The sequence below is a fragment of the Amaranthus tricolor genome, chromosome 2 (genome assembly GCF_026212465.1).
Source record: "Amaranthus tricolor cultivar Red isolate AtriRed21 chromosome 2, ASM2621246v1, whole genome shotgun sequence".
Lineage (NCBI taxonomy): Eukaryota > Viridiplantae > Streptophyta > Magnoliopsida > Caryophyllales > Amaranthaceae > Amaranthus > Amaranthus tricolor.
Genome location: NC_080048.1, coordinates 7,340,750 through 7,484,928, shown reverse-complemented (window position 1 = coordinate 7,484,928; position 144,179 = coordinate 7,340,750). Strand labels below are relative to the sequence as shown.

General features: G+C 33.3%; 9 protein-coding genes across 16 annotated transcripts; 4 read left to right on the top strand and 5 right to left on the bottom strand.

The window, feature by feature from the left end:
• Positions 1 to 2,843: 2,843 nt before the first annotated feature.
• LOC130804010 (U11/U12 small nuclear ribonucleoprotein 35 kDa protein) lies at positions 2,844 to 28,880 on the top strand. The gene is made up of 8 exons (XM_057668297.1): positions 2,844 to 3,154; positions 3,241 to 3,338; positions 3,492 to 3,543; positions 5,513 to 5,583; positions 14,432 to 14,522; positions 14,605 to 14,680; positions 17,221 to 17,299; positions 28,058 to 28,880. Exons 1-8 carry the CDS (start codon positions 2,992 to 2,994, stop codon positions 28,409 to 28,411), a joined length of 984 nt encoding a protein of 327 aa, XP_057524280.1. The 5' UTR covers positions 2,844 to 2,991; the 3' UTR covers positions 28,412 to 28,880.
• A 1,455-nt stretch (positions 28,881 to 30,335) lies between these two features.
• Positions 30,336 to 44,342, bottom strand: LOC130803999 (CMP-sialic acid transporter 5-like). 2 transcript variants are annotated; one of them, XM_057668285.1, is made up of 15 exons: positions 43,995 to 44,342; positions 43,331 to 43,523; positions 42,334 to 42,450; positions 39,057 to 39,113; positions 37,869 to 37,946; positions 35,155 to 35,199; positions 34,812 to 34,871; positions 34,590 to 34,712; positions 34,388 to 34,465; positions 32,365 to 32,434; positions 31,580 to 31,687; positions 31,257 to 31,390; positions 31,099 to 31,175; positions 30,971 to 31,016; positions 30,336 to 30,872 (listed from the first exon to the last, which is right to left on the bottom strand). In XM_057668285.1, the coding sequence occupies exons 2-15, from the start codon at positions 43,496 to 43,498 to the stop codon at positions 30,822 to 30,824; spliced, it is 1,212 nt and encodes a 403-aa protein (XP_057524268.1). In that variant the 5' UTR covers positions 43,499 to 43,523; positions 43,995 to 44,342; the 3' UTR covers positions 30,336 to 30,821. The 2 variants fall into 2 exon arrangements, with proteins under 2 accessions (XP_057524268.1, XP_057524258.1); XM_057668275.1 differs by having other exon boundaries at positions 43,331 to 43,513; positions 43,995 to 44,335.
• Positions 44,343 to 50,154: 5,812 nt separating this feature from the next.
• Positions 50,155 to 58,912, bottom strand: LOC130803996 (uncharacterized). Its single transcript, XM_057668264.1, has 6 exons — positions 58,006 to 58,912; positions 53,827 to 53,882; positions 52,872 to 52,981; positions 52,623 to 52,776; positions 51,810 to 51,902; positions 50,155 to 50,974 (listed from the first exon to the last, which is right to left on the bottom strand). The coding sequence occupies exons 1-6, from the start codon at positions 58,772 to 58,774 to the stop codon at positions 50,837 to 50,839; spliced, it is 1,320 nt and encodes a 439-aa protein (XP_057524247.1). The 5' UTR covers positions 58,775 to 58,912; the 3' UTR covers positions 50,155 to 50,836.
• Positions 58,913 to 65,138: 6,226 nt separating this feature from the next.
• Positions 65,139 to 76,720, top strand: LOC130803982 (uncharacterized). Of its 2 annotated transcripts, none has more exons than XM_057668244.1 (9): positions 65,139 to 65,454; positions 65,584 to 65,718; positions 68,800 to 68,916; positions 69,067 to 69,195; positions 70,592 to 70,768; positions 72,512 to 72,652; positions 73,567 to 73,752; positions 73,884 to 73,955; positions 76,246 to 76,720. In XM_057668244.1, exons 1-9 carry the CDS (start codon positions 65,308 to 65,310, stop codon positions 76,390 to 76,392), a joined length of 1,251 nt encoding a protein of 416 aa, XP_057524227.1. In that variant the 5' UTR covers positions 65,139 to 65,307; the 3' UTR covers positions 76,393 to 76,720. The 2 variants fall into 2 exon arrangements, with proteins under 2 accessions (XP_057524227.1, XP_057524236.1); XM_057668253.1 differs by having other exon boundaries at positions 65,316 to 65,454; positions 65,552 to 65,718.
• A 151-nt stretch (positions 76,721 to 76,871) lies between these two features.
• LOC130803966 (protein BLISTER-like) lies at positions 76,872 to 96,638 on the bottom strand. 3 transcript variants are annotated; one of them, XM_057668233.1, is made up of 14 exons: positions 96,089 to 96,638; positions 95,843 to 95,999; positions 92,308 to 92,905; positions 91,677 to 92,215; positions 90,980 to 91,099; positions 90,193 to 90,258; positions 89,566 to 89,676; positions 89,302 to 89,378; positions 83,685 to 83,752; positions 83,099 to 83,209; positions 81,583 to 81,758; positions 81,440 to 81,508; positions 79,347 to 79,505; positions 76,872 to 77,260 (listed from the first exon to the last, which is right to left on the bottom strand). In XM_057668233.1, the coding sequence occupies exons 2-14, from the start codon at positions 95,918 to 95,920 to the stop codon at positions 77,183 to 77,185; spliced, it is 2,250 nt and encodes a 749-aa protein (XP_057524216.1). In that variant the 5' UTR covers positions 95,921 to 95,999; positions 96,089 to 96,638; the 3' UTR covers positions 76,872 to 77,182. The 3 variants fall into 3 exon arrangements, with proteins under 3 accessions (XP_057524216.1, XP_057524208.1, XP_057524198.1); XM_057668225.1 differs by having other exon boundaries at positions 95,843 to 96,235; positions 96,496 to 96,638; XM_057668215.1 differs by having other exon boundaries at positions 95,843 to 96,638.
• Positions 96,639 to 101,655: 5,017 nt separating this feature from the next.
• LOC130803956 (uncharacterized) lies at positions 101,656 to 111,402 on the top strand. Its single transcript, XM_057668203.1, has 12 exons — positions 101,656 to 101,796; positions 106,407 to 106,808; positions 106,894 to 107,151; positions 107,254 to 107,529; positions 107,631 to 108,101; positions 108,185 to 108,469; positions 108,550 to 108,851; positions 108,942 to 109,124; positions 109,213 to 109,329; positions 109,417 to 109,489; positions 111,105 to 111,212; positions 111,301 to 111,402. Exons 3-12 carry the CDS (start codon positions 107,071 to 107,073, stop codon positions 111,346 to 111,348), a joined length of 1,944 nt encoding a protein of 647 aa, XP_057524186.1. The 5' UTR covers positions 101,656 to 101,796; positions 106,407 to 106,808; positions 106,894 to 107,070; the 3' UTR covers positions 111,349 to 111,402.
• Positions 111,403 to 115,210: 3,808 nt separating this feature from the next.
• Positions 115,211 to 129,110, top strand: LOC130803924 (isoamylase 2, chloroplastic). 4 transcript variants are annotated; one of them, XM_057668161.1, is made up of 5 exons: positions 115,220 to 115,557; positions 116,633 to 116,710; positions 118,268 to 118,331; positions 119,890 to 120,219; positions 126,183 to 129,110. In XM_057668161.1, the coding sequence occupies exon 5, from the start codon at positions 126,242 to 126,244 to the stop codon at positions 128,816 to 128,818; it is 2,577 nt and encodes an 858-aa protein (XP_057524144.1). In that variant the 5' UTR covers positions 115,220 to 115,557; positions 116,633 to 116,710; positions 118,268 to 118,331; positions 119,890 to 120,219; positions 126,183 to 126,241; the 3' UTR covers positions 128,819 to 129,110. The 4 variants fall into 4 exon arrangements, with proteins under 4 accessions (XP_057524157.1, XP_057524163.1, XP_057524144.1 ...); XM_057668174.1 differs by lacking the exon at positions 119,890 to 120,219 and having other exon boundaries at positions 115,211 to 115,557; XM_057668167.1 differs by lacking the exon at positions 119,890 to 120,219 and having other exon boundaries at positions 118,210 to 118,331.
• Positions 129,111 to 129,375: 265 nt separating this feature from the next.
• On the bottom strand, positions 129,376 to 130,030 carry LOC130803949 (histone H3.2). Its single transcript, XM_057668193.1, has one exon. It carries the CDS (start codon positions 129,952 to 129,954, stop codon positions 129,544 to 129,546), a length of 411 nt encoding a protein of 136 aa, XP_057524176.1. The 5' UTR covers positions 129,955 to 130,030; the 3' UTR covers positions 129,376 to 129,543.
• Positions 130,031 to 132,501: 2,471 nt separating this feature from the next.
• Positions 132,502 to 136,496, bottom strand: LOC130803915 (uncharacterized). Its single transcript, XM_057668149.1, has 4 exons — positions 135,733 to 136,496; positions 133,788 to 134,025; positions 133,479 to 133,653; positions 132,502 to 133,372 (listed from the first exon to the last, which is right to left on the bottom strand). The coding sequence occupies exons 1-4, from the start codon at positions 136,139 to 136,141 to the stop codon at positions 132,947 to 132,949; spliced, it is 1,248 nt and encodes a 415-aa protein (XP_057524132.1). The 5' UTR covers positions 136,142 to 136,496; the 3' UTR covers positions 132,502 to 132,946.
• Positions 136,497 to 144,179: the final 7,683 nt, after the last annotated feature.

Genomic DNA, 144,179 nt, shown 5'->3' with positions numbered 1-144,179 from the left:
TCGTTTATTTATTTCTTTATCACTGGAACGTCGTCGGTCCTAGAAACAGTTTAACTTAAATGTCCGACATGTGACCCGGAATTCATATTTACATGTGAATATTCGGTTTGCTTTAACTCAAACTATTACAACTATATACTCCTGTGCATTGTTCGGAAATTACGTTAGTTGTAAAATTAATTCTTTTAACATTTGATTGATCAAAATTGATTCATGTGAAATTAAAACTTATTAATATTTTTGGGTATGATTTTTCATTGTAATTAGCGTATGTATTGTTCAACTGTAAACAACATACAATAAATAAAAAAAACTAAATTAGTGTCTTTTAACAGAATTAGATCAATTTTTTGTTTTTTACGAAAAGAAAGTAGAAATATACTTCATAATATTATCATAAATATTAATGAATATGAACTTCGGCACTATCATAACACAAGTTCTAATACTACCAACTAGATACTTTTCTTAAGTGATTTCTTAATGTTTTGTTTTTTTTCAAGATGATCCTCGTCAACATGAACGGTTATTAGCATGTGCAAATTGGTTTACAATATATGACCTCTTTATTAGAGGGGCCCTAAAAATTTATTTTTATACTTATTTAATTTATTCTTCTAATTACCTCAACACGAGAGTAACCAAGTTGTCTTAAAATTTTCTTAAAATCGCACCGAAAGTTTTCTTAAAATTGTATCAAATTTTTTTCAAGTGTCACATACTTACTATTCTCATTTAGCCCGTCTTGTATGAGACCATCTCACCATGAGATGAACTCATATAATTAGCCCATTACTTTAATTAATTACTTTATTGTAACAGATCGTTTTAAGGTTATAAGTAATCACTATAAAACTATAAAAATTAATTATTTTAAAATTATAAGTAATCACTTTAACATTATAAGTGAGCACTTTAAGACAAAAAATATAAATTAGGCCAGCTCAATAAAAAAAATCTCACCGTGAAACCATCTCATTTATCATTTAAAAATTAGTGATTCTCCTTTCTTCAAAAGAAACATCTAAAAGGTTTATTCCTAATAAGGTCTAAATATTTGTGGTTTTGTCAAATTCTCGTATGTGTTTTACGACCAAAGTGAGTTTAATAATGTGGAGTAGTACTTCCTTTAAAAGATTGTTTGGTAAATGGTAATTGGTTTGTTGGATGTTTATTGTTGTTGGTTTTATTAGATGATTGGTTAAACCAACTGAAAATATTAACTATTTTATTGGCGTTTAAACTAATTAGATAATATATTTTTTTAGCGAAATGTTTGGTAAAATCAAATATTAAGGTTAATTGTTGACTGTTTATTAATAAAAAAATAGATCAAAACTTTCAAGACATTAAAATTCACAAAAACTTGTAAGTGCGGACCTCATTATGAGATAGGTACTGATGGGCTAACCCAAAAAAAATCATTTTTTGACCTAAAAGTAATCAATTTAGACATTAAAGCGACCAATTTTAGCTTAAAGTTAGAGGTGATCATGGGCGGCCCAGCCCGAAAAAGAGAGGGTTTGGGTACCAAAATATGGCCCGATGGGCGGGTTTGGGTAGAAAATAAATGGCCCGATTTTTTTTGGGACGGGTTTGGAATTTGGTGTTTGGCCCGCGGCCCGGCCCGGCCCGAAAAAGTGTGTGTTCATGATTTGTTCTCTTCTTTGCAAGTCAACAATAAACAAATACCCCACTAGGAATATTAAGCTCAACATCTAATATTGCACCTACATAATTCTCGGCACATAATTCTTAGCTGCACTACTCTTCTGAGCATTGAGCATCTAATATTAAGCTTATTTTCCCATATGGCCATATCACATGAATTATATCATAAGCACAACCAATTAATTGTAATTTGTATAATATGTAATATGTAACAATTATTTGTTTATTTCAATTATTTGTAATTTGTGTTTTAAATTATGTATAATATGCAACAATTGTATTTGTTTATTTTAATTATTTGTAATTTGTGTTTTTAATTATATATAAATAATATATAATATAGGCCCACATAGTACGGGTTTGGGCAGGAACTTTTTGGCCCGCATTTCGGCCCGGCCCGACCCGCATTAATGGGCATATTTTTGCCTCCCGGCCCGGCCCGGTGTTTGATCACCTCTACTTATAATATATAACCTTAAATGAATCAATTAAAATAAAAATTTTCAATATTGACCTAAAAGTAATCAATTTATACTTACAAGTTTATAATTTTAAATGGATCAATTAGGATCTTTTTAATGTGATCAATTTCGATGTTAAAATGATCAATTTAGACTTTAAAGTGATAATTTATAGTAATATATAAAATGATTAATTATAACATTAAAGTGAGCAGCTTTTACTAGATAACTAACAAGTCAAAAATAATCAATTACAACCCTAAAGTGAACAATTTAAAACTTATATAGTTAAATTATAAGTCATCATGAAATCAATTAATTTTGACCTTAAAAATATTAAATTATTAATTATGACCTTAAAATGATCAAATATATTATAAAAAATTATAATTACACCAATTAAACTACTCTTGTATAAATGGTCTGATAGTAAAACGGTCTCTCATTATACCTGCTAATTAATTTTTTTTTTATCTGTTTAAAAGTCAATAAAAAGATATTTATCAATTTTTTTTTTAAAATTCCACGTGGTAACCATGAGATTTTGAATTCCCCACGTAGTAATCAAAACTTTTTAAAAATCCACGCGGTAACCCTGAAATTTGTCATAATATACCAACATGACCTTTTTGAACCAAAAACATTAAAAAACGTTAAACTCGATGCTTGAAACTGCTGAACTCCTTTTTATTCCATTGTCCATTATAAAAATCACAAACTTTTTACATTTTCCTCCAAATCATAAACCCTATATATATTTTTTCTGAAGTCTATAAGAATTATGTAGTGAGCACTGAGCAACCCCTAGTTGTTCTAACAAGAGGATCCTCCTGGTTCTCCCTAGACAAGAAAGGGAAAGATGATTGGTAACGAGAGCAGAAACAGAAGCAACCCAAATGTAAATTCCGTATTCTACGCAGAAATCTACCATCCCATTCAAGCTGGCAGTATTGATGGCACTGATATTCTTCCTCACGACAACGCTGTTTACAGAGCTCTTCTCTGCTCTTCTGCTGGCCTATGTATGTATTCTTTCCCTATTTTATTGCTTTACTTACTGTTTAATGCAAATTCTTTTTCATTTGTATAATCTATGACCATTTTGCAGATGACCCATTTGGTGATCCTAAAGTTATAGGGGACCCTTATTGTACTTTGTTTGTGGGTCGCCTTTCTCGTTCCACCTCCGAAGATACCCTTCGAAAGGTTATTTTCTTTGCTTTTCCCTTATTTTTTGAGTTTTTTTTTGGTCTTTTGAATGCTTTGATTTCCTTGCATTTTAGGAGTGTGGACTGTGGGTTTCATGGGATTTTTCTGGGGTTTTATTTTATATTTTATGCGGTGGATTGTTCTCTGCAGGCCATGAGCAAATATGGTCGCGTGAAGAATTTGAGGCTAGTAAGGGATATAGGTAATTTAACTTTCTCCTTTTTCCTAACTTTGTTATTTGGTAGGTCTACTATAGGACACATAAAAGATTAGAGTTACCATGTGGGCTCTAATTTTTTTCATCAAAAATTTAAGTCATCTCAACTTGTTTGAAGTTCAAACTTATTTTGGTAGTGAATTGGACTTGAGAAGCCATTATTAGGACTTATTGGAAGTTTTTAATGGATTTTGACTGATGGTTTGTGAAGCATTTGTGGTGACCTGGTATAGTAGAACCAAGCATATGGATATATGATTGATGCAATGTGGTGAAGTATGCTGGTTTTACGTGGGACGTGAAGCCTTTATCTTTTTCCCCTTAAGAGTATGTTCGGATAACGTTTTAGCAAACAGAGTGAGGGGAGGGATTGGAAAGAGATGAGTCATGGGAGCAAAGATCAACATGAGGAATCAAGGAAGACAATTTGTGTTGTTCCATGTTATGAAATTCAAAATCTAATATTGAAATGCACTTCATAACTTTCTAGGGCTTAATTTTTGCTCACTAGTAGAAGAAGCACAATTAGCATACTTGCATCAATGTGTAAAACTTCAAAGACGACTGTTTTGATCCATTATATGCCCCTCCTAGTTTTTACTTAGCTAAATAAAGGCCAAAAGTATGACAAATAAGAAGAAAATTTAGTCAGACTACAACCTGGCATAAGAGAGAATTCAGTTAATCAAATTTGCAATTGGCATTTTTTTCATTCTTGATATACCTCAGAGCAACTAGTGTGTGGAAGGAGAACACTAGCCTACCACGGCTATCTGTGCTTGATGGCTAACTTGTAATCAAGGAATCTGACAAGCTTGGTTTCCACTTTCTAGGTTTGCTGGCACTAGAAAGAAAACTATGTAAAGAAGCGGTTCTTGACCCCCTTTCTCTTTATATGATGGAAAAAATTATCTACTTACATGGGTACTCTGAAATTCATGTCAAGGATGGATTTTATCCTGTGACTGGCAGCATATATATTGTATGTGCTGTATAGGGATACCACCTGAAGCTTGTCTCCAGATAAGGTGGTAATTGCAAGTCATTGATGGGCTGTCAAGTTTGGAGAAATGCATTCAGATTGTTGTCATGCATTTGTGTTCTTTACCCCAATTTCATTTGCATTTTCTCGATTTAATTTTAGAAAACTAAGGAAAAGTCTGGAATGGTGTTTTAGGTATAGTAAGAGGCACGAGCTTCTAATAGAGGAAGTATTATAATGTTATGAATCTCATGATGTAAGATTGTTGGTTTACTAACTGACCACTCATCTAGCAATCTCTTGATGTTGTTTTAAACACTTTCTGAGTCTGGAAAAGTGTGAAATATATAACCACATAAAGAAACAGTAGGATTTGTGTGAACAGAGATGTGATTGAGGCTATAACCAAAATTTTTCATATCAAACTTGTATTTCTTAGGTAATAGTACTTGTATGTGTTAAATGATGACTTTACTATTCAATTCTTCAAGTCGGTTTTTAATTCCTTAAAGATTGTTGAATTAGCTTAACGTAGGTTCTACTTGCAATCAACCTAAATCAATATTGAACACTGGGTCAAAGTAAACTACTTTGAATCTTAGCTACTTGCCTTCTCCCAAGGTTTAGCTTTTGTATTTCCAAACTTAATTTTTTTATCTTTTTTTGACTTTCGAGCTCTTGTAATCTGATGGAATCCAGAATTAATCCCTAATCTTCTGTGACTGCTTGCATTTTCTTCACCTGAATTAACTTTTCTGAAGTTATTGTAGTTACACATTGAGCTTGTTTATCCCTTGTTGAAACTTTTCTGAATTTATTTTTCTAAAACTTAAGTATATTGTGACATTGTTAAACATATCTTGCATGAAGTAGTTTCAATAAAGTAGTTTTTATCTATTACGTGATTCAGAAATAGTCATGACAATGTGTCTTACTGGAAGTTGTCAACTTTATGTCGTTATATGGTTGTAGTTACTGGTGCATCACGTGGTTATGCGTTTGTTGAATTTGAAACAGAGAAAGAAATGAGGCGTGCATATGAGGTTAGCATTTGTTTTCAAGTACAATATCTATTAAATATATTATTTTCATTTATTTACTCCTAAAACAACCACTATTAATCTTGAGCCCTTGGCTGGTTAGGGTTTGGAGTAACACTTTAAATCTTTAATACATCTTAATATCACGAGGATGTCTATAGATTACGAGGAGGGGGGTGCATTTGCTACTTTCCTGGGCTGGGTAGTAGTAACTCTCCCATAAATGTTAAAGGGGAAAAAAGTAGGAACTCTTTGGAAATAGCTTGTCTGATCACCTTTTCTCTTCTTCTTACTGATCAAATAAATACGACTGATTTAGTTTGATCTCTGGTACATGTTCTAATGCCAGATTCAAAATGAAGCAAGTTACATGATGAGCATGTGAACTCTTGACCCTTGAGAGTCACTATTGCATAACTGAGCAGTAAATGGACTTGTTAATGAACAGTTATTGAGAGGCATGCACTGCTGAAAACTGAAAATGCAGTTTGCGTCCTTTTCTCTTACAGCATATAATAGCTGGTCTTAATTCTATTTTCAGTTACTGTAGAGTCTAGACTCTAGACTTTAGTGTGCTGTATGGTCTATTCTTGATGGAGCCAAAGATTTATAGTATTTTGGTTTCAAAATATTATAGACTGAAAGTAATTGGCTTATTAAATCATGTTCACTTCATATCTATGTGAAGTTGCAAATACAATCTCTTTGTTATTTCATGGGTAAAGTTGCATACATTTGACCCCTCAACCTTTCCTAGCTGGGAGCTACTTAATAGCAATAGGGTAATAGAGTGTTGTAGTCTTGTAGACTTCAGAGTGTTGTGATCAACACCCCATTTTTGCACAAGGATCTCAACAACCATTTTGATGAAAAAACTGAGGAAAATGAAATGTAATCTAGTGTTCAGACAATCATCCGATATTTGCTAAATATTGGACTTTAATCTTTGGTTTTTATAATTCTTGGTGCTTCCATACTGCCAATTCACTAGATTCTTCTGTATATATGTGTGACCTAGCCAGTACACTTACTATTTGATGGTTATGGGGGTGTGTTAGAACATATGTATCACAATTCACAGCTCAACTTGTTTTCTTCCCATGTTAGCTCCATATAGTTTTATGAAGGGTGTAAAATGAGATGTTTCCACTTACGCCTGTTCTTTTCATCATAATTTCTGTTTATTTCAGCCCTATTAAGTTCAGTTTAGTTTAGCTTTCATACAACAATACATCAACACCAAAGCCTTAATCTCAAAATATAGGGTTGGCTTAGTGTCACATAATTCGCCCACTTTACCTTCAAATCTCGATGTATTCGATTGTCCCCAACCAAGATTTGTTTGCGGCTCCAATTGCCAAGAATCGCGACTCCAATTGGTGAAATAGCCGATCCAGAATTAGAAGAACAAAGAATAAAACAAAGTGAAAAGAATAGAAAAGATAAAGAAAAGGAAGAGAAGATAAAAACTCACCTTGTAAAAGCCGCCATTAAAGATGAATGAAGAGGAGGAGATGTTATGGTCTTCTAGAAGAATTATATGTACGTGCTTTTTTTAAGGCTTAAAATGAGAGTGGGCTCGTCGTTTTTTTTTTATTTGTTTAGAGGGATTTAAACTTTAAGAGACATATGGTTCATTTAAATGGGCCTTGTTAAATGGACTAAATAGACAAAGAGTTTGATATTTTAAGTTCATTTGTTTATATTTTATGAATTATACTTATTAATTTATTTCCTATTTATTAATCTGATTTTTTTAAAAAACTAACAAACCAAAAAAAACGAATCGCAAACCTAGAAATTGAATCAAACAACCCAATCGAACGAACAATAAATCAATCAACAAACGAATAACGAATATGAATACTTACAACGAATCAATGCGAACCGCGAACCATGTGATACTGGATTGACTATATGACCCAAAACAAACTAATGCAAGAAATCATAGATAACAATGATTATGTATTTAATTTAGGACATATATTCAGTTTACTCACCTCCAATAAGGTAAGTTAAAGTGCAAGAGACTATGGTCGTAGTATGTGATTGTGCTAAACTACCACTTCCATGCATCTTCTAATAAGCTTCCCTGGTAAAAGTGCTACATTGCCATGCACCTCGCTCAATAATTTCTATTATACCAATTATGAATTTCTCCACGTGTATAGAGTATAGACTAAGTTGTCTCCCTGAAGTGGGGAGATGAAGGGGCATTTTTGCTACAGAGCGGGATTAGACTTGGTTATGTGTATTCTATTGAAAGTGAAAGTGCTTGCCTCATACGCTAAGCAGCTATCTCTTTCTTTAGTTTTGTTTGATCTTTATTTTGTTTTCGTTTTCTCCAGGGATTCTAAGTTAGTATTACGCGGTAACGAAATACATATATTGACTGCATGATCTCCAAAGATGTCTAGAAATAAGCTCTTCAATCCTTCTTAATTTAGATACTACATGTCATCTAAAATACGGATGCAATTTTTCTGGAATTTCGAGAGAATAAATTTACTATGATATTATTCTTTGTGCATACGACCCCTCTTAACTCTCACCCAGGTGGAAGTTTGGGAAGGTGTCAATGACATTGGAGTAATGTAATATTCTTGTAAGAGAACATAAACCTACTCTTGTTTCTGTAGAAAATCATAATGTGGAAATAAAGATTGATTTAGGTTTTGAATATTTGGTTTGTATTAAATAATAATGAGAGGTACTACCTTTATTTATACAAGTAATAAGGACTAAAATAAGGAAACAAAATATTACGAAATATTAAACTTAAGGAAACTAAATCACAATAATATAAAATATAACATATATATTATACTAATATTCCACTTTCCTACACTCCCCCTCAAGTTTGGTCTTGGGATCCTTGAGACCAAACTTGCCAAACATATTCTTCAACGCTTTAGAGCCAATTGCCTTGAATAGAAAATCCGCTAGTCAATCTTTTGATTTTACAAATGAAATTTTGATAATCTCTTCTGCGAATTTTTCATAATTGATTTTCAACTTTTTCGATTGAGATAAAAGGTCATGAAATAAAACAGCTTGGTTTATTTATTGTTTGGGTGACTTGGACTTTGGGTTTGTGGGTTTTATAAGAAGGAATATTTAGTAAGATTTGGGAGGGAGATTTGAGGCGTGAGTCATGAATGATTAATTTGGGTAGGTTTTCTTTTTGAATTTTTGGCTTCTGTGTTTTGTGTGTACAAAAGCAAGCATATGAAATGTTTCCTGTTGCCTTAAATACATCACATTCTTTCTCAATTACCACTTTTCTTACTTTCCTTGAGATTTGAAATTTGCTTTCCCAAATTAATTTTCTACTATTAATGGCTTCTCCAAATTTGCTGTCTGAATTTCGGCCACTACTGTCTGAACTCCGGTGGTGGCTACTATTTTTGCCCGGTGTTTTTTGCCCCTCATTTTTCTTGTTTCTTTCTCTGTTTCTCTCATTAGAATTAAGTCCCTTCTTCTCATTATTTTCGGCCTTCAACCCAGCATGAATTGTCGTGGTAGTAGAATCAGTGACCCCTAGCAAATTACTCGTACCTTTGTTGAGAATTTTTGAGTTTTCTTTTAAATCTTGGTTTTGGTTTGTTTTTTTCTGGTTTTTGATTTTTCGAGGGATTAAATCCCTATGATGTCTTTTCTACCATACTTTTCCCCTTCGCGACCTCACGCGGAATGGTCTCATCAACGGGAGGTAGCGGAACTGGTCCAAGAATGAAGTGGATTCTTGTCCATAAATCTCGAGCGGAGGTAATATAGTCAAGAAAATATTCTACAAGGTCTCGATCGATATTGTTGATGATTCATGAGATCACCCATACAATCATTCTAAACCCATTGTGGATTTGTGGTGGATGGAGATATGGCGGTGATATGGTTGAGCCTCCCCTGATCACCGATTTCTATTTTCATTTGTGTACACCACGTAGTGATGGTCATGGGGCAGGTCTGGCCAGACTCGGACTCTTTTATTTTTTATAGATCCAGACCCGGATCTGGATTCGGATCCTAAGGGTCCAAAATTTTCAGACCCTGGCCCAGACCTAGACCCTTCGGATCAGACGGGTCTAGGGTCCTTAATGGGTCTTAAACAAAGTCTATTTGATTTGTCAAAATTGAACCTTTTGCGAGTCTTTTTGTATTTTTGTAAGCAACTTATTATCGTATTACAAACACTTGTTCGAGTCCATGAAATTCAAATACAAAATAATTACTAAAACGTAAAAACACTTGTCTAAATGCATAATTAAAAACCAAATATAAAAGACTAAAAGAGATACATAGTTTATATTCCATAACATTACAATCAATTTTGATCAGTCTTCTTCAACTTCATCAAGATCCTAAAAGAAATATCAAACAGTTATAAGTTAGTTTTTCAATAAAGAAAAAGTAAATCAAAAATAAAACCATTAAAGTTAAAGCGTACTAGTTGAATCGCATCTATTTGTTGTTCTTCATAAACATCCGAATCATCAATTACTGTGGAGCAAGCATAAGCATCTTCCGAAGAACCTTAGAAAGAGATTTAAAGAACAAAAACAAATTAAGATCACCAACGAAAAACAAAACCAATACTAAATCTGTAAAAGTTAGACTTTTACCTTTTATGTCTTCCATCATCCAATTTTGTAAACATATTAATGCTTACACAGTTTGTGAATGAAGTCTTGAACGATGAAGGCTAATAACTCTTCCTCCGGTACTAAAAGCACTTTCTGAAGCAATGGAAGAAACAGGGACGACAAGAATATCTCTCGCAATCTTTTGCAAAGTCGGATACTTCGTATTTACTTTCCACCAATAAAGGACATCCAAATCCTCATCATCCGATAATAGTTCTTCCTCTAAATAAAAATCCAATTCACACCTATTCACCTTTCTAACCTTAGTTCTCTTAGATTGAGCAATTTCATCTTGTGCACCGTCTATAGAACTTGGTGCAGGTCGTTTCCTACTTTGCCTAACATCATTCACATTTTTCACAATATCACTTTTCCTTTGATACTCCACAACCAAATTATCAAGACACCTACGAACTCTTGCTAATTGCATATCAACCTCATTAACATCAGAAAACTTCCTAAAATAAAACTCCACACAATCCATCTTATTTCTTGGATCTAAGATAGTAGCAATAGCCAAAAGTTCACACATATGATCCCTATACTTGTTAAATTTTTCAAGCATATTTTCTGTCATCAATCTAATAATTTCAACATCACTTTGTAACCACCTACCCATAGCAAGCTTAATCTCACAAATCCTTCGAAAAAAAAGATTAATAGTGATAAACTTTCTTCTAGAAAATACATTAATTGTACTGTAAAAAATTTCTAACTTATCACAAACAAGCTCAGCTAATTGCCAATCCTTATCCCTAGGAACAACAAAATTCATCTTCTTACTCAATCGCTTTAACCTTGAAAACTCATCTGTAAACGGAAAAACAGTTTTAAGCATCAAGTAGGTTGAATTCCATCTTGTTTTACAATCAAGACTAGGTCTTTTAATGTTAGCTAAGTCCAAAAAACGACAAGCCTCCTCAAAATTTTCGATTCTTTTAGGAGTTTACATCCAAAAAGACACAATCACAAACTTTTTCAATTGCAGAACTAATAACCCCTAATCCATCTTGAACTATTAGGTTCAATATGTGAGCACTACAACGCAAATGCAAAAGATCACCCTCACGCATCAAAGACCTTTTCTCAAACTTATCCATTAAAATCGTCATTATTAGTGGCATTATCAACAACAGTAGATATTTTATTTTCTAAACAATATTGAGACTAACAAAAATTCATCATTACCTTTGCAATAACACCTCCGGTGTGAGGACAAGGTACATAGCAAAACCTATATAGAATAATATAATATATGTTTCAGTCAAAGGATAAATGATAAAACTAAAAGTAACATGATTACATGAGTAAATAATTAAGATTTTACTTTAAGGTGCGATTTCGTAAGACCCATTGTTTATCAATAAAATGCGAAGTTATGACCATGTAACCTTTCTTTTGGTTGGTTGCAGTCCATATATTAGTAGTGATTGCAATTCTACTTTCATTATGCTCGAGGAATTTATGTAGAGAAAGTTTTTCTTCTTTAAACATCTTCATGATATCTCGCTTTAATGTGGACCTAGAAATCATCTTAAAATTGCAATTAAGGCTTTCAACAAACCTCCTAAACCCAACATGATCCACCATAGACAATGGATACTCGTGCATAATAACCATGGAAACTAATTCCTTTCTCGAAAAATCTTGGTCGAACTCTTTAAGTTTGCTTTTACCACTAAATTCCAGAGAACTTGACGCATCACAATCCTTCTTAACTCTTAAAGTTGTTTGACAACGTGCAAGATTCAAATGTCTTCATGAGCAAACTTTCTTTGCGAGTTTCAAGAGATGAGAAGTTCCACTATTACCACCAGTTACTAGACTTACACCACAATGCTTACAAACAACTCTAGTCACACCATTTACCTCCTCTCTTGCAAAATAATTTCATGCCTCAGAGGTTGTTTTCCTTCCCTTATGTTTTGAGTAATGACTTGGAGTACCATAATCATTAACAAACCCTTCTTCATCTACATCCAATGTATTTTTTGACTCCATAACAGAATTATCTTGTGGTTGTGCCACTAATTTGGACGTACATTGTGATTGATTTTCATCCATTATCTATACGACTATACCAAGTAGAATATGGACAAAAATTTAAATTTTTGATATTAATTTTCCATTTATATAAACATATGGTATAAGAGACTTTTTTTTTCATGAGCAAGGTGAATACTAAACATATAAGAGAAATATTTCAGTAATGTAATATTACATTGTTATAAAAGGATTTGTTAGATTATATATGCATATACTGACACTAAACATATAAAAGGATTTGTTAGAAATATTTCAGTAATTCATCATATATTAAGATAAAAATTTAAGCAACAATACAAAAATGAAGACAATCATGAAGACGATGATCATTCTTAACATCAATGTAGACATTGAAGACAAATTGTGCATCTGTCCAGCAAACCCAATTCTCAATAAAAGTAAACCCTACAAAATACATGAAAACTGTAATCATTAACAAAATCACTAACAAATTAAAGAAAAATTAAAGAAAACTAAATCACTAAACAAAATCACTAACAAAATCACTAACAAATTAAAGAAAACTAAATCACTAAACAAAATCACTAACAAAATCACTAACAAATTAAAGAAAAATTAAAGAAAACTAAATCACTAAACTAAATGGCGTGAATGGCGTACCTGGATTGGACTAGCGTGAGTGGCGTGATTCGTGAATGGTGGACTACCGACTGGCGATGGCGACTATATTAGAAATTGGAGAAGAACGATAGCGATGGTGTGAGTGTTGAGACTGCTGACTGCTGAGAATAACGAAGAAAGAGAAGGCAAAATGAGAAAGAAATTAGGGTTAGCAGAATGAGATTGAGAAGGCAGTATGCAAGTATCCAATATGGGCTATTGGGCTGTATGCCTGTATGACACTATATATTAATTTTAAAAGTAATATTAGAATTTAGGAATCAGAAATTCATAATATTTAAAAGTTTAGGGTCCGGGTCCGGGTCTGAGGAGCGGGTCTAAGGTATGGGTCTCGAGGTCGGGTCTGGGTCCGGGTCCGGGTCTTCACCTTGAGATCCGGACCCGTCAAATTTTTTTTGGATCCAGATCTGACCTGGATCCGATGGGTCTCAAAAATTAAGACCTAGACCCTTAAAAAGGGGCGGGTCCGGAGCGAGTCCAACAGGGTCCTGGACCCACGACCATCCCTAACACCACATGGTGTAATTTTGGTCATTTAGATTTTCAATTTTGATTGGTTGTTCAAGTTTTTGGGTCATCTTTTGAAAAAGTTGGAACATTTATTCCATTTGTGCCATGGAAATCATGGTCTTGGTTTGGTTTTGTTTTTGATTTGGATTGGTTTGATTGGTTTTGTTTTAATTTGCTTTTTGTTCGGATCGATTTTGGTCGATTATGATCAATGATAAAATGCCGATAGAGTTTTTTCGTCTAGGAAAACTTACGGCGCTGATACCATGTAGAAAATCATGATTCGGAAATAAAGCTTGATTTGGGTTTTGAATACTTGGTTTGTATTGAATAATAATGAGAGGTACGACCTCTATTTATACAAGTAATAAGGACTAAAATAAGGAAACAAAATATTACGAAATATTAAACTTAAGGAATCTAAGTCACAATAATATAAAATATAAAATATAATATACTAATATTCCACTTTTCTACACTTTCTATCATCCATAATTAGTTGGTTGGTCTTGTTGCCGATATATTGCTAGGTCAGGGACCCTAGACACAAACTTTCTAAGAGGGCATAGTGAACTCAATATGATTCTAGGAGAAGGAACTAATCCTCCTATTGATTATTCTTCAACAAGATCAGTCTCTTTTTTCAGGTGTCCATGCTTATTTTCGTTTCATCAAAACTGTTCACATAAGGCCTTGACCCTTGAGGTCCTCATTCATGTTCATCATAATTGTTTGAGGTTTTCAGGTTTAAGTTCTCATTCTAAATGAACGTCGTTATTATATTCAACTCCATTTTCAGTAAGTGTATTTTGAGGTTATGCACACATAGAAGAGTATTTTTTCATTGGCATTTAAAGCTCACAAGGATAAAGCCGGTGGTATATAAAAATACCAAATAATAGTGCATAGAAATAAATGTTAATTAATAGATATGTAATAATGAATTTGGATAATACGATTTAATGTACTTTCAATTGAAGATTAAATAACTCCTTATTCTTTCTATGTAGGATGCACACCATTCTTTCATTGATGATTCTGAAATCATTGTTGATTACAACAGACAACAACTAATGCCTGGATGGATTCCAAGAAGATTAGGTGAGTTAATTTTTTGAAAATAAATATATACACATGTGCATGTCAGTCTTTTTGTTATAATTGACTTTTTTTATTTGCATAGGAGGAGGCCTTGGTGGTAAGAAGGAATCTGGGCAACTTCGTTTTGGAGGACGGGAAAGACCATTTCGTGCTCCACTGTATGCCCTTTAGTTTTCCTTTTTGTTAGTTTTATGATTTGTGTATCTCTACCAGTATCTCTTCCTTCCCATCCTCAAATCCCCTGGTCCCTCTATTTTCTAACAATTCATGTTAGTGAATAGAATTCAATCAAATGCTATACCTCCCAAAGCTCTCATTAATGAAGTCAATCCATCTATTGTAGTGAACTTCATGTAAGGATACATTTTTGTCATATACCCCCTCCAATGTAGAGTAAATGTCCCATTTTCTTTTTAGGTTAATTCACCCTAAATGTCACATTTCTATTTTTAGTAATGATTTTTGACACATGTGGAGACCTGTTTGTTGTGACCTCTCCTTAATTTGTACATGGGGACACCATTTTGCGGTGGTCTCCTCCTTTTCTTATTTACTTCTTCATAATTTGTAGGTGTGGACATCTTTTTGTTCTGGTCCCTTTTTTGCCATAATATTTGTGCAAATCTCAAATGGGACATTTGCTCTGAATAGAGGGAGTAACGCCATACGATCAAATCTATATTTTGATACCATTAGGAATGTATGAAGTTGGTTTGAGGCTCGCTCATAACTCCACTTAATCTCAAGTCTCAACCATTGGGATTACAAAGTAGTTCTGGACAAATAGACTAAATCTATGGTTGTGATGTTTTCCTTAGAAAACCCTATGCACATGTTTTTTGTGAATGTTTTCACTTGTTATTTTGTCTACTCCAATAATTTAGTTATGAAATATTTCATATGCCTTTTCTCCTTTGATTAACTGTTCCTGCTATTGAGCTTGTCAACATTTAGGTAAAGAGAGTTTAGTCGTGGCATTAGAGTAAAGGATTTTTTTTTTTCATGCTTTAGTTTTTTCATGGGTTTGGAGAAAGAGGTAGGAACTAGGATAATTAGAATCCATACTTCTAGAATGAAAATGTCCTGAATGAATCCTAATTTCTAATATCTCTACCTTTATTAATATTGAGTTTCTTGGCTGTTGAAAATTTGAAATTGTTAGTGTCTACTTCCTCTTGTTTTACTTGCAAGTACACTTGCATAGTATTCATTGTTCATTAACCAACTTTTATTTATATTTCCTTCTTAATCTATAAGTCAAAACATAGTCAATTGGAATCTTTTTGATTTAATTGTGCATAATTGTGCATAATTAGAAATATATAATTTGACTTAGTACATTGGAATGCATGCAAAGAGGAAATATTGCAAGTATTTTGTGATATAGGAAGTATTATTTAGTATTTTTGTGGATATCTTGGTCAGTTAAAGTTTTTGTCGAGTAAAAATCAGTACCAAGTCCTCTGGTTTGAGGGAATAAATTTTGAGAGGGTTTGTTTCTGAATATTGAAATCTAAAAAGTCCGATCTACTAATTGGTTGCTACATTTGACTTGTAAATCTCACATAACTTGATTGAACATAGCAATGTAAACACCAGTGGGAGCATAGTGTCATGTGTTGAGACATATCCTTTATCTTTCTTTAAGTATAGCTTGCTTTATGATTAAACTAACTTTTGCTCTTCTGTTTCAGATTAATGAAAATGTACCGTCTTTTCAACTAGTATTTTCCCCTCCTCTTCCAAGTTCCATGTCCATATTTCTAAATAAACTTTAGGCCTCTCTTTTTTTTTTTATGTCTTTTGAGAAAAACCACATCCCTATTTTCGGAATTAAGGCTTTGTTGTATATGACAATGTTGAGTAAAAGTTCCATGCATCACTTTTAATTATTTTTTCAGGTTACTAAATTGTGCAGTTCACTACTCAAGTTTGTTAATTCAGACCCTTAAGCCTATTATCACTTGGGTGCGTCTAAAGTGATGCTGTCAACTGTTTCTGTGTATTTTCAACACTCCCAAATTTTCACATGGCTCAGTGGTTAAACCATTCAAATGTATACGTTTAGGGTCCAAGGGATCATTTTATTGGCATCTAAGATTTTTCTTTTGGCAATATTAGTTTGAAGAGAGATCATGCTAGATCTTTTTATTAATCCATTAGAAAACATAATTGAGCTGTTGCAGATTTCCTAAGTATGGGGAAAAATGAAGAGTCAGAAACTTCGAATTTGGGTTGTGGTTTGAAAATGTTTTCTTAATAGGGCTTGTTTTTTTGATTCCTATTAATGGTGAGTTCATCTTGTCTCTATTTTTCTGGTTTAGTAGAAACATTCTTACAAGAAAGAACAGGTACCGTCTTGCATTGATTTTCTGCATGTGCTGTTGTGGACATGACTTTTATCCTTTTGCCTGAAGGATATGATGTTAGTTTGGATGGGAGACTCTTTCTCAACATGCTCTTCCGAATTTTCAGTTCTTTACATTTGCATGCTTGCTAATTTCCTACCTTGGCCTACTAAGTTATGGGATCTGTTGTGACTTGCTAAAGAATCTTTGACAATTTGTTTCCCATCTAAATGAGAGAGTTTAAACCCCGGAGTCGTTTGTTTCTGTTTCAGTTTAAGATCATATGCTTCTGCTACATACCTACACTTGGAAGCAAACAAGTATTTCATGTTTACCATTTTTCCATACAGGCGACCTATCCCTTACGATGATTTGAAAAGGCTTGGCATTCCACCTCCACCGGAAGGGAGATATATGTCACGTTTCCAGGTACATGCTCTTTTTGTTCTATGCATTTTTTTTGCAACGACAAAAAACCCAATATTGGTGTGGCTTTGAGGAGGGTCGAGGTTGTTGGGATATATGAATGTGAGCAACCTTGTCCATGTCCAATCGAAAGTGATGCTTTGAGAACTTCCTTCATTTATTTTCTTCAGTACACTGCAACTTCATACTATCCCCACTTCCATATACACCCTAGCGTTGCTAGCTTCCATTGTAGGGGCTAGAAAAACATATGATTGGACGGATTTTTGCAAGGCGACTGTTGGAATATGAAGAGATGATCAAATGCAACAAGAGGGGGGGTGAATTGTTGTGTATTGAGTTGTACTACGTTTTTGCTCTAACTTGCGGAATTTTAGCAAACAAAATAAAACTTAAACTTAAGAAGCAAGAAATAAAAAGAGATAAAGATTTTACGTGGAAACCTTTTTGGCCTAATAAGAAGGAAAAACCACGACCCCCCGGGATTTCAAAATTCTCACTATGTTAAGGCAATCAATTACAATTACACAAAACAATGTTTGCTTCACTCGAAGCTTCTCTACTCTAGGCCTAATTCTCTTTCTCTATTCTCCTTCTCTTTCTCTTCTCACGTTTCTCTTCTCTATTCCCTTAGACTTCCCACAAGTCTAATTACAACAAAACACTCATTAACCCTTACAAGGCCAATTCTCAAGAGGATAAGAATTAAAATAATTACTTAAGAAAAATATAATAAATTAATTGGCATTAGAAAACTGAAAATATTTTCCTTAAGATGATCTCCCTTTTATGGACACTCTTGGATCCTCTTGGATTCACTTCAATTTTTTTTTTTTTGGTTCGAGCAAAGTCCCTTCTATTTATAGAGGGAACAGCCAGCAGTTACCATAAGCATAACGTCCACTATCTCACACATACCTCCACTTCCCCACGTTCTCAAAACAAAAGGTGGTGGAATTAAGAAAGTGTCCGGCTGTTATTTGCTCAAAGAAAAATCAGTTTCCTTATGCTAAAAATAGCATAGGAGTTTAAAACATAAGATCCTAAAAAATAGGAGATCTAAATCTAATTAAGAAAAAGTCTTGGGCTATTTTTAGAAAACCTAAAAATAGATTTGCCAATTAACTTACTAATTAATTTAAGCAATTAAATTAATTCTTAACCCATTACATCAACTTAAAAACAGAAAATAATTAATTCGCAATTTTCCAGTCGATGTTATTCTCCAGACCTGCTACGTAGGAACAGCGTACTGTCTCCAGCTTCAACTTCAGTCAGAATGTTCATTTAGGAACAGTAGACTGTACGTCTACTTTGAACATTACAACACTTATCTAACATCTTGGACATATTAAGACATGTACATCTTCCACGAACCAAGTCATAGGCTTCATCAACGATTCAAACTAAATCGGATATGTACCTACAAAACAATCTCTAAAAATATGTTTGTTTATTTAAAAGTGAAGTCATCATCAAAACCTTAAGAGGCCAAGAAATTCCCCCTTTTTGATGAGGACAAACTTTATAAACAAACTTAAGTAAAATAGAGTAAAACAAAATTCTTAGAGCATACTAGAGATTAAAGCAACTCTAAATAACTTAGCAAATCAACTCGTTACAATATAATTTACCAAGCATACATAAACCAATTTACTCCATAATATCAAATAATTTTCAAAATTAATTAATCTAAAACTTAATTGAAATAAACTAAAATTAATTAAACTGACATAATTAAACTAACATAATAAAACTTAACACAAATTATTAAGTATTTTCAACAAAAACAACTTGAAAACAAATTCACAAAAACAAATAAATATCCATCAATCTTGAAAACACAATTTGAAAACACAGAACACAGATGATCATTAAGTTAGCATAAATCAACCATAAGAAACAATATAAATCAACCAAAATATGTTACTGTGTATTCACTGCTCTTCTTAAGTTTGTGCATAATCTTCCCCCTTTTGTCATCAATCAAAAAGAAGTAGGGATTATCAAACCTCAGCACAAACCATATAGATTTGTCAGTGATGAAAGCAAGAAACAATAATGAAAGCAAGCACCAAAAAAAGTAATCAAATCTGCATATTGTTAGTGTTCACAGACCAGATTTCAAAACAAAGAAAATAGTAGCAGTTGTTCAACAATACAACTTTGTACCCCAGATGGTACAAAGACTAAAAAGTGAAATTGTTTGGTTAATATTACAGCCAACAAATCATAAAAGCATATAGGAAGAGGAATCAGGGAGCAGTCTCTTCTTCATCAATGAACTCAGTCTGTACTTCTACTGTGTCCAACTTGGCACCAAGACGGCTCTCCATCTGGTTAAGCTGATCAACAATTGAAGCAAGGGAGACACGAGTTTCGTCTTGAAATGCAAGGAAGTGAGACTGGAGGTCATTTAGCTTAGAGAGGACAGAGTCTAAAGAAGCTGCAGGAACAGAATCATAGTTAGTACAACCTACATCAGGTGAAGTGTGTGATTGAAAAGGTGGTGGTGTAGACTGTATTGGTGATGGAGGTGGTGATGGATTGTGATGTGGTGATGATGTGGTTGGCTTGGGAGAGGGAGGTTCATTTGAAGTAGGCTCAGGAATGGTTTCAGTGATATCATCAACCATTGCAGCCTTACGTTTTGAAGCAAGCCTCCTACTCTTCCTCTTAATGAATTTAGCCTTTTTCCTCAAAGCTATCACAATCTCTTCATCACTTGTATCATCACAGAGATTGTGAAGAGCCTCTTCTCCTAAGGCTCCCTCCTGTTCTGCTTCCCCCTTACTAGCTTCTCCATCCTGTTCCCCTTTTTCTTCTGTTTCAATATGGTCAGCGTGAACAGGCTCTTGCTCCTTTTCCTCTTTTTCTTCCTGATCTCTCTCCCTCAATTTTTCTTCTTCTTTTTCAATCTCTTCCTCATCAGATTCTACTTCAACAACCTCCTCTGATTCATGTATTAACATCCCTTCATCATTTAACTTGAGGTGTAAATTTTGCAAACATTTCGCACCTATTTTCATGTTGGGTCCCATTGGGAACTCCAACCCTTCCAATGGAACACCAAACTTTCTGAAAATCCAAGTCAACAGCCCCCCATATCCAACAAAATTTTTCTTCTCAATACAATCAGACAAATGCGATATCATCAATGACGGAAAATTTATCTTTATGTGATTATCCATGCAATAAATTAAGGTTGCATCACGTAAACTTACTTCACTCCTTTTAGAGTTTCGGGGCAAAATAAATCTACGTGCAACATTATACAGTAATTTATGCAATGGAGAAAGAATATTATGACTGATCTTCCCTTTCTTTTGTTCAACCCCCAAAAATTTAAAAATTGTCTTTTTATTAATTCCAGAAAAAACTATTTTTGTACCAACGCAATATGTATCAAAACCAACATTAGGAACACTAAACCATTCCCCCAACAATGCACTGTTAAATTCTATTTTGATGTTCTTGATACTACTAGAACATGTCCCACAATCATTTGAGAAATTTAAAATGAATTCTCGCATAAGATTTGGGAAAATGGAATTGCAACTAAAATTTGTCATCAAAACCTCCCATTCTTGATTTTGTAAAATGTCATGCAATTTAGGAAAATAAGTAGAATCATACCAGTACTTGTCTAACCCAAAACCTACAAACATTTCTTTTGCTACTTCTTCAGCACTATTAGGATCAGCAAGCTTCGAACGTTTGACTACTTTGGAAGATGATCCACCTTTTGGTGATGAGATCTTGCGTTTTGTACCAGTAGGTTCAGTAGATTGTTTGGGTGATGTATTTGTGGTTTTTGTGGTGGTGAGTGGTGCAGCATCCAGTAATGGTGGAGGATGAACCACTCTCAGAGGTTTTGGCTGTGATTGTTTACGGGATTTAGGGATTTTCTTTGAGGAACTTGGGGTTTTTATTTTGAAGTGTTGAATAGATTGAGAGATAGGGAGAAGGACGGTTTCTTGAAGAGGAATTGAGAAGGCGTGTGAAGTGTGAAGTAAGAGAAGGGTTTAATAATGTGATGAAATGACGGTTTCCTTAAGTCCAATCCCTTTAATGCTCTAATCATAGCGTTTGATATGGAAAGATTTTGAAGAGATGGGATTGAAAACCGTTTCCTATTGTTTTTAATTTTAGTTGGTCGTACATTTTAAAAAAAAAATGAAATATGAATAAATTATGAATATTAAAGTAAAATTATGAAAACAAAATGAAAAAAAATGATGAATTATGATATATAAAAAAAATTATAAAGAAAATAACAAACATATTGCTGTGGTCTGATCAAACTAACAATATGCAAACAAGAAAATATTCATAGCACAAACTTCATTACGTGTTTACCTGATCCATGCAATAATTGATTTTCAATCAAAATTTTGAGGTTGATTCCTGACCCTTTTTTTTTCATGATGCTTCATTGGAAATTTTATGCAACCAACTTTAGTGGAGCTTGATCATACCAAGTTCCAATCTCATCTTTTCATATTGTTCTCTTGGAAGCGGTTTGGTAAGAATGTCTGCAACTTGTTCATTAGTATTGACATGCTTTAATACAATATTTTTGTATTCTACGTTATCCTTAAGGAAATGATGTCTAATATGTATATGTTTAGCTCGTGAATGATGCACTGGATCTTTAGATATACATATGGCACTGGTATTATCACAATAAATAGGAACACATTCAAATTTAATACCAAAATCTCTTAGTTGCTGTTTTATCCAAAGCATTTGGGAACAGCAAGCTGCTGCTGCCACGTATTCAGCTTCGGCTGTGGATAATGCAACCGTGTTTTGTTTCTTGGAACTCCATGAAACTAAACAAGAGCCAAGAAATTGTACCATACCTGACGTGATTTTTCTATTAACTAGATCACCTGCATAATCTGCATCACTAAAACCTTTTAAATCATAAACATCACTTTTAGGATAAAATAGGGACAAGTCGTCTGTTCCCTTCAAATATCTTAAAATTCGTTTGACTGCCGTGAGATGTGATTCTTTAGGATTTGATTGAAATCTAGCACATAAACCAACACTAAATGAAATATCGGGTCTACTTGCAGTTAGATATAATAAGGAACCTATCATGCCTCGATACATTGTTTGATCAATATTAGTTCCCTTTAATTCTTCATCTAATCTAACATTTGTAGCCATGGGTGTATGGTTGGTTTTAGCATTAGTTAGTCCATATTTCTTTAGAAGTTCTTTTATATATTTTTGTTGATGAATAAAAATACCATTTTCAGTTTGTTTAATTTGCAAACCAAGGAAGAAATTTAATTCTCCCATCATGCTCATTTCAAATTCTGTGCCCATAAGGTTGGCAAATTCTTTACATAACAAATCATTGGTTGCACCGAAAATAATATCATCCACATAAATTTGAACAACTAAAATATCATAACCTTTATTCTTAAAGAATAAGGTTTTATCGATTTTTCCTCTTACAAAGTTATTTTGAATCAAAAACTTTGATAGTCTTTCATACCATTGCCTAGGAGCTTGTTTCAAGCCATAAAGAGCTTTATCAAGCTTGTAGACATGATCAGGACAAGAGGTGTTCTCAAAACCAGGGGGTTGTTCAACAAAAACTTCTTCATCGAGAAAACCATTTAAGAAAGCACATTTCACATCCATTTGATATAATTTAAAATTCATAAATGCAGCAAAAGAAATTAAGATTCTAATAGCCTCTAACCTTGCTACCGGAGCAAAAGTCTCGGTGTAATCAATACCTTCTTGTTGATTATACCCTTTGACCACGAGTTGCTTTGTTTCTAACAATTATTCCATGCTCATCTAGCTTATTCCGAAATACCCATTTCAAACCAATTACCTTCTTGTGTTTTGGTTTGGGTTCCAAATGCCATACTTTATTTCTATCAAACTCGTTCAATTCATCTTGCATGGCTACTATCCAATCGGAATCCTTTAGAGCTTCCTCATGATTTTTGGGTTCAAGTGATGATAGGAACGCAAAATGTGCACAGAAATTTCTCAATTGGGATCTAGTTTGTGTTCCCTTATTCATATCACTTATAATCAAATCAAAAGGATGATAACTTTGATATTTCCAAGGTTTGGGCACAAATTCTCTCGAAGGAACAGTAGCATGTTCTGATTCAGCATCTTGATTTGCATTTTGTTCAGCTACTGGATCATCTTGGTCATCTACGGGAACAGCTGGATTGGGAACAGTCTGCTGGTCCTGTTGTGCTGGCAGTTCCTGGATTTGGTCAGTTTCCCCTGCCTCTTCTTGTATTGGCTGTTCCTGGATCTTGCATTTTAACTCCTTTATCATCATCTTCTAAATTTGCAAGACCTATTTTAATATTATTTGTTTCCTATTCACTTGTTGAAAAGTTAGTTTCATCAAAAATTATGTGAATAGATTCCTCTACGCACATTGTTCTCTTATTGTAAACTCTGTAAGCTTTGCTATGTGATGAATAACCAAGGAATACTGCTTCATCACTTCTTTCATCAAACTTACCTATATTTCGTTTACCATTCACATGAACAAAACATTTGCATCCAAACACACGAAAATAGGAAATATTGGGTTTGACACCTTTGAGTAATTCATAGGGTGTCTTAGAAGTGATTGGTCTTATTAACACACGATTCAAAATATAGCATGCAGTATTGACGGCCTCGGCCCAAAAATTCCTAGGTAGACCACTAGCAATCAACATGGTCCTAGCCATTTCTTCTAAGGTTCTATTCTTCCTTTCCACCACTCCATTTTGTTGTGGTGTTCTAGGAGCGGAAAAATTATGATTTATACCATGTTTATCACAATAATTCATGAAGTTTGAGTTTTCAAATTCTTTGCCATGATCCGATCTAATGTGAACAATTGAATTATTGGTAGATTTTTGTATTTTATTTGCCAAAGATACAAACTCATCGAAAGCTTCATCTTTGCTTGCTAAAAATAAGGTCCAAGTAAATCTACTAAAATCATCAACTATGACAAACACATATCTTTTGCCACTACGACTTTGTGTTCTCATAGGTCTACATAGATCCATATGAATTAATTCTAATGGTCTAGAGGTAGTCACCAGAAACTTTGATTTAAAGGATGACCGCACTTGTTTTCCTTTAGCACAAGGATCACAAATTTCATTTTTGAGGAATTTTATTGCAGGTAATCCTCTTACTAGGTCTTTTGATCTTAAAGTGTTAATCAATGAATAGTTAGCATGACCTAGTCGCTTGTGCCAAAGAAGTGGGTCTTCTTCTATAACGCTTAAACATGTTAGACTGTTTCTAGGAACAGTGTCCAGGTCCACCACATAGGTGTTCCCTTTTCTGATTCCCTCTAGTACAGGGTCTCCTGTGTTGTTCCTAGAAATTATGCATCGTTCAGAAGTAAACTTAACAGAGTTACCTTTGTCACAAAATTGAGAAATACTTAAAAGATTGTGTTTTAGATTCTCGACTAAAAATACATTGTCAATGGCATGGGAGCTTGACCTTTCAACTTTTCCTTTGGCGATTATTTCACCCTTCATATTATCACCGAAGGTTACAGTTCCCCCATCATACGCTTCAAGTGAGAGAAATCTAGATTTATCACCCGTCATGTGCTTGGAACACCCACTGTCGAGATACCATGAGTTGTTCCCCCTCACTTGAGCCTCTTTTTCTTTAGACTCTTCATGAGATGCCATGAGACACAGATTTGCGGTTTCTTCCTCTATTGGCGCTTCAGTTTCAGCTTCGCTTTCACTATCACCCCAAGCTGCGATCATAGCCTTTCTAAAATCAGTTTTGAAGTTTCCCTTCTTATATTGTTTTCCATCTTCTCTTGCTTTTCCCTTGCCCTTCTCATTTTTCCATTGAGGGCAATCCTTGATGAAGTGATCAGTGCTCCCACACTTGTGGCATTCAAAATTTGTCTTCAAGTTAGCAGTTCCCTTTTCTTTGTTGTTTCTTTGGTTTCTATATCTGCTGTTCCTGAAGAATTTTTTGAATTTACGTGCCAACATAGCAGCTTCCTCTTCACCAGCTTCTGATTCTTCACTGTCATCTGCTGCCAGAGCCAGGCCTTTATTACGGGAACTGTCAGCTGTTCCCAAATGCAATTCATGAGTCATGAGGGAACCAGCCAACTCTTCCAAATTAAACTTGGTGAAATCTTTCGATTCCTGAATGGCTGTGACCTTAGCTCTCCAGCGTTCGTCTTGAGGAAAACTCCTAAGTATTTTCCTTACTTGTTCATCAACGAGAATGATCTTACCAAGAGAGACCAATTCATTCGTGATATTTGTGAACCTGGTGAACATCTCTTGAATGTTCTCTCTAGGTTCCATAACAAACCTTTCATATTTGGACATTAGGAGGTCGATCTTGGATCGCTTCACTTCACTAGTACCTTCATGGGTAACTTCCAGCAAGTCCCAAATCTGCTTGGCAGTTTTGCAACCCATAATACGATTGTGTTCATTGGGTCTAAGACCACAGTGAAGCAATTTGATAGCAAGAGCGTTCATCTCCATCTTTTGAAAATCTACCTTTTCATATTCAGTGATTGGTTTTGGAACAGCTTCATTGTTGGAGTTGATGGTCGTCACCTCAAAGTCTCCAATTTCAATGACTCTCAAAACTTGATAGTTTTCGGCCTTTATGAAGATTTCCATTCTATTTTTCCAGTAAGTATAGAATTTCCCATCAAACATGGGTGGCCTTTACGTGGAGTACTCCTCTTCCATGCGCTCGTTCATCTTCAACATCTCTGTGGGAACAGGATACTACTCTCAGGGTTTCCTGATTAAATAAGAAACAGGGCTCTGATACCAATTGTTGGAATATGAAGAGATGATCAAATGCAACAAGAGGGGGGGTGAATTGTTGTGTATTGAGTTGTACTACGTTTTTGCTCTAACTTGCGGAATTTTAGCAAACAAAATAAAACTTAAACTTAAGAAGCAAGAAATAAAAAGAGACAAAGATTTTACGTGGAAACCTTTTTGGCCTAATAAGAAGGAAAAACCACGACCCTCGGGATTTCAAAATTCTCACTATGTTAAGGCAATCAATTACAATTACACAAAACAATGTTTGCTTCACTCGAAGCTTCTCTACTCTAGGCCTAATTCTCTTTCTCTATTCTCCTTCTCTTTCTCTTCTCACGTTTCTCTTTTCTATTCCCTTAGACTTCCCACAAGTCTAATTACAACAAAACACTCATTAATCCTTACAAGGCCAATTCTCAAGAGGATAAGAATTAAAATAATTACTTAAGAAAAATATAATAAATTAATTGGCATTAGAAAACTGAAAATATTTTCCTTAAGATGATCTCCCTTTTATGGACACTCTTGGATCCTCTTAGATTCACTTCAATTTTTTTTTTTGGTTCGAGCAAAGTCCCTTCTATTCATAGAGGGAACAGCCAGCAATTACCATAAGCATAACGTCCACTATCTCACACATACCTCCACTTCCCCACGTTCTCAAAACAAAAGGTGGTGGAATTAAGAAAGTGTCCGGCTGTTATTTGCTCAAAGAAAAATCAGTTTCCTTATGCTAAAAATAGCATAGGAGTTTAAAACATAAGATCCTAAAAAATAGGAGATCTAAATCTAATTAAGAAAAAGTCTTGGGCTATTTTTAGAAAACCTAAAAATAGATTTGCCAATTAACTTACTAATTAATTTAAGCAATTAAATTAATTCTTAACCCATTACATCAACTTAAAAACAGAAAATAATTAATTCGCAATTTTCCAGTCGATGTTATTCTCCAGATCTGCTACGTAGGAACAGCGTACTGTCTCCAGCTTCAACTTCAGTCAGAATGTTCATTTAGGAACAGTAGACTGTACGTCTACTTTGAACATTACAACACTTATCTAACATCTTGGACATATTAAGACATGTACATCTTCCACGAACCAAGTCATAGGCTTCATCAACGATTCAAACTAAATCGGATATATACCTACAAAACAATCTCTAAAAATATGTTTGTTTATTTAAAAGTGAAGTCATCATCAAAACCTTAAGAGGCCAAGAGCGACGAAGTAGACACCAGCAAACAGTTCAATCAATGCCGTCAAAATCTGTTGACATTGAAAAGCTTGCTGTCTCTTCCATTCTGATCCTTCTGCTGCTGATCTGCCAAAACTTTATTGCTCGTTATGTTGAAGTTTAAAGAACCTTGCACTTTAGATTGACATAAAGATTATGATTGATGTAGAATTTATTTTGAAAATATTTGGAAGTGAATGTAGACAACAAGTTAATGTTAGCAATTATGGTTTCAAAACGCATAATGCGATTTGTTAGCCTTTCTCAAACATGTAAAAATTTCTTCTACAAAAGTTGCGATTTGGGATCTTGCTGTCGGGATACATAATTTGTTGATAAAAGAAAAGGTAAACATCTTACATGACACAATTCAATCTTCTTCCTTGTCTATATTTCTAATGGAGGTAAAAGCTTGGCTCTGGGTTATTGTTCACAAAAATCACGGTCGAATCAATGGCTCATGGATCTCATTCATAGCTTCCTCCAGTTACTCGTATGATGTTACCATGTGGCGGGTGCAGAAATAAACGACTTGTACCATCGATGAAGCTACTTTTATGCCAGATTCAGACCATCTTTTCTGTCTTTTCCATTACCTATGTCTAAACCTTTCTTTTTCTGAAGCTACAATTTACAGGGATATAAATGTATAAGCTACATTGACTTGAACTAACATGATTGGTCGACATATTTCCAGGTTCGATCACCACCTCGGAGGAAAAGGAACTCTCAAGAGAGAGAAATGTCTCCACCGAGGAGAAAAAGAAACTACGAAGATACAGGAACATCGCCTCCTAGGAGGAAAAGGGATTCTGAGGAACGAAGAACTTCATCGTCTAGGAAGGAAAGGGAGTCTAGAGATAGGAGAGCATCATCTTCAAGGAGGGAAAAGAAGTCTGAAGATAGAGAAACATCTTCACCTAGGTGGAAAAGGAGCTCCCAAGACGGGGAAAGCAAAAGGGAGAAGCATTTACACCGACATCATAAGCGCACGAGACACACTACTCCTCACAATACGAGTCGTAGGAGTAGAGAGAGCTCATATGACTAAGGATCGGCAGTAATGCCAAAGCCTTGATATCAAAGATATAGAGTTAGCTACTTGAACAAAACCAAAACACGAGGTCATTACCAACAATGATGATAGACATTTTCGGTTCTAATGCTTATGGAGCACAATTATCTACATAAACTTCTATAATTAACGATATATTTTGCTTTCTCAGTATGGAACTTGCTAGTTTTTTGTGTCGTTAAATATGGTATGTAAAATTAGCAAATCTTTTTGTATTAAGATTATTGTAAATGAGCAAAGTTGGAGTTCAACACTAAAGGAAATAAATCAAGTCCAATGCACATGGAATAGTTTGTCAGATTCTAAGGAATGTAAATGCGCATTTGCAATAATTATTACAAAGTTCATTGGACTTCACATATGACAAGAAACTTCCTTATTTACATAATGAACAGCTCATATACAATTTCAAACAAAAGTGTTGCAACAAAAGTAAAACGCTATGTAAACAAATAAATGTTTGTGAAATTATCAATCATATTTCTGAGTTTTGATACTTTATCAATAGTACTCTTAAATTTCTTTTATTATCAATGGTACTCTCGTATTATTGAACATTTTACAACTGTAAACTTTTTAAATTTTTTTTGTCCAAAATCGTTAATTTTCTTCTATGTTTTAAATTGAAATGTTAAAGAAAAACAAAAGAAAATTAACAGTTTTGGACGATTTTGGATGAAAAAAGTTAAAAAAAGGTTAAAGTTGTAAAATGCTCAATAATACGAGAATACCATTGATAATAAAAAAAAAACTAAGGGGTACCATTGAAACCGACAAAAAAGCCGTTAGAGCCTAAACTGGCTGTTTATATATATTGCCGTTACATGTCATCTATAAATATGGGATGAATTTGATCATCCATTCCACAATATCTCTATTCTTTCTATTTCTTTCTTTACTTACTCTCTCTAATTAGTCTCTCTATATTTTCTATTTTGGATTGTCCATCTAATCTAATACATTTCTATTTTTAGTTGTAGTCTCACATTGTCTCTTATCTAAAAAATTGATATTGTTATGTGGTTTTGAAAATGGATTAAAAGTAATTGGTTAGTTTATTAAAGAGGAAATAGAGTTGGAAGTGAATTTGTTGCATGAAGAGTTTGAGTTTATTACACAGGTGTTTATTCAATTCGCAGGTTGATTTTGAGTTAAATGTTTTGAATCAGTTTAAAATCAGATCTTATATGCTTGTTACATTTTAATAAATTTATACTTATAACAATATATATTACATAAATTCTTTAATTATAAATTCTTGTGAGAGACGGTCTCTTTGAGAGACCACCCTGATTTGATCGGTTTATAAAAGAAAATGTAGAACTTTAATGAACTGGACTTAAAAGACGTCTCTTACTTAAAAAGACGGTCTTTCAGGAGACTGGCTGTTCTTTAATATGACAAAAAAATACTTTATTTCAAGTGACACCTTATCGATGACTGAAGGGAGTATGTGTTTTGTTTTGTTAAGCGGTCAAGTCTCTTAAAGGGGGCGGTTGATCTACAAAGACTACAACAACAAAGTGTTTATTTTAATTTTGTATTTTCTTCCTTGAGTTGGTAGTAAATTGTGTTCAAAATACACTCAACAATCACTCAATTTTATAACTAAATTCGATTTAATCCAACTTAAAATGAATTTGCAATTATATAAAAATTAATGTGAAAACAAGATCTGATTTTAAACCAATCTGAAATATTTGACTCAAATCCAACCCGATGATCCGAATAAATACCTCTAGTACATGGTATTATCACAATTTGTGAAGAAAATAAACCTTACATGCTATTATCCTAACTAAAAAAATATTGTTTTTCCTAACAAAATAACACTAAAATTTTATTAGTATTTATTGACAGCCTTCCCTCCTAATGCTTGCATTTGGAGGACAGACGGTTGGGAAAAGCCCACACATTAAAACAATATAAGAACACGTCTACACTCAAATACAGAAAATATTTTACTCAGTTGTATTTTTATCAAAATCTTTGTTCCTTACAGCAAATTAGGAAGCTCAAACTTGGGCTCATGGCATAGACTACAATAAAATGTCACAATAAAGCTACAAAATGAGGTGACATGAAGGAGATAATTTTATACGCATGTATCCTACGATAAAAGAATGCTCAAGAATTCAGTGCCGCTTGTATGTAGACGAACAGGGATCAATGTGACGTTAACCTCTGAGATTACATATGAAACGGGCATCTGAGATCCCAAACTCCAATCCAATTCATAATTTCTGTGTATACATCTATATCAAGCAGGAAAAACCAAAAAGGTTATCACAACCAACGATTTTCCCAGCTTCAGCAATGTATGGCTGCTATATTCCAAATTATACTCGCAAACATTTCTCCAGTTTATAAATCAGCAAATAAACCCTTATCTGGGAAGAAGTGGTTGTCTGTCGTCGTGATCTACACGATGAGTAGCCTGGAAAAGAAATTTCAAAAATATAATACGGAATATGTTATGAAACGTGAAAGCAGATTACAGGGAAATTTTGAAAAGAATATATGGAAGGTGCCAACCTCTTCATTAGCTCCAGCAGCCATATCTACGAATGAGTCTTTTGACCTGAAATATCACCAACTACATTAGCCTACCCCCATTTATGGACTGGATCACCTTTTGGTTGATCATAAGAAAATCACTTTACCTGAGATTTTTTGGTACGTCCACCAGTTCAACTAAGTTTTCATTTTCATCTTTCACTTTTGCGAGCGGAGAGAAAAACTGTATAGAATAAAAATATATCAATGAGTAGGAAAAGTTGTCATGAGCAATCCCCTCATTTTGGCATTTATTATTTGTTACCTGATGCATTGAGATAAAAACAATAGAAATCCCCAAGATAAAGTTAATTGTTAGCTTATGGCCAAATAGTGCAGCGGAGGCTATGCCCGTAAAGATTGTGGCAACAGTTGATGAATACTTCTTTAAAATTGTATCTGAACAAAGCAAATTGATAACATAAGAACGGAAGAAACAACATGCGTTAACTGCAAGAATAATGTAGTGCTACTATGGAAATCAAGAAGTCCGTTATGTAACAGGATGATTCCGACACAAGATAGCTAATTGAAGAAAAGCATGTCATTACCCCTAGGCTAATTAAACAGTTAAGAAAAAGGGCTTGCCTGCATATTTAAAGAAAAAAGAAGACAAGATTCCTTGTGCTGCATTGTTGCATATTAAAAGCATTGTAGCTTTCGAGTGTCCCTCAAGAATATTAAAGCTGCTAGGACCTGGAATAGTAAAACCATTTTCAGGTTATAGAAAAAGGCATATGGAACAAAAACTTTTTATACATCCTCCTTCAACCCTGTCCCCGGAGGGAAAAAGGTTCCTCAAAGGCTAGCACAAAATTAAAATATAAGAACACAACATACAAAAATGTATGAGATCTACAAATACAAGACCTCCAAAGTTCTTTTAAAAAAACACCATCTTAGCAGCAGTATCAGAATGATAAAAGACGACAAAAGTCAAATCTCAAAAGACAAGTGAAAAACACACAAAAAAAACATAATATGTTGTGTTTCTCACAAATCCAGGCGAAAACCCTTCGAAAGGAGAACAGAATAATACACGATTTGCAAGTATAACAGTAAAATATATACGTTACCCAAATTAATGGGTACACAATAGTACAAAATTATTAATTCCTCTGATCATTTCACAGAGAACAGAGCAATAATCAACTCAGTTCAGCACCTGGGTCTACAGTCTACACAAGTACTCAAGCGTTACATACACATCTTAACACCACATAGCACAATTCTTGAAAGTATTTAATTGACGAAGTACATTGTCTGCATAAAAGTCAAGATCCCCTTGTTGAAGAGGCCAATCACAGAGATAGGCCAGCAACTTTTCGTTTAACAGAAATAAAGATAGAAGCTCATGAAGAAAACAATTATACCTTTTACCAACGCGATTCCGACTATTGCCAAAAAGTTGAAGATTGCACCGTATCCATATAAGAACAAGTTCTGCATAATACCAAAACCGAAGTGAAAATAAGCTCAACGTAGTAAACACTGCTGATGTCAAAATATACACCAAGAAAAGCAGAGATAAAGACCACAATAATCTCAACAAACCCTCAGACAGTTAAATTGTAGAGTCATACTGTTGCAAATATTTTAGAAAAACTTATTTACTTCCTCTACTTATCAGGTGCAACATTTTCAATTTTGGGAAATGACATATTAGATACATCATTTTCAATTATGGGAAATGTCATATCAGATAGAAGTACAACAAATCTATTTTAAGTAATTTCACCTCACCTCTTCTACTTTTGCTTCTCTCCTCCCACTTGTTTTTACATTTTCTTCTCTCTCATCCTACTTCCCTAGTGCAAAATGGATAACGTTTATGCATTGTATGTGGTTTCCTTGGTTTTAGCTACTTTTCACTTGACCTATATATTTGCTCATCATTTATTATTTATGAAAGCAGGGAATGTTAAACACTCAACTTTGGCACGGTGGAGCAAAATCTTCACATGATTTAGAGTTAATTTTTAGTGGTGGCTCAAGCTAGAAAGAAATGATAATCTGAGATGTGGCTGTGAAGTAAACAAAATTAGAACAAGAAACAAAAAGCTAAAACTGTCCCAAAGTAACAGCCAAGACAGAGAAGCAAGCAGCAGCATGCCTAACCACGGTTGCGGCCAAGCAGCTTCTGGTGGCGGCTTGGTCATAGCCAAATGTCTACAGCAGCTTCTCAGTCGCGGCTTCTAATGGCGAGCACGTATTTGACGTTTTCCCGGTGTTCTTGCCTTATTCAGACTTATCGACGTTTTTTTTCCTAAATTTTTACAAGGACTTGTAATTGGAACTTGGGTTTTAGGAATCCATCATAAGTATTGTTATTCAGATTTTATGGGAGAACTTATTGTCACATTTTGAAGTTGACAACTTACGGAGAACTAATCATCTAAATCTTGGTACAATTATTTCAAGTTTTTGGATTCAAATAATTGTGTAACTCTCTTTCTCTCTTGAATATTGATTGTTCCTGGCATATAATTGATATATTTAATTATTGCTACGCATACAACTAATTGATGATTGATACCAAATTATTTCTAGATTAGTCTTCAAATCCTGATTGTTGAATTAATCTTGTCAAGGTGGCAACTTTGGATTATTAAGGCTAGGGTTTCTACGGAACAAATTCAAAGGGGAATCAATATTGATCAAATGCAAACAATTGTTTTGCAATTATCTTTCTTTATTGATTTCTCTAGATTGATTGCTTCTGTTGAATTGAATCAATATGTTTGTTTTGGGTTATTTAATAGTAAGTATATTTCAGGATCACCAAATGCGTCTCATTGTAGTTAATTAATAAGCAAGGACAAATAGGAACTTGAACTTCTATTCCAGATTAAGGATTCAAGAGTGTTCAATTGAGGGTTTTCCATGAACAACTAATTATTCGTTAGTGGATATAAATCTAACCAAGATATGTCCACTATTGATCCTTCACTCAATTGTATATTTAGTTTACTTGTTACTGGGCATGTAATTTCCTCGACTTTGTTACTTTAATATTTAATTTACCAGGTGTTCTCTACACTTGTAAACAATATAGAGCAACCTTTCCTTGTGGATACGGCTTCCTAGATACTACTATTTAGGTTAGTGAGCGAGATTAATTTGAAATCACACACCATCACTTACCATTGAGTCATGGTTGACAATCAAAATTTTCAAAGAGACGTAAATTAATGTATTCACATAAAATCATAATTCAGATATATCCCCAAAATACAAATGGATTTATAGTCAACCCAAAACCTGGAAGGACTAATGCCAATCTAAGCAGTTACTATACTTTGAGCCTTTGCTGCTTTATATTTTTAATGTCCAGGACATACTATAACCTAAAGCAAAGACTTGCGAAAGGAAAAACCATAAGACATAAAGAATAACCTGAAGGTATATACTGGTGTCATATTGGCTCTTGAGAGCATACTCATTATAAACAGAGGCCAAAGATGGGACAGTGACCTGCATATTGAGTTTATCCATAGGCATCAATCAGAATTAATACATTTGCACAACAAACATAAAAAGTGTTAAGTCAAAAGTGATCCATTCAGCAACATGTAAACTAGATAGATTAATCACTTACAAAGATCAATGTGTAAATGTAAGCCCCTGCTGCAACTGTGAGTCCCATTGCAGAATCACCCGTCGGTACGGAGCGCATTTGGTTAACACTAATGCCTATGAGTAACAGAGCAAGAGCCTCCCACTACATATTATATTTCAAGAGAGCACATCATCAAGAATTAAATTACTCAATATCATATTTGAAATACTTGCAGTACTTACAAAGCAATAGATAGCTCACCTGAATAATAGAGAACCTACGCTTCATGATAAATTTCAGCAGCACGGCAATAACCAAAACCTGCACACGTGAAACAAAAAGGCATGTATAACACATCGACACTATGTTAGCTCTGTCTAAAAGTAACAAGGAACAACAAACAAAAGGAACCAAAGAAGAGAGTGGCAAAATCAAAATGAAAGGGAAATGGAAACGGAAAGCAACTCCTAAATTAATTTCCAAAATCAAGATGTCTACTATTACAGCTATTGTCAGATTAGTGGTTGATCACTATGCCATTGAAAATTAGCATATGCTTGCAATTAAAACCAAAGTATAAATTCAATCCATTTGTTAAAATTACCTTTAAATTGCTGAGCATCTTAACTGTTGCAGGATTGAAATATAACTGTATTAAGAAAGATCTAATCAGCCTTTATACAAAGAACCATGAAGGCTGAACAAATTAGAAAGAAAACTAGAACACTAAATACTACATGTACACACATCAACATGAATTACAAGCAGTAATAACACATTTGAAAGAGAGTGCGCACCCAGTCATCCATAAGCCAGAACAATAAAAGGAGGAGCAAATTACAATTTTAGTAATAATATAATACTAACAAAAAAAGTCTTAAACGACCGGACTATTTTTAATAAAAAAAAAGTCTGAAACAGCCGAACTATTTTTGTATCTTACAACTAAGCAACATCTTCATATATTATCTGCATTTGACTTCCTAAAGAATTTATAGTAACTGGTGGATTGAAATGGAAAGACTGAATACAAACAATGCTAACCTTTAAGACTGATCATTTTAGTCAACAAACTTCATTTTAAATAAATATGGATGTTCAATACTAGAAACTTTTGTTCTTTAAAGATTCAATCATCTATGTTATCCCTCCTTTCAGTGGTTATTTTCTTTTTCCTAAAGTACCATAGCACTTCCTCCCTCCTCCCCTTTCAACTGAAATAAAAGAAAGAGCATGATTCAAACCTAGCCTGGACTCCCTGGAGCTTTTAATGCCTCAAAATACAATCTCAATCCTTCAACATAATTCCCATAAATTACTAATTGGCCATCAATAGGAAGAGAAATTTTATAGGCTTAAGGTAAATTATCTAGTGCCCTATTAAAGCTTGCCCTATTAGTGCTGTCAGATGATATTTTAAATGGGTGGAAGCATGAAGATCGATCAAAGCCATGAAATGGGAGAGGCTCCACCGGTAAATTTGCACTAATGGCGTGTTTGATTTATTGGACTTGAAGTGAGGGACTGTGAAAGTCCCATGTTTGGTGAAAGGGGACTAAGGTCAAAATGTTTGATTCTCCCTTCCAAAAATTTCTTAGGGCATTCCTACTAGATGATAAAAAAAATTCAAATTTCACTTTTTATGTTTTTTTTATATCATCTTGATCTCCGAGTCAAAAAAAATTATACATTAAGATGAATATAACAAGATCTCATATAAATATATTTTATCTTATATATATCTCTTATATCTCTTAACAATCTTAGACCAATTTTGCACATTCTAAAGGGGAAGAATATTAAAGAACGGAGAGAGTACTAATTATTTTTGGAATCAATACATATATCTAATGTGTTCATTTATAGAGAAGAAAGATATGAACTTTTAGTATTTTTTTTTATTTAATTTAAATAATAGAGAATTTGTAAAAGAAATTCTGTGGACTTACTACTTTACATGCTTTCGGATAGTTTTTGGCCATGGGGTGGTTTTTTTTGGTTATTTTACCATGTCATGGTCATTCTTTTCATTACCATTAGCATGGATGATCAAAGCATTTGCATAAAAAAGTCATTTCATGGTCAATTTGATAACCATTGGAAATGATCTTAGCATATTCCACAACCAAGGCAATAACAAGCATGGGAGTTGGGACAATTTTTTATGAATTCCTATCCATCAACTCCCATTGCCAGTTTTTCCTATATTCTCAATTTCAATTCCTAGTTAACAAACACCACTAATAGGCCAAAGAATCGGGAGCAGGTGTTTTTTAAAAAAAGCTAGAGTTTACACAATAAGGAAGTCAGAATTCACAATCACGTGCCGCATTTGCTAATTATCTTTTGGTAAGTTTGTCATTTCAAACTTTAGATATATGTACCATGTACTTATTCTTGCAACTGCGTTTCCTACCGTGATTAAACATATTTTAAAAATTTTTAATTCTTTAAAATATAATAATTTTAGATATCTAGACAAAATTTTTTTTATTAATGATGAGAAAAGCATTATTGAAAGGAATGAAGACGTTCTCCCAAAATCTACCAAGGCATCAGAAGCAACTTTAGTCTTTCTATAAAACTTTGATAATGATATTTGTAATGAGCATTACAACACTCTTCCACAAAAAAAGAAAATGAGTTCTAAACCCAGTATGCAGGGGTTAGATTAACAAATAAAGCAGCTGATGTAGCAGCTTCGAATGAGAAATACGTTAAGACTTCAGTATATTAAATGATGCATGGAATGATAATGGTTTGAGTAGGTAGCAAAAATCCCACCCCTTGCTGCAATATTGCCACAGGACAGCAGAATTTACCCAACGCACCAAAAGCTGGTTCCAAAAGAGGAATGCAAGCTTACAGTACAAGGATAACCAATACCACATCCCACCATCAAAGAAGTGCAAAACTCAACATTTGACAACAATGCCAAATTTAATCAGCCATTATTAATATTAAGCTTCCCCAACACCACTCCCATTCAAAAGCTTCAGCTCATATTCATAATCACTTGCAATAATCTCTAAGGTTCCTTCTATGATGCCGCCAAAAATTTAAGGTTCTTTGACTCTGAATTACAATGGACAATAGTAATTAATTCGAAAATCAAGTTCACTTCTTATGTATACGAAGTTGAGTTTGAAGTTATGTTTCTTATTAAGTGTGAGTCAAAAACAACATCTTTAATATTACCAGATTTCTAACCTTCACAGAATAATGAATCTAACGAAGGATACATCCTGGGAAAGAAAAGATAGCATGAGCACGACAGAGATCAGTAAATATCATTAGCACAGTCTACTGATACAATACCTGCATAATAAACTTGAGATAGTTGTTAACTGCATATAGAAGTGCCGGAACAGCCAGAAGCACATTGTTGCGTGCAGCCTACAAAAGTGATACATATACAGAGCAAGAATGAGTGAGTAAATAAGAAACTTCTTAAAACACTAAATGAAGCCTAGACTCGAAACTTGAAAAGCACCATTGCTGAATTGAGCATAACAGTTAGCACAAATGGCATGACCTTATCAAATGGCCATAAAACTGCATTGAGAAACATATCCAAATGTCCGATAAAAAGACTACAAACAAAAATGACGTTAAATGATACTTTACCATGACACTTCAACTTAGTATCACATCAATCACTAAGCTCCTCGCGAATCGCAAATTGAAAAAACGAATTATAAATGATATTGGGCTGTTTTAGGTCATTTTAAGCAAGTAGCGAATGTAAAAAGTGGATTAGCTGGTGCTTCGACTCTAGATATTTTCTATGTGATATAATCTCATAACATATAATATAGCTCTAGTGATATGGAAATAATGGTCCTACACGAATTCATACTATGCTTCGAAATTTTCAGCTTTCATTATGAGTTAGAACATCGCTGGTTGATCTTTGTCAAAGCCTCAAAACACAGCTAGTTGATTTTTATCACAACCTCCCTTGAGCCAATCGAATAAGCAGACTCTTCATTACTAAGCTATTAATTATAACCCTGACATAAGAAGTTGAAACTTGAAAGAATTTTTGTTATCATTACACAAGATGATAAACCCTTATTTACTTAATGCACAGAACCTATCGCAGGAAACAAGTATTTAGTTAACCTAAATGGTTCAAACATTCACCGTGTCTCCATTGTTCATGCAGCATGACTGGATTAATAGATTAATTATCAATAGATAATCGACAATATACTTGCATATGACCCAAATTTAACAGAAATCGAACAAAAGGAAATACCAAAATATGACCCATGCCAGAACCAATGAACATGCGCCATTGAAAACCTCCACTACCAATATATATACATTGCTTAAAGCATTCAAAATAACTACCAACCCAATCCTAAACATATTTGATCAACCCGTTACTTCAAAACCAAGGCATTTGGTGCCAACTGCCATGCTTAGCAATAAACTGATATACTAATATTCAGCAAAATTAGAAATTTAAAAGCATGAATATTGCATAACGAGAAAGAATACCTGAACAAAAGTGGAGACAGAAAGAAGAGGTTTTTCTCCAATTTTCTGATGTCTGGACTGCAAAAAAAAATAAAAATATAAATAAAAATAAAAATAAAAATTGCCGCAAAGCAGGCAAGTCAACAACATGAAAAAACTTCCAGAGAATGGGTCTAGATAATAATAGTTTAAAAGAAAGTGAATTGTATTGTACCTCCTAAGTCGTGGGACAAACAAGTTACACTTGCTTTTAGACAATTTTCAAGGAATGGAAAGGCGGGGTGGTAGGTGGATATGTGTAGTGAAAAGGTTCAATAAAACTGTTACATCGGAAGTAGATATAAACAAAAACAAAGGAATATATAGTAATCAACTAGGGATGAATATTGTTATACTATTTTAGGTATGGAAGTGTAAGCCCATAGCCCATGTATTTTAGTTTTACACTAATGTTTCTTCATCTGGCAGAAAAAGAGCGAGCCAACACTTGTTTAGTTTCGAAAAGAAAGTTAAAAGAAAAGGACTGGAACCTTTACGATATGCCTTTGACCTGATGCCATTGCATTACGGAGATACAGAGGACCACCAAGGATGCCTCGCCCTCACATGGATGCTGATTACCTCACCCAAAGCAACCAAAATTCCACAAGAAACTAATACCCCTTGATTACCAATTCACTCATTGAAACTCTCACATTGACTCAATAACCACTAACTGATCTAGTAAGGATTCGACGTGCTCAAACCAATCCTTGAATTGGCAGAACAAAGATTTGGCAAAATTCTCGAGCACCTAGCTCAGGCACAAGTACGATAGGATTTTTCACAGAGAAGGATAAACATAATACGAAAAACAATCTTCATGAATTGTGCCCCTGAACAAAATTCATTACAACATAGCCCTTAGAGATATTCCATGTAACTTGAATCCATCCAAAAACAGCTTAATCCATTTACCCAAAAAAAACCTTACAACAACACCCCATTACCCCAATGCCATCGAATGGCTCCCACCTAGGCAAGGTTTAGGGATGAAATGTATGCAACATTACCCTTTTAATAACAAGTAACTTAATAAGTTATTTACCCTTGATAGAAAATATTACATGTATTATAAGTTCATTATAATTTGGAATCACAAAAACTATAAATCTTTGACTCACTCAAGTATTATATTAGCATTGAGTTGACATCGTGATACAAGAGTACAATCAGTTATTGTGATTAACAGCGTCGGCTTTCCACCAGAGCTAGGTGGTCGATGGAACAAGGCCCCCCCTTTTGTGGGAGAGTACTAATGTACTGGTCACAATTTGACTTTACTTGTTGAAGTATTGAAAAAAGACGGAGTAATTAGTATTGCTAGACCTAGGAACTAGAGTAGTAGTGTACTAGGAGTATTTAGTATTGCTAGACCTAGGAACTAAAGTAGTAATGTACTAGGAGTAATTAGTATTGTTTTTATGCTTTTACTGACAAAACCAATTGTACATATTCTCATGTCATTGTCCAATTCCATCAAACTTATTTCTTTATCTTCCTCTCTCTCGTCATTTACCATGAAATATTGAAATTCTATCCTCTTTTTTTATCTCCATATCATAACTCTTAAAATTCTTCAAAAAAATAGTCATATTCTTTTATTTATTCAACATAATTCATCCCATTATCATGTTAATGATTTTTATTTTGCCCTCTTTAATTTCCCTGATATCAAGATTATCAATTCCCAATTTTCTGAAAACAAAATTGGGATGTTCATCAATTTGGAGTTTATTAAGGTTTAGGATTTTCATTTTTCAACTCCAGCTACAACTTCATTTAGGATTTCAATTGGTTCATCAATGTGGAGTTTCATTTTCACACATAAATCAAGTTGAATTACTCATACTTTTTCTTTTAATTAAATTTTGGGAGTAGTAAATTTTCAAGTATTTTTTGGGATGTTATATGTATAGATTAAATTTATTGTTTGCTCGATTGGATAAAATATAGTTGAATTTTTTTTTTGTCATTATGAAGCATAAGAGAAACTATGAATTAGGATGTGAAAAACGTAAAAACAAAAAAACAAAAAGAAGAGTTAGTTTAATTTTTTTTACCAATGAGTTATTCATGAAATATATTACTATTGTTTAGGGGCCCCTTTTTATTTTCGCTCTGGGCCCCAATATTCTAAAAGATGGCAGTGGTGATTAATCTTATTTTCAATGCTAAGAAAATAAAATACCAACGAGTCTTTTCTTCCTTTCATGCAAAGCTTTGAAACTAACTACTGCAACACAAGGTGCCCAACTTAATACTTTTTCGCTATATATTTCCGCAAAAGGCGTTCCTGGAAAGCCACTAGGCATATCAATGTCCACTTGATCTTTTCCCTACATCAGCCCAACTCACTGTGTCCTATAAATCCTCACCTCATGATTGTATAAAAGGATGCAAGGTGCACTAAGGTGATAAATCCTAGAACATAGGTGCAAAGCGAAGGGCGTGAAGCACAAAACTTAAAATAAAGACTCTGAGATAAAAGTTGGCGATAAATGTGAAAGGAGGGGCTCTGTACTGTGCCCTTGTTGTGCTTTATTGCACCTTAGGTGTGCATAATGTTTTTTTCATATGAGGTGTACATAATTAATCACCTTTCCAAGGCATATAAAAGCGTCGCGGTTGCTATACATTGAGCCTTAGCATATAGGTACGCCTTTTAAACACTCCAAGGGTCAACTTTGAGCAGGCACATCTTTCGTAAGTGGGCCCCTTTGGTATCTTTCTAGCTCATTTCCTCTGGTGGTTAAAACCAAGTTCTAATAGGTCAATGTCATATCCACTAAAAAGTAAGATCTAAAATCTGAGGACATCCATACATGAACCTAATACTACAATGGAAAATAGATGCCCAAATAATTTTTGGTCTAAAAAGTGCTTCTCGTGTCAAGTATCCTATTTTTATTCTACTATCAGATCCCTTAAAAATACAAAATGTACTTAAAATAATTCCAATGAATGACAGACAACAAAACATTTAGATCTAAGATGCATCAAAAAATGTTTTTTAGAACCAGAAATCCAGAATAAATAATTAAGATCACCTGGGCTTCCATCTTTAGAATAGTGTTTTGCCCATAGACCCACACAAAAGAAGAAATAGTGGAGACCAAAATCTCATTCCCACTCCAATAAAAAAAAATCTTAAATATGAGATTAAGACAAGAAGGTAGTAAAAAGGCTGTAAAAAAACTTCACAAGAATGCTAAAAATAAAAATTGAGAGAAAGCATGACTTAGAAGTATCATGTTACCTGGATCAGAAGCATAACAATTGCGAAGACAACCTTCGTAACCTCAGTCAAGAAATTGACACTAACTGGACTAAAGTTAAACTTTCCATCCACCTTGGACATGTATACCAGAACAGGCTGACAAGAATATAAAACCGACACATATCAATAATTAACTTAGGCAAAGAAGATAGAAGTAAAAACTTTGCACAACTTGAGGAAATTGAAGAGAATGGAAAAAAGTTCAAGAGCAATTTGAAGCTAAGAGATATTTAAACATTCAAATAATGTAAAATTATAAATTGCTAGTCATACCAAATACCTTAAATCAAGAAAACTGCATGTATTTTCTACAAAAATTTCAAACAGAAATGCTTTTTCATTAGATAAAAGTTAACTGAGCCTCACAAGATACATGTTGCAAGTATTGCAAAATATTACCAAATCACTAAGGTTTTTAAAATATATGTTCCACTACTTTTTTACAGGCGCCAAACTTTCCCTTTAGAGATTTTTTTTTTCTAAATGTGCCATTTCATTTTATGGGTATTTTGGGGTAAATAAGACAAGTCTAGCAATCTTCACGCTACTGAGTATACCCACACACATGGGCCTGTAAAAACCTCTCTTCTATTCTACATATTAAATTCTAATACGCAAGGGAATAATTTAAAATTGGGATCAGCTAGCTATATGCATCCAATAAAACCTCATGATTACATCTTTGATAGTCATTTATTATAGCTATTTTTAAAAGAAATGTTTTTGGAGGCTACCTGAGTGGCTTCACACAAAAACATTACATAGACATACATAAATAGGATATTGACATTATACTAAACTTTTGTCATCTAATTTGAACAAATTCCTATTCCTTTTTCAAAACCAAACAATTGCGTTCAGGAAAATTAAAATATCAATCGTGCTTTAAGAATTCAAGTATAAAGGATCATGAAAAGTTCAGGTAACAGAAAGTCAAACAACTTAATAGTCATAACTGAAACATATAGTCACTTACCTGCAAACCAACTAGAATACAATCCCCAACGACCAAGAGGACATTAAGCACACGTTGCTTCGATGAAACCTTACTCCTATGTCGGTCATAGGCTCTAGACACAGATTTTGAAGTCGGTGACATTAGCTTTGATCGGCACACACTACATTCTACTATTCCGTTCTTCATAGCTTAGGTAGTTTCCTGTGAAAAACTTTAGCCACTAAATCAAGAAAAGGGATAATGAATGTCGATCAATACGACTTGATCCAACAACATCACAGCAGATTATGTAACAATTTATACTATATATAGGCAAGCTACAGATTACATCCAACAACTTTTTTAAAAATAAGAAAAAAAAAAAAGAGAGGAGAAATTCTGCATTTTCATCAGCTGAACAAAAATCAAAAGTCAAAAAAGCACACTATTACATTGATTTAATCAGATCTTATATTCAATCAATTAACTCATAAGCATGAAAAACCCCAATTAGAACAATCCAATCCAATAATTTTGCGGAACTTTCATGCACCGACACTCAAATTTCTCCAAAATGTCAAACTAACTACATCAATTATCAATCAATATAATAAAGCAAAAACCAGATCTTGCTAAAATAAAACAAGCATTGACGCCAAAAACTTAAATTAATCAAAATTAACATAAAAAGAATTTAAAATACCTGAAAATTAAAAAAATGATCAACGAGCTTAAAACTTTCAAAATCAAAATACAATCAGCTAACCAGAAAACAGAATCTCTGGTCAGATCGCAGTTGAATTGGCGGCAAACAATAAATTCTTCGATGAATTAACAAGGGTTTTCGACAATTAGGGAGTTGAATTTGAAGAGCGATGAAGAAAGAGAGGGAGAGAAAAATGTAAAAATTGGGTTTAATTTAAAGGCACTCCTGTCTTATGCTGTGTAACATGTTGATGTTATTTCATGCTTCCTTACAAATTACATTTTCATTTTTTTTTTTCATTTTGATTTTGATTTATTCACTCAATTTGTTTTTATTTGTTTGTTTATTCCAATTTACAATAACTTCAGAATTTTCCCCCTTTTTATAGTTGACCCTAATTATAATTATTCAATTATTTTAATTGTATATTATTTAATTATTTTGCACTATTTACGAATGACACGGAAATTAAAGAGTTGAGTTTAAGGGGTTAAACTAATAAAGTTGTTTAGACGAGTTTAAAAAGTATTAATAAATATGATTAATAATCAAAATTTATTAGTAGTTATAATTTCTTAAATTTTGATTTCTATTACATTAATTGTAAATTATATATTTCCTTTTATAAATGTTGCCCTAATGATTGTAAACAAATTTAAGTGTTGAGACTAGAGTTAGAAATAAAAGGCATTAATATGATGGACAATCAAAATTTGTAAATAGTATCAATTACTACTACTATTTTAATTGTACATTATATATTTTCTTTTATAATTGTTGCCCTAATGATTGAATGTAAAAGGATTGAGACTAAGAAATTAGATTTAAAAAACATTTTAAATATGATTATTAGTCAAAATTTGTATGCAAAAGCTAATGAATCTTCAGAGCAATCGTTAACAAGAATAATAGTATATTTGAAAGAGTAAAATAAAAAAATAACAAATAGAAATGATATAATATATATGATGATGCGTGATTTGATGATAAATTCTAATATACTTAATGTTTATAAAATTAAAAGTTTAAAATACATTATACATCTAAATTTAATTTTATCCTTATTAACTAACGCCCCAAAAGCGCCCATAAACAATATCCAATTAATAATAGTATTAATTAGTTGAAATTTTGGCATATGATCAAATGTTAAATTTTTCCTAAAGAAGACAATTAGTAAAGGAAATTACCAATTCAAGGAATTCACTCAATAATTAAATTGTTATTCTTCATATTTTAATTAGATGTGATTTACTATGATGAAAGGAAAGCAAAGTATTTTGTCAAAGAAAAATCTCTAATAAATACTCAATCAATTAGTCAAAAATAAGAATAAAAATAAATCATATAAATTATAATTAAGAAATATTGATCAAATTTCAAATAAAATAGTCAATTTTTAAACATGTAATAACCTTCAATATATGAATATTGATACTTTAAAAAATTAGATTTTATCTCAACTGGATTATTGTGGTCTTGTCCCTAACCTTTCCCTCAACTTAGCATGTACTAAAAAATTGACATCCCTCTAATTATTAGCTTCTCATGTTTGCTCAAGTATCTTATTACTTGATTTAGAGGTGATTTGACATGATAAAAAAATTGATAATATTCATCTTAAAAATATTATCATTGAAATATATATATATATATATATATATATATATATATATATATATATATATATATATATAAGATCTAATAGGAAGGGGTTTAAAAATAAAAAGGATAGGAAGGAATTTCATCAGTCAGATCTTAAATCAATGGTCCATCTTGCACGCGGTTCTGAACAAAAAATAAATTGTGATGTTTTCTTAATTAATATGTGATAGTTTTTGTATAAACATGTGTTACTTGAAATTGTGATGTTTTCTTAATTAATATATGATAATTTTTGTATAAACATGTGTTACTTGAAATTGTAATGTTTTCTTAATATGTGATGCTTTCTTCATAAACATGTGTTACTAGATCTTTTGTTAAGACAACTTTTTTAAAACCGTTTGTTCTTAATAAATCAACGGTAGCTATTCCTTCTTATCCTTACTATTTCACACCCCTTTTTATTGGATTTCTACCCTATATATATATATATATATATATATATATATATATATATATATATATATATATATATATATATATATATATATATATATATATATATATATATATATATATATATATATATATATATCTATATATATATATATATATATATATATATATATATATATATCTATATATATATATATATATATATATATATATATATATATATATATATATATATATATATATATATATATATATATATATCAGATATTTCATGATATACCACTGAGTTTCTACGAAATTCACCATATACCACATGAAATGTTTTAATTCACCATATACCATTGAGTTTACGTCCGTTAGCACAGAATACCATTAATGGCAACTGCCGTCAGTGTGCCGTCAACACTTGCCTCGTGGTTTACACGTGCCTATTAAAAATCAAAACATAAATCAGAATACAGCAGCTCTTCTGTCAGTGCGAATGCCCGACCTTCACCTCGATTTTTCGTGCACTTCCAGTTAATTTGAGGAGGGTTCTTGGGCCATGACAGCAAGGCCCATGTGGAGAGATTCCAATTCTACCCTCGATTTCCTCCCCTGACCTTCGGTCACTTCTGCACTGCTCCGTCAAGGTGGCCTGGTCATCGATATTGAACAAGTTCTGTTGCATGGCTGATACAGAAGCTAGTATAAAGGCTGCTGACTACATGACCTTGCACACGAAGGACCTAGAGTACTAGAAAACGATAGACTCGAGCAACACAACGAGAGAGCCATGGCGAGAATCTGGGTTCAACGTTCATCTATGCTACGATCTCTACTTCGTCCTCAACAATCTCGTTCTGTTTATATTCGAATTCCGCCATTATCATCCTTAGTTTCTCCTTCGATTTCTCAATTATCTCATCCCATGCTGCTGTCTACCTTCACCATTCCCACCGCTGCCTGTTGTTTTTCCTCTTCTTTCCTCGCTTCCAGAAGCTATTCCTCCGACTCAGGTACGATCAACGTATTGCTCTAACTTCATTTATAACCTATGCTTGATTTTGTATTGATACTAGTGCTTCAAAAATGTGCGAATGGAGTTTCAGCTTATTCAGGAATCCTAAATCAAGGAGTCCAAAAATTAATTTATTTTTTTTAGTTTAATTACTTATTTTTACTTTTTAGGCATCAAACTTTGGGAAGTATGTAAAATAATAGGGTTGATACCTTATCTTTCCACGAGGTTTGCTGCTGATTCGTCCCGACCAGAGAGGCTGGCTTTGTGTCTGATTGGTTTTTGATGGTTGGGAATTCATTCAGAGGTAGCATCTGGGAAACACTGCCATTTCCGTCATCTTCAAATTGGGATTGTGCTACCAGTTTAGGTCTATCTGCCATGGCCTGAATCTGTGACTTCAGGGCTTCCAGTTGCGATTTCAGACTCGTTAGTTCAGAATTGAGACTCTCCTGACGTCCCTCTTCCTCTGTGCGTGCTGACCCTCTTCAAAACCTTTAACTCCTTCGTCTCCGGTGATGCTCTCAGATGAGCCACCTGTCCCAATCTTCATACTCCTTGTGGTCATGGCAGAGCTGCTGTATTCTAATTTCTGTTTTGATTTTTAATAGGCACGTGTAAACCACGAGGCAAGTGTTGACGGCACACTGACGGCAGTTGCCATTAATGGTATTCTGTGCTAACGGACGTAAACTTAATGGTATATGGTGAATTAAAATATTTCATGTGGTATATGGTAAATTTCGAAGAAACTCAGTGGTATATCATGAAATATCCGTGTGTATATATATATATATATATATATATATATATATATATATATATATATATATATATATATATATATATATTAAATCATTAAAATAACATAAAATTTCATTTGTACATAACAAATCGTAGAAGATTGTAGATCATTAGACATAAAAATTTAAAAGCTCGTTTGTTTTCTATAAATCAACATTGATATCTTTTGCCTAATTGTGTCTAATGAAAATCATGTCATATATAATGTTAAAATCAATTATCTTTATATAGAAACAGTTAAACTAATTATACACCTCTTGATATTCTAAATTATATCAACTCATAATAATCCTTTATCTGTATCTTTTGCTATAATAAATGATACAAATAGCATTATTTGTATCTTTTTTACAACAAACAATACAGATTAAATAGCTAGTAATTAGTAATAATCTTCATATTGATACTGTAACACCCCGGCCCCTCGGACCGCTGGACTCATGGAGACTGTAGACTGGTCCCACAAACCAATACAAATCTTTCCAGCGCATTTTAGCCTCACTCGTGCGCACCCAGGAACACTTTCCAGGAGGTCACCCATTCTAAGATTGCTCCCCACCAAGCACGCTTAACTGTGGAGTTCTTAGTAAATGGGCTCCCTAGAAAAGAAGATGTACCTTATTGGTATGAGTAGTCTATCAATCCCTTTTTAAGCTAAATCTAAGGTATTACAGATACATTATCAATATTTAATACCTTAATTATATAATAATCTCTAAAAAAAAGTTTTTCCATGCAACAAATTAGGTTGACTCATTTATCTATACTATATATATTATATTTATCTATCTGCAACCCATATTATGTACTAAATGCTTCAGTACAACTTAGTAGTACATTTGTCAATTAGATATATTTGTTTCATTTATTATGTACATTATTGTGATACTGACCATGAAATCAACATTAAATATTTATTTGTATTAATATTATTCAAAAGATATATTTTATAATAAATATAAAGATAACTTTCATCATAAATTTATATTCAATAAAATATTCAGTGATAAATATATACAAAAATAATATACTCTTATATCACAATAATTAAAACAATATAGTTTATCTATTACAAGTAAATAGTTATAATAAATCAACGATAATTTGTGCATTTACAAAAAAACTAAACTAGTTATTTTACAAAAATTCATAAATTACTTATATTTTGTCATTCATAAAAAAAATAAATCACAGTTGCTTCATGTATAGACAAAGAATTTAGCTACTAGCTAGGTTTAATAAAAGGAATAAGTTCATTTTAAAAATTAGTAAAACGAGGGGAAAATATACAAGAAGTCAAACTAAAACCGAAAATTTGACAAAAGTTTGGTTCAAATAGAGAAAGTTGTGGAACATAGATTTTAATATAACTGAGTGGACAAAAAATAAAAATAATGTTTAAGTAGTGTTTACAAACTTATTTATTTTAATTTGATTATAATGGCATCATACAATATACTAAACAAACTGAAAAAATTTCACATGTTTTTATAAAATCTCGTTAGATAGAAAAATTTTATTGGTTAATGTTAGCTTACATAGCAAATAAAATTTACCAATATCATTTTTAACTCTACTAAAAATAAATTAAATTAAGTAATTTACCATTTTTAAAACATAATAAAGTGAATGATTCTAGCTTAAATTGAGCTAAATTAGATAAATCTTACAATATTAATCAAGTCTTGTGTGCATGTTTTTTCATAATTATTAATTTATTTTTGATATTGGATCAAATCGAATTCAAATACAAATTTCAATAAAGATCGAGTCATTGGTAAAACATCAAGTATATGACTTCATCTCTTAATCATAAATGTCCATGATATCACCTACAAAGAATTCAAAGTCTTAGATGAGGTTGAAGTTAAGGAAGAATAAAAGAGAACTGTTGGAATTACTCACCAAAAAATATTGTTTCAAAACAAGATTCTATCCTTAATTATAATGTTTTTAACTCCAAAACAAAAGCTCTAATCGAAAATAGGTAGAAGTATTTGACAAAAGTTGTTTGAATTTAAGTAAGATTCACATAAAATTTCAAGTTATATATGTAGAGAAATTTTGGAAAAATAAGGCAAAAAATGATATGACTGTCAAGATTAGCGATGGCGGTACTAGCAAGGGGTAAAAGAATAATTTTTATGAAAGTGATTTTAATTTTCACCACTTTAACTATTTTCACATAAATCTACCCATGATAATTTCCAAGGACAATTGATATTTCAACAACTTTTCACGTACATGAAAATTTACTATCAAACCAAAAAAATGCTTGACAAACAGATTTCATGTATCAAAAATTGCTTCAATAAATCTCTTGAGAGACCGTCTCTTTAAGGAACAGCTTCCAAAAGTCCAACCCCATTCATTTCAAGAAAAAAAAAAACCTACTTGGCATACTCATTTCACAAAACAACTACTATAATTTTCAGTAGATATTTTGTATACGAAAGTAGATATAGAAACACCTACTACACATAACACAAACTCCTACACCAAATAACATAAACTCCTACAGCACATAACATATATACTTATAACAAATAACCTAAACACCTACAGCACATAAGAAAAATACTTATAGCACATAACAAAAACACCTACAACAAATAACCTAAACACCAACAGCACATAACCTAATCCTTACAGCAAATAACCTAAACACGTACAGCACATAACACTTGACATCTTCAGCATGTTTAAATCACCTACTTGACATACTATAAACCCCTAATTAACGTATCCTAAATGCCTATTTGAACTATACCATAAAACCCTACCGATTAAGCGTGCTGTTGCACTACATTTTCCTTTTTTATTTAAAAAAATCTAATGGGCCGGCCCAGTGACGGTCTCTTTAAGAGACTTTTTCACAATTAGTGAAATTGCTTTTATATCAAAAATTAATCAGTTTATGCCAACCTAATTCATTATTTGATAATTAGTTCAATGAATTGTGAAAGAAATGGAACTACGCCAGACCAAGGGCCTCTGCAGCACTTCTTGGACTCTGCTCACCACACAAACTAACAAGTTTAGTCAGTAGAAATTCCCTGTCCTCTACTTTCAAGTGTTTCTGTAGACCTCGCGCAACCATTTCCATCTCCGGCTGCAAAAACCATACAAATTTTGAACGTCAAGGTGAGGATCGAATCAACAAAAGGAGTTGCATTACGAAGTTTCGATATGCAGCCGAACACATTAAATCAACAACCATTTGGAGGTTTGGCGGGGTAGGGAGAGAATTCAATGGGAAAGAAAACAAATCTCTCAGCATTAAATATCACATCATTAAGCACAAAGTAAGTCAAAGCAAGAAGCGCCAGTTTTAGATGGTGTACGGAATATTGAATGTGGAAGCCAGCCTAGCTCTTGTCCCATGATAGACGTTCTTAAAAACCCTTGATGCAATCATATCATACAATCTAATAAATCATACAAACTATTTAAAAGACTGTAAAATTCCTCAGGACATTCTCATAGTAATTTGACATATGGAACATAACTATTGGTTAAATTGAATTACATATTTACATATCATGTAATATTAACAAACTTATATTTTTCATTAAAAGAACAATATTCTAATATCTATTTTATATAATATATTATAACTTATATCGATAACATGTAATTCCATCTTTATTTAAAATTTAATTTTATATATACTTTTATACTAATAACTTGGAGTATTGCACGAATTTCTTTACTAGTATTTTATATTGAATAAAAAGTGCAATAAGTTTACTATGTCATTTTTCAGAAAGTGATTACAGCCCAAAAACCAGATAACAGATCTCTATCTCCATGAAAATTGGACTTTCAAAGAATACTGCACTAGAGTATAGATTAATAATTCTTTCATTCACAAAGCTGCTTTTGTTAGAAGTCCAGAAATTCTTGGACAATGCAACAATGAAATTTAGATTTGTGAGTAGACATACTGAGGAAGGTTCCGGAGGAAATATTTGGTGTATTAGACATATCTTCTTTAACTCTTCCATAGCTTCTGAATGTTTCGCTTGCATCTCCAAGGCCTGAAAAGATATTAAAAAGAAACATCAAACACCTCAAGAATCAGTTCACTTGCACGAGATAAAAAAATCAAATGCAACTCAAACATGGAGTAATGCGTAAACTTCAACATAAAATAAAAAGAGCAAACACAAGGTGAGGGATTACTGCTATTGCACTAGTAATCGATACATCCCATGAAATGAGGAGTATTCAAGTTCAATGGAAGCAAAGCTGGCCAAATAATCTAGATAGGAGTAATGTAGCTGGCGTATGGTAGGAGAGAGAAGGGAAAAACTTGAATATATTTAAAATGAAAAATTACGTTAACTGGTCATAGGTCCCCCAGGATCATTTTGGGAAGATTAACATATATAGTTTAGATTTTGGACTATAACAAAATAACATTTACTTGTGATTATTTTGGGATATAAACGTATATAGTTTGGATTATTACAAAAAAATAACATGTACTTGCCGTTATATTGGGGATAACCCAATAATTGGGGTTAAGCCTGTCGATGTTTCCAAAATTAATGAAAAGTGCAAAGTATGATTTACACTAAATACAAAAACCATTCTTAAAAGTTAAATGCAATCAATAGAAATGAATACTATAAATTTTAAACCCAACGACAGAGAGCATCACAATCAGCAGACCTAAGCCTGTAAATGCAATCAATAGAAATGAAAACTAAAAAATTTAAAACCCAAATACGTAGGGCAACGATCAGCAGCATTACCCAGGCCTGTAAAAACCATAAGCGCGTTTGAGCAGCAACAGCAGCAGAAACAATTGTTGCAGCACGGTGATTTGGGAGACCTACATCATAAGCAAGGCCAGCTACAAATCGGCGAGCATCTTCATCATCAATTTGAACTGAAGGACTTCCTACCCTGCAAAATAACTGAATATATCACAAGTATAGGAGAAATTTAGGTGTCCCAGATTCAGAACATAGTAGTGAATGTCATATGGGAATGACCAGTACCTGCAACAAGTTTTAATGACATTGTGCACAGCTAACCGATAAAAAGAGTCCCGAGCATTTTCGGTTCCGAAGGAGAGTTGTATTCCGGATCTTTTACAAATCCTATGCAGCTGTGCTCAACCCACCAACAAAATATATATAAAAAAAAAACATTCAAAATATTGGGACGAATGATAGCAGAAAATAATACCAGTGATTTTTTTAGGTGAAAAAAAATGAAGAGAAGCAAGAACACCACAGAAAATACACCAAGCAGAAAAACATTCAAACAGTCTAGATGTGAAGTTCTACAGCAATGAATGGGTCATCAAGAAAGGAGAATTGAATTTTGCTTACCGATAGGAGTTGGTGCATCATAAATCCTAGAAATTATCTCTTCTACATATGTGAATCGTTATGACTATTTAGTACCAATTGACAGTTCATAATTTATCTACTAGCATAAATGTAAAACAAAACTTTGTCGTACAATTTGAAAAGTCCAAAGAATTAATCTCCTCCTTTCCATCGCACTAAAGCTTTATAACAAAATGACCTATAACCTTCTCTCCACCTATAGGACTATATCAGAGCAAACAGCTCACTTATCCAATTGCCTGTTGAAGACTGATCTGATATTGCTAACTAAACAATTATTGAAAAGCTAGGGCCTTTACAAGTGTAAGTTGAAACCTTAACAAGACAATAGTACAAGGTACTAAAAAAGGGTACTTAAATCATGAAAGAGCTGATCAACCTCTTCCACCACCCACCCCCGCCACCCAAAAAAAAAAAAGGTTGGAGTTTTTGACTTATGTTATCTGGGAAAGTTTCACTTAAGATTGACAAAAGGAAAGGGACAAGGAAAATAAATCTATGTAAAGAAAGCCCTTCAAATCAGCATTTAGGCAGTGAAAGCAGATATAAGCAAAGAATTTTACAATTGTCACAATGCATATAAAGAAAACCCACTGACTTCAAGTATATCTTCCTCTGAGACGTCCTTTCCTCTCAATTTATCATCCATGATTGCTGGAAACAGGCCAATGAATCATGATCTGATGGACAAAAATTTGATTTTAAGTTTTAATATTTAGACAGGCTTGAAACGCATGCATTTACCTGTTAAACACAGCACAAAGCAAGTAAATACACAAAAATAATTTGAAAAACAGAATTATAGATAGAAAAAAATGGGGGACAAGGGAAGACAGACATTTTAGTACTCTAGTCTAATGAAATACAGCACAGAGATAATTGATTTTTCATACAGCACACAGAAGCATCAATCACCCTCTAACAGAAAGAAAGAAAAAAAGCAACTAGGAACAAAAATGAAATAGAACCATAATGAATTTTATACCACAGAAAAAACAGACAAAGCTTGCAGTACCTTTGACATTGGAATTCTTCCTCCTCCACCCTCCACAAAAAAGCCTCAACAAGATCATTCATTTCATGTCAACTATATAACTCTCCCAATCCCACACCTCCCACATAAAGATTGAATGTAACAAACAAAAGCTGATCTAAAAGTCACATATTAACTTGATCATTCTCCACATTGAAAAGTTAAAAAAAAAAAAAAAAAAAAAAAAAAAAAAAAAATTGACCCACTTCCCAATTGTAGTTATATGGTGTTTAGCTGAAAAAGTTAAAACACAAAATTAACACTAAAATTTTGGACATCAATGATCATAATTGGGGGCATGACAAGGTATTAGCAGTCCCATAAACAGGGTTAAACACGAAATTTGACTCCAAATTTATAAATAAGATCAAATATTAGTTTGTTAAATTGAACTCCAACTTTAGAGCACATGCACTATTTGTTAATTTTAACTCTAAGTTTAGTGATTCTTTACTCCATTAATAAAACAGCTTCTTAAAGTTATTGTTTTTAGCGATTAAACACAAATTTTGTACAAATTTTGGTGTGCCAATGCAAAAACCAAAGTTTAATGCTAAAAGAAACTCCAAAACGGTAGTATATATTAAGGACTCCTAGCAAAATTTGCAACTATTTGTTGGAACGTGAAGAGTGGAGTAGCTCGGCTAAGCTATGCAGCTGAATTGAGCAATTTTCTTCCATTGCCACTCAAAATTACAAGTTCAAGGTGTGAACTACACCTCCATTTGATGGGAGGGTCTGAAGTTCGATTGCTTTGGTATGCAATTTTTTGTGGGCACAATACCCATATATGGATAAAATAATGTTTAGTAGCCTTTTTCCTTTTTAACTTTTTCTTATTTCTGGTCCATGTAAACGATCTCTATTGTTGGAGTTAAGGCATTGGCAATGTTGCAGTTGTTTCCTTTTTTAGTTCTCTCCCTTCCAAAGAGTACAATTTGGAATGGACCTCGTACGGTGAGACGGACACATTCAAAAGATGAAGATGTAGTTGTCATACTCTTTGTAGCTGGATATTGGAATGAAATACAGCTGAGGAGATGCACTAAATGGTGTAATAAATTAATAATGCAATTGTGTAAGGCCATTGAAATTGCACTAGTGGTAAAATAAAATAGTTGACGTCAGCTTGATGATGTGAGATCCTCATTCACACAGTAGCATGACAAGAGGTTGAGGAGTAACAAGTGGTTCATGGAGCATATACAACCGACAAACCAAGAAAAGTCTTTGGCTCTTCATTTGATCTTCTAGAGTTTCATACTTTCAATTATAGCAAACTTTAACCTAAAATGTGTCTAGATTGATTTTACAGCTTTAGAGCTGTATTATTTGCTTACAAATTAAAAAACTAATGAGCAATGACAAAAGCAGAGTTGAGTTTATAAAACAAAAGTTTTGTTCAAAAGTGAGTGTCTCCTATCTTACTAGCCTTTGAGTGTCTGAAGCTATTAAATTAAGGTTTTATTCGAGCGTAATCTGATCAAGTAGCCTCAAATTTATAAAGCTTGAGTGTGTGAATTTTCTAATTATCTTATGTTGACAATCAATATTGATGCACAATTCAATATAAAAACTTCAATGCAATCCAAACTTGTTTACGGTGGGTTGAACTTGCATCATAAGACATGAACCTTAAAAGCAGGGTCAGGTTTCCAAAAAAGATCATTTTCATATAGATAAGGATTAAGGCCAACCAAGCATCTACTCAAAATCAAAGTCATCCTATCTGAAAGATTCTGTGACTAGACCAAAAAAAATTAATAAAATACTCAGTAGAATGACCTGCAAACAGATCCAGACAAGAATTTGCAGCAAGAAGATGATGACTTATGTTAACATAGCCCCAAGAAAAAGGCTTTAAAACATAAGCTTGTAAATTAGAAGGCCATAAATAACTCTTCATTATTCCTCTTTTCCAGCCAAATAACCATCTTTTAATATATTGACATCAATCGAAAATCTTAAACATTTAAGAAACAAAACTTCTTCCACACGCACTCCATTTCACACTGAACTCCGAAATAACCATTCAATCATAAAATTGAATTCAGAAATTTGAACATAAACTAAAGTCAAAAAGAAGCTCAATGTGTTTAAACACAAGGTGACTACAAAACATTCAATCAAATAATCAGAGTGGCTATTTAACCATCACCAAACCAATAGCTATTCATGTACATAAGATATCCTAATGCTACCTAACTATCACCAAACCAATGACTAATATATAGATCCACTGCACACAGGCTCCATGAGAAGAATCTGATGGTTACCTTTAGGCCACAGTTGCAGGTACCAATATCATTTGTTTGATTTTGTTAGATTTATCCGGCAGAACGAGAAATTGTACAGTGAAGCTACTTACACCCAAGCATTTCTGTTATGCAAGTTGTTAGCAATCTGATACTGCCTTGACAGAGTCTAAGACCTATAGCTATTCATGTACCTTATCAAATAGGTATGACCGTAAAAGGTGCAAAACTAGCTTTTGGAGAAACAGTTTTGGTGTATGCGTTAACTAAGCTCCAAACCAAAGGAACAACTTTGATTGAAAAATATCCCACTCCCCTTCGCATTGAAGTTCTTTTATAGTGAAACTAGTTTCATAATAATAGTATAAAAGCCTTCCATAATAGTAGCTGTTCCAGCTGTTAAAAGAAATGTAACATTACATAGCTTCCCCAAAAATTTGGTTCAATCTCTAAGAGTTAGTTTATTCAAGTGTACATGACTTTTATCCAGCAATACTCCCATCCAATCAGATTTTAAATGAGTCAAGACACTAACAACTACTTGAAAAGGCTCTTGTTGAGCATGCATTCAGCATTCAAACTTGAATATTTCAGCCCCATTTGAAAAAACTCAAGAATTCCACAAACAAGTTCATTCACCAATGAAAATTAATCACGTCCTTCCAAATTTTATTTGAAACAAATCATTAAATTTTACACATTCACCATTTAAAAGTTGCATATTGATATTGGACTATGTGGTGACCAACTCCTAATACCAAAAACATCTATACTAAACCGAACTACAATACACCAAAGTTGAATGATCCTCTGATCCCCCTGCAGCAGAGGATGTCCTTGACATTATAAAGAAACTAGAAAATAAATAATCATTGAACCCTTTAATAGACACCTTCAAGTTCCAACGGCTTCCTACTGAGTTGTAAAAGTTATGTTAGATATGTAACACACTTGTATAAAGTTTTATAGAACTTAAAGCTTTTGAAATTCTAAGTTTCCCAAACAATTCTATTATGACTATTCTCCTGTCCAAATATAACACTTACCGGCTTACCAGCATCACACATAAGGCTTTAATTAAATATACCAATCCCACCTTTTACAATGAAATATTCCAAATTCCAAATAATATCCACTCCAACATAGTAATTGTAAGACACACACTTTACATATCAGTTCTAACATTTTTCATTTCCCCCCATTTCATTACTTCTTTGGGGTGTATTCTCTCAGCTTATTTGTGCTAATCTTCACATATTTTACTGAGTTTAACTTATTTTTACTTGAGCTTAACTTATTTATACTAAATTATTCTTGCTAAACACACCCTTTGTAGTTCTTTTTAAGTAATAATCTTATGTTGTTTTGAAGTTTTCTCCATTGACCCACACTAATTCACACACTGAGAAACATAACTTCAGTCTTCACTAATCAATACATAATACTGAAGCAAAACAATAAAAATTTGCAGAGTCCTCGAAATACAAACCTTGAACGAGTAGGTTGGCCTGTCTCCGGTACTCTTCTTTAAATGCTTTAATAACAGGTCTAGGACCAATATCCGGCCACCAGTTTGGCAACTTCTTCTGCTCTCTTCGATTCGAAGTCCTCCTCGGCATTTCCTTTAAATCTTGAGCATTCACCCCAACATCACTATTCCCCTTAACTCTCCTCTCAACCACCACTTCTTTCCCACCCAAACTCCTATCCCTCCTCTTAATCACCTCCACCTTAAAATTCTCACTTCTCCGCCTAAACCCTAACCCTAAATTAACCAAAACCCTAACCAAAACAACAGCAACAAAACTCCAAACCAAAAACCCACCAACAAATCGAACAGTACTCCCAGAGCATGACACAACAACACGACCAGTCACAGGTTCTACAATAATCAGACTTCGAAGGTCATTATAAGCTTCAATGGAAGAAGATACGAATCGATGAAATTTGGATTCAAAAAAATGAAGGGCTCTTTGGACAGAGAGTGGTGTTTTAGTTTTCAATTGATCAACGTCGAGAACAAATTCGAGCCTTGTAGAATCAGAAGAAGATGATGATTGAGAAGATTTGTTTCTTTTGTTAAGGTTACGGCGATTTGAACGACGACGACCTCGGCGGCGAGGAGAAAAACAGCGAAGAGGAGGGATTGTATTAATGAAGGTTCTGGAATGGTATTGAGGGGTTTTGAAGTGGAAAAATGGAAGTGGGAGGATTTGAAAGGGGAAATGGCGAAGTGAGGTTGCGTAATTTGTCGCCATTGAAGGAGGAAGTGAGAAGATATTGAGGAGGAGCGGGAAAGGGTTGGGTTAGCGGGGAAGGGGAGGCAACATGGTTGTTGAATGTTGTGCCCACCCACTACCCAGTTAAGCACAGGGTATTTCGTAAATTAAATTCCTATGAATATTTTTACCAGGCAGGCTTTTTTTATTATTATTTTTATATATAATAACACGTGCGACAATTATATTAAATCAAGGGAAGTCAGGGTTACAAGACATTGACGGAAATGACAGATATAATTAAAGTGATGCTATTTTTCGCCACCCCTTTTTATTTTATCGCCACCCTCTCTTTAAAATTACATTTTTACCCTTTTATTTAAAAAAATTACAAAATTGCCACTATACTTAAAAATTAATTAATAAATGTAAATCACGCTTAATAACACTAATAAGAATTTAATGCGTAAGATTTGTCTATATATATGGAATTCTGAGATGCGTATGAAGTACGAATTCAAACACGGTACTATCTCTTTAAAAACTGGTATTATCTCTCTAAAAAGTGTTAAAGAAGTGGTAACCCGTAATTGGTTAAATATGGCTAACGAAAGCGACTATGAGTCGGATGCGGTACGTAAAGTTGTCATTGGAAAATTAAAAAAAAAAAAAAAGGCGCACAAATCGGGGCGGCTGAACCATGGTTCAGGCGCACAGATCTGGGCGCCTGTGAATTTTTTTTTTTTTTTCCGTATTAATTTTTTTAAAATTATTATTATTATTATTGTTAGTACTATTTTTTATTTTCCGTATTAATTTTTTTTTATTTTCAATTTGCAGGAGTTTGAAAACTTTGGAGACAACGTAGACTACTCCGGTAGCTTTGTTACGGATAGGGAATTTATCTCCTTAGATGAGTTACATAGTTGGGCCGATGCGATAGCAATAACAATCAGTTTTCAATTTACACGTGCTTCTTATAAAAAGAAAGAAGGACGTTCTAGAGTTAGTGTCTATTTAAGATGTCACCGCTATGGTAATATTAGGGGTGATGTACATAATCTAGATAATACTGCCTGACCTGGTTCTAAAAGTAGAAGTTGCGGGTGTAAATTTATGATTGTAGGAAGTAGTCGTAAACCACCAGAAAGACCTTGGACGGTAAGGGTGTGTCCTGGTGAAAAGGGAAAACATAACCACCCGTTCTTGGTGTACAGAGATGGTCATGTAAGGGCAAATAGGATTAATGTAGACATTCGGGAGCACATACGACAGCTTAGTGCAACCGGAATGCAACCGGCCTTTATTATGAATTCTATTAGAGATAATTTTCCTGGTTTTTATGCTAGTATGAATCAGATATATAATATTAGACAATCAATAAGGAGAGAAGAGATGGAGGGTAGGACTCCCCTTCAACACTGTCTTCATATGGCCACAGAACTTAATTATGTGGTCTGGACAGACTTGGATAACAAAGGGCAATTGAGCAGACTATTAATTGCAAATCCTACCTCTATCCAAATGATACGTACGTGGCCTTATGTTGTGCTGATAGATACAACGTACAAAACGAACAAACAAAAGTGGCCACTATGTGAAGTGATCGGAATGACGCCAACCAATCACAATTTCTTGGTTGCGTTTTGTTTGATGCGAGATGAGGCGGTTGTGTCGTATTCGTGGGTGCTGCAGGGATTGAGAGATATTTTCGGCACTGCTCATACTCCTAGCGTCATTGTAACCGATCGAGACGAAGGTTTATCTACAGCTATTCGTGACGTCTTCCCAGGTAAAAAGGCTTTGCTGATTCATTATTGTGGTTATATCTAATGATAATGTCTTAATTACGTTCAATGTTTTGTTTAATGTAGATGTGCGGCATTTGTTATGCATCTGGCATATTGGCAACGACGTTGAGAACATGGTGGACAAGTTGTGTGGCGGCAAGAAAAATCAACAAGGGCAGGTATTCAGGAAAAGTAGATGGAACCCCTTGGTTGAAAGTTCTACGATCGAGGAATATGAAGATAAATGGCAAGTGATCGTCAGTACGTGGTCGGTTAGGAACAAAAAGGTTGTTCGGTATTTGACTGGAACATGGATTCCACTGAGAGAGAAATTTGTCCGTGCGTGGACGAATGATTGTTTACACTTGGGTAACCGGACTACCAGCAGAGTTGAAAGCCAACACTCGTCTTTTAAGTATTACCTTGGTAGCGGTAATAGCTCATTCGATACCCTTTTCAAAAGGGCGCACGCACAAATTACAAATCAGCAAGCTACAATCCGACAAGCGCTACAGGATTCCATGTCTTCTGTACCAAGATCGATGCGACAGCATTACTTTAGACCTCTATATCGCCATGTATCTCTCTATGCCTTGGAGCAGCTCCAGCTTGAGTATAACCGCATGTTAGAACTCGGTGATTTTGTGTTTAACAAATGTGGTTGTGTACTTCAACAAACCCATGGATTGCCGTGTGCATGTTATTTACATATGTCCATCGGATCACATGGTGCTTTGTATTTGGATGACATTCATGAATTCTGGAGTACTTTGAGGTACACAGAGGTAGGAGACGAAACCGATGAAGGAGTACGATACCCGAACGCCAATGACAAAGAGTACTTTCAATCTCTGGTCGATGAAGTCCTCAAATCTGATCCCGCTGTTGTTCGCCGAATGTCTCAGTTACTTGAATATGAACTACACCCAGATGGCGCGGAAGTACCTGAGCCTTACGCTAGTCCACCGAGAAAGGGAAGACCAAGCACAAGTAAAAACATGAGAAGGAGAAAAAGTTCATTTGAATATAGCAGATCATCTTCTCGCGGTCGAGGGTCTAGATCTTCTTCCCGCGGGAGATCTAGTGGCAGATCTAGTGGTCGAGAGACGCAATCCTCAGTAGGAATTAAGTTCAGTTTCAACTTATCCGGTACTTGACTATATTTTTCGTTTTTTGCATTAATTCGTCTCAGTTTACGCATATTAACTTTATTTACATTTATTGTAGATGATCCTGGAGGTCGAGATTTTTCACACTTTCCATGGCCTAATAACATCCCATTTATCCTTCCTCCTTACTTGTTCGACTGGATTGATGTGTTAGGTGATGGTAACTGTGGATTTAGAGCAATTGTCGTCACAGAGCTGGGAGGCGAGGAAGCATGGCCTCTTTTAAGGCGTGCTATGAGTATGGAAATGCAAATGAATAGAGCGCAATACCTAACTTTGTATCTATCCCAGGAGTCACTAGACGAGTCTATATTCAGAATAGGTTCACACGCATACGGACCTGCTCCTTTAATGCACAGGATGGATGCACCGATGGCTTTGTACTCTGCAGCAACATTTCTAAACATTGCCATTGCTTATTATGGTTCTGCTGACTGTGATTCGCAATACAACTGTGCTTATTATTAATTAATCCTAAATATACGAAAAAAAAAAAATTTAAAACGAGGCGCCCAGATCTGGGCGCCTGTACCCCGGTTCAGGCGCCTAATTTTGGGCGCCTGAACCGAGGTCCAGCCGCCCAGATCTGGGCGCCTCGTTTTGAATTTTTTTTTCCTTTTGCAACTAATTAAATTAAAAATAACTTACCTCGATTAATAATTTGGAGATTGTACTTAATTTTTGCTCCGAGATTTAGCTTTAGTGACTTGTATTTAGTTGTAGTGAGAATAATTTTAGGTGGAGTGTGGTATATATAGGAATTTTACCCTTAATGGCAATGTTGTTAATTTTTTATAAAGTAAGGGTAAAATGGTAATTTACTCAGGGGGTGGCGATAAAATGAAAAGGGTGGCGGAATATAAGGATTGGGTATAATTATATAAATAGTTTCCCAGAGAACTCATGGGCGAAGCCAAATCTGGGTGGGCCCGGAGAAGCTCGACCCTCCTTGTCGAAATTGCAATCCTTTGTAATTTTGGCTGTAATTTTGCAATACTAATATGATATATAATTTAAAAAGTACAAAAATAAAATAAAAATTATTAGAGCTCAATGGTTGGAGTAACATATTTGTAATGTAAGATTAAGGGATCAAACCAAATTTTGAACTAATATTTTTTAATAGACTAATAAATTTATATTATAATGTCATTACTCTTTATCTTCCATAATTTCATATTCATCATTTTTAGTGTGTGTTTATATTTTTACTTTATTAATTTTAATAGTATTTTTTGAGACTTAGTAGACAAATATATAGAGTCAAAAATACTTTTTTTTTCAAAATGGATAATTATAGGGAAGTTTCAACTTCATTTGTTGAAAATAATTTTTTCTATGATTTAAGTTCATTTCAATCTATATAATTTTAAAATTTACATAGTTTAAATAGTTTTTATATAATAAATAATTTGCTAGTACATCTGCATTTTGGCACCCCATAATTCAAAATCCTAGCTTCATCCGTAAAAGAACCCGAATTCCATCAAGCTACCGTATGAGTGGCGTCAAACAACACAGCCATAAAAACCAGAAAGGGATAAGACTAGATGATGCAATCTATCAAGAAGAAGGAAGAAAGGATAACACTCTGTCGGCTTACTATTGATACTCTTCATAATATTAAGGCAATCTCTCTGTTGGTGGATGTTGGAATACCCCAAGAAAATGGCTAACTCAATACCATAAACTGCAGCCGCAAGCTCACTAATATCAGGAAGCCAAAACGCATACACTCTCTTCACTCCGACTGCCAAAAGGACTCCACTACTGTCACGAACCACAACCCCCAGACCTCTATTGGCATCCATAACCACATGTGCATCAACATTTATCTTTACCCAATTTTCTTCTGGAGGAGACCAATGGCTAGGTATAGCTTGAGGGAGGTTGCGGGCATGAAAGACTTTGGAGGCATATGAGTTATGATCACGAACCATAGTGGAAAATTGAGAGATTATCTCAACAATCTTCAGAGTAGAGCCCTTAAACATAAACTGATTTCTTGTAAACCAAATGGTCCAACATGCGGTGGCTGTTAGAAGTACCAGCTCCCTAGAAGCGTTATCCATAAGCCACCCAAAAAGAGCTTTGAAGGAAGTGCGAGGAGCACTCTGGATCAAGAGACCAATTGGGTGAAATTTTTTCTAGACCTCTACATTCAAACTACAATCCACCAAGGCATGACAGTGGGATTCTGAGCCCGAGTTACACCTTCCTCAAACAGGAGAAGGAGCAATGTGCCTTCGATGACGGTCTTCGTTGCTATACATGTTCTCCAAAGAAAATGGTGAAGTTTGGAAGAACACTCCAAATTCCACATTTTATTCCAGAACCCATCAACAGATCCAAGGGGAGCAAGGGCCTTGTTATCAATCCCACTTATTCTACCCAACTAATATCTCAACATAATAGAATATCTATTTTTACCAAGTAGGCTGGGAGAAAGGGGCGAACTTTTTGGCGACAATATCCAATTTCTAATTTCTATTAATTATAATTTTTAAGAACACATTATTTTACATTTTCAGTGTAAGATAAGTTGAGAAAACGGATATATAATGTTGAGAATTCAATTTCAATCTTACTAAAAAAATATTACATACTCTAATCCATACAAACCATTATTTTCATAAAGAAACATTTTTTAAAACTTATTACAAGAACAAAATTATTATTGCATAATGCATTATTGTAGTGTAAAGATTTTCGTTATTTGGATATGGAAGGAAATTATGTCAATCTTCTCTTAAATGTTTGGCCTTAGTTATCAAAATTTAACGTGATACTTTCAATGTTTTATGAGTTACCTACTTGATCGTACCAAATAGCTTGATCGTACCAAACACCTCAAAGTAAGGTAGTCTTCGCTCAACCTCTCAAGCGTTGGCCAACTTGATTGTAGTGTAACACCTCGCTAGCCCTAAGTCACACCCTATTTAATCGAGCGAGCCTTCAATAAGCCATACGAATTTTACCCTAAACCCTAAGTCACTAGACATAGTCTTAACTATAAAACTAAATTGAATTGGAGGGACTAGAGAGTATCAATTTTGTTTCTCCCATAGAGTTCTAATCTTGAATAGAATTAAAAACAAAGTTTGTTTAAAGTAAAAATTTGAATTTAGAGATAAATAAACATGAAAAAGTTCAATACTCCCTCATGTTCACCAGATGTGTTTCATTTGACTTTTCACTAATTTTTAGGTAGTTAAATAAGACCACATGTGTTGGAGAGAAAGTCCAATTTATAGTTGAGTTTAATACATGTGTAGGAGATAGAGTTCAATTTATAGTCAAATAGGACTATATGTGTAGGAGAGAGAGTCTAATTATGATAAAAAAGTATCTAAAATAGAAATGAAATATTTTGAGTGGAAAGAAGGGGTATTTCTTAATGACTTCTTTAGTAGCTTAAGCTCTTTTTTTCTCCACTTATCAACTCACATTTTCTAACTCATGCTCAAATCTCAAAACATATACTATTTAATATGCACGGACTCGATTTAGATTAAACATTAGTTTGAGCCAATGTGTACCTTGAGTTTTGTTTACCCAACTGGGCAACTACAAATAGTTATAGGCTTATCAATAACGGCTAACCTTCGAAAAAATGGCGGTTCTTGCACAACCTGCTACCACTTTCTTTTCTTCATTCACCCAATTCCCAAGCTGCTATGTCACCCTGAAAAAATCTCCATTTTTGAAGCTTCCAAATGCATTTTCATGCTCCAATTCATACCTCCCGTCCAACAACAAGGTACCTTTTAACTCTAAAAATCAATTCATAATTTTTGATTTTTATCGTTATTAATCTGTTCTACTGTGTTTTGCGTTTGTTAATTTGTAAATTATAGTCATATTTTCAATATAATCCTTCAAAAAACAGTTTAAAAGGCCATATACAAGCGTGATGATAGTTCCAACGGGTGTTGGAGCTGCCATTGGTGGTTACGCTGGGGACGGTTTGCCGGTTGCGCGTGCACTCGCTTCCGTTGTTGATTGCCTTATCTCTCATCCTAACGTAATCTTCTATCTTTTCTGATGATGTTTTTTCATGGGTAATTTTGTAATTTTGTTTTTTGTGATGATAAGATATTTGTATTGTGATTAATCTATTTCTATGGCTTTAATTTTGTAGCTCATTAGAATATTGATTTTTGTGACCTGTTGCTTCTGTAAGACTGTAAAAATTGCAATACATTCAAACTTGCAAGTTTTTTAAGTTATTAAAGTTTAGGTAGGGTGACAGTGGCAAATCTAGGATATTAACTTACCTTTGGGCTCAATATACCAACTCGAAAATCATTTCTCTATGTTTTCGGAATAAGTCTTTGACAAAGTGAATCAAGACTCGTTCATGTTTCGACACATGACAAGTATTTTAAAATTCCTTGTCGTGTGTTGAAGACCGGGGAAGGGAAAAATCATATGTTACACAAATCAGTAATACTAGAGTTTCAAATCGAATGATCCGGGTCATAGCGCTAGAGCCTAGATTTAGGTCTGTCAAACTGATCAGGTTCGGATTCGAGTCATATATAAACAGGTCAATAAACCCTTGATCCAAACCCAATCCGTTTAGTTAATTGGGTCTAAATCACAACCCTGACCCGATTTGCAGCAGATTAGGTCGATCTGATTTCGACTCACTTAACCCGTTTATAGTTTTTTTGTTTTCATTTTAAGGTTTCTAGCATTGATTACATCTTATTTTTTAGGCCTTAATTTTAAAGTTCATGTTTTTTTGTTGTTGTTTATTTTGTAGTATTTACTATGAAAAATAAGAAAATATTAAGTGAATTAAATTTAGGTTATACTTATTGATTTGACTCAGAATTAATATGTTTAATTAAATGGGTTATACAGGTTTGAAAATTTGACCTGAACCTAACCCATTTAATAAACAAAAAGGTCGGGTCGATCCATTTAATTAATTGGGTAAAAAATCTCGATTCAAACCCACTTATTTCGCGTTAGATTCAGGTCGGATTAGTAGGTCAAGTCAACTTTTGCTAGGCCTACCTAGATTCCTCTCCGGTTAGCTTTATTTGTGTATGAGGCCCATCCGTCCATGCATGCCTTTGGTCCTTCGAACACTTACTAAGGTATGATAGATTGTCAACAACTGTGCCTTTACATTGGCAATAGGATCAATATTGTATGTTGCAAGGCTTTTCTTGCTATAGAAAATCGAGATAAGTTTTGATACATGAATTTTTTTGTTGTTGGGGAAAACAACTTTTATTTAAATAAAGAAGATAAGCATGTAATGGTAAAAATGTTTGTTGGACGTAGCAACTAGCAAGATTGGTTTTGATGAAAATAAGTGGCTGAAAACTAAGTGATGGGTTTTTCTTTTAATATGTTCAACTTGATGAACTATAGACAATTGAATAGTGGATTACAACATCTTGCTCGAGTCATTCCGTGTCAAATCTTAGATCATATCTCCTCTTACATGAATCATAAACATCTGAGACAGGCCACTTTTTAATAAAGCTTTGTACTGTACATTTTGAGAGGAGTTTGAGAAGGAATATCTCCACCTTTCTCAATGTAAGAGGATAAGCACCTTTATTGATGTGGTGGAATGGTGTGAACTTCCTTTGATGCCAAGGAACTTCTTCAGTTCTTCTAGGATAAGAGGTGGTTATAACAGGTCTTCCATAACCCTACGTTATTGATCACTTATCACAAAAAAATATGTGAAGGGTCCTCAATGCCTTGACCGTCCCCTTTACTTGCATTGTTCTTGTACTAATTTTCTGGTAAGTTAGTGTATATTAGGAAACCTTAGATTTAGAATACCATACCTTTCAAAAAAAAAAGATATAGAATACCATAGTGTATTTAGAATGAAAATCCTTGGAATATGATAGTAATTAAGGAGTAGGATAAAATGGAGAGATTAGTCATTGGGCAAAAGCAATAATTTAGATGGATTACTTTGATTTTATCTAATACATAACAACGATAATGGCTGTGCCTTAATACCAAAAGACTGAGTTTGATTTTTAATTCATGATTATGGGATATGAATAAGTTGTTCCGAGATGAATATCACTAACCTACCTCTCACCCTCCTCCTTTATCTGGGCTTGGGACCGACAATAAGCGATAGGCACTTACAGTTTGAGTTTTTGATTTTATCCAATAGCTGATGGTCATTTAAAAGATGATAGACGGGTAACATTTATTTTGATCTTTTCTTTTTGTATGGAGTCTTTATGAGTAACTATGATGGTGATAATGCCAATCTACAATTTATATCTATTTACACTAAAACAGATACCAGTTAACATCATCTACCCCCAAAAACTGCATGTGTCACTTTCTCATGAAAAATATTCTCTCCAAAATGCAACGATGACTTCATTAGCTGCTTAGATATCCATATCCTTTTAATTAAATAGGAATACTACAGTTGTTAAATGTACATAGTTCATTGAAGTCAACTAGATTAACAATTTAGAGAATTACAATTAAGTGCTGAAATATATATATAATTTATTTTTACCAACATTATAGAAAAAATTTTCATCACCATGCATCATATGGGTACTAACCTAGTAAGTATATATAGTTAAAAAAGGCTTACTACTATTGTACTAGTAAACTTATTGAGTCGTGCTGTTGTTGTACTTCTTTATCCTCTTGGAGAGGTGTTATTTAAGTGCGTAACATATCATAGAAACAATTTCTTTAAAATAGCCTTTGTTTGAAGCTAAACTAGAAGGAGATTGAGATTTGGTAATGTGGTGTTCCATGATTTCCTCTCGTGCTTATATAACTTTAAGGTTTCTCCTGAAGCCTCAATTCTTAAAGTAAGAAATTTAAAGCATGTATGAGCTTCTCAAAAATCATTAAGATGCTCACAAAGAACTGCTTTGTCCTCTTACTTGCTTATTGATTATGTCACATATTTGTCAATTTATTTCCCTTTGTTAAGCACAAATTCAATGTTATTTTGCCATGATAAGTTACTATTGCGAAAATTTATTTGGGATGCTTGGAGTTTAATGGATGATGTGACGAGCTCTAATCCTGAAAACAACAATGTAACGTACTCCAGTTGTTATATTGTCCAATTATATGTGTACAGGTTCTGAATGCTGCTATGCTTTACTGGCCTGTACCGAATATATTGTATGTTGAAGGCTATGCTTTAGACCAATTTGCTGAAGGCTTGTGGGCACTTGAGCCAGTTCACCAAAACAGAGTATGAATCTAATACCTTTTTCCTATAATTAGTTTATGTGCCCTAACATTCTAATTCTTTATTACTGAAGAACAAAACATTTGCGTAGCTCACTAATTCTATAGCTTCTAATGCAACATTTTACTTGTGTTAATTTGGGGATGTAATTAGGTTGGACTGGTTTTGGATGCTGCCATAGAATCAGAGCTCAGATTACGCCATTTGCAGGTTGCAGATGCTGCAAGAGCTTCCCTTGGATTGCCTGTTTTGGAATACACAGTCACGGACAAGGCTCTTGAGGTATGAAATCTGAAAGACAATGAAGGTAATTGTGAGTCAATGCTTTGTAAGAAATGTGTCGAAAAAAAGCCAATCACAATGAGTGGGAATGGGAGCTCAAATATGAGAAAAGGTTGAAGTTATTGTTTTATTTGGCACAACGAAGGATTTTAGGTAGATTATCCGATACCCTTGAGTAATTCTTGACTATTACCAATTGCATCTTGTAGTGGCTTTTAATTTCAAACGTGTTATAAGAATCTTGACTTAAAGTTGGTCTTATGGGATCTATTAGCTTGTGATAGTAGTATATATTTAAATAGTTGAGTGATCAACTCATAACTCATTGATATGCCACTTACATGGGGAACTCAGGTTGTCTTCGGTTAAGCCCTTGATTCTAATTTTTATTCTTTATTGAAAAATATATTCAATTCCTTTTCATCATCGCCCATTAGTTTTTCATTCTTCTTTTTATTTTCTTGTCTTCTAACTTCTAAGAGCCTAAAAGAAAATGTGATGGTTTGTTAGAGAGTAATTATTGGATCTGTTATGAAATAAAGTAAATTTAGGTTTTACGGCATAACCAAGTATTCAATTAGCAGAAGTGATGGTCTATTGATTGTTGTATTGCTACATTTCTACAAAACAAATTACCAAGGAAAGAGGAAAAGACGGTTAAAAGTGGCGTGTCTTGTGAAACAAAAATGAAAGAATTGCATGCTATTGCCGACTTTTTAAAAATTGATGGAGTTGGTGATATTCTTTAATAAATGGAATTATGCTTTTTCAGTCAAGGTTATCGAAATAGCGAATCTACTTGAAATTGACGACAATCGAATTGTAGATTCCTACGATCCTACAATACACTTAAATATGCTAAAACATTTTGTCCCTAGTCATAATTATTCTTTGAAAAAGTTGTAATTGTGATATAAAATTTCTATAACCTCATTTTAAGGAATGAAATAGTAAAACATTCAATATTAAGAAATTTCTATTTTATTGGTTGTAATTTAAAAATAATTTCAAGCACAAGTGCATATAAGAAAAATCATTTATAGTTGCGACTAAGTTTAATGGATCGAATTGTCGTATCGTAGAATTGTAGAATTGTGTTATGATCCTACGACACATAAATTTATTTTATTTAGAATCATAAGATTCTACCATCACTTTAATTCTACATATGCTCCGGATCACTCACCTTTTATTGGGTCGTAGAATCGTAGATCCAAATTGCGATTTCAAGAACAATGATTTTATTTATCTTTTTGTCCTCATTATGATCAATGTTTTACATACCTTTATCATTACTTTCTGTACCTAGGTATGACCAATGATAAATGTTCCAACAGGGTACTGTGATATATTTTTATCTGTTAGAGTTTAAAATATTTTTCATTTACTTGTATAGGTGGAAAAGTGGATTGATCCTAAGACTGGGCAATCAACTGGGAGGATCAAGCATCCCGACTCACTGTTGAGAGCTGTACAAAGTTTGGTGGATCGATCACAAGTGAACGCTATTGCGGTTATCGCCCGTTTTCCTGAGGATGATGAAGAGAGCAATCATGATTACCGTCAAGGAAACGTATGCTTCTGTATTGCCATGCTTTTTAATTTTATTTGCACTTACTCTTTTTTATTTTTGCGGTAGAAAAAGTGGTAAGAAATGTTTGAATTTATACTTAAACAAGAATGCCTTGAAACACATGTAAATCAATGAAATAATATAGAAGAATGTCATAAACAACATATCTTGCTTATGATCCATGGTAGCCATGTTTAATGTGGAAAACCTTGTGATCGGAAGTGTAAGTGAGGCCTTCCAAATGCAATGTGTTTTCTGTTGTGTGATTTCGCCCTTAAGTCTCCAATTATTGAAATTGGAGACAAAAGTTGCAACTTCCAAAATGAAATGATACCACACATATTTTTTCTCCCTTATGCCTCTTTATATATAAAGACTTGTATGCAAATCAAGAGAAACATCTTTTCTCTTAATGAGAATCACTAACAAACACATGCATTGGAGTCATTATCTTTATCTAATCAACTTTAGTATAATATATCTAATTTGTCCAGTCACCAAAAATAGATTATTACAATGGTATTTAAACTTTATAATATTCATGACATTATCATCATTTTTAAGCTTGATGTACTTTAATTAACCACTTTGGTATTACGAATAATAATTAATGCATTCCTATATAACATATGCAGCCAATATAAAATATTCCAACAAGCAATGGAAGCTAGGATAATTGCAGTTCTTTTTTAGCCTTTGAGTTTCTTCACAAATTTGTGATTTTGCTTTCGCAGCTTTTGTTTTTGCAAATAAATAGTTAATTATGCTAGTGAAAGATATGTAGGTCTGAACGGATGAAACAATTACAACTTCTAAACTTCCTAGTTTTCATTAAGTACATACTTGGCATTGAATTATTTTTCCATAGTGTACAATTCTCTTTCTCTTTCCAATTGTAATTTATGAAGCTAGATGGGGACACTTAGGCTCATTTGCAAGAAAAGAATGTCCTACCCTACGTAGATCTATTGCCATTAAACTTTTCTAATCTTTAAAATCAAAGTAATTCGATTATTTTTTTCACATTTATTCCCAATGTATTGATACTTATTTGGAAAGAACCTCTTATTATCAAAATGGTAAGATTACGTACATTGAACCCCCAAAGTCTACCGAAGTGGAAGACACTTAATGGCCTTGGGGTCATAAAATGTCGTTGTTGTCATGTTCCTAGTGAATTTGCTTTTATTCTAATAAAAATTCAATGAAATTGGCATTAAGTTCTTGTCAAACATGTACTAAGCTTCAATTCAACAATATAATCAAACCTTTATTTTTCCATATATTTATACCTATGAAAAATTAGAAACCTAAATCTATCATTATCCAAATTTTTATGTCGACACGAATATCTTGAACACAAGCTTGGAGTTCTTGCTCTAACTAAGAACATCTTTTCTACTTAATATTTAGAATTTTTACTTCCAATGCTACATAGTACATACCTACCACGCACTGTCAATTGCTGTGTCTCATGCACATGATGACTTGTAGCAACTCTACCTTTGCATTTGTTAATAGAATAGACCCTGATTAGACAATGATAAGTTCAAAAGACACATTAGCGAGTTATATTTTTCCATTGTACTTTAAAGCACCAAAATTTACACAGGGTAATCTGGTTGGCTCTATTTTAAACTGATCTATGAATATGGTGCATCTTCAGGATCTTATAGCTCGTACATCATGAACTATTTTCTTAGCTGATGTCCTTTTGAGATTACTAATTACCCTTTTTTTTAGGGAGTTGATGCTTTGGCAGGAGTAGAGGCTATTATAAGTCATCTTGTTGTGAAAGAATTCAAAATTCCCTGTGCACATGCTCCAGCTCTGTTACCTATTCCACTAGACCAATCACTTTCTCCCAAGTCGGCTGCTGAAGAGGTGATAAGTTATCTCTAATTTTACAAGATTTTTTTAACAAGAACTTAGCTCCACCCTACCCTTACCCCACCCATTCCCAACTACAATGATTAGAGTGAATTACTAGTATACATGCATATTAATGACTTTTTGTTATATTGCTGTTCAGCATGGGCTTCTCTTTGTGTGTACTAATGTGGGTGGAATCTATGATGAAAGATCTTTTTTGATGAGTTGAATATAGAGCTTTGATGATGCATGGATACTTCTAAAAGCTAAGACATTTTATGTCCTCTGGTCAAATAAATGGGGTACATTAGCGAAGGGGAGTATGGAATTTGGTAATAATTTACACAAGATGGATGGCAGGTGACCGGGAAAAGGGAGGATGTTGTAGTCATCGAATGAGTATGTTGATAAATCTCATTTTGCTAGATGGTTATTTTCAATTTTTGTTAAACGAACTTTTCGAAGGAAACTGTTATTCACTTCATTATCATGTTCATTTAGCTATCAGGGTTGTTCACTGTTCTCAACTATTGAAATTTGGTTTAGCTGGTTTACCTTTGATAATGTACTCCTGTCCAAAAGTTTCCCTCTTGCAATTGGGTCTTATCTTGCTTCCTATAAAGATATAGCTTAGATTTCACGGAAAAGGATGTACTCCTTTGGTTTTCAATTTTAATGGACTATAGCTAAATGACTCATTTCGTCTTGTGCATTTCTTAATTATATGAAATTGCGTATGATGTCTGCTATCAAGCGTGAACCAAGTGCAACCTCTTTGTCATTAGAATGTAAGGTTACGTACGTACTACATCCGATCCCCCATCCTGCCTAGGTGGAAGCCATCTAAAGACTGGCATAAGGAAATGTTGTATCTTTTGTGGCACCTCAATTGTTTGATGAATGTCTTATAATATGCTGTTTAACAGATTGGATACACATTCTTACCTTGTGTGCTTGCTGGGCTTAGCAATGCACCACAGTATCTGGTCACTGACTCAAATGCGATAGAGAGAGGCTGCATTTTGTCAAATGACGTTGACAGCGTCATTGTTCCCATAGATGCTTGTGCAGGAAAAGGTCTCCTTTCATTTGCTCAAAAGAAATGTCGTAAGGTATGGACTGAGCTAGAATATGCTTTTTCTTGCTCATCCAAAGACTTTAAGTTTTTCTGCTGAAGCTGACTGTTGGTTCAGTGTTGAAAAACTTATCAAAATTTTTGTATGTATTACTATGTTTTATGCAGCCACTTATAATTGCTGTTGAAGAGAATACGACTGTTCTCTGTGACACTCCAGACAGACTCCATATTGAAACGGTTAGCTTTATACCATTTTCAGATAAATTTGCTTCATTTTCCCCTGCTTGAAGTTAGTTCTTGAAAAACCTTATTTTAGGTTCTAAATTCTAATAAAACAAAGTACTTTTAGACAATAAAGATCTGAAATGTACTTGACACTTTGAAGACAACAACATATGAGTCTACCAATTTGAAATAGGGATGATATTGTAGAGTATATGACATATCTTAGGGCTACAGCCATTGTTACCTGGAATGACATTTGGTTTGGGACGGGAACGGGAACGGGAACACGGAACGCAACCTAGATTGACTCCGGAACAATTGGGTACGAGATATATTATGGCTAAAATATATATTTGAAAACAAAATTAAACTAAAATGATTAATTTGCTTAAAGAAATTATTTTCAAGTGGATTTTTTTTAGATTTCTAGGTTTCATCTCGTTTTTTTCTCCCTTCTTTTTTCTTTAATTAGTAAACGAAAGCCAAAATACCTTTTCGTGGTGATTGGGGACGAATGTTCCCGGATCGCGGAACGTGGCTAAGTTCCATGTTCCATGTAACTATGGCTACAACCGAATAACCCGAAGATATGTCTATACGCTATGTTCCGCCCCTTCACATGATAGCTTTTTGGGCCATGAGTGCGGATGCAACACAAGTTATCATTATAATTGGTGCTAAATAATTTCACTTGAAATGAGGGATGAATGATTCGGAACCATGACATTCCATCATGTTGGCTTCTAATACCATGACAAGAAACCAACTCAACCAAAAGCTTGAGCTGATGGTTGAAGCCCCATGATATGATATATACTTTATCACACCCAAGGATATGTTCAAGATGATCCGACAAGTTAAAACTTAACAGCTTGAACCTGTTTGCAAGTGCCATAAAAAGCTGTTTAATTTTTGTATAATAGAAGGAATTTTGATTTTCCTACACTTATCTGCATTTTTACCTGGGAATATTTATGACTTTGTTTGAGAATTGCATTTTTCTCAGCATTTTGGCTTTTCACATTGTAGAGTAGACTTTTGTCATAAGTTATCCATGACATCTTCACCAGTCAATATGCTTTCAGTTATGTGAAATTGGAATAAAAACACAATTGTACTAGCAATATTATCATTTATTTTAACATCTAATTTAATCAGTAAAAAGCATTTCTTTTGTATCAACTGAAATGCAAATTTTTTTGCTTTGTAGATAAAGTAAACCTAAAATAACGAATATATTTAATTTTTAGCTGACAGTCAGATTTTTTTTTTCTCTCGAATTAACTTTTAATATTTTGGTTCTCTATTCGCTTCTCAAAATTCCTAAATTCCCTTTTGGGATTAAGACTTTGTACTGTTGCAGTTGTGATCGTTAAATTGCCTAAACTATTACCATATCATAACAAAGAATACAATTATGAAGTCAACAAATATCATTCATCAACACTAAGATTTTTTTAATAAATAACAGAGAAAATGGGGTAGGAGAGAATATTAAGTGAAATGAAAAGTAAGTTAGATGGTGATGTTATTGTTAGGTCACAAGTTGGTGGAAAATGAGGAAAAGGAATCCATGCAGAAAAAGGAGGTGTATTTTAGAGAAAAACTGGTGATTTGTGCTTATGCTCACAACACAAGTCACAACAAAGTCATTAATTCTATTCTCCAAAATGTTTTCATATGATGTTTCTTGAATAGACCTCTTAAAATTTGATCCGATATGAAAGCGCTACCTAACCAACCCGTTTTTTAAAATTTGGTGAATCTTTTAGTTCTACATCAATATTTTCGAGTTATGACCAACTATTTTTTCCTCAATTTTTGTTATTGACTTAATATTCCACAATTATGACTTGAAGCACTATTTTTGACCTAATATAATAAGAAAAACTAATTTCTTATGCCTTAATGAAAAAATTCTTGATCAAGTCAAGCCTTTAGCTCTTGGCACACCTTTCAGATTCTGAAGACCTAATGAAGATTGCCATTGTCTTTGTCTAGTTTAGCTACTAGTACGCACTAATTTATTCCCTCCCTCCCTATCCTTGGTTTACAACATTGTACTACTTGGTTATGTTTGCCTATTGAAATTAAAATTGTAATAGTCGAACTCGTTGCCAGTCTGATGCTCAGTAAAGCGTTCCGATGGAACTTGTTGCCAAGTCGGATGCTCAGTAAAGGGTTCCGATGGATGAAAATCATTGTATAAAATTTGCATCGACTGCCTTTCTTTGCATGTATATTCAAGAGCGCCTTGGCTATTGTTTTTGTACTCGTTTTCTGAGTCGTGGATTTTGTGCAGGTGAATGTTTCAAATTACTGGGAAGCTATAGGAGTTATCGCAGCTCATAAGGCAGGGATAGATCCAAACTCTCTTCGGAAAAACAGAATAAATAACATCCCTTGCCAATCATCCTTACGACTGAATGGTACTGTAGTTCATAATTGATCAGTCTCTCCGCTTGCCAACATTGATCTTCGTTTTTGTCGAGCAAAGTGAGGTGTTACAAACTTGGCCTTAAGTACTAAAAGCACAGTATGCATTTGTAATATCATCGTCTTCTATGAAAGCACAAGCAATTGATCGTCATGTCCTTTTTAGATGTGGCATTAATGTTGATGGTTCATAGCCATCATACAAACTTTGAAATGTGCTCTGCACCCCGAAGAAATTCAGGTGACAATAGAGATCCGATTGTAGTGTAAATTTTCGTATTTTTCTTAGAAATTGTAGATATAATTCGATTGAACGGTGTATAAGCATATAATTACAAATCTAGGAAGCTAATGAATAATAGTGGCAGTCTTTGGGATTGAAGCCTGAGTAAAAGTGAAACAATTGTTGCACTAAACAAAGATGAAAAAAAAAAAGCATCTTCTCGGCAAAGAATCTCAAAATGCAGAACGCGCCAGCAACTCAGACGAGACTTTTCAAACAAAAAAATGAACAAAGATTTCAATATGATCGGCATTCACACGTATTTGTCAATAAAACTCCCTTCAGTAGAAAGCACAGATACAAAGAGAAGAAATTGATTATTGTCCAGTTTCAAAATAAATGGTACTTGGATTGTCTAAACAACCTATCGTTGGCTACGAAATTGTGGCTCCTTTTCAATTCGTTTTCCCTCGAATCACACAATATACAGTTCTTTTATCAACTAAATATGTTCCTTCAAAATATGATTATGATTATCAAGTATGTATGGCCAATGAATGATTCAAGCTCTGCACTAAACTTAGAGTCTGCTGGTCCTTCGTTTTGCCGGTCCTCCTGGAAATAGCTTCATTATCCATCCAAGCACTCGTTCTACCACCTGATGAAAGACATAAAAAAGGTCAGAAAATTTCTTGTTCTATCCAACCAAACAGCCAAACTACTTAAACATCAAAGTGTCACTATAACCTTCTACATATTCTATTCTGCTCCATCATTCGTGTCATTATTCTATATTCTGCCTTACTAATAGTTTTCCAATATTCCAAATATGTATTTGCATTAATTTATAGCAAATTTGAAATTATAAAAAAAAAAATTGTATGAATGCATATTATAAAAAGATATGACACACCATCAAGCTAAGCTTTTATATAAATTTGTAAATTTCTAGAGTTGCTAATTCGCAAGTACAAATTGGTGAAAACAAATACTCTCTCCGTTTCATTACCAGTTGATATTTACAAACATTGGGACACTTTCGTAGGGACCAAAGTGGTAAAAATGGGGTGTCGAGTAACAGTAATAGATACTCCCTCCTATTCACTCAAAGTGTTTCATTTGACTTTTCACCTTAGGGGGTCAAATGGGACCACATGTGAAAGAGAAAGAGTGTAGTGTTTTAAAATTTTGATAGGGGTAAAGTTGGAATTAGTTAGTGTAAAAGGTGTGAAAAGGATAAATTAGTAAAGTTAACATACCCAAAATAGAAATGAGACATTTAGGGTGACTTGACCCAATAAGGAAATAGGACACTTAGGATGAATGGAATGGAGTAACTATCAATGAAAAAAATGGAATAAAGTGGAATGTAAACATCAACTGGAAACAAACTAATAAAAAAGTTCAAACAACTTAAGGGGGGACTGGGGAGTACATAACAAATGGGATATCAATAAAATTGTATACAAATATTACCATGTAAGCCGGTCAAAGAATTTATTAGAAAATCAAAGATAGATTGACTTATTTTCTGATGCATCTCAAGAGGGTTGCTAATTACTAACCTATGTTGATTAGTAACAAAATTTCAAAGTCCCAGTACAGGGTCAATTTTTTGGGCAATTTGAAGGCCAAGGTCCACCAACTAAACCACCCTCCCCCCCCCCCCCAACACACACACACTGAAAGTCAGTTAGAAAGTAGCTTATTTATACATTTAGAAGGGAAAAGGCATTAGAAGTCAGTCAATAGGGAAGATTAGAGAGGAACAATCAGCAGGTGATTGTGATGTGAATTATAGTTTGTTTGTTTTCTTATCAGAGAACTGTGCCACATGGATGCTTAATAACTCATCTTCTATTCTGTGTTTTCCTGTAATTAAACTAAATACATACCATCATCTCAACTTAATCTGCACATCTCCTTGTCAATTCATATCAGAGGATAAGGCCAAATTCACTCTTACAATCCATTGTTCACTAACACTATGTTTGGATAGCAACTTTGGAGAGAAAAGAAAGGAAAGGAAGGGGAAGGGAGGAGAGGGAAAGGAAGGGAAGAGAAATGGAAGGAAAGTACTTGTTTGTTTAGGAGGGAGGGGAAGGGAAGGGGGAAGGGAGATGAGGGTAGCCTAATCTTTCCAACTTTAGAAAGATTAATACCTTAACAAATATCATCCATCCAATCCCTCCAAATCCCTCCCCTCCAAATCTCTTCCCTCTCATTTTGTTATCCAAACAAGAGATCCCTCAACCCTCCAAATCCTTTCCCTTCCTTTTCCTCCATTTCCTTCCATCCAAACATAGTGTAAAGAACAAACCGTTACATCAAGTGTTTTGTGACTCACAAGTCCTCCCAATAGAATGTAAATAAGCTATCCTTAGCTTAAATATTTTTATGACTCCTTACTAAGCTCTCCTACCTTTTTTCCTTTTGAAGTCTTACCCTTTACAAATACTCAAGTCCTGACCTTAACCTTTTAAAGTGTTTCCCTTTACCCTCATTTTGTCTATATAAACAGAATGCAGTCTGGAACAGGAACCAGAATCCATCCCCACACTCCCCACAAAAAAAGTGCAAGGAAAGATACCATCTAAGAATAGAAAGGCGGTTTTAAAGGTCACTAAGTGACCTCAAATAACGCTCAACATGAAGACTCATACAAGTGTCAAGTTCCCTAAGCCAATTGGTTTCCCTATGACTAACACAAACAGATGAATATACATATTGCGCAAAAGAGGTACCTCATCGCCTTCATCAGCATATGCAACTTTTTCACGCACAATATGAGAACCAGTTGCCTGCTTGGTAGCAATATTTTCACTCGCCATGTTTTGGGAAGTCAAAAGCTCCAGTCTCTGAGTCTGAATTTCAAGTTTCTGTGATAAATCTTTGTTCACTTCCTACAAAAATAAGTAACATATTAAGCACAAGAATTTTGCGACTCGAGAGTGCAGGTGTAAGCATCAGCTTCGCAATAACACATCAAAATGAATGATCTACACTTTCACAAACAACACGTGCATGCTTTACAACTTAACGTTTAACTGATTTATATAGTTTCTTATAGTAAAGGGTTACACCTCTCTTAGTTTACCTAAGTTTCTTACTGACGAGTAAATAGTTCAGTGCACAGTTGCAGACCACCATGGCAACCCACATTTCACAAACGGTAGCATTCAGTTTCTGAAGCATAATATTGTAACCGAATTCAGGTATTCTTGACAGAAGTTTTTGTGGGGAAAACAGGCGACCGCTACCATTTTAAGCAATAAAGACACTTGAAGGCCCTGGAAAGTGTTTATGCCAGTTGCAGCAAATATTACTTAATGTGGTGCGGTGATGCAGAGCAACAGGGTGATGCTGTTGGTGTACCACTAATGACCGAAACCAAGTGATATCCCTTGAACCGGTCTGAAATGCAGGTAAGGTACACCTTATGACCTTACTTAATGTGTATATATATATAGGAAGAAGTTCAAGTGAGAACCATCCTTATATGAGAACCGTGAGAACCTTTCTGTCTGATAACTACAAAGGTGTTACTTTTAGGTAAAAAAGTGTTACTTTTTTTTGAAAAAACAAAATGATACTTTTAGGCAAATAAGTGTTACTTTAAGAAAGAAATTCTGAAAATAACTTACAAAAAAGTGTTACTTTTTATATAAAAAGGTGTTACTTTTTCAAAAAAACGTGTTACTTTGTATTTATATTTTTTTTCTGAAAGTAACACTTTTTTGCTAAAAGTACCAGATTTTTCAAAAAACAAAAGTAATATTTTTTTGAGCAAAAGTAACACCTTTTCTTGAGCCGGGGGACTCCTTTGGCCGCGCTCTCCTCTATGGGTATGAGTTGCCGCCGTCCTTCCCTCCCCAGACCCTGTCCATAGTTTTATTCTATGAGCGGGATATACTGGGTTGGATGATGATGATGATAATAACACCTTTTCTGTGAAAAAGTAACACATTTTTATCGGAGATTTTGGTTCTCACGGTTCTCATATAAGTTTGGTTATCACTGGAACTTGACCCTATATATATATATATATATATATATATATATATATATATATGGCAGGATCATGAGAGCTAAAGTGGCAAAAGCTAAAAACCAATTTCAAAGTGTACATGCTATTAAAGGGTGGCGTTTTTCTCAACTACAACATTTTTTTAATTTTTATTAAAATAATAAAAAATTGTTATAGCACAAAAAAAAAACGCAATCTATATCATTACCCTAAAATTAAAGGTTACTATAGCTTTTTGAAACCTAACACATGATAAAAAAACAGGTTATAAATATCTTTTAAAAACTTATTAAGCATCACTGGAGAAACTTGACAGGAGCCCTCGAAAATTGGAGATTTACGTCGAATGAGATTTCTTGGTTTTGGAAGATAGAAAAAAGTAGCAGATGTCATCACGATTGCATTAACAATCACGATGCTGTGGACGCAACATATCATAATGGTGCTTCTTGTTTCGCAGAAATCGCAATTGTAAATTGTTAATTTGAAATATATATGGATCAAGTGAAAACTACTTAAAAGTGAAATGATGTATACAACTGGAGGATTTCTTTACATATTGACAGAAAATAGAAACAGAACTAGCAACAGGTGATTCCAAGATTAGGAAAATGCAAAGATAGATTAAAGAACAAAGATATGGTATGTGACACCTCGTGTTTTAAAAAACAATTAGCGAATAAGCAAGCAACATAACTTTCGTGTTTGGTTCAAGCTAATACAAACTCGAACTCACGAAAACATATTTACTAACTGAAGATCAAACGCATAATATGACAAATCTATTAACGCCATTCACAATCTAAATACCTTCAGCTTGGTACTTGTTGAGACTTCAGCAATCAAAGCTTGCATCAACTCTTCTTTTTCTGATGTTATCTACAACCAAAACTTCCACAGTTGGAGACACGATTTTTAGCACCCAAAAAAAATAAATAAAAGTGACCAAGTACCTCAGTAATTAGTGAATTGATATTTTGAATCATTTGCACTTGATCCAGAGGAATACTCATAGAAAAATCTTCATGACCAGAAAAACTATTGTGGAAAAGCAGCGAATTGTCCATATTATCAGGCATTTGCAAGTTTGATGAAGCATGTGCAAAGCTATCTCCGATAGATTCATGACCTAGAACAGAGGCAATACAAGTGAATAAAGCAGGGATATAATTCTGAAAATTGTTACCCGAAACGAAATTCAATCCGACACGAGACACGAAAATGAAAACCAAAACGAGAAACGTTGGTTTAGAGTTTCTGAAGCATTAGGAAACGTAGATATAATTTAGTTTATATTATATTTTGTTACAACTTAAAATAAAAGAAATAATTTCTCTTTTCATTTCTCTGTGTTTGAGTTTCAAATGTCACTAATTGTTGTGAGAGACGGTTTCTCAAAGAGCCCGTCTTTAATGGGCCGGCCCATTATATTTTTTAAAAATTAAAAAACAGAAAATGTAGTGTATTTGCATGCTTACTCTGTAGGGTTTTGGGATACCTCAAGTAGGTATTTAGAATACGTCAAGTACGTGTATGTGCTATAGATATTTTTAGGTTATTTCCTGTAAGGGTTTAGGTTATGAGCTATAGGTGTTTAGGTTATTAGTTGTAGGTGTTTTTGTTATGTGCTATAGGTGTTAGGTTATTTGTTGCGGGTATTTATGTCATGTATTGTAGGAGTTAATGTTATGTGTTGTAGGTGTTTTGGTTATTTGGTATAGAAGCTCATGTTATGTGTTGTAGATGTTTATGTCTACTTCAGTATGCAAAAATACTTACTATAACTAGTTCAAAATGCCTACATCAACTGTTCAAAATGCCTAATTTAATAGGAAACAACATATGCTTTGAAACACAAAAATACTTACTATAGTTATTTCAAATGTTTACTAAACAATTGTTAAAATGCCTATTTCAGTATGCAAAAATACCTACTAAAACCAGTTCAAAATACCTACTAAAAATTGCAGTAGGTGTTTTGTGAAATGCATGTGCGTATTCTGAAGGAAGTTTGGTATAATTTTTTTTTAAAAACGAATTGGATTGGGCTTTGGGAGTCGTCTCTCAAAGAGATGGTCTCTCAAGAGACCTACTATTTAGAGGTTAAGAAAGCCCTGACCATAGCAAACAGGACCGTTGCCGCCGACGATCTGAGTTGCGATCCCAGGTAACATAGAGGCCAACTAAACCTATAAACAATAAAATGTTGCTACATAGAACAAGAGGCAGAAAAGATAAGAACCATGAGCACACTAGAGATAAACATGCATCACTGAAGAAAAGAAACACACAACGCTAGCAAGAGTCTCAACTTTTGCTATTTGCTAATCAGTTTGCTCCCACAGTAGGTCCTCAAGAAAAAATTGATATACAAGAAAATCTTTCTACTTAAACACGCAAAAATTAATCTGCTGAAGTGAAATCAAAGCCCAAATAGAAACATGCAACGAGGCTCTGTATCACAAATACCTAAATCATTGGTGGAAGTAGATGCATCTTTCGTTGTATGTCCATTATTAAGATTTACTGGAATTCCACTAGCAGAAGCTCTTCGCAATTTAGACTGCAACAACTTTTTCTCTGCATAAATAACACATTAACAGTCAAATGAAGCACGGAACAAACCTAAATAATGGAACTGATCAGATATAAATTTGCAGATGGGTGACAGAATGTTACACACGCTATATTCAAAGAATACTGGAATGTTATCAGTTTTCACTCACCAAAGTGATTTATCAAATAACAGGAAATATTTCACTGAGCTATCTATCAGTGAGTACTCTAAAAGAAACTGTTTTTCAAACTCTGAAAAACATAAACTTCCCCAATACTTTCCATACTATAAATCAACAATGTTACACAAGAAAGATTTAGAATCAATCCACACTCTTCAAGTAACAGTAAATATTAATTATTTTGTAATGATTGCAGACCTTTGCCATCCAAAAATTATACATATATAAGTGTTTGTACCAACAAACTTTTTCAGATCCAAGTAAGCTCCTTGGTCTATGAGCAAAAATGCAAAACTTCATTAGTGATAACTGCATACCTTCTTGTAATGCATCAATAGTCTGCAGCAAATCCTGACGCTCTTTGTCAAGGCTAGACATTTTCTTCCTGCATAACCAACAATGACAAACATCAGATTAGAGACTCCTTATCAATAAAAATCAGATTAAGGACTTGACAAGAAGAGGGAAGGGGGGGAGGGATCAACATTCTTTAAACTAATAAAAAAAAAAAAGAAAAAAAAAAAAAAAAAAAAAAAAAACTAATGGAAAAGTAATGCTGGGTTGGGAAAATTAATCAGCCAGTTTTTGCATCACGGTCAACCCAGCAGTCAGTTACAAGGAAGACAGTAAAACAAGAAAGTTTATTGCCAAACAACTTTATGATTCTTACTAGACACAAGACAACAGATATACAATATTAATCAGAGTCCAAATCCAAAATTTGGACTTGTGTATTAAATTTTCTTTTTGATGAAACAGTTTAATCAAAACATATTAATAAAAGTATAGAACACACAATTTTGTAAAATAAAATTAATCAGATAACTAATGAATATCGAATACAAGTAAAACAGGTTTTTAAAATGGGCATTTACCAAGAAACCTAAAAGTACAGCTGCCAATCCAACAAATAAATACAGTATCTGCTTTTATCTGATTTTCTCTCTCTTTTAATCTCGGTGCTAATGCCTTTGTGCTCAGTGATCTTCTCCCTCCTTTATCTTTATGCATATGCCTTTTTGGCTTCTCCATTTCCTCTAAACTTTCCCATGATAAAAGATAATAAAAATCAAGACACTCTATGCTTCAAACTCCATCTCTACAAGAGGTAAAAAACACTCAATAGAAATGACTTTATGCTCCATTTCTCCATGACTATGATGTATCAAAGTTTCTAGAGCTCTCGTCCCCCTAAATTTCAAGGGTTGGAACATTAAAAATCAACAAAAACTTTTGACTTTCTCACTCACACTCCTCTCCTTGTATTCCACTTTCTCTCCAAAGGTTAGTGTCGGCCAATGTCACATGCTTTGCAATTCGCATTGATATATGTATGGATTAGGGTTCACAATTCATTAGTCGACTAATTTCTTTCGTTTGGTTGGGTTGTTTGCTACAATTTATAGGTTCATGATTCGTATTGCTTGATTTGTTGAAGCTTTTTTTCAAATAAATCTTAACAGATTAGTATTACTAGGTGATAATGATAATAATTAGTTAAAATAAAAAATAAATACATGAAAAGTACTCTGAATTATTTTGTTTGGACGAAAACCACCTTTAGCTGAATTAGACCCTAAACTTACTGACTGACTACAAAACCTGCATTTTATTTTCGAACCCTAATCACAATGTTCCCTATGCCTCCCTTTTTATCTCTAATCAAACTTCACGAATGCTCCTTCAATTGCAATTTGAAACACCACGAGGTAAATTTTTATCTTCATCTCCTTGTTCCTGTTCTCTTTTCTCTTCTATTTTCTTTTCTCTTTAATTCTTTTTTCTTTGTATTCTGTCTTTTTGGTATCGTTGATTTCATGAAATAAATCGTGAATCTAGGTGATTTGAATCGAAACAAATATTGGCTAGGAAGATCGAATCCAATCGAGATCCAGTGGTAAAGTGAGCGATGTCAGCACCCACGTCGTATCATACGGACACGGATATAGCAAGCTAAGCACATAGTCCAAAATCAATGCATGCAAGCTTCAAAAGAATACCCCTATATTAACCTAGAACTATATTGAAAGGAATAACAACGACAAAGTCTTAACTTGAACATACAGATTGGCTATATGAACCAATATATATCAACGAAAAAGATTGACAGCAAGAATCATTATATTTAATTCGTCCAAACTAATACTAATATGATTCCAATGATCATTTGCATAAACTCTCCTTAATTCATTTATATTTTTTGTCATATTCTCATAGAACTTGCAATTTTCATATTATTTTGCACTCTTGTTATCCAAGTCATCTTCGGCTTATCTCTTTATCTTTTAAGCTTCTCAAAATCCCAAACTTCCATTAATTTGGTCTTCTTGGAAGATAATCAATCCAACCTAAAATATTTTCTATCATTGCCTTCAATATCTATGCCTCAATGACCCTTCATTATGTTTAAGACAAGTCCACTCATCCACTGACAAGTCTCATCATCCACAATGATATCTTTTTAGAGTCCAACATTTGGACCAATTTAGTGTTGGTTTAAGCACTATAACTTTTACACTTAGTGGCACACCTCTTTCGAAAAACATTCCAATTGCAGTTCTACATTTGAGTCACATATACTACACCCAATGCTTTAAATCAAGATCCATGTCGTCATTTGTGTGAAAAATAATCCAAAGTACGTGAAACACTTAGTTGGTGGGAGCTTTTCCTTTAGCTTACAAACATCTATGGTGTGATCATTTGTAGCAAAGAGACATTTTATATACTCTGTCTTACTTCAACCTAGTTTACACCCTCTTGATGCTAATGTTGCCTCTGCATCTTTCTCACTTAGCTTACCAATTGACCCATCACAATTTTTGTCCATTAATATAATTCAAATATAGGTAGTTAGATAATTGGATATCTAATTGTTTTTTGAAATGAAAGCCTCAAGAGGTTATACTAATGAATCACAAGATGAGAATAGCACACAAAAACAGTATAAGAATGAACAACGATTGTATAAGGTATATTAGATACCTTCCCCTCAACAATGGTTTTATTAATAATTGGATTCAACAATACAATGTATAAATAACCCTCCCTATTTGAGAACCTCTCAAGATCACAATACTAATTCAAAAAAAAAACACACTCAAGTTTCTTACAAATGAACTAGCCCTCACTCAATTTGTGTTGTTTGTGATGTTTTGATTCTATGAATGATGTATCCTTTTATAGAGGAAGAATACATCATTCTAGAACTCCCTATCAACTCACCATTAACACACAATTAACATCACACTATAAACATAACAATAAATTTAGCATTAAACAAGGAAACAAGCAACCTTTCAATGCCTCAACCGTATCTCAAAAGACTAGAAACAACATCCTATGCAGAGTGCTCGAACGAGCACCCACTCTAGAACCTACTGATTTGATTTGATGCAGCACACTGTACTCAAACGAGCACCTGATCTACTCGAACGCACAATTCTTCAACCCACTTTTGACTTGTCTTTCCATGCTGTCTTGTTCGAGCAACCTTAATCCTATGCCTTGCCTCGTTCAAGGCATCGTTCCGCCCCTTAGTGAAACTTCATTGGCTCCATGTTAAGCACCTCATGGATCATTTCATACCTTAAAACATCGCAACTCGACACATCCTCAAAGTCATTCTCCAAAGTACATGATACGGCATGTTCGATATTATGTTCAAAGTCATGAGTTTTGGCACTTGCACTAACATTCTTATTATTATAATAGTTGTTAGATATTTGGATATTAAGTCAATGAGTGATTTGGTTATTAGATATTTTTGGAGTGTATTTTTAATGTAATAAAGTGGTGATTAATTTTCCTTAGCCTTACATTATTTTTCTATAACACTCTTAAGGATTGAGCATAAGATGTTCCAACATATTTTTCTAAGTTAAAAGGATTTAATTCAAATTTAAGGGTGTTACAAGTCAACTGCTATTTGATAAAATCAGATAGAAAGAGTCACTAAGATATAATGAATCTCAAAAAAATTTAGGACGGAAAAACTGTATCCTTGAAGCACATAAAAGTTCCAAATCAAAATATTATATATACACAAAATGTAGGAGCCTTAAAGCTTTAAAAATCAAACATAACATCTACACAATCAAGGAGAATCAATGCCCATGTCGAATAACTTAACTCCACCTTGCAAGATCCACAAATTTTATAACTTCAATGCTAGCATAACATTTACCCAAATGATCCTTAGTTAATGCAAAAATGCATGGATAATGCATAACAAAGACAAAGGAGAAATGTCAATATTTTTTCAATTTCAAAAAAATACCTACACTTTGATCTAGATTCTTCTCTTCTTCCCTTCATAATTGAAAACTAATTGTTCAACTCAAATCATAGACACCACAATATCTTACCTAATATATTTTGAGAAATAAAATTGTCATTTACTATAATGGATATGAAACTGTTATGCTATATTCGGATAGAAGGGACTCGATTCCTTTGAAAGGGGAGGGGAGGGAAATGGAAGGAGGGAAAAAAGAGAGAAGAACTCCTTCACATCAAATATTTAAAATGACAACACACAAATCTTTATTCCCTCCCCTTCAAAAAATATTATCTATAAGATAGTTTTAATGTGAGAAAAACATATAAAAATATATACATTAGAAATAGCAAAACTTAAAAGTGAAAGTTTAAAAAAAAACATATATTTGGATTGGAAATCATGATTTCATTTACATTTCTTAATCTTTATTATTTATTCTTTCTTTTCGGAAAAATAAAAGAAAGAGAAGAGAAATGCTTTGTTCACAATAAAAAGGAAACGGAAAAAGGAAGAAGAAAGAAGAAAAGAAAGAAAAAAGATGAAGGATGTGATTCTCCATGAATTCAAAGAAGGTTTTTCTTTCTTCTACTCAAAAACAGAAATCGTTTTAAAGTGTAGGTTTCATTCCAACTGTTTGAGAGAAAAGCGATTTGTGTAAGATTAGAGTAATGAGGTCCACTTATATATATAGTGTAGAATGTTTGATTTAATTTAGGAATACAGCCTTTGATTGATACAATTATGGCCTGAAATAAAGAAAGAAATTTCTAGAATTTATAGCTAGAAACTAGGGCAAGAATTGTCCAGTATTTAATTTCAAAAAATTTTGTTCACAATTAGGATGAATGAAGTTAAAATTTTGTACAAAGTTTGACCACATGCAAAATTTCATTAATAAAGTTGAAACTTGAAAATGTTAATTTTGTTAACATCGTCTAAAAACATTTAAATAAATAAATATATATATATATTTTGGAAACTAAGATCTGAAATTTAGATTTTCATAAAATTTTGAGGCATTACATCTACCTCTACTTTAAACTAAAGTTTGTCATCCAACTTATAAGTAAAAGTCACAAGATATAAAAAACATTTGGCTTAAAGATGTTTACATATTGGCTCCTTGGCAATGGCATGGTATCAAAGTCAATGTGACAAAAGGGCTACAGATTTGAATCTCATTCCCCCTCACCCCATTTAGAGTTGAATATTTAACACCAAATATGAGAAGAGCATGTTTGCATCAACACCTCTTGCCCAAAGGACTCTCATGTGAGGGGTTGTGATAATATATAACATATCCTGGGGCTGTATGTCTTACATACTCTATCCAATAGAGCTTTTAAAAAAATTGTAAAACTCCTATGGCAACTGCATAGCTACTGAGATTATCATCAGTTTTATAGTCAAATGACTCAAATCAATATTTAAATATTAACACTTGAGTGAAGACTGCAGGGAAACAAAAAAAAAAGACTCTTAATAAAGCAGTTAGAAAGCACATCAAAACCAAGATTTCTTGCAAAATTAAATGGAAAATTACCAGAACACCTACGTAAAGTATAATCCAGCAATTGAAGATCATATAAAATGGAATGAGCAAAACAGCATAGAAATATCATATTCAGAACAACACAAAAAAATATACGTACTTGTAGGAAGCAATTTCAGCACTTGAGTTCTCCAATTCCCTCTCCAACTTCAACTCATTAGATCTTAGCCTAAGGGCCTACAAGATGTAAGTACAATACATACTCAATACGACAATTTCAGCACAAAATTGACATATTGAAGCTATAAGAGCATCGCAATCCTGTTTTCAAAATATTGTTCTTCATAACATAAAATAAAGATAAAGGCTTTAAATCAACTCGAACAGACGCAAGAAATACAGAATATGAAGTAAAAATGATCACCTTTTCCTCCAAGCTAATAACTTCGGAAGCCAAAAGCTTTGCCCGCTCATCAGCAGCATTACACTCAAGTTGTGCATTCATATATTCAGCCTTGATAGACTCAAGCTCAACCTACTGCACCAAGATGACAGAATTAAAATAGCTAAAATATAGGAGTGAGAGCAACCATGCATCAGGAGCAAAAGAAGCATGTTATTGATTTGACTCTTCTTTTTTCAGATACTTGGTTCAAGTTTAATGCACAAATCTTGTAAGTAGTCAATTTCTATCAAAATGCACTCGAATAAATTCCATCAACATCAAAGTTAAAATAGAAATCATACAAGGGTATTGTTAGAGATGAAAATCATACAGTACAGAATAATAATACATCCTTTAATAACTTTCATAATAGAAAGTAGAAGTAAGACGATGCAATTTGCGGTAGTGTTTTCCTTCAATTCTTTTCATTTTCAACAATTAGTATTTGGTATTGGCACAGAACTAGAGCATTAGATGATTATTTCCGAAGCAAACCAAAAATTTGCTTTAACAAGCTTGAAAAGTTTTTCCAAGACCTCTCAATTATAAAGAACAATTAATGTCAAAGGATTGTTAATACTGACAAACAAGGATAATGACACTAACCAACCGGGACTTGATCTCAGCCTGCAAGCTTTCCATCTCATCCTTTAACTGGTTCACTAAGCTTGCCTGGAAAAGACAAAAGAATTAAGTTGGAAACCATCACAGTGCATGTAGCAAAACATGTGGAAATAAAACCACTACCACATGCTCATAGTTAGTAGCACGTCAAACTGGATACTAACTTGGAATGACAAAAATCTGTAAAGATTAATGGACCAAGTTGGCATCAAATAAAGTAACTACAAAGTACAATGTCCAGTGAACTCGATTAACGACTCAATCTAAGGAAAACTGTTTGTTTCAAAACAATATAAAAAAACTAAACAACGTTCTTCACCTTACATACTTGACCTCCAAGGACTTAGCCTTATATGGCCTAGAGTGCTTTATGAAGATTCAATATGAGAATCTACTAAAACAACCTAAAGGTGCAAGGCAGACAAGTTGCCAATATTAGGCACCTCTGCTCTGAAACAAGAGTTTCCCTTCAATCAGTGAAAGTACAATATCTGCTATTTTAACTAAGAAAGAATTATTACAAAAATAAATCACCATCTATTATCCATATCGAATTCAAACACACATTAATTAACAAGTAGATTGAGTCTTGACTCTTTTGAGATATAGAAACAAAGCTCATGGTCAGCAAACAAAGCAATAAAGTAATAAATAACAAAACTCTGTACACCCTCATCTCCCCCATAAAAGAAAGGGCAAGCATTCTCAATCAACAATAATCACATGAAAGCTAATACATGAGTACATGTAATTAACAGAAAACAAGAACCTGCTGATTGTAGCTTTCTGTCAAGGAAGAATTCTCAGCAGCCAACGACTCTGCTAAAACCTTAGAAGCCTCCAATGTGCGTTGCAAAGAGAACTTCTCTTGTGTCAAATCTTCAATGTGCTGCAGTCAGATGCAAAAGAAACAGTAAATATAGATCTTTCAGGCACAAAGCCAATCAGCCACATCTTAAGGGATTTACAGTTTGATATAATTGTTATCACATTCAAGAAAAATAAAACTCCAGAACTGAATAAGTACAAGAACAACATTCCATTAACCTAATGTCTGTAAGACTGTAAATGGGCTCTTGCCTAGGCATGATTTAGAGAGGTAGGAGGTGTAAAATATTAGAACATTACCTATGGGTTAATTCTGATTGGCCTTTGATTGCAAAAAAAAAAAAAAAAATTAAAACTTTACGTACATAAGAAGCACATATGATTAAATGGGTCATCTTACTACTGTCTATTATACTTCGAAACCAAAAAACTAAAAATCTGGCTCCATCGAAGCGCACAGCAATATATAGCGTGAATTTTCTTTGTGATATATATAAATGGCTTCAAGGAAATCTTCACATCTTTCTGAATTTACCATGAAGATAATACAAATGATTTCTCAATGCCAAAGAAGAGAAAAAACGTCAGATAAACAAGATCATGATCGATGGGCAAGCAATATAGAGATGATGAAATACCTGCTCCAAAGCTGCAAAATCTTCATTTTGTTTTGGTAAAGTAAATTCCAGCTTACTTTCCAGGCTGTGCCCATATGATAAGTGTCCCTTTGACACATTGCTAATGAAAGCATCACTAGGATTTGAAGATAGTGGAGCTGAAAGGAGATCAACAGGTGAAGATTCTATAGATGGAATGTGTAAAGAAGATGGTGCAGCAACATTGCCACTGGGAAACTCCGAGTTTGTAAGCTTGTCTTTATCAACAAAAGAATGACCAGATACAGAAGAGTCTTTAATTCTAATAATATCAAGGAACGAAGGACGAGATCTTTGGGGATATGATTCAGCTGCAGCTGAATATGATGGACCATTAAACAAACCATCGACATTAGAGTTGAAGCCTACCGAATGTGGTTCAGATATTTTTTGATTTTCAAAATCTCCCACTACATTAGGTTTTCTCTCTACTGACCCTAATGTAAAATGATTCTTCAAGTCCAGATGGCCATGATCGAGCTCTGTAGTAGATACAGGCAAATTACTCAACTGCACAGGATCTGCATTAAGCACAAAAAATGTTATATGACACACTAAATTATAAATCACTTGTTCTCTGTCAGATAAGATGTAGCTCAACTACTATACTGACCTGACTCCTGATGTAATAAATTGGTAACAAGTCCCTCGGCATAGGCTTTTGCAGGAACATCATTGGTGCTCACATTTGTATTCGAAATGTCTTTTCCGAATCCATATAGTTTAAAGTGAAAATCAGTTTTACTGTAACCTTGAGAAGCACTAGATCTACTTGATATTACATCTGCATATCTACCTTTGCCAGTATCAGTGCCAAGGTAACCAAAACTGTCCTCTGTTTGTAGAGAAAAGTTGGAGTCTGTTTGGTACTTTATGTCTGGAATCTCATGGCTGAGTGCTTGTTGTGGCATCTTTTCACGAAAATCAGATGAACCCAAATCATCACTCTTACTATCAACATGTGCACGAGGAACAGATTCAGACCCATTATAATGAGAAAAATTATGTGATTTGTCATTATGGTCAGAAAAACCAGGAGCTCCAGTGACTGCACTAGAGTTATCATCAGTAAGAGCATTGGCAGAATCAAGAACTGAAGATTTCTCATTTTCTGATGTATGTTTACCATGTGGTGTAGTATCCTCTAAACTAAGTTGGCTACTTGAGACTGCCTTTTTAGCCGCGGCTTTCTTCTTTCTAAACTCTTCGAGCTAAGGAAATCAGGAAACAGAAGATATTAGAGAAAATTTTTGAAATTCCCATCAAACATCTTCAGATTTCAAATACAAATATGAAATTGAACAGCTAAAATAGGGTTTTGTGAGATAGTTATCAGTTAACACATTATAAAGTAAACAACAACAAAAGTAACATCATTTCAGAACAGCATTACAACAATTACCCATGGCATCTCTAAGAGCACGGGCATGGAGTCCCTTCACGTGGGGCCCTAACACTATCATCCCTGGTCCCCTCTTGATAATGGTTTTCTAACATAAAGTCATGGCACTTAATTGCTGAAAAATGCACCACATAACTACCCTCTGCTGACATTCGCTTACAGAAGAAAAGAGATGTCGCTGCAGTCAGAAAGCCCAAAAAGTAAAAGAGTTTAGCCTTGGATGACCACAGTAGGAGATGGGGGGCAGTCATGATGTTAACGGAAAGGATGTGGGGGTGTAGGAGAGAGGAGGGACAAAATTGGTGAGGAAGACCAGAAGCTTTATTTGCATAAGTCCACATGTTCTCCTTGCTCTTTCGAAAATGTTGTGCAACGACTTCACAGGGTAACATAGCTCCTTAATACTTATTGCCCCGTTCGTCTCCCTTACCCAGCAAAAGAAAAGATACCTCCACTTCTGACCAAACAGGTAAAGGAAAGAATAAGGTGTAAACAGCAACCACCCAAAGCCAAATAATTCAGGCGACAGACTAGAGTCATTTAAATTTTCCAGAAATAGATTTATTAAACTGAGTTATTGATCAAACACAAGATCTGAAGGTAAAGCTACCAGAGCTCCCAAATTAACATGGGGAATACTCAACAATAAGCATCTCTGGCAGCAAGAACAAAAAGACCATTACTAAAGCCTATTAACGGCCACTAGCTAATGGAGGCATAGAAAGACTGCAAACCTAGAATAGTCTCCTTCACATAGTACATCAACCAAAGAAAATATAGGGATGACTTAGTGAGAAGCAAAGTTATCGTGCACAAGCAAAACAGAAGCCCCAAAGCGCAGAGAGGCGAATGCTTCACAATCCATATGCCACATCATTTAAAAATCTAACTCTTCAACCATGATAATGCATCATCCAAAATGTGCAAATTGCCTCCTTCCTTGTTCACTGACATATTCCAAAGTCAAAGTATAAAAACATTGACAAGTTGCACATCCACGGCTCATTCCTTCACTATTCAACTTAAACCATAATCACCACAATGCATCAACCACATTGCCCCAATGCGCAAAGAGGTGAGTGCTTCACAGTCCATATGCCATATGATTTAGAAATCTAACTCTTCAACCATGACAATGCATCATCCAAAATGTGCAAATGGCCTCCTTCCTTGTTCACATGACATATTCCAAAGTCAAGGAATAAAAACCTTGACAAGCTGCACATCCATGGCTCATTCCTTCACTACTCAATTCAAATCATAACCAACACATTGCATCAACCAAGCAGACTACATCATAACATCATAGGTACTCAACTCAATGAATCTATCTATCAATATTCTTCGTTATAATCAACAATCTCAATAATAACTCTTGCCAAGTTCAACACTATAAACACCACCAACTAGAGAAAAATACTCTACTTAGAAGTTAACATCATCAGAAACATTTAGATCCAAAACACTCAATACTCATAATTAACTGAAAATTTTCATAGCTTAATCATCAACAAAAAGCATTACATTGATAACCAATTATCTCCTTCAAGTCAAAAACCTTTACTCCGCCTTAATCATGATCCACCTAAATTATCCATTCCACATATCTTACCAATGAGACTTTGATCTATGTAACAAGGGTACCTCACTTGATAGGCATTTTCGGGTGTTAATCGGCCATAAAACCTTATAACAAGGGCAATATGTACTTCACTTAGTAGCTACCCATTGTGTTAAAATTTTCAGATTTTTCCTCTTGTATCCTATTAGATGAAACCTTTGACCTTTAAACCTTTAAACAACCCTCACCTAAATTCTTTTATGATATTAATATGAAAAGTTTGGCCCTCCTCACATATGGTCCTAGTTTTGCATGTGCCTATAAATCAATGTTGGCATCTACCTAGCATTAGATTCACCGTGAAAATTATCCTTGTTACATTTCATATTACTTGCATCAGAAATGTGACTTAAGACAAATGTAGTTTTAGACTCTTTTGTTTGAAACCTTTGAGCATAAGAGGATCCCATGACAATACCAAAGAGAAGAGTGTTGTCATTGGATCACATTCTTGGACACATGCTTTATGGTCAAGAAATCATTGTATGGCTACTTTGTTGATAGAGCCTTGGGAGTTGTTGAAGCAAAGATTGAGTGTCCAAGACGTTAATGTGGTTAAGCCTTGATAAGTAAAGATGTTTGACACTTTATCTTATAGCATTTGGAACAACATTGGGCATTGGACATGAAGCATGTGAAGCATCACATTGCCTTTCCTCTATTACTCTAGTTACCTATATTATAAATGGACATTGTTGTTGATGTAACATTAAGCGAAACTAAGGCTTGAGCTTTATGTATGTATATTTCCAATTCTTCCATGCTAATAAGTCTTGGAATTATCTCTCCCTCTACTTATCCCCTCACCTACTATCTTCGTTAATGTAAACCTTTCAAGTATTTGCTTAAGCTACTTGCTCAATTATTCTTAAAAAGACAAAATACAACACATCGGCTAAGGTGGAGGATGTAGCCCAATTGAAAAACTTCATTAAATTTGGTGTTATTGTTTGTCATTTGTTAGATTCAAGCCACATAATCAACACTTTCTTGGTTTAAATTAGCTCCTAGCTTACGCATTTGTTAGATTCATAAAAATTACAAAATCAAAGTGAAAAATAACTACTGCTACAAGCAGAAGTTTAAAATTGCAATTAAAACCAAAAATTAAGGTCAAACTCATACCCTTCTTCTACCAGCTTCCAAATCCTTCTTTTTACGAGATGAAACTGCTGGATTGGATATAACTTGAGCAGACGCCATCTTCGAAATTGGTTTTATTTTCCTTTAATTCAATATCATAAATTTACGTTCACGATCTAAACCTCTAAATACCGCCAAACTGGAACAAAACAAGGTGGGTATATCTTCAAATTTGATCTTCAATACCAAAATGTGATATAATTGGCAGAAATAAAAATATGGGTATACATCAATTTGAAAGAACCCAAAAGGGCCAAATCGCAATTGGAAATGTCAAACCGCAGATTTAAATCGATGAAATCCCAAATCCCGTAGATCTTGCCAGAATCTCTCTGGATTGAAACAATGATAAAATTGCAACCAGTCTCCTTACACCTTCGGAAAAAAACGAAGATATGGGAGAGTGAGGATAGAGAAAAGAATAAGAAAAAAAAAAAAAAAAGAAAAAAAAAAAAAAACCCTAAAGTTGTGAGGGAATCAAAATTGGGGAAATATTAAATGGATTATAGATTACAACAACAAAATTTAGGTGAAAAAAAGGAATGAAACAATTAGAAGTAGGTTTAATTGTAAAATTGACACAAGCAACACAACAATTTCAGAGGAAATTGGGTGTGGGATGATTGCAAATTTACCATTGCAAGTTTTGCAACTCTGATTGCTAGAGCAATAGCGCCATTGTCGCCTGTCGGTATCCAAAGGAATGAATCGTTATTAAATGATCGGAATGAAAATAATAAAAAAAATTAATGTAAGGATTAATTATTAATTACAGTGTTATTGTTTAAGTATTTTAGAATAAAAAGTTTTGAAGTTTCTTTTTACAAATAACAGCCTTTAAATTATCAAATATGACATCGATATAGCCATTTCATCGGATGACTTGCTAATTGACCGTTGACTATACTAAATGATATTTAACTTTTAATTAAATTTATTAATCTAACCTAATTAACAAATTACCCCTAATTAAACCCTTCTTTCCAACCTCTCTCTACATTTCTCCAATCACTATTATTCTCTCACCCCAACACCATTACCATCACCAATAGCCCCCTTAAAATATGACAAAAATTCTATGTTCTCCAACCAACCCACCATATATAATCTCTTACCACTAATCTCCTTCTCATCTTACCTATTCGCCACCGATTTTCCTCCAAATTTTCTACAAACCCTAAAAACACACACTGCTGAATTTACAAACTTACGAGTATTGATTTGAGCAGGTTAGCTTTAAAGGAGGTAAAATTGCTACAAAAGCAGAGAGAAAGAAGATTTGAAATTCCTGCAAATACTATACCCTAAACATATTATCAGTATTCACTTCCACTTTTTGAGAATCGCTTATCCAGCTTTTCGCAATATCAGTGAGACTTGATCTTCTGCATTGATATCCTTCAAATTAATTTCTTTATTTTCTTCAACAATTGGGAATCATTTACCCAATGATTATTGTCATTGTTGGGGCTGCAAAGGTTTTGTTTGTCCTCTTGTGTTCCTTTGAAACTGTTCATCTTTATGGAGTGTTCACTAGTCTGAATTGGAATGATTGCTCCAATCATTTTTGCTTCTTTACCCACACATCATACCACCCTTTGATCGTTAAGTTTGTGGAATTTCCTAATGATGAAGATATCCGGTTTTATGCCACTAATTTCATCGATTATGACGAAAGTTCAAATTCCTTTGACATTTTCGACCGTTGTGTTTGCAATTGGAGGGTTCAGATGTTCAGAGGTTAAATTGGGTATTAGAGTTTGTACTCGTTTGGATTTGGGTGACAATGGTCGACATTACTTTGACGCCGTGGTTGAAGGGGTAATGACTTTTAAAGGGGTTGTTATTAAAGAAGGGGTTTCAATGGTGGTGGTGGTTGTGGTGTTGGGGTGGGAGAATGGTGTTGATCGGGAAAGGGCAGAGAGAGGTTGGGGAAGAATGTTTAATTGGGGGTAATTGAGTAATTAGGATAGATTAATAACTTTAATTGAAAATTAAAGGTCATCGAACATAGTCAACGGTTATTTAGCAGGTCATCCGGTAAGGTGGCTGTATCGACATCGTGTTTGATAATTTAAAGGTTGTTGTTTGTAAATAAAAAACTTCATGACTGTTAATTCTAAAATGACTAAGCTTCAAATATGTAGTTGGTAATTGATCCTTAATGTAATAAAAGAGTTTGAATAAAAATGGTAATAAAAAGTTAATGTAATTTTAATAGGTTAATTTCAAACAATTCTAATCGTATTAAACAATTAACTATAAATGATTAGAAAATTTTACATGTCATCTTTATAATGGTTTGCCATATGCAATAATCAAATTGATATATTTATTGTTATATTTATTTAGAGTAAATGAGGTAAAGTGAATTTTATTCATTTTCTATATTGATATATTGATTGAAATAAAATAGTAAAATTTTATTTAACAAAATAAGGAAAAAAGATAAATATCAACTCCCTAATATATATTAAGAAAAATATTTTTTAAAAAAATTAGACAGACAATCATATAATTAACTAAAATGATTGGAAAATTTCACGTGACATCTACACAAAGGTTTGCCACATGAAATAATTAAATTGATATATTTATTACTATTTTTATTTAGAGTAAATTAGGTAAAGTGAATTTTATTCAATTTCTATATTGATATATTGATTGAAATAAAATAGTTAAATTTTATTTAACAAAATATGGAAAAAGATAAATATCAGCTCCCCAATATCTATTAAGAAAAATATTTTAAGAGAAAAGAATTTTACAAGCAATCATACAATTACTAAAATGATTGGAAAATTTCACGTGTCCCACTCACAAAGGTTTGCTTCATGAAATAATCAAATTGATATATTTATTACTATATTTATTTAGAGTAAATAAGGTAAAGTGAATTTTTATTCGATTTTTATATTAATATATTGATTGAAATAAAATAGTAAAATTTTATTTAACAAAATAAGGAAAAAAAATATAAATATAAGCTCTCAAATATCTATTAAGAAAAATATTTTAATAGAAAAAAATTTAACAGGAAAAAAGTTACTTCCTTCGTTCCTTTTTATTTGTCCACTTTACTTTTTTACATATTTCAACACAGTTTTTGAGCCTCAATAACTCATAGTACGCATAATAAAAAATTGTAAAATTTATATATTATAATTCTTTGCATCAAGACAAATCAAATAAGATCCCACATGAATATATTTTGTCTTGAATATACTTTAAAAATTAAATTTAAATTTCTCTCTCGTAAAGTGAAAAAACTTAAAGTGGATAAACAAAAAGGATTGAAGGGAGTGTAAATTAGCTATAAAAAATAAACAACTTCTCAATATATATTATTTGTATTTACTATACAAAATTAATCTTTTATCTAGAAAAATAACATGGCATTTGATATTGACAATATCTCTACCATTAAAATATCTTTGACTTACATTTATTCATAATTCTACTGAGTAAATTAGAAAATAGAATATACTGCATAATATATTGTCATCAATTTCTAAAATTACAGAGTTAATTTATACATATAACTGTCAAGTTGAGTGTTTTTATTGTATAATACCTTTGACTTTTTTAATATCATATGTATATATAGGCCGATGCTAAAAAAACCATGCATTGCACGGGTTTCTACACTATATTACTTTAATTAGCTCAATTTCTATATAAAATTTTGTTTTTATGATCATAAAATTCATTTTAATACAATACTATTTAGTGAGTGGTATCAATAATCAGTAATCAATAATCATCAATCCATAATCAATAATCAATAAAATATACTGATGAAGAAACGACTTGTGACACGTGTCACACTCTCATTAAAAATTTTCCCGCCTTTTTTGCATTGCTGACATAGAAACATTTGATATTTAACTTGATATTTAAGGGAACAATTAACTCATTAAAACATGTAATGTCTGTTGATTAATTATAAATATGTATGTGATCTAATGATATATTATATTTCCTTATGTAAACCTATACTTCTTTCAATGATTTGTTCATAGAAATTAAAAAGAATTTTTTTTTTATAATAAACATAATATGCTATTGCATGTCAAAATTATAGTAATTACAATTTTATAAAAACTATTTACGAACATTTCTTGACTTATTTGGGTTTTATGATTTCATCAATAAGATTAAAGATAATCAATTTGATAAATTTTATTGATTGATGGTAATTTTTTGTCTATTTTTCAAATATATGTTTTAATATAATTATAAATTATTTATTCATTTTGATAATTATATTATTAATACAAAGATTTAATGATTAAGTTCATGTTGTAAATGAATTAATATTATAAAATAATATTAATATGATCATATCAGTAAACATTTATAGCATCCGCGTTTTATAGGGAAATCTATCTAGTTAGGCAGTAATAGAAATATTTCACAATAGAAAAATTTTAGGAATTCATGTGGTGATTCTGAGTTTTTGGTTTCTCCACTTTTTTTAGTTCGTGTGATGACGTTTAGCCTCCAGCTTTTCTATATTGTAGAGAACATGTTAAGTTTTTGGTTAAATTAAATACTCATTTCGGCTAGATTTTAAAATATGTGGTCAATTACAGTGAACACGACGTTTGTTATTAAAAAAAATCCCATTACACTAGGTAAAATTGAGTGAAGTTAACAAAAACATTTTCTTTTGTCTATCACGTGGAATAGTTGAAAGCTCAAGGTCACACGTACATTAAAAAATATAAACTACATGTAGTAAAAAATTAACGATTATCACATGAAATTTCCCTTATTATTATTTAAGTTTCATTACTATTTATGATTCAACGCCTCTTTATAAGGGACGACTCTCCAGGCCCCGGCCCAATAATTAAAAAATATATTCTAAAAATGACGCGCGCAGTTTAGCCTATTTGGAATTGGTATTATAACCTATTAAAATTGGTATTATAACTTATTAAAGTTGGTATTATAACCTATTAAAATTGGTATTTGGAGTTGGTGTTATAACCTATTAAAGTTGGTATTATAACCTATTTGGAGATACCAACTTTAATAGGTTATAATACCAACTCTAACAGGTTATATACCAACTTCAATAGGTTATAAAACCAACTCTAAATAGGATTACATGGCGTACGCTTTTCTAATAGTTGTTTTTCTAAGTAATAATGGACCTGCCCATTTGAGACGCGTCTCTTATAAAGACGATCTCAAGTAAGAATTTGTGTTTATGATTAATTAAAAGAATTGAAATATTACAAGTTAAACCAAAAAAATATTAGAAAATTCCAAATGACAGCCTTATTGAGGTCTATGTAATGTTTTCATTAGAGCATTTTTATGACGTGTAATTTTGATTTGCACCATATAAATTTTATGACAATTTATCGGATGATAAATTTGTTAATTTAATTTAATGTATGAAAATTAAAATTAAATAATGACCGTTTATATTTAGGCAAATATATAGCAAATATTTTTTTTATCACCTAACGTTTAATTTTACAATATAATAGGTAAATTGTGTCTTTTAAAATAGGAGGTTTCATGAGATTTTATTTTATCATATCTTTTTCTTATTTTTTATTTTAATATTATAAATTTTATCATTTTGTGGTTAAAATAACCTTTATTGTTTAAAACTTTTCAATTTGATTAAAAATTCGAAAACATTTTAGACATTTCAAAATAATTTTAAAACGTTCATAATTCAAATATTGGTTAAAATTCCAACGGTCATCACCCCTCTTACATAAAAAGCCTTACTCTTTCTTTTTAAACCCTTCAAACTACAGATTTGTCTTACTCCCTCGATATGATCTAAACAACACTTCTAAATTTCTTACCAAATTTGTTCAAAAACATCCATTTTGTATTACCATCATTTAGAAATGGGAATATAAGAAGAGGAAAATCACAACCAAAAATGGAAGCTTTTCTGGAAACAGGTATGGTTTTTATTTAAATTCTTTTTTGGGTTTTTGGTGTTTATATTTTCTATTTTCTATTTATGTTTGTTTGGGATGAAATTGAGGGTTTTCAAAGGTATTTGAGATTGTATGTTTTGTGAATTCTCGTATGCTATGTTTAGAAATGACGATTTTATCTGGAAATTTGGAATTAGTTTAAATTTCTTATTTGGCAAATTAAAAATTTTCAAACTTTAATTTAAAAATAACTTTTCAAACCTTATTATTCTCAAATACTTCATTTATAATTTCATAATTGAAATCAATAATTTAAAATAAAATTTTTATTTTCAAATTTAACATTAGTTATTTTGGTATTGGCTTAAGTACTCTTTTCTCTGTGTGAAAATTGGGAAATTTGTTGTGGTTTAGTACTAAAATCATATTATTGTAGGTAGTAAAAGTTTTAAATTATTATCCATTTAAAAAAAAAAATATTATCCAAAAAGTTGATAATTGTGAAGATACAAAAATTTGACTAGATTTGTATAATTGATTTTGTCTTTTTCGCTTAATTGAAATTTAACTTTTTGTTGGTTTTTTTATTTATAATAAAGACAAGATAATCGAGGGTAGAAATGGTTATGAGGTGGAATTCGAGCGGTTTAGTAAGATATTTGCAATAATATTATGGTAATCTCTAACTTAAAAAAAAAAATTCAAAAATAACTTACAATCAATAAAGTGTTCCTAAAATTTTTTAGTTGTACAAAATTTAAAAATTATTAATGTTGTAGTAGGTTGAAATTATTATGACCCAAAACAACCTTACCAATTTGACAACTCTTATAATTAAGAGAGTTCAAACCAGCATAAACAATATAATAATACTGTCTACAAAGCATAGTGAAAGACTTATTAGAAGTTTGGGCTGAATCCAACCTGTGGCTCGATAGCCAGAACAACCAATATCAGAGTAATTTAAAACTTTTTATGTAATTAAGTAAATATTATTTACAAAATATTATGAAATTATTAAAATTTAATTTATCTAATTTACAAAATGTATATCAAAAAGAAGTCTTTGCCTCACACGTAACACATAATACATGTAGGTATCGTCTTCATTGCGGAGCTAACCTGAAAATGGATCTATCCCCGTAAGAGATAGGTCCCATCAAAGATTGTCAACAATTAAGTTGTTGAGTAATCCAATAAACTATTACATTTATAAATATAAGTTAATAACAAACATCTCCAATTAAATTCCTTGCTCAATTGGTAACTACTTATAAACATTATTTTATCCAAATTCAAACTCTTTTAAAAGACCGTTTGGTATCAACATAAATATGGCTAAGAACGTTTAGTTCATAACGAATCAAAACACGACTATAACATTGTAAGTTAATAGCAAAATCAAAATACGACTATTACTTTATAAGTCAAAAGCGAACAATACGACAAATGAAACATATGATTTCATTGCAAAACAAACAAAATTTTATATACCAAACGCATTTAATCAAAACTCATATAAAACAATAATATAACGACACTTAAAAACGTGAAAATACAATGGACCGTCAGGAAGTATGCTTGATTTAAATCCTGAGAACACGGGTAATCATCATCACCGAAAATACGACTCTTGCAAGAATGAAATGGGATGGGGAGTTCGAGACCGATCCGAGTAACCATTACCTATTATCAAGCTATAGATTTCACAATAATCTGGATACAAATATCTATTGCTAATTTTCAAAAACGGACATTTTTTAATGTCTAATATTTTAATATAAAATAAAACAATAATTCACTTGATTTTCTTTGAAATCAACAATCAATTCTTAAGATACCAACTAATTCATCAACATGTAAGAACCCATAACTTAATAATATCAATCAACAAAACCCTATTAAAGAAAGAATAATAACCCTAATTTGATCTCAAATACCCATTAAATAACCTTAAACATTTGAATAAAAGAATACCTAATTTATTTCATAGGTTCTAATACCACTTTATAAATCCCATATTAGTACCATGTCATGACACATCGTTACTAAAACAAGCATAACTCTATCATACGAACTCATATAGAGGCGATTCAAGTGGCTATGGGACTGTGACTCGGAGCTCTACAATTCTTATTAGTAACCAGAAATCGAAAACAATCAGAACTGCCTCGAAAATGGCAAAATTGAAAGTTCAGATTCTGAACTGAAATTTCAATATCTCAAAATACCAAATTTTATATTATAAATCAAACAAACCCAAATAACCAATGCTAATCAACACCAACGAGAATCCAATTACTAATTGAACCCATATACTCAACTTAAATTCAAGTTGATGCTTAACTTTGACTCAAAGATCCAAATTGAAACCACAAACACTAAACTACTTAATTTACCCAAAAATTCAACAACAATTGTTTATACTTAAGAACTTAAACCTACTTTAAAACATTCAATTTATCCTTAAATAGATTAGTTTGTGTACCTTTGAGCAATATTAATTCCACACAAAATTTCAAAAAACCAAAATCAAGATCCACTTTAGCTAGTAAATCCTTCAATGGCTTGATGAACTTCAAAACTAGTTTCCTCTTGATGCTAATTTAATTAATCCCATAAAAGCCTAACATAAACACATACTATCTAAATCATTGGGGTTTATGAGCTAAGGATGAAAAGATAAACTAAAATTTCAAATTTTTGGGGTTAGTAAAATCCACAAATTTCTTTAAGAAGGAAGAAGATAATGAGGGAGATGGGTGATGGTTAATCTCATACTGATTTTTTAAGGATATAACTCATTATAATGAGTCATATAGTAATTGATAAGTCACAAATTAGATGGCAGGAGTATTAATCAATTATGAGGTGTATTATACATCCATATTTTTCATCGTATAATTTACTTTGTCCCCAAAAATAATAAAACTGATATCTAAAATTCGTAATAAAATTTTACTTTTAAAATGACAAACCCATATTAAAATAATAATTTTTAACAAAGATGTTTTTATAACTGTTTCATTCTCCCCTACTAAAGAAATTTCGTCCACGAATATAAAAACGTATTCGTTAAAATTATTATTTTAATAAGTAAAATGAGTATGTCATTTTAAAAGTAAAATTTTACTATGAATTTTAGATATCAATTTTATTATTTTTGAGGACAAAATAAATTATACGATGAAAAATATTAGTGTATAATACATCTCACATTTGATAAGTATTGTGCGAAGCTATACTGATACTCCTACCATCTAATTTGTGACTGATCAATAACTATATGACTCATTATAATAAAATCTAAGGAAAAATTGTTAAAAATAAACCAACCTTTTGTTGGATCCGCTAAAAATATATCAATTATTGTTTATTTTTAAATAGACTCACCTATTCGATATAATTACTGAAAATAAACCCACCTCTTGTTTATTTCTACTCAACTAATTGATTTTCCCTCACTTCCATATATTCAAAAATTGTTCGAGAGCCTAGTTCACAAAATATTATTCCGAACTCAAAAGAAAAAGAACCAATTACAAAAGCACCAACAAAAGGCTTTACCAAATCTGCATACATTACAAAACCGAAGTAGAAAATGTATATCTCACTAACTTTACAATTCCTCAAAGTTTCAAAAGGTTGCGAATGGATACCAGAAAATCATTTTAAAACTCAAAGGTTTTATGAATTTATTTTAGTAGATTCAAACTGTTGAGATCCAACATATCAAGGATTCTTCGGGAAAAATTATTTATTCAAAATGTATTTTTAAGAAAATTATTTCTTCTGCAGAATGAGGAGGCTCTTATGCAGAACTTGTACATATATATATATGTGTGGGGGGGGGGGGGGGGGCTATAACAAAAACTTGTACATTACACAAGCTTCTATATATACTAGTTATCACTAATTTTCTATTTTCATTGTGTCGTGTTTCTCTTCATAACTAAAAGGTTTTAGGAAAAACATGCAATTAAAACAACAACCTTAAATGATTTAATTTTATTATTTATATTTTGAATGTTATATTTCTAAGGTTATACAATGTTTAATTATTCAAAGTATATATTTTTAGGAATGTGGTTTGTTGTTTATTATTTATATTGTGGTTTGTGGTTTGTTAATTAATTATTTGCATATTTAGTAAATATGTTTGTTATAAATAAGTATATATGTTTAAAAGTTGTGTATTAATTTTGTTTTGAATCAATTAATCACACTAATTAGGATGACAAACGATTGTTCTTGGATGTATGGAAGCATTGAATCGTCGGAATTTATTGATGGCGTATTAGAATTTTGTAGTATTGCGGTTGAACATCAAGTTAGGACGGGGGGAGTTGGTTTTTATTGCCCATGTGTCAGTTGCGGCAATGTATCAAAGGTAGATAGCGTTGATATCCTTAGGGAGCACATACTTCGACGTGGGTTTAGGCCTCAATATCATGTTTGGGTTTGGCATGGTGAGGAGGGAGTTTACAAAGAGAAAAGTGTTGTTGAGGAATACATTGCACATAACACTATTTGTTATATATTATTGTGTTGAACGTATTAGAATTGTTTTAGTCATATTCTTAATATTACTTAGCTTATGTTCTAATATATTTCTATTCATACTCTTTCAGGTACTGATATACAATGCATCTATTCAGAGACGAAATTGTCCCCGAGATTGAGACCTCGGATAATGAGCATCGTAGTTACGACAGCGAAGAAGACCAAATTGTGAGATACGAGCGTATGGTTGAAGACGCTCCACCGATTGACAATGATTTTGAAACTGAAGACGCCTCACCAATAGATGCTCCCACTATCAGTAAGAAAAGAAAAGGGCGAGGTCCTACAAAAAACCTCAAAGTCACAGAACCCATGCATTTGGAATACAATGCATTGGGTCAACCCTGCGGAAAATGGCGTAGGCAATATGTTAAAAATAAGTGGGTCTATGTATCCGCAAGCTTTCCATATTGCACGCATGGAACGAGGTTCTAGAGGGTTTGAAGAACTCTCTATGGCATGATACTGTGGTAAGCAACTTTACTATTTTTACTCATTTATTTTCATTTTAAAATTAATTTGATTGATAGTAATAAATATAAATTTTTTTTGTAGAATCTTTTCCACATCGAGAGCGATGAGGACAAGAAGAATGTGTTTCTTTCAGCTGTTGCTGAAAGATTCAGACATTTCAAATCCAAGCTAGTAACTGGCTGGATTACGAAGAGCCGTGCCCGTACGACCAAAAAGGTCAAAACGGGAAACGAAGGTGGAGAGCAAGCACCTTCGAAGATGCCCTACGAAATATGGGGTCACATATCGAAAAGGGATTGGGAGGCCTTTGTTGCCAAAAGAACAACTCCCATAGAAGTTGTAAGTATTTCATATTATATTATAGTTTACCAATTTGAATTTACTTCTTTTGATTCAGTCATTAAACTAATACATGACATTCGATTTCTATTGATTAATTAGGAAAAGCGTGGTAACGCTTCTGATTCTGCAAGCAAAAGGAAGTTTTACCATCGCTTGGGCCAGAAAACGTACGATGAGGTCCGAAAAGAGTGGGTGGATGCGGGTTTATACCCCAATCAAAGTTCATCCACGCCCTCATCTACGACTACCTCCGCATCCGTGAATACTCTTGCTGGAGATCGGGTGCGTGATTGGTATTGCGGGCTTCATTCCCGAGATGCAAGTGGTAAATTTACCATTAATGATCCAGGAACGAAGAAGGTTGCTGATGCTGTGGTGAGTTTTGAAATTATTAAGTACATTCTTCATTGTTTTGTATTCTTTGGCTTTGATGTACTTATACTAATTGCTATATATGTCACTTTTTATTTGAACAGATGGACTGGAAGGAAAAAGAAGCTACGGGGGAGTTCACCCCAAGAGGCAATGTTGACGCATTGCATATGGTCTTAGGGAAAGACCACAGTGGGCAGGTAGTCGGAAAAGTAGGCGTCCGCGTGGGGTTACAGAAGGCATTCGGCAAAGAGTGTGTTGCTACTCAATCCCGAACGGCGCTGCGGGAAGAAGCAGCAACCCTCCGAGCGGAGATTACGAAGGACGTTCTCGCCAAGCTGGCCGCCGTGTTGCAGAAGATGGGAGTACCCATTGTGGACTTGGCAAACCTGATTGTCGAGGATCAGGAAAGTCAACATGGGGATACTAACGCTTTGGTCGAGCCAACACCCGAGCCCATTACCCCCGTAGCACCCCAGCTCATTAATAATACCCCTGAAGGGGAAAACACCACACTGGAGAACATAAACTTCGTTGCTCAATATCCGGAGCCAACTCCGGAGCCAGTGCTACAGGTACATAGTTTTTAAATATATAAGCACTTATTAATTTAATATTTTATTATGATGCTTATAATACTAAACGACACAATTTTCAGGAGGCGACTCCTTGTTCTATTTTGCTGCCTCAGTTAGGTGTTGCTAGTGATAGCGACTTAACTGAGGTTACATATGGTGTGGCCCAGCCAAATAAAGAGGGTCAAACAGTGCATTCAATATCTGTTACAAGTGGCCACATTAGTGTGGCCGTGGAGGCTATTGTAAAGGGGTTTGAAGATTTCTCACTCCCAATTACAATGCCAGCATGGAGCCTTGAGAAACTATCAGACGCCCTAGGTAGTTTCGTCACATGGCCATATGCTTGGGTCCGATTCACTAACATGGTAAGAATCATTTGTACCTTATTTATTTTTATTTTTTTAATTGCATGCTCACACTAATTTAATTATATAAATTGAAATAGCAAAAGAGTCCAAAGGGATCTTGGAGAGAGGTCGGTTCCTCCGCAAAAGTGTCGACTGGGTCAAAGTCGATGCCAAGCACTCCAATTTTGACTGATGAGGAGCTAAAAGATCTCTCTCAAGATTGCAAATGGCTGCATTATTGTGCATCTCGCATAAGTGAGGAGGACCCAATCATTTTGAACCTGCTGAAGGAGCAATACTGCTTTTTAGAGAGCCCGTTTGTAATTATTGGTCCTAGTGACATCGGGCAATTTTTGAGAGGAGAGATGCTGAATGTAACTCTTTTCCATGTCTACATGAGGTGATGTTCATCATCTTACAAGTTAGGCATTGTTGTTTAATTGTTTTAATAACCGAATTACTAACAAAATTTTCTTATTTGTGAGTTTAGTGCGGCTTACGAGGAGCTAAATTCTTGCGAACCTCCAATAAAAATTGGATGGTTTTGCCCGGAGTCGATTTCGGGTAGTAAATGTAGAAATGATCCAGATGAAGTCAGATCATACATTGAGACTGCTTTGACTAATTCCCTTGCATCTAAACACACATTCATTCTGGCTCCATATGTGGAAGAGTAAGTTTTATTTTTGAAATTGAACTTATCTTTTGATTTTTAAAGTCACCTAATCTCTAATTTGTTGATTTTAAATTTGTGTTTGTAGTTTGCATTGGATACTTTTGATCATATGTCCTTTAACGAACACTGTGCACGTCTTCGACTCATTACAAAAACCTCAAAGCCCACCTCGCAACACAAGATTCAAAGCGTTGTTGAATGCGTACGTAATATTAATTATTTTACCAATTTGATTTAATTAAGTGTTATATATATATATAAATAGTATTACTTTTCCCATGCGTTTCAGCGCAATGAATAGAGTGCGTGGACAAATGGGATCTACATCCAGAGCCACATTTCCAAAATGGACAGCAATAAAGGTACACAAATTCGATTTTATGCGTTTTTAAGCGTTTTTGTCAATTTCGCGCGTAAAGTAGGTCAAACTTGGTTTGTTATGCACGAAACTTGGCACACAATACTATTTGGCATATATTATTGTGTTGAAATGGTTAGAATTGAAAATAATAGTCATATGCTAGAAATTAGAAGTTAAGTTGCGATTTTAAGGGTTTTTAAGCGTTTTTGTCAATTTCGCGCTTAAAGTAGGTCAAATTTGGTTTGTTATGCAAGAAACTTGGCACACAACACTATTTGGCATATATTATTGTGTTGAGATGGTTAGAATTGAAAATAATAGTCATATGCTAGAAATTAGGTGTTAAGTTGCGATTTTAAGGGTTTTTAAGCGTTTTTGTCAATTTCGCGCGTAAAGTAGGTCAAACCTTGTTTGTTATGCACGAAACTTGGCACACAACACTATTTGGCATATATTATTGTGTTGAAATGGTTAGAATTGAAATAATAGTCATATGCTAGAAATTAGAAATTAAGTTGCGATTTTAAGGGTTTTTAAGAGTTTTTGTCAATTTCGCGCGTAACGTAGCTCAAACTTGGTTTTGATGCGAAACCGGGGCTGATTAAGGCCTTGGTTATGCAAGGATTAATGTTGTGCGTAAGCTTTGATTAATGACACAGACATAAACTACAAATGATCATGAAAAGAACACGAAACAACCACAAACACTTAAACAATTCTAATCTAGCAAACTGTCGAGCAGCCCTCCTTCAGCTCAGCTTCTAGGAGTCCACGGGGATTGTTAGAATGGTTTTAGGACCTTGATAGCTAGATCCAAGTACCAAGATTCCATTTCCACTTTAGCCTAGGTCTTGGATGCATAGGTTTGGTCTCCACGTGTCGTGCAAGGTGGTCTGGTCACTAGTTTGCTGCTGTGTCAATTTCGCGCATAAAGTAGGTCAAACATGGTTTGTTATGCACAAAACTTGGAACACAACACTATTTGGCATATATTATTGTTTTGAAATGGTTAGAATTGAAAATAATAGTCATATGCTAGAAATTAGGTGTTAAGTTGCGATTTTAAGGGTTTTTAAGCGTTTTTGTCAATTTCGCGCGTAAAGTAGGTCAAACCTTGTTTGTTATGCACGAAACTTGACACACAACACTATTTGGCATATATTATTGTTTTGAAATGGTTAGAATTGAAAATAATAGTCATATGCTAGAAATTAGGTGTTAAGTTGCGATTTTAAGGGTTTTTAAGCGTTTTTGTCAATTTCACTCGTAAAGTAGGTCAAACCTTGTTTGTTATGCACGAAACTTGGCACACAACACTATTTGGCATATATTATTGTGTTGAAATGGTTAGAATTGAAAATAATAGTCATATCCTAGAAATTAGGTGTTAAGTTGCAATTTTAAGGGTTTTTAAGCGTTTTTGTCAATTTCGCGCGTAAAGTAGCTCGAACTTGGTTTGTTTTGGACAAAACTTGGCACACAACACTATTTGGTATATATTATTGAGTAGAAGTTGTTAGAATTGAAAATCATAGTCATATTCTAGATTTTACGTGTTAAGTTGCGATTTTATGCGTTTTTAACCGTTTTTGACGCTAACATCTATTTTCTCTTAGTGCTTTCAACAACCTTCTTCTTCCGTTGACTGCGACTACTACGCGCTAAAGTATATGGACGATATTATAAAATCCGTGAAGGACTTTGGAGTCGAAAATATAGATGCCGTAAGTATTTGTTACGTTCTTAATTAAATATATTATTGGTAAAATCTAATGTTTCTATATTAATCTTTTATTTATATATTATATATAGGTTTTAAACGACATTCCGAGGGAAACGCGCCCTTTGAGAAGTGAATAGATGCGCGAATTAAAAGACAAGATTGCCGCGTATCTTGCTAATATTTGTCCTTGATAAATTGTAATTAGTATAGATTATTTTTTATACTTTAATGTATATTATATATATATATATATATATATATATATATATATATATATATATATGTGTACGTACATAATATTATATTATATATACGAGCAAGAGTTTATTATTACAAAGAGATTATTGTTGATTATCTGTGATTATCGTTCGATTAATCACTGTTGTTACATTGTATTATTATTGGATTATTATAAGGATAAAACGGAAAAAAGAAAAAAAAAATTGAAGTATTTGCTGCCTTTTTGCCCCTAACCGCAGCAAATAACCCACCATATTTGCTGCGGTTTTTGCACTGACCGCAGCAAATAACCCACCATATTTGCTGCGATTTTTGCCCCTGACCGCAACAAATAATGCCCTTATTTGCTGCGGTTTTGAACCGCAGTATTTAAAGTAGGACATTTGCTGCTATCACTATTGTTGGGGGTCTAAACCGCAGCAAATAAGGGCAAAAAAACCGCAGCAAACAATGTTTTTTCCACTAGTGTATTTTAATAAAATCGGGTATCCGAATCCGACCCGGATCACGTTTTTAGGTATCCAAAAAATCGAATATCCGAATTTTGGGATCCGGGTCGACCCAATATCCGGTTTTGAACACCCTTGATTAGAAGTAGGGATGGTCATGGGGCGAGTCTGGCTAGACCCGGACCCGGACCATATTTTTTTTGGATCCAGACCCGGATCCGGACCCTAAGGGTCCAAAATTTTCAGACCCGGACCCTACGGGTCTGACAGGGTCTAGGGTCCTTAATGGGTCTTATACAAAGTCTCTTTGATTTGTCAAAATTGAACCTTTTTCGAGTTTTTTTATATTTTTGTAAGCAACTTATTATCGTATTACAAATACTTATTCGAGTCCATGAAATTCAAATACAAAATAATTACTAAAATGTAAAAACACTTGTCTAAATACATAATTAAAAATCAAATATAAAAGACTATATGAGAAACATAGTTTATATTCCATAACATTAAAAATTACAATAAATTTTGATCAATCTTCTTCAACTTCCTCAAGATCCAATTGTGCATTCATCGCAACATTTCGACTTAAATATAAACCACATTCATAAAAATAACACAAAAAAATCTTTGCATTCATTCATAATATCAGAAATTCAGAATTCAAAAATATAAAATTTAAAATTTAAAAGTTTAGGGTCCGGGTCCGGGTCTTCACCTTAGGACCCGGACCCGGACCCGTCAAAAATTTTTTGGATCCAGACCCAGACCCGGATCCGACGGTTCTCAAAAATTAAGACCCAAACCCTTATAAAAGGGGCGGGTCCTACAGGGTCCTGGACCCATGACCATCCCTAATTAGAAGTGGTAATGAAGATGTTGTATAGTGATAATGGTGGAGTTAATAAGAAGGAGAAGTTGGAGGGAGATCCAAGATAAAGTTTATAGGTGAGAGTTTTAATTTCCTCTTTTGTGTTTTTTAGTTTTTAAATAAAATTAGAGCACCTAATCAAAACATGACATGTATCATTTTAATTTAATAAGATGGAGTATCATGTTATTCTAGGTAATCATAATTTGTAAGCTCTTTAGTTGCAGTTAAGAGCAAAAGGTTAAACCTTTGTAGAATAATCATCAAGTTAAACTCTTTATCTGCAGACATGCTAAAGGTTACTCCCTCCGTTCTTTTTTGATCTTCCACATTACTATAATGGGTAGTTTCAAAAGTTCTTCCACTTTAGAATACTTTCTATTTTTGGAAAGTTTTTATCCCAATTTTACCCCTTAAAATACCCTCTTTTATCTTAATGTACCCGGAATCATCCGGATACATTTATTACTCATTTTTGGTCTTTGCATTTTTCATTATGACGCCTACTGCCTTCATGAATGGTCATTTCTTCCTTCTTCCTCTTAAACGGTCCATTCCCTCTCTTCATGAACGCCATTTTCATGGCTTTTCCCCTTGTTTCTTCTTCATTTTTAGTGCATTTTAACTGCATTAAAATGTAGATCGGTTTATTCTCATCATTTTGTGGTTTGTTTTGTTTGTTTTGGCAAAGGTTCGAAATTTAAGCCCCCTGTTCTTTCCCCCTGTTCTTGAATCCTCCATTAACTTCCTGTTGAATCTTTAAGTATTTTCAATGGAAAACAACGAGTCTAAGAGTGACTCCACAATTCCTTCATATCTTTATGACAGCCTATGCGATTATGGTGAGTTGTGTTCTTGTTCCCTCAATGGTCGTTCCCATTCCTACTCCAATGAAATTTTGAGGTAGTCAAAAAAAGATCTTGAGGCATATCAAAAGGTACTTGAAGATGATGCAACTTCTGTGTATAATGAATCTCCACCAACTTCTCATATTGTTGAAAAGGTAATTGAAGAAGATGACATCAATTTGGTTGTCCCTGACACTCCTGAAGATGTTATTGCGTCTAGGGCAAAATTGAACCCCAAAAAACGTGCTTAATGATTGTAAGGTTGTTCTGATTTTTCGTTTTATTTATTTTTTTGTTAATTAAATTTGAAAAAATTGGAGCTGGTTTTATCTATTGTTGTTTGATGCTGGATTATGATGATCTTGTATTTATATTTGATGTTTGTTTTTTCGTTTGTTTTTTATGTGTTGTTGTTGATATTGTGTTCTTCTGATTTGGGGTTTTTTTGGTTCTACTGTTGGTATTATGTTGTTGGTTTTAGGGTTGATGTTTGTTGCTAATTTTATGTGTACAAGCCGCTATGATGTCAAATTGTTGAACCTCTAAATTCTGAAAAATTTATTTTGATTACTTGGTTGAGTAGTATTTGGTAAACCATTACCCGTCACTTGATTTTTTAGCATGTTCAGTTACTTTATTTGTTGATGATAAATTGTAATCTGAGAGGTTTCATAACCTCTATGATGAATCAGGGGGCTTTTTTTCTAAAATTATATAAAATAATGAAGTGACTTGCTAATCATTAACATGGGTTGTGATTAACAATTTGTTGCTCCTAAGTTTTTAAAGCTACAATTTTAATGATGATTTAAACAAAATAAACTTAGGGGCTTTGATGTTTGTCATCCTTGAGTTTCTTCAACTGCCTGATCATAAGCTTCTTGAATGATTTATGTTGTTTGTGCAGCATTCTCATTTTCTGTTAATGCTTGTGTTTGTTGCTGATCCCTGTTTGGGTTAAGAAAAGCTACAGCTTCTCTAATCAATTGTGTTGGGATTCTCACTTGAATCCTTAACCTGCCATTGTCTTCTTCAACATTCTTTCCAAAGTGGGGTGTATGTAGTCATTAGACCCTTAACTTTTAAAATCTCATTTAAATGGTGTTGTAATGAGATTCACACATTAGTTAAGGTCTTTGGATGTAACTCTTCGAATGCATCCTCAACTGCTGTGATTAATTCTATAATGTTTTTGGGCATCTTTTTATGCATAAGTGATTGCATGCTCCTAAAGAAACCCAAGTCTAGAATATTACAATCCGGACTTGTAACATCTCGAGATTTTCTGACGTCATTAATTAATATTTTAATGACTTTTGGGTATTTTATAATTATGTTAAATTAATTTAGAAGTAGTTTTAATAAACTTCTTTTATATACGAATTTAAATATTAACATATATTTATATTAAAAATACAATCACGATTTCTAAATGAATAGGTTCGAATCAAAATTATTATATTATTAAAATGTGTGAGCATACGAAGGTAAGTTCTTAGTTGGACCTCGCAAGAAGATGAATCTAGGAAAATAAATAAATAAATAAACAAGTAAATAAATAAAATATATAGGATGGGTTACGGTTTAAGTGAGTATTACTCCTTGTTCCATTAAAAAAAAAACGGCACGCCTCTTCTCCTCGCTTCTCTCTTCTCTCCCCTTTCCCTCACTTCTGAGCCACGAGACCACCAACCAGCAGCCCAGCTGCGGCGGAAACCGGCCTCCCACAACACCACCGGTCTTCCCTCTCTCCTCCCTGTGACGCAGCTGTTTTTCCCCTTTAAACAGCCACGGAAGCAGCAGCTTGAGGTGCTGCATTTGCTGCACGTGCCGCCAGCCACGGTGGTCAGTTTGGGGTCCTCTCTCCAACCGGTTCGGTCCCGTGCCACCACTACCACAACCCTAACTTACCTCTTTCCCCTTTTTGCTAGTTTTAACTTTGTAAGCCATCTCCTCTTCTATTTGATTCTTGTTGTTTTCAATTAAAAGTTTTATAAAGTTTATGAGAAAAGGATTGAACTTTGTATGATTGTTATTGAATCTTGTAATGAGTGAGAATTGGATTGATGATTTGAATGTACTTATGAATTAGGTTTTTGAAATATGAATGAAAAGTGTTAGAACTTGTATTATTTTCATTGAATCTTTTTGTGGGCAAGAGTGTTTGATGAATTAAACATGTTCATGACTTAGGGTTTGAAGGGTGATTTGAAATTATGGGTTGTGTGATTTTGTATTAGTTTCTTTGAATCTTAGTATGGGCAGTAATTAAATATGTTATCTTTGAACACAAAACGATTAGGGCTTGGATTTAGAGACGAAATTACCAATGATGTGTTTGTTATACTATATTTTGGTGATGATTGATTAAATAACTTTAAAAGTTGTTTTAAGATTTTGTCGATTGGTTATTGTTGTGAATAATTAGTAATGGTGATGATGTTAGTTGACTATGAAAGTGATTTTGATTGATTAAATTGCGAATAATAGTTACTAATTGTTGTGGTTTGATTGTTATAAATTACAAATACTCTTATTAGGTTGTTATTGAAGTTATAGATACATGATATTCGTAAGCCAAGAGCATTATGTTAACTTATCGTCGATGGTTGCTAAAGTTAATTGTCGTGTTGTTTTGACTATATTTCTTAATATCTTTGGAGAATTTAACATATGATATCCCGATACGATAACTCTAAGATTTTGCCTTATCGTTATATTAATGTTATATTAAAATTATAAGATTTAGTTGTGATTAGTTATTTTTGGGTAACGCGAGCCGATATGCTCAAAATTAGTTAGTGTAAAGAAACGATTCACACATACTTCTACTTTAAATTGATGGAAAGACTTATGTTGTGTTGAGTTAATGCTTTTGACTTGTATTGAATGAGTTGTGTGCGTGTTAGAGTAATCGGAAACTCATGTTGAGTGGGTGATAGCAGTTACTTTGGTATTTAGTTTGGTATGTCAAAGTAGTTAAGGGAACTTATTAGTTCTACTCATAACTTATTAGGTGCCCATTTTTGTAAGAGGAAAGTAGAGCCTTAGTCGGGTGATTTTGTGACTTTTGATCGTGCAGTGACGCTTACAGGTACGTACACGCAGTAACTAACTCTTATATGCAATTTTCTTTAAGACATTATTGTTTATTGTTATAATATACATTGCATTGAAACTATGAAATACTAGTGAGTACACTTTACATGAAGAGCTATCGACTATGAAATCCTTGCGCTTAGAATAGTTTAGAGAATGAGAGTGTTAATAGAAGGCGAGAACTACCCCTTATCTATTTAAGAATTAGATTATGCCTTGGAGTTAGAATGACTCCTTTAGAGGTGAATTTCATATTTTGATGAGTGGCTCAGTGGATTTTGGCGCTCTGCTATCCCAAAGCGCTCATTAATAGTTGAAAGTGGAAGCTATTTCCATCTGATAAAGTATTAGTTATGATTAGCTGGCGTGACTCAACTGGATTATGTCCGGTTGATTTAATAGTCCCCTAGGTGAGGTTCGACGGGACCACCGTAAGGGGGGTATGAGCATGCTTGGGTCATTGGGCGCCGGGTGGCCGATACCGCCCCTTGACCGAGGTGTTACCATGCGGGCCTTGCAAACCCCAATATGGTGGCCTCTTCACTGGTTTAGTACCCCAGTGTGTTAGTTTTTCCCGAATGTAGGACCCGAGAGGGTCAGCTGAAAGGGGCATGAGCTTATACTTTGCCTCTCTTCATTAATAAATCAGAGTTTTTTTTTCATTTAGTTTTATTTATAATTATTTTATCTCTCATACTTTCAATACAATCATTACTTCACACAACTATTTAATTAAAATAATACCCACTACAACCAAAGATTCCATCTTCCTTAATTTGTGTGCAAAACACAAAGTGGAAGATCAAATAAGAACGGAAGGAGTAACTTTTAAGAAACAATTTTTCTTTATTAAAATGCAAGTTTGAACTTATGGAAAAGAACTTGATCCTCCCCTAATTTTAATATCGAAAAAGATCATCTTTGGTAAATAGTTCATAAAAGTTTAGCTTTGAAAAAAGAAGATAAAAAAATAACTAATTTATTGATTTAAATTTAAAAATGATAAGATTTGAATAGTTACATTTAAATTCTCAATTTTAATTATTTTAATATAAAATTAAAATTGATCAAGATAACAAAATTTAAATTTAATAAATTTTTTTATCAAAACATTAAATCTGAAACGATTTTAATTTTGTAATGAAAATATGATTTCAAAACATAATATTAAGTAAAATCGAGTAATTAAACTTCACACTAAAAATCAAATTAATTATCAGTTTAGCACACTCTACTCCATGGTAAAAATTAATGAAAAGATAAATTAAGATAGATTGGTAAATATAAGAGCTCAGTATTCCTCCGTTTTTTTTTTATTTTCACTATTTGCTTTTATCACGTTCAAGATACAAATTCCAACATTAATATTTCTAATTATGCACATTAAAAAATTAAGGAAACTTTAAAGTTTTTACCGAGAATATAACTATATTTTAATTTTTAGATTCCCATGAATATGAAAATTAAATTGCTTAATCAATATCATTACGTTAGTGACTGTCGAGTACTGTACATTAAACGAGGATTTCAATTGTGACTTTGGGAAGCGCAGATCGAACCATGAACACTCATCGCAAGGAAAATACACTCTGAAACGACACCGTCATTTTCGATTGGTATTTCTTTCATTCCTTACTTCACTTTTTAATTTGTTGAATGTTGAGTTTTGCTTGAATGCTTTCTGAGTATTGTTTTAATTCGTACAAATTTGTGATTTCTCAAAGATTTGAACTGGCTATTTATCAGGAAATGAACTTGATAATAGGTGAACCATTCGAGATTTTGAGCATATCCGATGTTTCAAAATTAAGGTTCTTTCTCTAAGGCTAGTAATTATTTGAGATGATTGGTTCAAATAGGAAGCATTATTGTAATCATAGTTAAGGATCTAAGTATTTTTATCATTGGTAGATTATGTATCATTCATGTAATTTGAAAATGATACAATGCTAGTATGTATGGATTGATGATGATGGAACCTTAAAAACTGTTATATTCATAGTTTGAAAGTTAATAGCTCGAAATGAAATTGATTTGGGGATGAAAGATAGTATTGACTATATAGTATTTGGTTAACTATGGAAGTTACTTACAGTGTCAACCGACAACTTCTTTTTCCTCTCTTCTAGTGCTAATAATTGGAGAAATGTACGTTATTTGGAGTAAATTATGATCTATGAATAGTGATTGTCTGGCAATGATGATAACTGGTGTGGTGACTGTGGGTCAAAAGTAGTTTTTCGATTCTATCGTTAAATGGATTGTGTTGATGCAAGGGTAAAAAGCTATAGAAGGGGGCAAATCTTATTCTCTCAAGAAATGGTAATAGACTAGCTCAAAGTGAAAAAATATGTTCTTGATCACGGTTGCAGTAATGGTCGCGAATCTGTCAATACGGCTTATATTTCGGTCGCAGTAAAATCAAAAACCTTTGCGATACAAGATGATTGCACTATGATGATGCGGCCCTGTATTGTGCTATGGATTGAAATAGCCATTCACTAAACCAAACCGACATTAAAGCATGTGCCAATTCTATTTCTAATCACATAAAAGTTGCTACCCAAACATGATCTAAATGCAGTCATGTTTGTGCTTCCTAAAATTCACGTCAATTTGATTTGCTTGATTGAATGTTTCTGTTGATTTTCCCAAAGAAAAAACCCCCCGCAGTTCTACAAGGCCATGTTCCCCCTGAAAGCGCATTCTTTGTATTTTCCAATTAGTGGTTATCTCCCCCAACTTCTCCAGCCACTGTAATCCTAAGATCACATCAAAATTCCCTAGTTCTAATATCAGGAAGTCATCCAAAATCTGGATTCCTTGCAAGCCCAAACGTACATCTCTACATGCTCTAGTGCTCGTTTATCCATCATCTCTTGGTGGGTCAAGTTAAGTTTAGGCCGGTTGTTTGGGTACTGGTTTTTTTGGAATGTCGTGTTTGGGGTAGGAAATGGGTATTTGTGAGAGGTTGCGGTTGCTGAGTCATAAAGTGGGGCACGTGTCTCCTCACGGTTTTCCCCTCTTTAGATGTTCCCCTAATTTCTATGGCCCACATTTAATTTTTGGTCTATTTTTACAGCGAAGTCCATGGCCATTTCTATTGTGGTGGGTCCATGAATCCCGAGTTCTCTTTTTTACTTCCTTCTTTAACCCATTGATAAATGCTCCCAGGTACAGTGATTTGGTTTTGGCTCCATATGTGTCGCCCTCTCCACAAACTCCAAGCAATAATCCTCCACCGTTCCCATCTGTACCACCGCCAACCACTGCTCCCGCAAAGAGCCTTGGTCCACCGATCGAAACTGCCTCAGCAGCAGGCCCTTCAATTCCTCCCAACGGCCTATTGCTCTTTTCTGGTGTTCCCATTGGTACCACACCAAGGCTCGTCCTTCAAGACTAATCACAGCCTCCTCGACACGTTTTTCCTCCTTCAGTCTATAATACGCAAAGTAGCGCTCCGCCTTCCTGATCCAGGCATCCGGGTTGTCACCATCAAACATAGTTAAGTCAATTTCTTTTTGTTTTCGAATTTCCGACATCGGGATTAATTGAAATGGTTTGTTGGATTCCTCTACTCTCCGGGTTAGTTATGGTGTTGGTTTGGGCGATTTGAAAAGGTGTTGTGTTTTGGGGTGGTGAGTTTTTCTCCGAGTAATTGTAAGGTGCGGTTTATGTTTTCCATTTGGGAGGATAGGGTGGTATTTTGTTGATTTAGGGTTTCAATTTAGGAGTGAATGGCTATGTTGTTCTAGGTAATTTCAGAACAGAATTTGTCCAGTTTTGAGTTGATTTGGATGGAAAGGTTATGAATTTGGTTTTCCAGATTTGCTATAGATTATAGCAATCGAGCAGTTTGTAAAGAAGAAAATTAAGAAGTATAAGAAAAAGGAAGAAAATTAATAAACACACTGATTTTCGAGCAACCATCAACTTCAACTCCAGTATTTTGTATTTCAGAAAAGGCATGCTCATTATATTATTATCTCAGCTATATAATGTATTTAGCGACTCTCCTGCCAGCTCACGTAACAGATTTGTTTTGCCCTCCATCCACTAAAATTCCTTTTGAAGGGACAAAAAATGGTGAATACCATTACTAACAAACAGGATCGATTATGTCGAATTAGAAGAACAAACCAAAAAAACAAAACTAAAGAATACCTGATTCCATAGCACGGTAGATAATCTTGAAGATTAGAGCGTTTAAATCTTCTTAGATTAACACGTATTCCCTAAAGTGACGACCCTTAACGTTATCACTCTTAATTCTCTCTGATAATGGGATGGCAGGAGAAAAGGAATATGTATAACCCAGGGACTATAACTGCTATATATGTAATAACTTGTGAGTGGTATTCGGCCCATCATAGAACCCAGTCATAAAACGAGTCTCTACACATTTAAGGCCCACAACCTATTGATACACCACATGCTCAAGAAATCGCTTGGGTGGTGATGCTTTGGTAAGCGGATCCGCAATCATAGAGTTTGTACTGATATGTTTAACTGACAATTCTTTATGCTGAACCCTTTCTTTTACAACCAAGAATTTGAGAGCCACAAACTTTGACTTCCTCGAACTCTTATTGTTGTTAGAAAATTTCACAGCGAAGTCATTGTCACAATATAACTTAAGTGGTCTTTGAAACTTCAAATACCATTGACGAGACGCCTGCTTGAGTCCATAGATGGATTTCTTAAGTTTATAAACCATCTTCTTTGGGTCACCCACCGCAAAGTTTTCAGGTTGTTTCATATAAATTGTCTCATCAATATTACCATTGAGAAACGTTGTCTTTACATCCATCTGATGTAACTCAAGATCAAAATGTGCTACCAATGCCATTATTATCCTCAAGGAGTCTTTCGAAGAAACCGGAGAGAAAGTCTCTTTGTAATCAATGTCTTCCTTTTGTGTAAAACCTTGCACTACCGGACGAGCTTTGAATCTCTCAACATTGCCATTTGAATCCTTTTTGGTTTTAAATATCCATTTATTACCAATAGGTTTTATACCTTCTGGCAATGCGACGAGATCCCAAACATCATTGTCCTTCATGGATTGCATTTCCCCGTTCATGGCTTCAAGCCATTGCCGAGAATTTGCACTTTCCATAACTTGATGAAAATCGACTGGGTCATCTTCCATTACAATGTGTTCAAACTCGTCTTTTTCGGCATCTATCCAGTCTGGAGAGGTAGAATTTTCATGTTCTTGAAGATATGCAATGTAATCATCTGGCAATGCACTTCTTCCTTCTCTCTCTAGTGGACCTTCTTAATGGCACAACTTCTTGAGGAGTGAGAGTTTGTTCTTCGGGAGGTTCTCCATCAACATTGTTTTGAACTGCGTCATAAGTAATGTCCGATGTGGGAATCGATTCAATACCAAATGACATCTGGAGGAATAATAATATTCTCTTCTTTAAAGACAATGTTTCTAACTGTATCCCCCTCCACAAAATCGACATCCTCAAGAAATCTAGCATTAATCGTCTCAAAAAAAGATTTAGCTTTGGGATCATAAAACTTAAACCCCCTTGACCTTTCTGAGTATCCAACAAAATAATAACTAACAGTTCTGGAATCCAATTTCTTTTCATTAGGCTTATAAGGCCGTGCCTCTATTGGACATTCCCAAATATGAAAATGATATAGACTTGGCTTTTTACCAGTCCACAGTTCATATGGGGTCTTATTATTAGTCGCTCTTGTTGGTACTCTGTTAAGAATATAAGCTGCAGTCTTAAGTGCTTCTCCCCAGAGTGACTCTGGTAAGGTAGAATGACTAATCATGCTCCTTACCATTTCCTTAAGAGTCCTATTTCGTCTCTCAGCAACACCATTCATAGTTGGAGTACCAGGCATGGTGTACTGAGGAACAATACCACATTGCTCCAGGAATTTAGCAAAAGGCCCTGGACGTTGTTCACCTGAACTGTCATAACGACCATAGTATTCACCCCCACGATCAAATCTGACGGCCTTAATCCTTTTGTTAAGTTGATTTTCAACTTCAGCCTTATAATTTTTGAACACGTCTAGTGATTGAGTCTTTTTATGAATGAGATATATATAGCCATATCTAAGACTTGTTTGCATCATATCTCCTTTTATTGGTTTGTTTTCCTTTAATATATTCAACACACACATCCATGTCTGTGAAAATTAAAGGTCCTAAAATGCCATCAGACACGAGCCTTTCCATTCTCCTTTTAGAGATATGGCCCAATCTCTTGTGCCACAATGACGCTGAATTTTCATTAGTTGCCTTTCGTTTTATCCCTTGCGAAGATAATTGTAAGGATTCATTATATGAAGTAATAGAGTCAATTGTATATAGATTATCATTTAACAATAAAAAATCAGAACCAACCAACTTTGAATCATGAAACAAACTAAAAATTCCATTTCCAAACGAACAAGAAAAACCAAATTTGTCCAAAGCAGAAATTGAAATTAAATTCCGTCGAAAAGACGGTACAACAAAAGTTTCATTAAGATCCAAATAAAATCCAGTTTTTAACAATAATCTAAACTTTCCAATTGCTTGTACTTCAACCGTCTTGCCGTCTCCCACATAGATGTATCTTTCACCATCAGTTGGTTTTCGGCGACTCAGGCAACCCTGCAAAGACACACTGATGTGAGTGGTTGCTCCAGAATCTATCCACCATGTGTGTCTAGGTACAGAAACCAAATTAACCTCAGAACAAACCAAACTAAGAAGCATACCTTTCTTAGCACGGCAAACGTGATAATTGTTGCATTGCTTCTTCCTGTGATTAGGATTTCCACAAAAGAAACAACCGTTATTTTCAACATCGGTTGATTTGTCCTTTTTTGTTTTTTTTGAGAATCCTTATCTGCAGCTTTTTTCTTTTGTAGTCTTTTCCTTTTAGATTTCGAGGTAAAGGCAAGATGAGCACTTTAAGTCTTATCTAGCTTTAACCTTTACTCTTCTCCCTGTACACAGTGGGAGATGAGCTCATTCAGAGACCAGGTCTCTTTCTGACAATTATAGCTCACCTTAAATTGATTAAAACTTGCAGGAAGAGATATCAAAACCAAGTACACTATTAGATCCTCAAAAATTTCTAGGTTTAGTGTCTTTAGTTTTGAAGCTAGATGAGACATTTTCATTATGTACTCCCTGATATTACCATTACCTTTACATCTCAATCAAATTAAGTTCGTCAAAATTGTACCAATTTCAGCCTTTTCATTTTTGACAAACGTCTTTTCAATATCCGTAAGGAAAGCTTTAGTTGTAGTTATGTCATCAGACATTGTACCTCTGAATGCTTCAGGAATGGCCCTTTTGATAATCATCATACACATGCGATTTGATCTCTCCCACCTTTCAAACTCCCTCTTTTAATTAGAGGTACTCAGATTAGTAACTTGTGCGGGAGAGTCAACCCTTAACGCAAGGTCGAGATCCATAAGTCCTAGAACAATCGAAAGATTTTTTTTCCATTCTTTAAAATTTGAGCCATTCAACATAGGAATTGAATTGATGTTCGAAGTAATATTAGTAGGATTAGACATAGCTGACAGAGAACAAGAAAAATAAACATAATAAGCTCACATACTTTAATTCTTAAATCAATAATAATAATAAGTTTAATTTAGTAACATCCCATTACAAGACGTCAATTTTCCATTAATATTCCATCTTTGGATGAAAATACTAACTTCTTATTGATATCATGTTGCAGTAATTAAACACTGATAATAAATAACACGTCGACTATAAAACCGTCCTTTGGGACGATTAAATAATCATATGTAATCCTTATAATTATCACATGTTTATCATAACTCGAAAAAATTCACACAAGTATAATATTAGGGACCTTCTTTTGAGCCGATCGATAATAATATAATTTATATGAATCATCCTTTTATACTGTTAATAATTTAATTTTAACAAAAGAGGTCACTTTGGCGACTTATTGTGTCAATCAAATACCTCCAGTATATATAAAATCATACTATAATTAAACTTAAATGATTCTGAATATCCTATTTTACAATAACATAAAAATTATTGTAATACAAGAGCAATTAATAATTCATAATTTCAAGAAAAAAAGACGTGTTTCTCAAAACTTATAATAAATTGATTTCCTAAAATATCTCCATTAAAAGAGGGGATAATTAAACCATAAACCAAAAAAAAAAAGGAACTTAATAATCTTAGTCATTGCAATAACCGAACAATAATTTCAACACCTAAAAAAAACTGAATTTCCTAAAAAAATAGGAAATATTCAAAGAAAACCAAAACAGAAAAAAACTGATTTCAATTTCATTAACAACCAAATTCCATTAAAAATATAATTAATGAAATAAAAATGAAATAACTGATTTCTTAATAAATATTAGCAAAAAAAGGATGAAACCAAATTTTCTGATTCCAATGACAGAAACGGATTAAAAAAAAAACTATTTGATTACTCGATACCCACTTAATCGAAAAACAAAGCATAAATATGGCGGCGGAAAAGACTTTGAGATCATGAAAAAAACGATTGGATCATGGAATTTTCACGACATTCAATTAAAAAAAACAGTGAACAAAATAATTTGTCCTAAAAACTCAACATAAGAAGCGACTGATACCACTTGAAGGGACAAAAAAATACCATTACTAACAAACAGGATCGATTATGTCGAATTAGAAGAACAAACCAAAAAAAACAAAACTAAAGAATACCTGATTCCATAGCACGGTAGATAATCTTAAAGATAAGAGCGTTTAGATCTTCTAGATTAACACGTATTCCCTAAAGTGACGAGTCTTAACGTTATCACTCTTAATTCTCTCTTATAATGGGATGGCAGGAGAAAAGGAATATATATAACCCTGGGACCATAACTGTTATATATATATAATAACTTGTGACTGGTATTCGGCCTATCATAGAACCCAATCATAAAACGAGTCTCTACACATTTAAGGTCCACAACCTATTGATACATTTAAGTCTAAACCCTTTAACTTTAATTAGATCACTTTGATTAGGACATGACAGTTTTTTTTAATTATAATGACATAAATATTTACATATAAGCCCAACGTTGGACTTTGGTCCAACACCCTCTTCTTACATTTTCTTTTGATAACGAAAATTGGTTGGCCAATATTCCCCTGTGCCACATCAGCATCTGCATTTTGATTCTTCCTCTTCCTTTTGTAAGTCACCCATTGCTTGTATGGCATAGCAGCTTATTGGTAGCTTATCTTCCGTGTCATTGCGGATCTTGCCATTTATTAGTTATATGTTGTGAAAATATAAACTTGTGGTGCATACTGGATTTTAACTACTGGGAGATCTGGTTGAGCAAATTTCATGCTTTTTAGATTTTCTGATGCTGTTTGTTGTTTGCGATTGCAACTTATAGGCCTACTGCACAATCTTTTTTTTTTACTTACTATTTACCCTTTTACCTAGCAGGTCTCATTCAAGTGTAGCATCTTGTAAAGTTGTAAATACATCTCTATTTCCAGCGCTAAATGGCAATGCTTTTAACGCCCACTCCTATAGGATTCCTCCGAACAATCAGTTGTAGTGCAGAATCATCGAGGAAATTTGCTTCTGCTCACATCTCATATGATCAAAGGAATATAAGAAGTGAAGGAAAAAATAGGTCTGGACATGAACTTGTATTTGGAGGAAGCTATGATTGTCACAAAAGACACCCCGTTAGATTTCTAGGTCTCCGAACAAGAGCCTTATCTGGTATTCCCGTTGAACATGTTAAGCAAGGATCCTCAAAATACCTTTTTAGGACCGAGAATGGTGGGCAGGTGAAGGTCGCTGTAGGGAAAAGAAGCTCAAGGCATACAGTACATATTGAGGTTTTGCCTTCAGAATTGAGTGATCCAGAGAAGCCTATACTAAGTTGGGGTATATACAGATCTGACTCATCTTTTATCCCTCTTGAACTTCAAACCTCATCTCCAGATGCCCAGAAGGCCATTTATCAAATCCCTTTAAGGAGGAACCCTTTCGGCACCTATGTGGTTGAAATGGAATTTGAATCACATTTAGCCCCATTTTATCTCTCATTCGTATTAAAACGTTCTAATGGTACTGAATCAGAAAATTTAGAGGTAAAGAGTCATAGGCACACCAAATTTTCTGTTCCAGTTGGCTTTGCTTCTGGATACCCGGCTCCACTTGGTCTTTCTTTCTGCACTGATGGTAGGATAAATTTTGCTTTTTTCTCCAGGAATACAGAAAGTGTTTTCCTTTGTTTGTTTGATGATAATGAATCAGAGGAACCTGCTTTGGAGATTGAACTAGATCCATATGTAAACCGAACTGGTGATATTTGGCATGCATCCTTCGATAGTGCTGGACCGTTTGTGAGTTATGGCTATCGATGCAAAGGAGTAGTATTCAGTGAAAGAAGTAATCAAGTTCTTTTAGATCCGTATGCTAAACTATTAAGGAAAAAGGTTCCCGATTTACCTGATCTTGGAGAATTACGTGATGTACCTGCTTTTGATTGGAATGGAGATGCCCGTCCTGGGTTAGCCTTGGAGAAATTAGTTCTTTATCGACTCAATGTGATGCAATTTACTGGGGACAAATCTAGTAAACTACCTGCTGACTTTACTGGAAACTTTGCTGGTATTACTGAAAAACTCCAGCATTTCAAAAGTCTCGGTATCAACGGCATCTTATTAGAGCCTATTTTCCCATGCAATGAAAAAAAGAGTCCCTATTTTCCTTTGCATTATTTTTCACCACAGCAGGTATATGGACCCGCTAATGACTTCGTATCTGCTATCAAGTCGATGAAAACGATGGTGAAGAAAATGCATGCCCATGGAATAGAGGTTTACTTGGAAGTTGTTTTCACTCACACCACCGAAGATGGAATACTTCAAGCGATTGACCCTTTATCCTATTTTTATGCTGATCAGAACGGAGAATTAACTGCCCGGAATGCTTTGAACTGTAACTATCCAATCGTACAGCAGATGATCGTTGATAGTCTTCAGTATTGGGTGACAGAGTTTCATATAGATGGGTTTTGCTTCATAAATGCTTCGTATCTCTTAAAAGGATCTTATGGGGAGAGCTTGTCTCGCCCCCCATTAATCGAAACAATTGCCTTTGATCCTGTACTTTCGAAAACCAAGATGATTGCCGATTTTTGGGATCCTTATGACATGAATTCCAAAGAAACTGTTTTTCCACATTGGAAAAGATGGGCTGAAATAAATTCGAAATTTTCTTGTGATGTGAGAAATTTTCTAAAGGGTGAGGGACTTATAAGCAGTCTTGCAACACGACTTTGTGGAAGTGGGGATATCTTCTCGGCTGGAAGAGGTCCCTCGTTTTCCTTCAATTACATTACCAGGAATGTCGGCCTTCCGCTAGTTGATTTGGTTAGTTTCAGCAAGAATGATCTTGCTTCTGAATTAAGTTGGAATTGTGGAGAAGAAGGCCCTACAAACAACAAACTTGTCCTTGAGAGACGACTCAAACAGATTCGCAACTTTCTGTTAATCTTATTTGTTTCGCTTGGCGTTCCTGTATTGAACATGGGTGATGAATGTGGGCAATCATCTGGTGGATCCCTTGCATACAGTGACAGAAAACCTCTGAATTGGAACGCTCTTAGCTCTGCGTTTGGTGTCCAAATCACGCAGTTTATCTCATTTCTGACTTCTCTAAGAGAAAGACGTGGTGATCTTCTTCAACGGAAGGAATTCATTGAAGAAGAAAATATTGGCTGGTATCACAGTGACTTGTCGCCTCCAAAATGGGACGATCCATCAGTTAAATTCCTGGCAATGGAACTGAAGGCAGAGAACATAGATGTCAAAAACTTGTCGTCTTCTATGCGCAGTAACTTGTATGTTGCCTTTAATGCCGGAGAAAATTCTGAAACGGTTGTCTTACCATCACCACCCGAGGGGATGACATGGGTACGATTGGTCGACACTGGTCTAGCATTTCCTGGGTTTTTCTCCTCAGACGGAATTCCTATTCCTGAGCAGATGCCTGAATTACTAGCATACGAACTAAAGTCTTACAGTTCAGTACTCTTTGAAGCAAAGATCCAGCTTGCTTGAGCTTCATAGTGGTGCATTGTATATTAGTGCAGTATTAGTAGTAAAATGTACATACAATAAAGCATATGTCATCGAACTACCCTGATTTTCAGTTAGATGACTTGTGTGAGTTGTGTCACTTTTGGCTGGGATCTCGGGATGCCAGAGTCCCGATAAACATAGGTTAGAACGTATAATGAACTGTCAAATAATAACCATACGGTAATATTTATGATGCTCGTTCTTTCATTTTTGTTTAATTTTATGATCTATGAATAAGATTTCACCACTTCGTGTGATTTTTGCAATTTGGTACCCTACATTAAATTTGTTATTAAAAACATTAATGTATAGGCACTGATTAAATTCGCAAGACCAAAGAATTTGCAGGTTTGAGTTTGTTATTTGAAGGTTCACAGTTTGTGAGAACAAGTTAACCAATTCAAGAAAAACATCAATTAAATTTGTTGAAAGAATTTAGCATGGGAATTTAACTAAATTTTCTGATTTCAAACTTAAGTTTCCAAGACTTGTGTACACAAAATAATGGAGATTTGTTGTTCATATCAAATCAAAACTCCAGCAGATTACCAGTAAGGTAGTAATAACAATAATTGAGCGATGATAGACAAAATTAGCATTACTAATAATCCTTCAAACAATCATAATCGTACAGAGCATGTATAAAGCATTCAAATATTTTCAAAATACCTATGCTAGCCAAAATTGCAATCAAAAATCAAAATCTAAGCCCTCTCACCCCGAATCCTACGGGCAAGCTGAATATCCTTAGGCATAATAGTAACTCTCTTAGCATGAATAGCACACAAATTAGTATCCTCAAACAATCCAACCAAATAAGCTTCAGCAGCTTCCTGAAGAGCAGCTACCGCAGAACTTTGGAAACGAAGATCCGTTTTGAAATCTTGAGCGATTTCTCGCACTAATCTCTGAAATGGAAGCTTACGAATCAAAAGTTCAGTGCTCTTCTGATACTTACGAATCTCTCTCAAAGCTACAGTTCCAGGCCTGAATCTGTGAGGTTTCTTCACTCCTCCAGTCGCTGGCGCCGATTTCCGAGCAGCTTTTGTTGCTAGCTGCTTTCTTGGAGCCTTTCCTCCGGTAGATTTGCGGGCAGTTTGCTTAGTACGAGCCATTATTGGAGGGATTTTGGAGTTTTGAATTCGGAATTTTTTGAAAGATTGAGATTGTGATGAAGGAGGAAGGATTGGATGTGGGTTTTATGGAGCAGAGAGAAGGCGGGAGTTTGAAAGTTTTGTTGGGATTGATTTAGACGCTCTATTTCATTAGATTGAACGGCCAGGATGCGTTCTGAGGAAGCACACGGATAGCTATCCGTGCATGGCTAGTTATCTTTAAAATCTAAAATGGAATATTTTTTAGCAAAATACAAAATTTAAAAATGTCACACCTACCCTTTTGGATAATAAAAATCTCACATTTTGAACTTAGGGGCCGTTTGGTTCGCACAAGGGAATCGGAATGGAATGAGGAAAGGGAATGGAAGAGAAAGGAATGGATTCCCCTAATTTAGCCTAGTCGTTTGGTTGTGTTCAGGAAACGAAATGAAATGCTCATTGATTCCCTTTGTGTCTGTTTGGTTCAAGTTAAGGAATTATGAGTTTTTAAATTCTTTTATATTTTTTCCAAAAATAACTAGTTATTATATGATAAACTTGATAAACTTAAAAAATATCATTAACTTGTATCATCTTTTCCTGTAATATGAAGAAAAGAAAACATAACTCTAAATAATATCTTTCTAGCTCCATTGATTACAAATAATAATAATAATAATAATAATAATAATAATAGCAATAATAATATAAATTAAATTAATAACAATTTTTTTAAAAAAAAATTACCAGTCGCACAGTATTTTTTTTCTTTTTTTTCTTTTTTTTAATTTCGAATTATAAAATTTTTTTGTTTAATTAATTTATTTTTTAAGTTATTGTTATTTAAATAAATGTTGTAATAAATTATTTTATTTTAATAAAATATTATATTATGATAATGTTATTATAATAATTAGTTTTGAATTTAAATAATTTATTTGAATGTTTAATTATTTTTTAATATAATAATAATATATTAATTAAAATTTAGTTGTTAATTAATTTTTAATTTTTTATTAATAATTTTTTTATTAATTTAGTTGATAATAGTGTTATTATGTCCAATGGCAAATTCGTAATTTTTTAAAGTCTATGAGCAAATTCGTAATTTAATTAGGGGGTGGCGGTAAAATGAAAATAGTGGCGAATTATAACAATACCTATAAATCAAAGTTCAAATTTTAAGTGATGGGTAATGAAGTGGGGAATGGAATGGGAAAGTGTGGGGGGGTGGGAAATGAGGGTATAATAGTTTGGGGTAAATCCAAAACTAAAATGGAGGAAAGGAAATGATAGAAAGTGACAAACAAACAATAACAAAGGAAATTAGGTATTTTCATTCCCTTTCCCTTTGATTATTATCCCCAATCAAACGGACCCTAAGTATATGAAAATCTCATTTCTATATCATTTAGAGCACTCCCATCAGTGAGGGAATACTAGAGTTGTAGAAAATTTTTTGTGGGACTTTTATTCCAATCAGTAGAAATTCATTAAAAATATATATATATATATATATATATATATATGTAAATGTTTCTAAAAAAGCATTAAGAGGAAATTTTTTGAAACTTCCACACAATGTGTCCCATCACTCAAAACAAATTTAAAATTAAAATTAAAAAAAATTATCTATAATAATTCAATCTTTTCATGACTTTCCTACAATAATTTCACCTATTGATAAAAAACCATGAATAATCGTAACTTTAGCGGATATTTTCCTAGAGTAAATCCGGTAACCGGATGACTAACTATAACAAAAAATTTTATAAAAAAAGATAAATTAAAATAAAATGTCGAAAAAAATGTAAAAAAATTGTTAAAAAAAGTTTCTGATTTTTTTTATTATTCAGAATGTTTTATATAAACTTTCTAAACTTTTCTCTAGTTTTAAATTAATTTTCAATTTACTTTTTTGGTAAATTAACTACTATAACAGGTCATTGGGTTACTCGGGTTTACTCAAGGCAAATACTCCTTAAAGTTGGGATCATTTATGGTTAATCTATAGGTGAAAATATTGTAGGAAAATATAAAAAGGTTGGATTATTCTAAGTATTTTTTCCTAAAAATTAAGAGAGTTAAAACAAAGGGTAGAATAAAAAAAGTAAGAAGGTGAAAGTACTGAGTATATTTTTTTGTTTTGATGGGATAAATTAAATTAGGAGTAGTAAATATTTCCACACAAAAAGTTTGATGTGGTAGAATGAAAAAATATAGAGAGAAATTGGTGAGAAAATTTTTGTACTCACCATTGAAAGTGTTGTTATTCATCTAAAATGTTTTTCGATCATTTTATTGCATTTTTAAATTTATATAGTTACACTAAAACTCTTTATTATTGTACGACGAATTTGCATTGATAGAGGGTCACAAGCAGTGGCGGATCCAAGACACAAACTTAGTGAGAGCACAATTATGACACAAAACAATTTAATAAATAAATAAGTAAATCATAAATATATTATGTGTAAAGAATTAATGTTTTCAATTCAACCCTAAAAGATAAAATTCTATAATCTATTTCGACGAGTTTTTAAATTATGAGATTAATTTTCCACATTGCGAATTGAAATGTATGTATATTAGTGCTTAATGCGAGATTAAGTAATAAGAATATCAAGAGACAGGAGTTACATAGAACGCTAATCCTACAATACCTCAAAACTAGTAGGAGTATAAGAGTGTTTTGCTTCCTGTATTCTTATTGTCGTTATTTGTTTACCTGCTTTTTAGTGATTGTGCAGTTGTGCTGAATACTATCAGTTTTACATGAAGAAAAACTGAGCTTAATTAAATACAGTAATACTAATACAAAATCTCCTAAAATGTTGCATTATTTACCCAAAGCATCCCGAAAATAACTAGCATTCAGTACATTTCTTTTCTTTGAGAGATTAAACTCGGTATTATCAATCATAATACATCACGAACACTTGTTCTTACTCCCAAAATTAGTACCGAGAAAGACCTAATGAAGCTAAACAAAACTCGGCATAGCAGCTCCTCACACATCGGATTGCCCAAAAAATCTCCCAGAAATTGTTGCCAACACATTCAGCATTATAACATCATCGTCAACTTCGGCTTTTGATGCACGCAAATGTGCACACCTTCGAAGCAAACAACGAAGAGACGCACAAGTATCAGCATCCAAGGGAGTCTCGACAACAGCACAAAGAGCAAACAGCCAAACGCAATCTTCTTTCAACAAATCGTTAGAACTCTCGAACAAGCTTATGCGCTTTCTCAGCATTGCCATCCTACTCGCTGGGTCCATTGCTAGAATTGTAGATAGTGTCGGAGGCCCTGAAGTTAACTTAAGTGATGTTGATTTATCAGAGGCATGACTCTTATGTTCTTGGCGTGAAAATATTATTGATTCTGAGTCGACGTTCACATCATTACTGGCATTCTCAAGTTGAGAAAAAGCCTAAAATTAAGAGGATCGAGATCAATTGTTCAGCCCTATGACTGAATTCGGTTTATGTGAAATCAAGCACTTGATAATTACGGAAGAAAAATTTAAGAACATTTACCAGCCTCAAGTCCGAAAAATCAGCTATGAACTCATCTTCCCATTGCCTCAGCGGAACAAGGTATGGAGGGCACTCCTCAATGTCTGGAATCTTGGGCATGTAGACACTTTGATCTTTCAATTTAATATTATTAAGCTTAACAACCTTGACTTTTGGAATCTGCTTAGCCTCCCACCTGTAAAAATGATATTGTTCACATTAATATTATTAGTCAAGAGATGCACGTCCATAGTAATGATAGCATGAGATGAAACTATTAACGGAAAAAAATCATAACAGCAAGGTAGCTTAAAGAACCATGAGGAATACCTAACACGCCTTAGGTATTCTAATCCATCTTCTGGTGGCCCTGATTCAAAATCTGGTTCACCTTCAACCTTAAAAGCAGCTCTCTGAATGCTCTCGTATTCATCATCAGTCTCTTCATCTTCATCCCAATCCTCCACTAAATCATCACCATTCTCACCACCACTGTCACCATCACGACAATAATTTGAGGAACTCACAAGATCTGCATCACTATTCAACTTTCCTGAATATGATTCACCTGAAAGACAACATAAAAAACTAAGAAATTCTAAAACGTTTAAAGAACTGAAATCCTATGATTGATGTAGAGAACATAATAAGAGCCAAACAACTAATCATCAATTATTCAACAACCAAGAACTCAAAGCTGCGAAACTCATTGCATATTATTCACACATTGCACCATATTAAGTGCAAACAAGTACTAATGTACTCTACAAACAGATTTAGTGTTCATGTACAACACAATTGCACATACTTCACCACATACACCAGCAGTATATACAACTTGAACTAGACACTCTTATTAAGTAAAAATTTTGCAACAAGTGAAATCAAGATTATACGTCAACTTGTAGGCCATTATAAATATAGTTAGTTCCATTTGTAGACATTCAATAAATATTCTAACTAAGTGCGGAAGTCAGGAGCTAGGGCCAAGAATCAAGTTGAGATTGTGGCTTGAATGTGTATCAATAAAGATGCCATCAATGCAAGATGAAATGTGCAAGAAATAAATGGCCAACAAAAGCACCAACCTCAATGAGGTTCACCAACTTGGCTACATCCTCTTTCTAGGCTAGTGTTGTGTTTAAATGATAACGGATCTACTAGCTTAAACAATACATGAAGGTATTACAACAAGGGAGATAATGGGAGGGAGCGAATATTACAAGTTTAGAATAAGCATGGTGATAAGAGAGAGATAGATGAAGCTTCGGCGAGGAGCTTGGCATAAATACAACACATCCATGAGGCAATATTTAATGGCAGGTGAAGGGGGCAACATGATAGAATTCTCAACAAAAGCAGGCGAAATGTGTCAGCTAAGGACTGCCCATTCCAGCGCCCATGCTACTCATTCAAGCAGTCCATCCGAAAAGCTTATGTCTCTTGTTTTCAGTAGTCCTCTTTCAAGCCCTAAGGTTGCTTATTCAAGCACTTCAACGGGACAACTTCAAAGGCATTACGTGAATGTTTCAACATTCGAAACCCCAATGCCTAAAATTTCCAAGTAGCTCCAAGACAAAACCAAACATCTTTATTCTTACCAAAGCTTAACCAACATCAAAAATATAGTCTTGGGCAACACACTCACGCTTCATCGAATTCCCAAGCTCATTCTCCAAATAAGCTATGCATATCCTTGACTATGAAAAAGCATATGTCAAGCATACTTGAAAAAAAATGACTTGGTCCAAAGAAACACTCCTCTCCATACTTGTCATAGGAAAAGACCCAATGTTCAAAGTTCCAATACAATGACCTCAACTTCAATTCAAATCACAATTTGCAACAAAAACGTTTAAATAATTGCACCTTTCCCTTGGAGCAGCCAAATATTTGAAAAGAAATTGAGCCATCATTAACACAATCAGAGAGGAACACCAACAAAAAGAATGATGCTTCACCTCCTCTCCAGACAATGCAGCAGCATAAAGCATCATAGAAGAATAGATAAAGCCATAATGAAACTTTTGATGGTAGAACAAGACATCAGAGCTCAAACTTATTGAAGCATGTCTCATTAATCAAACAAGACAAATAGAGAACAATCAATGAGAAAAACAAAAAAGAATGACCAATATCACTGAATCTTCAAGAACAACAATGATATCAATATCTATATAGCAACAACACAAAAGTGAACACATAACTAACTAGAGATCAATAAAACTGATTATTTCACAAAATAAGCATCAAAGGGATTATTTAGAGAAAATACCCAAATTTCTTCCATTATTGTAGTTCCTCTTGCCATTAAACTGATGATAGTCAGAATTTGATCCTCCGTGTTTATGATTCTTAAAACTACCCAAGTTATCATATTCTTTCTTTAAAGTAGCAGAAAACCCATTGTAAATCTCTTCCCAAAGCTTCTTCTGAGTTATCAACTTAACATATCTCAGCAGTTCCATCTCTTCCCTAGAATACACAGATTTCCAACTCCCAATTTTTGAATTTTCTTTCTTATGTTTCTTGTTTCCAACTCTTGAAACATCATCAACAGTAGAAACATGAAGAACGGAAGTTTCATCAAACACCTCAGCTGTTAAAGAATTTCTTAAATCCATGTCCGTGTCCAACGTTTGTAACAACCCATCAAAGTTTTCATTCTTTTTCTCATACTCCATTTCAGCAATTTCACTATCGTTTGAAGATTGAATCCCGGAACCCTCCTTTTGATCAAAACCCTCGATCTTTTATCCCTAATTCAAATGTAACATTCGAGTGTTTACTTTCATTCAACTTTTCACTCTCTGGCATAAAATTATGTCGAACTTCGGCTGTAGAATCAGGATTATTCAACAATTTATTTTGAACTTAGAGAAGTTCGTCACAGAATTTGCTTTCATCAGGAAGAGTATAGAAAATCTTAGGGCTTTTATTGGGGAACTTACAATTCCTTCACAAAAATGTGTCGTGTCGTGAGTAATGAAATTAGGAAAATGTCTTTTTTGAGTATAATTTTTTTTATAAATACTCATGTCATGTACTACTCTTTAACACTATACAAACTCTTACTTTTGAGACCGTCACCCTTGTATATGGGCCGGTGATATTTTAATTATTTTAAAAAAAAAATAATTAAACAATCAGCACGAATTAGGCGTGTCACGTGTGAAACCATTCATCTTCCTCAACTATTGCTTCCATTTTTGTTGCTTTAGTCTCCATCATATTCGTTTGCTATTTCTTCAGTCTGCATTTTCGATTCCGCAGTCTCCATTTTCGGTTCTTCATCTTTCCTAACAAATTTACGTTTCGAAAATAATTGTAACATAATATAGAATAATTGTAACATAATGTAGGTGGGAGTACAATGTTTTGAAAGGTATGAAAACTTAAGATTTTATTTGTTGAAAATGATTATAATTATAAATGTATAATCTTCTGATTTTTTTTTAAAAAAAATTTAAACTTCATCAATAATGGAAAACAGTGATGTTGAAGAAGATAATAATGTCTACTGTTTGGAGAAAGGTAATAAAAGAAAAATTTACCTAGAATAATCGAACATTTTTATGATTTTCTTATAATAATGTCACCTATTGATTAACCATGAATAATTCCAACTTTAAGGGGTATTTACCTAGAGTAAGCTTGAGTTACTCGATCACCTGCTATAGTAAGTAATTCACCAAAAAAATAAACTGAAAATTAATGTAAAATTAGAGAACAATTTTGAAAATTCACATGAAAAATTTTGAATGATAAAAGAAAATCAAAAACTTTTTTTAACATTTTTTTTAATTTATCTTTTTTTAAAAAAAATTAAAACCTGCTATGACAAGTCATTCGGTTACTGGGTTTACTCTAGGAAAATACCCTCCAAAGTTGAGATTATTCATGGTTAATCATAAGGTAAGATTATTGTAGGAAAATCATGAAAATGTTGAATTATTCTAGGTAATTTTTCCTAAAAGAAATTGTGATTATAAATTCATATATTTGGGGATATAACCAAACATAATTCTATTATAATTATGAACGCTTGACATAGGTTCATGTATTTGGGAGTATAACATTGTTTGATGTGAGTGATATCATTTTTTAGTTGGAATTATAACATAATATAGTTGGGAGTAAAACATTGTTTAGCTAGAGTTTTAACATGATTTAATTGGGGTATAACATAGTTTAGTAGGGGTTATAAGTGATTATAACATTGTTTTGTTGGGGTATAACATTGTTTAGTTGTGATTATAACATAGTTTAATTGGGACTATAACATTGTTTAGTTGGGGTATAACATTACTTAATTGGGATTAAAACATTGTTTAGTTGGGGTTAGATTATAGTTCAACACTTAAGTATTAAATTATTAAGTTGATATATTTGACTATTGTTATTGAAATAGGACAAAGTTGGTACTATAATACTACATGATTGCTGTTATAATACTATACAATTGAAGTTACAATGATTTACATTTTCTTTGATATTATTGTCAAATTACAGTAGTTGAATTTATAATTTTAAGAAATTGGTATTATAATACTATATAGTTGGGATTATAATACTACCACGTTGGTATTATAAAATTACACATTTGTTATCTTCTTGGACTTCTTTGTTTTTCCCACTTGATTCAATGGTCATACAAGCAAACGTGCATAGTTATTATATTTATTACATATAATTATATTACCAAATATTTAGAATTATAACTCCAAACCTTTTAGGAAAAGTTTTGTTCAGTGAACCTATATTTAGAATCATAAGAAATCCAATGTTTTGTAGCGGTAGATTTTTTTTAATACGTTAAATATGAATCATCTTCTTCTGCTTCATTTTTATTTCATCCTTATTCTTCATCCAAGAGGATGACAATCCTAAACAACTCATATGGAACCCTTGATTTTTGTTTTTACTTTTTAAGATCCAAATTTTTTTTTCCTTTTTACTTTTTTATGGGGTGAATTACCTAAAACATTTGGTTAACAATTTCCTAACAATGTTCTAGGCTATAGGACTAAATTTTTAGAATTATTCATAATTAATCAGAAGTTAAAATTATTGTTGGAAAATTGGTAAATGGTTGAAGTATTTTGGATAATTTATCTTTTACTTTTTCAGTAGAATTTGAAGATTCAACTCTCTTAAGTGATGATAATTCAAAACACATATTGATTAACAAATAAATTAAGTAATTACATTTAGTTGTTTAAGTTAGTTCAAAATCATATTGAATGTAAACTGAGTATTTGATATATATGTTTAAGTTCGAAGATAATGGAATATGCTTAAAGAACTTAAGTTTATCTTAAAGTTGATTTTATAAGTCTTGAAGTACGTTTCAAAGTCTAGAAGATAATTACGCTTATAATCAGGTTAATTTCGTAATTATATTTGAAATATTTTAATAGGTCAAGGTTTCATTAAAATTAACTTTGATATTATTTGAAATTAAGTTTGAGTATTTTATTACACGTTTTATCTTAAACGTTTAAATATTTTATATTTGATCTTGATTTTAAATATGTGCTTAAATTAATTTGTTGATTAAATATAGTACAAGGTACACATGTTTTATTAATTATAGTACACGGCTATATTTAATGTTAAATTAGTTGTTATGCAAATTATAGAGTTTTCTATTAATAAGATGATATTTGAATTAACACTAAAAATAGAAAATGACTATTTGAATTAATACTAAAAATAGGAATTAATTTGAATGATCAATTAAACGTTGATAAATCTGGTTTTTGTTTAGTTTTCAATATCTTGTATGATACTAACGTGGCAGCATAGCATTGGATATTAAAGACAAATTACAACACATAATGACGAAATTATGTTAGCTGTCAATACACGTCAGTTTGAAGTTAAGCTCAAGATCTTGAGGACAGGCACAGAATGACCAGGTCAACAGAAAATTACGGAAAGGAGCCTTCTGATTTTTCAAAATGTGTTGAGGCGTAACACTATATATATGAGGCATCATTTCAGAATTAAGGATACATCTCTATGCACCTCTTTCTCTCTTGACTTAAGATTTAGAAATTCTCTAAGTGTTTTAAGATTTGTAATTCTTAGTTCATCTAATTCTTACATTTGTAATAGGCTTAAGAGTTTTAAAAAGAGTTAAATTAAGTTTAATACGCCTAACCAAGAATACTTTTCAAAGTGTTCAACTTGTGAATCTCTATTGTGAGATTTGGGATTTGCTTTTATTAAAGGGACTTGTAATACGGTTCTTCAAGGGGAAGAACGTGGTGTGAGGAGATAGTGAGATCTTCTTGTTTGTATTAAAGTCGGATTAATAAAAGGCGTTGAAATCCTACGGGTTGAAAGAGAACCCATAGGCGGGGAGTAGGTTGGTTAGAACCGAACCTCGTTAACATATCGTGTGTTATACTTTAAAGTTTATTTTCCGCACATACGTTATTGTTTACGAATTGACTCAAAACTGTTCCAGAAAACATTTTTAACAGACTCCTCAAACTCTTGAGACAAGTTTCCAGACAAAATTTTAAATAGCCCAAACTCTCTATTCACCCCCCCCTCTAGAGAGTATTCAACCTCCTATTAACTTTCAGAATTAATAATAGTTTTTGTTTAATTATTAATGAATTTAGTCTAATTAATTAATAATGATCTATTAAGTTTAATTAATAATGTTTTATTTTGCATGAAATAATTAGTAATAATTATTGATAAATTTAGTTTAATTAATAATTAGGTTTTATGTTGTTATGAAAATATGTAGTAAAATGGTTGGTAATTAAGGTGGGTTCTACTGTCTGGCAACAGCTCTAGACTAATATTACTGAGAGAGGATTCTCATGAGAGGGTTATTACTGGGTCAGTCCACCATTATAGGCAGGAACAAGAGACTAGACATAGTCAGGTTTGGCAATCTAGTACCTTGCATCATGTGCGTACACCTTTAGATGACCTTATGAGCGCTCGTTGTTATTCTGGGTCGAGCAATAAGGAGTATATATAGGGAGAGTGACTATTATGGGTCTATATGAAAACTCATAGATTGGACGGTAGTTCGAGGTTATGGGACAAATTTGCCTACACATAGGTTGGCCTAAGTATTTCTGATGGTTCTAATGCCCCTCTAGACAACCCAGTGCAGGATGCAGCTTCATAGGGTAGGAGACGTAGGCAGGCTGTCAACAGAGACTGAACGTTGTTATACTCCAGCTAGGTTGACCTAAGAACTTGCGATCGTTACCTAACTCTGAAGGGCACATAACTAGGATTAATTTATAAGGTAATGAGCATACACCTTCAATTCTGAATTATCGTACTAAAAAGAAGTTGGAAGCCATCATCAGACTTTTTGAACCCACTTAATATAATATCCTCAACTATCACAATCAATTCTTATACAACTACTATGCTTTTCCTTTTTTGCAGTTGGTATTGGGTTCATTAAATTAATATTTTTAAAGATCACACTTAAATATTCAATTTGTGTCTTTTAAAAGCATAATTGTTCAAAAATGACAGAAGGGAATAAATAAGATCTATTGTTGATTACATTATTTTATTTATAATAAAAAATCCTTTATTTTAAAATTTGCCTTCTTCAATCTCACAATTCACAAACATATTTAGACTAGAATTGTTTATAGGTGAGCTTGGACGGGTAGCGAACTGAATAATGCATAAAAAATGTACCCGCGGCTCAAATATTCAAAAGTCCTCACGCATTTATCGACATATTTTTTGTCACTACCTGCTCATTTTATTAGTGGGCGGAACCCGCGAATAAGCGGACATTTCTTGTATAAAAATTAAAAATATAATTTAATTAGTACGATATAAATAACCAAATAAAACTTTAAAATACAATATAAATTATAAAGTGAATTAAGTCGGCTGCGTTGAGTTTGATACTGCTTTGAGTTTGAATGTGGTCTAAAATCCTAAGCTTTGCTAAAGCCTAAAAAGTAAGGGGTTGGAAATTATTAGGTTGGCCGCAGGGTGATGCAGTAAATGAGTAGACTAGAGTACGTATAAAACTAAGTTAGGTAATTTAGAGCAACTTAAAAAAAATACAATTATTATTTAATAATTAATATATTAAACCAAGCTGGTGATCGGATATATCCATGGGTATTTTTCGATGTTGCTATCCGCCCCCTTTATCTTGGTGTGTGGGTATTAACCGTCCAAATTTAAAATTTTTTGAAAAACATTATCTAAGCCCGTCGGTTTTTTCGAGCCGGATGGATCAAGTCTCACTAGTAGCCCATTCATAAATAAATCTAATATAGACCACAAAAACTTGGAAGAGACCGTTTCACTTGTAAGAAGCGTCTTATTGAGCCGGCCTAATTGTCTATATTTTTTTACCAATTTTACAAATTAAAATGTTAATTTTAAAAGTTAAAAGACCAATTTGAAGATTTAAATGACCAATTTCAAGGATTTAAAATTGACATAAGTCATGAAATTTGACAGTTTTAAGACTAAAAGGTCAATTTGAATACTTAAAAAACTAATTTTAAGACTTAAAAGACCAATTGTTAGACTTAAAAATTCTTTTTCAACTTTAAAATAGAATGACTCAAATATTAAAGTTGATATTAAAAACTTTAAAATTGATCTTTTAAGTCTTAAAATTGAATTTTTAAGTCTTAAAATTGTCCTTTTAAATTTTAAAATTAGTATGTTAGAATATTTTAAAAAACCTATTAGGCCTGTGTCAATTATACGGCTAAGGCCGTCTCACAGAAGAGTAACTAAATATAGACACGAAGGAAGTATATAATATTAAAATAGAATCCTAATTCCTATATCTTCACAATATTGTACCATGTAAATTATAACTGTTCACCCAAAAAACCATGACCCGTGATATTGCATCAAATTTAATGACTTTGGATTTCATATGTATTTAAATTAAATTTTAGACGAACTATTATTTTTAGCGAAATTATTCTAAATAATCCAATTATTAAAATTGTTGTGAATAAATTTTACCATTGATTATTATTAAATAATTCAATTTTTGTATATTGTTTACTTACAACAACCATTTTCATATTTTAATTGGTTACTATAGGTACCTTTCACTAAAGAGGAGTATGGGTAAACCAACAAAGAAGTATAAGAATAAGTGAGCGTAACGACTAATATATACCTACAATAGTCGTTTAAAATGTGGTGAAAGAGTATAGACACCAAAAAGATATACAAAAGTTAAATTATTTAGAAATAATTAATAATAAAGGTTACTTAGAGCAGATGGACAATAAGTGAATTTGTTCAAGAAAATGTTTTTCTATAAATAAAAGCAAGATCTTTGAAGTGAAAAAATGTCAATAACATATCTTACCCCATAGTTCCTGAGATTAATAGTATTCTATCCGTTTTCTTAATGAAGTTTTCATAAGAAATGTTCACAAAAATTAAGGAAAAATAGAATCTTTTAAATAGTAAATATATTATTTATTAAATAATAAATTTGATGGAGGAAAAATAGAGACTATAAACATTAAAAAATATAAAAAGAAAGTAAGTGAAAAAAATATGAAAATTACAACTAATAAAAAAATATTTTTATAAAGTTAGTGAAAAACATCTGAAGACCATAAGAAATATAAAAATATTGAAATGAAGTTAGAAGAAGATGTATGAGGAGTGATGACCATAAGCATTATTAAAATAATAAAATGAGGATGATGAAGGTTATTTTTGTCCAAAATTTATAATATAAATTGAAATATTTTTTTATGGGAACAATAAATAAAACATCTTAAAATGGTAAATAAAAACTTCTTTAAAGATTAATTTTGCTTCACTTTTGAATAATTAGTTCATATAAAATATTGTTCAGTATTTATTGTTTCATTTAAAAAGTAAATCAAGTGAAATATTAAGAAACATAATGATTAATAAAAATTGATATTATTTTAGGAAAATACCCCCTAAATTGGTATTATTGATGATTAATAAAAATTGATATTATTATAAGATAATTAACAAAAATTTATATTATTCATTATAATTTTTTCAAAAGAAAATCCAATGCATTCAAATTATCATAAAAATATATCAAAATTTATAAAATATTGCTATTATCTTCATATTAACATAATCTCTGACTTATACTCCTTCCGTTTCTTTTTGTTTTTTCCATTTATTTTTTGCACAATTTTCAATGCAAATTTTAAACCTTAGTATCTCTAAATATAAATAATAAAAAATTAATAAAAAATACAAAATAAAAAAAGTATACATTAAGACGAATCTAACAAGATCTCATATGAATATATTTTATCTTCTAAATATGTATCAAAAACATTAATTAAATTTCTTTCTCCTTACGATATAATATTTCAAATGGGAAGAACATTAGAGAACGAAGAAAGTTATTTTATCTTCTAAATATGTATCAAAAACAATAATTAAATTTCACTTCTTAGAATATTCAAAATGAAAAGAACATTAGAAAACGGAGAGATTACGATTTTTATGGGTAGACCCAGTAGGGCACCTAAATCCGCGCTTAAATAGTAGCCGGAATGTTAGCGAGAAAGTGGATAAAGTTAATTAAAATTATTATGATACAGCTAAAACATTAAATTTGATACTATTTTCCCATAATTCCAGATTACAATATGGTAAAATTGTCAACAGAATATCTTATCTTACTTTAAATTAGCACTAATTACTATTTAGTAATTATAGATACGATGCACA

What these genes read in the sequence shown, in the direction of transcription:
- LOC130803966 (XM_057668215.1), bottom strand. Translation starts at nt 95,920, where the DNA reads ATGGCGTCTGCTCAAGTTATATCCAATCCAGCAGTTTCATCTCGTAAA. An exon ending in CAGAAAGCTACAATCAGCAG is followed by an intron (nt 90,259 to 90,979) that starts GTTCTTGTTTTC and finishes TGTCTTTTCCAG; the next exon opens with GCAAGCTTAGTGAACCAGTT. An exon ending in TTATTAGCTTGGAGGAAAAG is followed by an intron (nt 89,379 to 89,565) that starts GTGATCATTTTT and finishes TACATCTTGTAG; the next exon opens with GCCCTTAGGCTAAGATCTAA.
- LOC130803956 (XM_057668203.1), top strand. Translation starts at nt 107,071, where the DNA reads ATGCCCTACGAAATATGGGGTCACATATCGAAAAGGGATTGGGAGGCC. An exon ending in TTCAAAGCGTTGTTGAATGC is followed by an intron (nt 109,330 to 109,416) that starts GTACGTAATATT and finishes CATGCGTTTCAG; the next exon opens with CGCAATGAATAGAGTGCGTG. An exon ending in CAAAATGGACAGCAATAAAG is followed by an intron (nt 109,490 to 111,104) that starts GTACACAAATTC and finishes ATTTTCTCTTAG; the next exon opens with TGCTTTCAACAACCTTCTTC.
- LOC130803949 (XM_057668193.1), bottom strand. Translation starts at nt 129,954, where the DNA reads ATGGCTCGTACTAAGCAAACTGCCCGCAAATCTACCGGAGGAAAGGCT.
- LOC130803982 (XM_057668244.1), top strand. Translation starts at nt 65,308, where the DNA reads ATGGCGGTTCTTGCACAACCTGCTACCACTTTCTTTTCTTCATTCACC. An exon ending in GCCTTATCTCTCATCCTAAC is followed by an intron (nt 65,719 to 68,799) that starts GTAATCTTCTAT and finishes ATATGTGTACAG; the next exon opens with GTTCTGAATGCTGCTATGCT. An exon ending in CTCAAAAGAAATGTCGTAAG is followed by an intron (nt 73,753 to 73,883) that starts GTATGGACTGAG and finishes TGTTTTATGCAG; the next exon opens with CCACTTATAATTGCTGTTGA.
- LOC130803999 (XM_057668285.1), bottom strand. Translation starts at nt 43,498, where the DNA reads ATGAAGAACGGAATAGTAGAATGTAGTGTGTGCCGATCAAAGCTAATG. An exon ending in GTAGGTTCTCTATTATTCAG is followed by an intron (nt 34,713 to 34,811) that starts GTGAGCTATCTA and finishes TATAATATGTAG; the next exon opens with TGGGAGGCTCTTGCTCTGTT. An exon ending in GACGTACCAAAAAATCTCAG is followed by an intron (nt 31,017 to 31,098) that starts GTAAAGTGATTT and finishes GTGATATTTCAG; the next exon opens with GTCAAAAGACTCATTCGTAG.
- LOC130803915 (XM_057668149.1), bottom strand. Translation starts at nt 136,141, where the DNA reads ATGGAGTATGAGAAAAAGAATGAAAACTTTGATGGGTTGTTACAAACG. An exon ending in CAATAATGGAAGAAATTTGG is followed by an intron (nt 134,026 to 135,732) that starts GTATTTTCTCTA and finishes GTTGTCTTTCAG; the next exon opens with GTGAATCATATTCAGGAAAG. An exon ending in ATTTTTCGGACTTGAGGCTG is followed by an intron (nt 133,373 to 133,478) that starts GTAAATGTTCTT and finishes TCTTAATTTTAG; the next exon opens with GCTTTTTCTCAACTTGAGAA.
- LOC130804010 (XM_057668297.1), top strand. Translation starts at nt 2,992, where the DNA reads ATGATTGGTAACGAGAGCAGAAACAGAAGCAACCCAAATGTAAATTCC. An exon ending in CTGCTCTTCTGCTGGCCTAT is followed by an intron (nt 3,155 to 3,240) that starts GTATGTATTCTT and finishes ACCATTTTGCAG; the next exon opens with ATGACCCATTTGGTGATCCT. An exon ending in AGACCATTTCGTGCTCCACT is followed by an intron (nt 14,681 to 17,220) that starts GTATGCCCTTTA and finishes TTTTCCATACAG; the next exon opens with GCGACCTATCCCTTACGATG.
- LOC130803996 (XM_057668264.1), bottom strand. Translation starts at nt 58,774, where the DNA reads ATGGCGACAAATTACGCAACCTCACTTCGCCATTTCCCCTTTCAAATC. An exon ending in GGCCAACCTACTCGTTCAAG is followed by an intron (nt 53,883 to 58,005) that starts GTTTGTATTTCG and finishes GCCTGTTTCCAG; the next exon opens with CAATCATGGATGATAAATTG. An exon ending in TTCCTCCGGAACCTTCCTCA is followed by an intron (nt 50,975 to 51,809) that starts GTATGTCTACTC and finishes TGGTTTTTGCAG; the next exon opens with CCGGAGATGGAAATGGTTGC.
- LOC130803924 (XM_057668180.1), top strand. Translation starts at nt 126,242, where the DNA reads ATGGCAATGCTTTTAACGCCCACTCCTATAGGATTCCTCCGAACAATC.